The sequence below is a fragment of the Halichoerus grypus genome, chromosome 5, assembly GCF_964656455.1.
Source record: "Halichoerus grypus chromosome 5, mHalGry1.hap1.1, whole genome shotgun sequence".
Taxonomy (NCBI): domain Eukaryota; kingdom Metazoa; phylum Chordata; class Mammalia; order Carnivora; family Phocidae; genus Halichoerus; species Halichoerus grypus.
This window is the reverse complement of record NC_135716.1, coordinates 16,625,504-16,769,682: the sequence shown is the minus strand read 5'-3', so window position 1 is coordinate 16,769,682 and position 144,179 is coordinate 16,625,504. Positions and strand designations below refer to the sequence as shown.

Below are 144,179 nucleotides of genomic sequence, written 5' to 3'. Positions count from 1 at the left end.
TGCCTCTTCCCCCCAACTCCTTTGGACGACGTCACCAGAGTCATGTCCTGAAGAAGGAGATAACAGACTTTCTGCTGATATTGGCATGTGGGGGGCTGAGTTGCTAACTGGAAAAATAAAAGCAAATGAGGGCATTTGACCCTAAGTTGATGAAGCAAGGTATACTGAATGGGATGTACATATTTATAATTACCTGCTTCTGTGTCTTTTTCCTCCACTAGGCTAAGAATTTGGGAAGGCAGGAATCATGTCGTTTACATCTCTGAATCCCAGCACCCAGTGTGGTGCTTGCCCCTTAATAGGCACTAAATCAATGTTTGTAGGCCTGAGATTAATTAATAAATGGTGAGCTTGATTTTTGCAGATTTAAAGCCAGTGTATTTGAAGGTTGGGGATGCTAACATAGGAATGCACCACCTGTGTGCCAGGTACTTGTAGGTCCACAGAGAATATAGAGGTGAACCAGCTCGAGTGCTTGTCGACACAGACTTTCCTTATTGAAGTATGATAAGACCTATTGTAACAAATCAAATTAAGTATTATGGAATACAGCAGGGACTTATGGAAGCGTCCAGGGTTATTTTGATCAGGGCATTATAGGATGAACCTAATTTCAACATGTGGGGATGAAGGGCATTTCAGGCAAGCAAATAGCCAAGCAAAGGCATAAAGATATTATTATTCAGAAGTATTTAAAGTGAGGATGAGGGGCACCTGGGTGGCTCAGTCATTAAGCTTCTGCCTTCGGCTCGGGTCATGATCCCAGGCTCCTGAGATCAAGCCCCGCATCAGGCTCCCTGCTCAGCGGGAAGACTGCTTCTCCCTCTCCCACTCCCTCTGCTTGTGTTCCCTCTCTTGCTCTCTCTCTAAAAAAAATAAAAGTGAGGATGAGGGGCACCTGGGTGGCTCAGTCAGTTAAGTGCCTGACTTCAGCTCAGGTCATGATCCCAGAGTCCTGGGACTGAGCTCCTCATTGGGCTCTCTGCTCAGTGGGGAGTCTGCTTCTCCCTCTCCCTCTCCCTCTCCCCCCAGCTTGTGCTCTCTCTCGCTCACTCTCTCAGATAAATAAATAAGATCTTTTTTTTTTTTTTTTAAAAAGGAATTTGTTTATTGAGGTTAAGAGGGTACAAGCAATATAAAAATCAAAAGCTTATCTGACTTTCTCTGCTTCTCAAATGGGGGTTGGATTTTATTTGTACATTTTCTGAGGGTCCCGATCTGCTCATGGAATCGTTTATACAGGGTGAAGCTGTGGGACAGATTCCTAAGGAGACCCTTCGGGAGAACTCTCATTGGGTGGGTGGGAGTGTTGCTCATGTTGCCTACTTCTTTCCCTTCTGCTTCATGTGTATTACGAAATAGTCATTGCATGCGATGGTGAGCCCAGCAATTAGCGAGAAGAAGCTCTGGAAGCCCACTTTGCCATCTCGGCACTGGTCCAGGTCCTTCATTATTTTGTCCACAGCCAGAGGGTCTTTTTGATTTTCCAAAAATCCAGGGAACTCCTTTTCCATGAGTACTCTCAGGTCCTCCTTTGTTAAGTAGCCTTTATCCCCAGCAAACTTGTGAAACGTGAACATCATGGTTTCCATGGCATGTTCCATTTGAGACGGCATTTTGGTGAAGTCTGTTGAAACCTTGGCCTGAGGCGCGGCGGGGACGATTGGTTGGCTGGGACGCACGGCCAGTGAGCGGAGCGCGAAGGGCTGAAATAAATAAGATCTTAAAAAAAAATTAAGTGAAGGATGAAAGGCAGGTGGCAGAACGCTATCGCTGGCTCACTAATAGACTGGTTGGGAGAAAGACTAGAATATCTGTCAGAAAAAGAGGATGTATGATTCAAGATAGGCTAAGTTATGCTGCAGTAACAAACAACCCTAAATCTTAGTGGCTTATAATAACAAAGACTTCTTTTTTTTTTAAAACTTTATTTATTTGAGAGAGAGAGAGAACGTATGAGAGAGAGCACAAGTGGGGAAAAGGAGCATAGAGAGAGGGAGAGCAGGGAGCCTGATGCTGGGCTCAATTCCAGGACCCGGGATCATGACCTGAGCTGAAGGCAGACGCTTAACCGACTGAACCACCCAGGTGCCCCAGGTTTATTTCTCAGCCATGTTACATATCTACTGTGGATCACCTGGAGGCTTGGCGTCCTGCATCTCAGGATAACAGAGAAGTCACCAATTTGAGCATAGGAAATCAATAAGGCAGAAGAAAAGTGAACTCTGGAGAGTCTCATCTGCTAATGTCTGCTGGGACACATCGCTTCTGGTTACAACTGATTGTCTGGAACTGGTCACATGACTCTACTGCCCACAAGGGAGCCAGGAAGTACATTCCTGCCATGAACCCAGAAGGTGGAGAGCCAGAAATATCTGGTGAGCAGCACTAATATTTACCCCAGATGGCAAGATCGAGAGGGTAGGATCATGGCCTGTTGGTGGGGTGGTAATGGTGGCAGGTTTGTGTGTGTCGAGTGGGTATAGCATACAAGTATATGTGGGGGGAAGGGACACTTGTCTGTTTTCTTAATTTTTAATTTTTAAAGATTTTACAGTTCCTTATTATGTTATATTTTTGTACCAATAGCTAACCAATACACCTGACTTGGTTTTCCTCATCATGGCCTTTCCTCATCTGAGCTTTCACAATATTTTCCCTCCCTTCCTTCTTCCCTCTCCCCCCTTTCTTCCTTCCTTCCATTATTTATTCAAACAAACCTTTATTTTGGAATAATTTTAGATTTACAGGAAAGTTGCAAAGATAGTACGGAGAATTCCCATATACCCTTCACCTAGTTTCAGTTTCCCCTCATGTCATCTTCCAATTCTTTTTTTTATTAGATTTTTTTTTTTTATTTATTCATTTGAGACAGAGATACAGAGAGAGAGAGAGAGCATGAGCAGGGGCAGAAGCAGAGGGAGGGGGAGAAGCAGACTCCCCGCTGAGCAGGGAGCCCGATGCAGGGCTCGATCCCAGGACCCTGGGATCATAACCTGAGCCGAAGGCAGACGCTTAACCATCTGAGCCACCCAGGCACCCCTCATCTTCCAATTCTGTGATACTTTTTTAGGTTTTAGGTTTTAAACCCCTTGAGGACTACATCCTGCCTGACCTAGTATTTCGTTGGTGTTTCTCAGAGAACTGTGGCTAGTGGTGGTTCTGGCTTGAAGGCTTAAGCGTGTTTTCTGTTGATTGCAGACATGTCTGGGCTTGTCCAGAGACCAGGAAGGCCAGTCTACCATAGGTCTGTGAGTAGGAGGGATTGAGGGGCTCTTTGGGAATGAGAGAGAGGGAGGTGGAGGTGGCCAAACCGTTGGTTTAAAGGCCACGGGTTGGTGTTGGAAGGAAGGAGGCTTCTGAGCTCAGCAGGAAGTGTGTGGTTCAAGAGCTGTTTCTCTCTGGCTCTTTGACCAAGAGGAGGGGGATGGTTCTAAGACAGAGTCAGAGTCTGACCCTGTGAAGAACAGTGAGCACAAAGGCTGTAGTCCTCTGTGAAGCAGAACTCAGTGGGACATGGAAGCCGTGTGGGTGAGAGGACATTATGCATCTGAGATGCAACAGGAGGGGGTGGCCTGAGCAGAGGGCCAGACCAGCCTGCATCTGGTTGGAGCAGGAGTTCCAGGGCCATTGCTTTGGCAAGAGACAGACCCTATATGAGAGCTCAGAAGACAACGTTCTCTAGTTCACGTGAGCATGTTCTTGAGGACAGTCTGGGAAAGAGCTGGGTGGAGGTGGTAGGTTTAAGGAGTCACAAAATTCCCCCCCATATTCTGTGTTGTTGTTGTCATTGAGACCCTCTTGTACTCTCAAGGCAGGTTGGCTGGGCAAATATGAGTGACATGTGCTGGCTCTGGATACTTGTTAAATATTGTTGACTCATTGCCCATCTCCATCTCAACTAAGGGAAAGTCCCTAGAGGTCGAGGCCCAAAGAGATGAGCATTTTCTTAGCCTGGGCCCCTTAAAGATATAAGTCACCCTCTTGAGACAGTTGGGCACCTGAAGGCCAATAGTAGACACCAGTGGTCTGACCCCTAGGCTCTCTGGCTGAGAAGAGGGGCTTTCATGCATGACGGGAACATGAGGCCCACCCAAAGGAGGAGCTCAGGATGTGGGGAGGTTTGATGACCACCACACTCAGGAATGAAAACAGAGATCCAGAGCTTCCAGGGACTTTCAAGGACTATCCCAGAGACGAGTCAGGATAGGAGCCTAAGAACTGGGTGGAATTCTGTATATTTTAGAAATTATTTGTATTGTTGTCTGTTGCTTAGTGAAGCAGTGAAGATTTGTCTTTGGGAGCAGCAAGGGGTTGGGACACAAGTCCATCCTCAGGAGAAAGAGGACCTGTAGGGTAGCTGTGGAGCGGCAGTGGGAGAGAAAGAAGTCCCTGGGCCTGGGCAGAAAATGCTGGGTCAGGCAAAGAACTGACCTCGAGGCTCTTCCGTCTTTGCAGGAGAATGGCTATGCTGATATGCAGCGACTCAGAGTCAGAGCCCCAGTCTCTGTTCCCAGCCTGTTCGTTCTGATTAGTTATGCCATCTTGGTCAAGGGCATCACCATCTCCTGGTACCATGGACTGGAAACCTGAGTTATTTTGTGCCCTTCAGTACAAAATGAACAAATTTGTACTGAGGGCCAAATCTGCTGTGCACTGTTCTGGGTGCTTTATGAGTATTTTTTTTTAAATTTTTTATTGTTATGTTAATCCCCATACATTACATCATTAGTTTTAGATATAGTGTTCCATGATTCACTGTTTGTGCATAACACCCAGTGCTCCATGCAGAACGTGCCCTCCTCAATACCCATCACCAGGCTAACCCATCCTCCCACTCCCCTCCCCTCTAGAACCCTCAGTTTGTTTTTCAGAGTCCATCGTCTCTCATGGTTCTTCTCGCCCTCCGATTTCCCCCCCTTCATTCTTCTCCTCCTGCTACATTCTTCTTCTTTTTTCCTTTCTGAACATATATTGCATTATTTGTTTCAGAGGTACAGATCTGAGATTCAACAGTCTTGCACAATTCACAGCGTTTACCAGAGCACATACCCTCCCCAGTGTCCATCACCCAGTCACCCCATCCCTCCCACCCCATCTTTACGAGTATTTTTGTATGACTCCTCATAACAATCCGGTGAGATGGGTATTATTACTCTTATTTTACAAATGATGAAACTAATGCTAACAGATTAGGTAGCTGATTCGATCTTAAAACTACTATGTCCGACATCAGAACTCACATTCTTTCCACAATCCCTGTGCTGCATTTTAGTGTTTGCTGTCTTTGTCATCCTATGAGATCAATGTTTCTCCAGAACGGTCCCTAGTTATGTGCCTCAGAATCACCTAGGCTACTGTTAGGAAGGATCACTGACAGAGTCCAGACCCATGGAATCAGTCTCTGGAAGTAGAGCCCATGCTTTGCCTATGTAGCAAGTTTTGCAGGTGATTCTGATGTCGTTTATGCTTACGTTTCCCCTCCTGTGGCCAGTGTCCATTTATGAGACTGGTTCGATTTCTAGGATTGATTTCAAAATTTTTGCCACGTGCTCTGTATCCTGTTTTAAGGGAAGAACGAAACAGATGAGCTATGGGTCGGCACTCTGGGGGTGGCCCTATGTGAGAACACGCAGAACGGGAACTGCAGGGTCACCCAGACAAGCCACTGGTCCATGGAGTGACGGCTTCTGTGCCATCTGGAGACCAGATTTGCTAACCTGCTAACCATCATCACTGTTTAGAGAAGATGTGACACGAGCCTTGGGGATTCTTTCAGAGCAAACTTTGGTCCACAGATGGGGCTATTGAAATCAACTGTGGCCGTTTATTGTTTACTCTCTGTCAGCCATGAGGCAGGTGCAAAGTGCTTCACATGTATTACCTCACAGTGCCATGAGGTACATATTAATATTTTCTCATTGGGTTGATACAGAAACTGAGGTTTGGAGAAAAAATTGAGTCACTTGTTTAAGGTCACATAACTTATAGGTATTGGAATCTGAATTCAAATCCAGCCCATGGTACATAATGTGTAGTATGTTTGACTCTGCTTCAGGATACCAAGTCTTAGGCTCAGTGAGGTCAACTGTCTCCTGATAGTTCTGGCTCAATGGATCAACTGACCTTTCAGCTATTCGGCACTTATATTTTGTTGAGCCTGAGGCTCTGTTATGTGCTGTGGGGCCTCCACAGGGTAAGAATTACTTTCTCCCAGAGACCCACAGTGTAATTAAGAAAACAACTCATTTGCAAGAAATTGCAATAACTCAAATGGGCGGGCTGGAGTTTTGCTCTGTGAGCCCATGTGTGTGAGGGTGTGTGTGTGTGTGTGTGTGTGTGTGTGTAATGGGAGAAAAGGCATGAGAAGAGATGAAGGCAGCGCTATGGGGGAGGGGAAGGGATGTGGCTCTAGGACCTGGTTCAGAGGGCATAGGGAATTCAAGGTCCTGCCTGGCTGGTGAGATAAGAGGATTGTGTGTGTGGAGGTGATGTTCAAAGTCAAGTGGCAGCACATTAGAATATCCGGGGAGCTTTTAAAAATACCAGTGCCTGGGCCCTGCGTAAAGAGATGGATTCAGCTAGGGCAAGCAGGGGATTGGAGATGGACAAATTGTTTTTAGAAGTCTCCTTTGTGATTCTAATGAATATCTGGACCAAGAAGTGGGCAAATGCATGCTTTTCCAGCATCTCCTGGGCTCTCCCCTGTTTTGAATCCAAGCCACATATCTTTCAACAGACTTCTCAGTGCTGGGCCTCCTTGTTCTCCCTTTCGTGTGACTGAGCGGTCAGATGACCACGTATATGCCTACAAGGAGAGGCCACCACCTGTTGCTGTAAATCTGGTGCAATTTCATCATCTCTTTGCCACGTGTATTTCTAGTACATCTGAATGGGTAGGCTGTTGTTTTCTGCTTTGTAGCAGCTTTTACAATCACAAGGGGATGTGTGCTGTGGAACTGCTGGGGCTTTTGCCCTGTAAATGTAGGCTGGGTGAGTTTATTTATAGGAAATTATGATGATTACCTTTCAATACCTTTCTGGTATTGACCAGAGCAGGTTTTCACATGTCTCATCTGTCCTTAATTTGTTGTTGGGGAAAGACATTCAAATAAGTCACTTTTATAAAGGCCCAATAAATTCGAACTGCTTTAGAGAAGTTCCCCTATGTGGGGACTTCAGTGAGGTCAGAGGGAATGGTCAGAAATCCCCCCAGAGCGATTAGAAAGCTGGAAAGTCTGGGAGAGAAGAGCTTTGTCGATGTATTTCACAATGCATGAAGGTGGTGGTCTTCAGTCTTGGCTGCACACTAGAATCTTCCAGGGAACTTAAAGGTCAAAAACAAGGACAACAAAAACCCTACATCTCAGGCTGTACCCTGGAATCATTGAATAAGAGTCTCTGGGACATGGGACCTGACATCAGTATTTTTTAAAGCCTCAGATGATTTCGATGTGCAGCCAAGGTTAAGAACCACTGTGTGAGGGGATAAGAGAGGCTTAATAAATAAGAGGGTGACCCAATAAGCTGCAAGGAAGAAAGAAGAGTAAGAAGTCAAGGTTAGAGACGAGTCACATACAGCAGCTTTGGAATGTAATAGTTAAGTCCAGCCAGCTCCAAGAACTCAGCTTAGCCTTAAGAAACTGATGGCCAATCTCCAAACATCCTTGCAATCCTCAGTTCATGAGCCATTTGCATCACGAGGCTCAAGGTCCATGTGAGGGCTAATGATGAGAGCAACACCACACTTCTTCTGTGCCCCTTGGCCAAGGGAGGAGGGGTGAGGGGACTTCAAGATCACTCTGATTCCCTAAGCAGCCAATCATCCCAATGGATGACGGCCAAAGAGGGTTAGGAAAGTACGGGGGGAGAGGAGGGTGTGATTGCTCTTTGAGGGTATGGCTGAGAGAGCCCTGGCAGAGGGATCAAGGGACACAGACAAGACACAAATCCATCATCCAAGGTCCTAGTGAACAGGTGTGGTCTGTTTGGTCTGTTTGTAAGCAATCGCCCAGGGACACTTTTAAAAGATGTTTTATTTTGAGATAATTTCGAAGGTACAAAAGAGTTGCAAGATTCCCCTACAAAGAACTCCCACACCATTAGCTCGGATTCACTAATTGTTAACTTGTAACCACATTTACATTATCACTTCACCTCTCTGTCTAGATGTATACATATTTTTCAGAACCTTTGCCCCTAAACACTTTAGCACGAATTTCCTATGAATAAGGACATTTTCTCACATAACCACAGAACTGTGGAAATCAACAAAGACCCACCAAATGAGAAAAGCAAAGTCTATTTATTCTGAGCCGGCTACAGCAAGAGAATCGACCACCATCACTTGAATCTTGGCAGAGACTCAAAGGCAGGCAGAGACATGGAAAAGCTCTATAGCAGAGGAAAGGGAAGGCTTCCAGGGTGGCCTGACTGGAGGCTGTTGGCACGAGGAAGCCGGAGGTGGGCTAACTAGACGTGGGGGATCCATGTCCTTGGTCAAGGGTGCGTGTTTGGCTTTCCCTGGTTGGTCCTAAGTTGGAAGCAGGGACAAAAATCAGGGAAGCTGTCAGTTAGGAATCAAGTCCTAGCCACTCTGGGCCAACTGTTACAGAAGTTATTGTTAGGTTTCCTGGATCGTCACTGTAGATACCAATCTGGCTTCCTGCAAGTCTGACTTATAAGGCTGTTTATTGCAGATAAGGGGCTGATTTCCTGGGCACATTGCTGTAGGTTGTCGGTCAGAGTTCTGTTTTTATATATGGTCTGGCCACTGTCTGTATATTCAGTCTCACAGTATAATGATCAACTTCAGATTTAACTTGGTAAAACACTGTTATCTAGAATGCACTCCATATTCAAATTTTGTCAGGTGCCCTCATCATATCCTTTATGGCAATTTCCCCTCCTGATCCAAAATGCAGCAGAAGATGATGCCCTGCCTTTAGTGGTCATGCCTCTTTAATCCTTTTTAATCTGGAACGGCTCCTCAGCTCTTTTTCATCTTTCACGACACTGACTTCTGGGAAGTACCCAGGCCAGTTGTTTGGGTGGGGGGACCCCTAAAGACACGCATATATCCCAGCTGACTGTGAAAATGTGTCCACAGCCAGGGCCCCTCTGACTCTCGCTCCTCAGGCCTGTCCTAGAGACTCCGGGAATTGTTTGGGTGGATTCAGCTCAGGTAACTGGATCATCAGCTCTTTAGCGAGGACATGGAAAGTCACGTCTCCATGCAGCGCAGAGGAGAAACTTGTAAACAGAGAGTGGTACCCACGGTCATGTCCTTTAGCAGCTAATCCTTTGCAAGGCCAAGAGCGTTTGTGAAACATGTTTTGGTTCCGTTTGTGGGAATATGTTCTTTCATTATCTCAGCCTTCCCCTGCATTTTGCATAAGTAGGCACTGGGTTTCCCTCCTTCTTACCTCTGCCCTTTGTCTCCTCCCTCCTCCAGTTTCCCATCTCGGCAAAGATGCCAGAAACATTTTCCAGGCCCTGAGGGGAGAAGGTCAGGGTTGCTGTTCCTGCAGGATGGGGGACAGTGACAGCCATTTGTCCCAGGACCGTTGAAATTGGCCTGTTTTTTAAGAACATCAGGGACACAGAGAAGGTTTTGTCTGGGGCCTGAATAGCTTTGGGGGCAGGCCTGCCACTCTGAAAACATTCACCCCTCAGTCACTCCAAACTACTGTCAAAGAGTGATTTCTGGATCTGTCAACAGGCTGGATCGTAGTTAAAATTCCCTCTCTCTTCACCCCTACTAATACATTGAGCAATAACAAGCTTTTATTTATGGGGAATTAGACTAAAATAAGTGTGCTCTGTTAGCAGTAAGACCGTGGTCTTTGGTGTTTGATTGTTCGGCTTAACCCCTTTCTTTGCCACCTAGCTGTGTGTCCCTGGGCGAAGTGCTTAGCTTCAGGTTCCTCAGCAGTGAAAGCGGTGGAAGAAGTTGTTTTGCAGTGTCACAGTAAGGATTAAATGTCATGATAAGTGAAGGCATTTAGCGCAGTCGTTGGCAAATAATAGGCACTCCTCGAATGTTAATCATCATCACTGTGCCTTTGCTTGTCACTTAAGCGGAAAAAGTTAAAACCCATTTGCTAGAACTCATTTTCCATGGCTGTTGTGGAGAGAAAGTTTCGCTGTCACTCAGGTGTGGATTTAGATCCTGGCTGTGCCCGTCACTGGCTGGGTGATGTTGAGCAAGTGAAATATCTTTGAGGTTCAGTGTCTCCCATATGGAATGGGAACAGTGTCTTCTTTGCAAAATGATCATGTCTAACAAGAGAACCCAGTACAGTGCCTAGTGCAGAGTGGATACCAGCCGAGGAAAAAAATGGGACATGGGAAAAATTAGTTTTTTTGTGCTTTGTCCGTGACTCGCTTTTCTTGTGGTGCCTCTGGAATGGGGGTCCAGAGTGTTATGCTTTCCCCTGGTCCAGCAGGGGCCTCCCACCACATTCCTCTCCTTCCTTGAGAAACCCCCATCTTCTAGATCATTCCCTTCTTATCACCCTACTTAAATTACTGGTCTTTTGTGACATCCTCTAGGACCTGTGAGAAAATGGGCAGGCTAAGCCAGGAGACTCATTTGAGCTAAGGGGTAAGTGGCTAATAGTGGATTAATGTGTTGATTTTTTCCCAGGGAATTTAGTTGTATTTTAAACTGAGGCCTTTAATCTTGGAATCCTATCCATTTTAGGATAAGAGAATTTTCCGGGTTTGTACTCCTCATTTTCCTGTGAGGGTAAAGACCCCATAGTGAATAGCAGAACCTGGGGCAGAAGTCAGGTCTTCTGATTTCTACTCCAGATTTCTTCCTGCGGGAACAGAGTCACGATGAGAAACTTGGCTTCCAGGTAGCTGAGCTGGGAAAGGAGCTTTGGTTAGCTGGACTGACTAACAGTGCCTCCTTCTCCATGATGAGCCAGGGCCAAAGGTTGTGATGGACCTCGAATGTGAACCACCGACCAAAATGTGCCACAGAATCAGCTAGTAATAGCTTGGAGGGGGGAGGGCGGAGGAGGGATGAGTTTCAGATTTCCATTTTTTAATTTAATTTTTGAGGTGGTTTTATTTTTTGGATTAAAAAAAAACTTTTGTTCATTTGCACGGGGAAAAATAAATAGATTCTAAGTTACAGAAAAGGTCAGTTTTATTCCCAAATCCAAACATATTCAATTACACCCTCATTAAGAAAGAAATCTCCTCTCTCCAGTAACTGAGTTTTTCTCAGGGGCCCCAACGGGGTGCCTGGGACTCCTCTGGTCCTCTAAGCGTGCCTGGCAGACAGAAGGGACCATGCATTGCTTTAAACCCTCTCAACTCATTGCCACTGAGCCTGAAGCGTCAACCGCTAGGTCCCCTAAGGGATTGCTTCTTTGAGGGCCCTCTGAAGTACAAACCTGAAACCCAAAGGCTGGTTATAAAATCATCACGTATCAGTGCGGTGGTGAGGCCTGGGAAGGGCCCAGAGGGAATGGAGGTTGGGAAGGGTATGTTTTGATGGAGGCGGTGGGTTGGTTAAAAAAAAGACTGAAGAAAGAGGAGAAAACACTTCTAGAGCTTAAGTTATTTCCCGAATGAGCCACCTCTGGGCAGGGAACCTTAGTTTGGGGAACAATGGAGGAACAGAAGGCCAATATGAAGGGTGAAGGCAAAGGAAGGAGAGGGGTGTTACTAAGAACAGAGTTGAGAGAAGTTGCTGAAGTGAATTTCACTTCCTTTCTGAGCTGGATGGCATTGCCACCACGGTTGAAAGCTCCAGGGTTGTCACTCTGAGAACTTTCAGGTGCCTCCTCACACAGTATTTGCCTTCTCGGGCTGGCTGTGGGAAGAGGTGAAGAGTCCACCAACGTAACTTGCAGAGATATTTTCCCCTCTCTTTTTCTTGTTCCCAAATAAACCTTCAAGCAAGAAAGAACACACAGACCTTGACCCGATTCATGTCTAACCAAAGCAGGACTGTGGGAGTCCAGTGCCTATAAATCAGCTTTCCTCTCTGAATGCCTCAAAGAAAATCTTCCCCAAGGCAGTCGCCTCAGCCAGAGTTCACACACACTGACCAGCCCTTTGAAATTCTGTCTGCAGATAATGGCAGTCACAGCCCGCCTGTCTTACTGAGAGAATCCTGTTGGCTGCGATATAATCCAGAAGAATCCCCAAGGTGGCTGATGAGATTTGCCTTTTGGAGGAAAAAATATAACGAGGACTATACCACATTTAACATTGTAGTTTAAAGAGGTCTTTAATCATGCAACCCTAGATATTTCAGGATTTTACAACTAGGAAGATGATTGTCTTCAAGTTCAATTTAGAAGTGAACTGCGGGTTAATGAGGATTCAAGCACCATCTCTTCTACTAAATTTTTTACTGACATGGACTTTTCTTAACCTTGAGGTCCAATCAGATTTCAGGCTACAAATAGCTAACACTGGATTGTCCGGGGCTCCAGTCAAGGCCTGTTTGGGGACACAGGGTGAGGGAAAGTCTAAGTATATGTGTGTTTTGGTTCTCTAACTTGTGTATCCAAATCATCATTTTAGTCCATGATATCAGAATCACCTGGGATGCTTGCTTAAAATGTTTGCTTAAAATATTACTAGGCGCTATCCAATCTGACTGGTTCAGAAATCTGTGGGAAAGGTGGCAGCCTAGAACTTTACATTTTACACAATTTCTTCATGTGAATCTAACACATTGCCAAAGGTTGCTTTTAATGAGACTCGGCTCCTAAAATCTCCATTACCTGTTTATCTTCAACCTAAATTTCAAATTCTTGGGAGAGAAAGACTGGCTTCATGTTCCAATGATATGTTGCTGAATAACAAATTACCCCAAACCTTATAGCTTAAACAACAATTCTATCTCATGATTATGAGTTAGGAATTTAGTCAGGGCTCAGCTGGTGGGGCTGATACGGGACTGAAGGATCTACTTCCAGACGGTGCATTCCCATGACTAGTAGGTTGTTCCTAGTTGTCAACTAGGAGTGTAGCCAGATCATCAATGGAGAGAGCTCAGTCTCTTTCATATGGGCCTCTCCACGGGACTGTTTGGCTTCCCCACAACACAGTAGCTGGATTCCGTGAGCAAACGCTCTGAGGGACTAAGGTGGAAGCTGCAAGCTTCTTTTGACATAGCCTCAGATGTCAGACAGCATCACTCTACCATATACTGTTAGTCAAGAAATTCATAACTACCAACCCAGATTCAAGCATAGACAAAACACACCCACCTCACTGTGAGGAGTAGTATGTGCATAGAGAGCGGAAAGGAATCAAGGGTGGATATCTTTGAAGACTTTCTACTGTACCTTGCTTGGGTCAGTTATCGACTCCTGCACCCATGAGTCATGGACACATGGATGGGGGACATAATACAAATTTAGTCACTGGGGGCTCAACCTGTCATATTGAGGAGGGCACCCATTGAAGGGGGAATTGTTATAAACCTTGCAGGCTCTCTAAGGGATGTCTGATGATTATGGAATCTTACAGATCATCTAGCTTGAGCATTTACTCAAATTAGGAACTGCCCTTGGGCATTGGCTATCCAGAAGAGCTAAAGCTCTTCTGACCTTTCCATGAGGCACCCTGTTCCCTTTTCAGACAGTTCTAGCTATGTAAACTGGATTCTGGTTCTCTGTAATACCCATCAATTATCCATTAGAATAACACTCAACTATGGATTGTTTTTCTAGACTGCAAGTTTCCCCACCAGGCTTAAACTCTTTAAGGCCTGGGCCTGTGTATTTTGTGTATCCAGTCTCAGTCCCTGGCATACAGTAAGTGCTAAGTAAATGCACGTTGAATGTTCTTTAATGAATAAACACATTTACACTTCCCCATCTACACAGATAGCTAAGCTGACTTTGATGTGGATCTTGAGTTGCTATCTAATAGTTCATCATTGCTCTCATATTTTCTCCAAGCAAAAACCACCTGAAGTAAGTTATGGTTAAAATGCAGGTGATAAATCAAGTGAACACTGTCCTAAATATTAGCAACTGAAGCTAAATTCTTTAAAATCATAGGAGAAATGTTACCATTTTGGAGTCAGGATTGAAACAACCATAAACAAAGGCATTATGTGCTTTGTTGTTTAGTTTAAAGAAAAAGTCCGCAAACTGTGCCCTCCGATGTCCCGGCCAAATCCTGCCTGCCATCTGTTTTTGTAAGTAAAGTATTATTGAAATACAGCCATGCCCGTTTGTTTCTTTATTGTCTACGACTACTTATGTGCTCCAACAGCAGAGTTGAGTAGTTGTGGCAAACTATGTATCCTCTCAAAGCCTAAAATATTTACTATCTGGCCTTTCACAGAAAAAGTTTACCAACTTCCGGTAAAGGGCTTGTCTTACTCCATTTGGTGTCATGAGAAAATACCATAAACTGGGTGACTAATAAGCAACAAACATTTATTTCTCACAGTTCTGGAGGCTGGAAGTCTGCTATTAGGATGCCAGCATGGTTAAGTTAGGGCTGTCTTTCCAGGTTACAGATTTTCATTGTATCTACAGGAGATGGAAATTGGGCTACACAGTGATGTGGGGTCTCTTTTATAAGACAATCCCATTCATGAGGGCTCCACCCTCAGGACCTCATCACCTCCCAAAGGCCTCACCTTCTAATATTATCACATTGGGTATTAGGATTTCAACATGTGAATTTTGGAGGTGGGGGCAGGGGCATGAACATTCAGACCATTGTAGGTCTCTTCGTGATCCCCTTGATCTTGGATCTTGGTTATTTTACTTGGAAAGGTTGAAGGAATTTTATCACCACATTTCTACATTTCTAGACTTTTTTTCCCAACCAAAAAGAACTCTTCCCCAGCTTGTCTATGGTGGGGTCCCAATGATGCTGAACTTTTAGGTAAAAACAAAGTAAGTGTCCTTTACTTGAGCAATTAATAAGAATAGATCATAAACCAGCAAAAGGAGCAGAAGACTTTTAACTTAAGAGAATGGGTTTGGGACCCATCAAATTAAACCCTGTAGTAGACATTTATTGTTCTTTATCTAGGTTGCATTCCTCCTTTCTTTTGGTAATAGCAATTTACTGACTTCTGGGTAATTACCTCTCCCCACTAAGTGTTGTCTTGGCTGACTCAACTTACCTTGCCCTGCCTACCCAAGGTTAGACATATGATTCCAACTAGGGTTCTTTGACCCAAAGGTGGACAGAATGTTGAAATTGACTCATCCTAGTAATGGTGGCCTGCATTACTATCCTTCTCTTCCTGTTGCCTAAAGTCCTGGAGATGCTCTGGTCCCTGCCAGATTTACTAAGCTTTCCTTTAATTCTGTGAGCCACCTGTATTCTTTTACTACTTCCCTCTCTAATTAAAATTAGTCAAATTCTATTTCTTATAACCAAAGACCCTAAATGATACAAATACATAATAATAATAAGCATATGAGAAAAAGAAATGTTCCAAGAAGTACAAATCAAAATAAAAATTTGTAGCCTATAAAATTAAAAGAGATTCAAACAATGATGATATCCAGTTGTATCAAGGATGTAGTGAGATAGGCATTCACACAAATTTCTCTGAGATTGTTAATTGGTGTTTCCTTTTTGGCAATTATTTTTTTATAATATGTGTCAAGAGGATTAAAAATGTTTATAACTTTTGACCTAGGAATTCTGCCTCTAGGCATTTGTGCCAACAAAAGAAAAAGAGACGGAGATACAGATTTATGTAGAAAGTGTTCAGTGTTATTTATAGTAACAAGAAAGAGGAATTTACTTAAATATTCAATATATTAGGAGGATGGTCAAGTAAATGAAGGAGATGGTATTATGTCGTAGTTAAAAGTATGGGCTCTGGAGTTGGTCAACCTGGCTTTAAGTCTGATTTTGTACCTGACCAGCTGTGAAGCCTTGGACCAATTGCTTAGACTTTCATCTGTAAAATGTAAATAAAATGATATATCTAACTGTGGTAGCTGGCCTTCCAAGATGGTCCCCATTGACAGCTGCTTCCTGGTATTCATGTCCTTGTGTAGTTCCCTCTCACATTGGACAGGCTGGCCTGTGTAACTAGTAAGATATTGTGAAAATGATAGAATGTTATATCTGAGTCCAGGCCATAAAAGATATGTGGCTTCCATCTTGCTCTCTTTTGGTTTACCTGCTCTGGGGAAATTCAGTCGCCATATTGGGAGAACACTTAAGCAACCCTATGGAAAGGTCCATGTGACAAGGATCTGAGGCCTCCTGCCAACATCCATGTGAGTGAGCTGTCTTGGAAGTGGATGCTTCAGCCTTGGTCAAATCTTCAGATAAAACATGTTGGATAACTGGCTGACATCTTGATTGCAATTTCATGAGAGACCTCTAGCCAGAACCACTCAACTGAGTTACTCGCAAATCCCTGGCCCACAGAAACTCCATGAAATAGCAAATGTTTATTGTTATTTTAAGCCACTAAGTTTTGGAGTAATTGTTATGCAGCAATAAATAACTTCACTGAGTCTCAGTCTATTCATTTGATGAATGGGGACAATACTGTCTGCCCTAGCTTTTTTGTACAGAACAAATATGATTAGTGAAAAATTATAGGTCTACCATCCTTATCTGAAATCTTAGGTGCAAGATATGTTTGGGTATTAAGAATTTTTTAGCTTTTATTAAAGTAATAAGATGCATAATATACTGTATATTTTGAAACGCCCCATTGGGGTCTAATTCAGTACCTCATAATCAAACAGTAATATTCTGGCATGAAAATGTATGAGTATGCACCTGAAATGGATAAATAAAGACTAAAAATAGTCTCATGTCAATTTTTGCTGTCAGGATTTGCTGCCAAATAAATTTGCTGCCAATATACAAAAGGAGCAAAGAAGCAAAATTGGTTTTCAGAGCTTTTTGGATTTCAGAACTGTGGTCGGAGATTGTGGATTTGTATGGTTTTTATCATCCCAGGTTGATTTCTTTCCAAACGCTAGCTCCTTATCTTATCTAGTTAGTCTCTGGTTATCTTTCTCCATTTATTTAGATTAATGAGGAAGAGAGCAATGTGGCCTCCATTACTCGTTGGAAACCTAAAGGTTGACGCACTGAAAAAACCAGAGTTCCAACAAAAGGATCTTTCCCCTTATGAATTTAGTTCTCATTTCTGGGTGAACACCTGATAGTCATGACCCCAGAGGAGACCAGTGAATCATCCAGTCATGGGGTTTAGAGATGATTCAGCAAGATTGAAGTGGTATCAGGAGTGCTTTTGGCTGAAGATCTGGAAGGTACTGATTACACATCCAATTATGCAACTAGTCCTGAGGCTCACATTGTGGTACAACCTGATTCTCACCCAAACTAAGCATAAAACAGGGCCTTCACCTGGTAGGGCATGATCTCCTGCCCTGGGAGATCTCAGGCCCTGGAAGTCCAGGGAAATTGTTCCTGCCAAGATGGGTCTCTTTCCTGTCTGCAGAGAATGGAAGATGGACTGAGGGCCAGCTCTGTGCATTTTTTACCCTCTCAATATCATCCTCTTCCTCTGAAGCAAGGTCAGGGGTGATTTGGGAGAGTCAGAAACAATTCCCTTGTCATATCTTCTTGAAGTATTGTCTACCTTCATGGTATAAGGGGGGTAATTCTCTGTGCTGAATCAATTCCTAATGTCCAACATTCAGTAATTAGGGACTCATTCAAATGCAATAAGACTCCCCCCCACCCCCGTTCTTGTAGGCAGAATAAGGTACTAAAATTAGAAATCATGAGCTTGGGTTCAAACCCCATTTCTGCTGTTGACCATGAACCTGGCCAAGTCATTTTATCTTTCTGAGCTTCATTTTTATCAATCAAGTGGGGGGATAAAAAGGAAGGGGCTCCATTAGCTTTAATATTCTACAGTTATCTTTGAAAAGCTACCTGTGAATTCCTTCCATTAACTCTCCATTTATCCAACAAATATTTGTTGAATACTTACTAGGCCTTGAAGATACACTGTCTCTGCTGTTAGTTTATATCTTAATATGATAAGGCAGAAAACATAATTCTTAAAGGAGGAAGTGGATGTAGTGATAAGTGCTATGAGTAAAATAAAGCAAGGTAAGGGACTAGAGAGTGAATGTGGGGTGGTGTGGGAGAGTATCCATGACTATACTAGACAGTGGTCAGGGAAGGATTCTTGAGGGAGGTGGCACTTGAGAAGAAACCTGATGATCACTTGTTAATATTTGTTGAATATATGAATGAACAAGAAGGAGATAGTCATGGGAATATTTGGAGGAGGAACACTCTAGGCAGAGGAAACAGCCAATGTAAAGATCTTCAGTTGGCAATGACCTTGGCATATTTGAAGACTAGAGAAAGCATGGTGAGTAGAATGAGTGGTCAGCAAGAAAGCCAAGGTAACCAGGGTCTTGTAGGTCAGGTTAAAGAGTTGGGTTTTATTCTGAGTGCAAAGGGAACCATTGGCAGAGTAACATAACCTGATTTACACTTTAAAAATATCATTCTGCAATGTGATACAACTTTCCACCCACCAGAATGGCAAACATGAAAAAGACAGACAATACTGAGTGTTGTTGAAGATGTGCAGCAGCTGGAATTCTCATACACTGCTGGTGGGAGCAGAGATTGGTACAAGAAGTTTGAAAACTTATTGGCCATACCTATAAAGCTGAACATATGCACACCCTGTGACTCAGCAATTTCATTCCTAGTTACAAATCTCAACAGGTAAGTGTACATATATTCACCAAAAGATATGCACAAGATAAGTTCATAATAGCTTCAAATGGGAAACTATACAAATGCCCATCAAGAGTAAAACAGAAATGTGAATTGTGGTATCGTTGTAGGGTTGAATACTATAAACATCAAGAATGGGCAAACTATAACTACCCATAACCACATGGATGAATTTCACAAAGTTAACGTTGAGCAAAAGAAGCTGTACTGAACAGTTCAAACTATCCAGTCCCATATATAGGAACTTCATAAACAGGCACAACTAATCTGAGGTGTTGGAAATTCAAGTTGTGGTTCTTTTGGAGAGTCTAATGACTGGTAGAGGTGTGAAGGGGCCTTTGGGGTGCTGTAATGTCTTGTTTCCTGATCTGGATGTTGGTTATATGAGTGTATTCGGTATCTTTCTCCAGTCATCCCTTTACTCTTGCTTCCCGAGGAGAAATGGATCTTGAGCCCAGAGGGGTGGAATGAAGAATGTGGGAGGATCTATGGCCACCATAGAGCAATGTCTGCTTTTCCATTTACAGCTGCAATTTTCTCAAGCATGTTGGGCAAATGAGATTCATCCATTTTATAGGCAAGGACGTGGTAGCTTAGTGACCTACTCAAGATCCCTCTTTCTATAGGGAGAGCTGAACTTCAAATCCAGGTCCTTAGATGCTTTTCATGAGGCCCACTGCTGTTTCCGTTTCTCCATGTTGCCTCTCTGGATTGGACCAACTGGTCTCTTAGGCCTCCTTCCAACTCCATGACTCAGAAATGTTACATTTGCATTTGAGAATTTGAATCTTGAAACTAATCTAAGAAAGTACAGTGCTTCGACCACTATGTTTATTTATAGAGCCTTATATCTAAATTTTTTTAAAGCAATGTTTTTGATTAAGGGGATAAAAATATTATAAGTGAAAAAAAAAGGTGGAGATATCTGTTAAACTCTGAGGGAAGAAACGATGGTTTTCATTGTTAGATTTTTCTCAGTCCCACTGCATGGACATATGGAATTGTGTATGACACATTTTTGCTTTAACCACAAAATTTCATGAATTTTCAGTCACTGAATAATGAAATGAATCATCATTCTAGATGAAAAGGAGGAAATTTTGAGGGCAAAGTATTTCCCTGAAGACATTTTGAGAAACTAAGGCTTGACCACATTCACCGGAATGGAGCATTTCTGCGGTAAGTGTCCTATGCCTTTGGTATGGAAGAGCATGTCATGGGGTCCCCATAGGATGAAGAGCTAGTGGCCATGTATCTGAGATCTATTTAGTCTTGTTTTCTATATATCTATAGCTGTAGCTAATAGCTGAACATTGTTTTTTTTTTTTTTTTTTTTTAAAGATTTTATTTATTTATTCATGAGAGACAGAGAGAGAGACAGAGGCAGAGGGAGAAGCAGGCTCCCCGCGGAGCAGGGAGCCCGATGCGGGACTCGATCCCAGGACCCTGGGATCATGACCTGAGCCGAAGGCAGACGCTTAACCGACTGAGCCACCCAGGCGTCCCATAGCTGAACATTGTTAACAGGCAAGTAAGAGAGTTTTCTTTTTGGCCAGCTGGACAGGGAGTGTGGGGCAGCAAGGAGAAGAGCATTTACTGAGTCCCTATTGGGTGGGCCCTCTGCTACCATTTTATTTGTTACCTAGTCAAGTGGAGGCTGTTTATTCTTCCACATGTAAGGACCTCATAAATATGGAAGTGAAACTTTAAGGTTTTTGAGGTGGGAAACCATTGAAAGGATTTAAGCAAGGAAGAGACCTGGCCAGGATTATCTTTTAGAAAGATAAATGGATCTATTGCTTCCCCAATCCCTGCTAGGATTGCCCCTAGCGGGGGACAGTTAGTTAGAAGAGGAGACTTGGGAGCCAGGAAGAGTGGTTAGGGGGCCTCTTCTATAGTCTGGTGAGAGATCATTGCATCCTCATGCAACACACCCATGAAGCTTTATCACCTCCTCCCTTCCATCCTTCCTTCTATCATTGTCATTTACAATGCTATTGTAAATTTAAATTTTAAGTGTCATTGACATTTAAAATGTCATCGTACATTTTACTTCTACATCTGTTATAACCCCCACCATTCATAGTTGCTACTTTTGCTTTAGACATATATATGGTTGTCTTGGGTGCTTCCCCCTCATCAAGCCCCGAGAAGGAGGAAAATATCATAATGCCTAAAATATAATTTGGCAACCATGTCCTAGTGGGGTTGAGTGGCTCGCCTAGGATTTTCTTTCATGTGGGAAGATCTGGAGGGTGACTGCTCGGGATTCTGTCTCATCATCATGTCCACTGAGGAGATGGGTTAAGGGCAAGTGCCCCACATCCTCTGTGTTGGACATAGAGATGTGAAGACCGGGAAACCGGGGACATTGTCCATCATGGATCCCTAGAGCGAGGGACAGAGGGGAGATGAGGGGTTAACCTGGTCCCAATCTGCCTTGTGAAAGAGTTGGGTGGTGGAGGAACCGGCATGGGTAGCAAAACCTTGGACACCTTTATTTCTTCTAACATTCTCATTTTACGGGTGGGACCATGAAGGACCAGAGACAGGAAGTACGTGATAATAGTAATTGTTATAAATTGTTGAGTGCTGGCTTCTTCATGAACGTGCCCTCTTTCAGTCCTTGGGGCAATCCTATGAGGGAATGTATTAATTTCCTGGGGACGCTGTAACAAATTAACACCAACCTGGTGGCCTAAAACACCAGGAATTTATTCCCTCATAGTTCTGGAAGCCAAGGTGTTGGCAGGGCTGCCCACCCTCCGGAGGCTTAGGGGAGAATCCCTTCCCTGCCTCTTCCTTGGCTTGTGGGGCTGCTGAATTGCGTGCTTTGCCCTGGTCTTCACATGGCCTTCTCCTATGCATCTCAGATCTCCTTCAGCCTTTTGCTGATACAGACACTTGTCCTTGGATCTAAGGTCTGCCCAGATAATCAAGGATTATCCCATCTTGAGATCCCCTGCGTGGCTACATTTGCAACGACCTTTTTCCAAATAAGGCTATATCTTCAGGGAGGGGGCCACTATTCAACCCACTACAGAGTAATAGAATCATCATCTCTAGTTTACCAATAAGGACACTGATGCTCAGAGAGGTTGAGAGAACTTCCTAAGGCCACACAGCCTGCGGATGGCAGAGGTGGGCTCCAGAGCCTTTGCTCTTTGCAGTGCTCTATATTTCATAACAATACTAATGATGGCAAACTCACAAATAGCACTTACGTACATTAATTCAGTTCTCTCAAAAACCCTATGAAGAGGCAGATGTTACCATAATCTGCATTTTAGAGATGAGGAAACTGAGGAACAGAGAGGTTGGTTAAATTTCCCTGGGCGACACAGCCAGTGACTTGCCGAACCAGGCTGAAACCCAGACATGTTGGCTCAGTCTCTGTTCTCATCCACTCACATCTGCCTCACAGGTTCCTCCACCGACATGAAAGGTCACTGTACAGCCATTGTTAGACATGTTTTCAGTGATGGCCTGGAGTTTTAAGAGGGGCTCTGAAATATGGGTCCCTAAGATCTAGTGGGTGAGACAGACTATGAGCAAGATTGTAGATGCCTGGGACTTGTACAAACCCCCAGGGCAAGGAGCATTCTTCTGTGACTCTGGAGGGTGGGAACTCTGGGCAAACTTCCCCTTCCTTTGGTTTTGTACTTCTCTGCTGATGGCACAGGTGCCCTGTGGGTCAGCCAGGCTAGCAGCTGTTCTCTCTCTCTTCCTTGCTCCCCTCCTCACCTTTTCCCATGTCCAATTAGTGCCTGTGGATTCGCCTCCTTGTTTCCTGTGTCCTCCCTTCCCTTTATATCTCACTCTTATATTAGTGGTCATACCTCATTATCCCTCCTAGGGATGGGAATAGCTTCCCATCTGAACTCTCCAGAGTACTCTATGCTTCCTCTGGCTGCCTGCAGAGTGATCTTGCTACAACACTCACCTGGATAAAGACCACTGTGCCCTCCCATGCCAGTCAACCCCTTCCCCATTATTCTCCTCTTCTCCCATGCCATTCCAAAAACTTACCTTCTCTCTCCTTTGTGCTCATCCTAAATGCCTGGATTGCCATTCATTCAACAAATCTTTGTTGATTGCCTTCTCTGTGTCAGGTGCCAGGGAAACAGATGCGAACAGGGCGGCCATGTTCTCTGTTCTCGGGGAACTTCCATTTGGGTGGGAGTGTCAACTAAATGAACTCAGGAAAGCAAATAAAACAATAAATAATTATGATAAAAGGTATGAAGGGAAGAAACAAGGAGCGAGAGAGAACAACATAGTGGGTGGGGTGGGGGTTCCATTAGGGTGGTCAGGAAGGGTGCTGAGGAGGTGCCAGAAGGTTCTTGTGTTTACTGAGCTAGGTAATTCAGTGCTTAATAAATGAGCAAATCCATTAGCAGTCTCAGTTTTGCTCTTCAGATAAGTAAGTCAAATAAATCTATACTCCAAGTGGGGATGAATTCCCTTTTTTTCTCAAATACTTGACAAAAGATAAACGTCTCAGAGACTCTGCTAATGAATTCTGCTATTTTTCTCCTTGGTCTTATCTTGAGTGTAGATGTCTCCACATTGCTTCCCTTCCAACCCCTTTTGGAAGGTTCTGATTTTTACAGTTGTCCTGAGGTGGCCCTCTTGTCTCTGAATGTGTGCAGGGCCGATGGGACTGTTGGGGACACTGCAAAGACAGCCTCTGAGTGGGAATAGGACAGACCTTCCGTCTGCATCTTCCCAACTTAGAAACACCTTGGACTCCTGAATCCCTGTCTGTGTCCTCCAAGCACCATTTTTCTGGACCGCTGGCTTGTTATGGGAGCGTTACCGGGGAATTCTGGATTACAGGCCCTGGAATGCTAATTAAATCAAATCAGTGAAATCAGGAGGAAGAGAGACTCACGGGTATCTTTAGGGAAAACAAAGACCAAATTCCCCACATGAAGAGAATAATGTGGCATTTGAACAGGAGCCTAGAATTCCTATAAGACTGCGTGGAAGCTGACATTTCAGAAGCCAGACTCCCTTCCCCCCCCAGAATCCTCAGCATTGGATTCACTCTCATGACGTCACCCCAAAGGCTTATGTTGGCAAGATCAAGAATAGGACATAACCAGTGACATTGTGTTAACAGATTAGTTCTCTTGCATAATTTCTTATGCCTGACCCTAATTCCTTCTTGATGGGCATTTGGCAGATATTGCTCACCCTGGCCTCTCGGGAAGCTGCTCGGAAGTTGCGTCTTGTATACATAGGCCTTGGGGTCCATTCGGTGTTTGCTGGCCCCTGAGAAATGGTTGAGTTGAGTTTAGTGCACATTTACTGAGTATCTTTGCAGTGCCAGGCCCTGCGGGGCTGGAGTGGGGACACAGAGATGAAAGACACAGTCCCCGCCCAGGAGATGCCCTGATGAAATGGGGAGAGGAGGAGGAGTCCGTGCCATGTGGCTCCGAATAATGCCTCCCCACAAATGCATGGCCACCTGGATCCCAGACTGTGACCTTATTTGGAAATAGGGTCTTTCAAGATGTAATTAAGGTGAGGATCAAGATGAGATCCTGCTAGTTTAGGGTGGGCTCTAAGTCCAATAAGAGACAGAAGAGGACACACTTGGAAGAAGGCCATGTGATCCTGGAGGCAGATTCTGGAGTGATGGAGCTCGAAGGTAGAGAATGACAGTTTGTCCGATAACGAAGCCCTTCTTTGCACCCAGAGCAGCCCATATGCTCCAGTGATGTTTAGGGCCCATTCACTTGTGCATCTGCTCACTCATCCTGCAAACGCGTCAGCACTGTTTGTATGCCAAGTACTGACTGAACTTGGCCTAGAGGTTCATAGGGACCAAGACTCTGTGGGCTCCCATGAAGAGCTCCCCTTCTAGTTCCGGTAACAAGTCTCTACAGTGCTACAAAGTGGAAGGAGTTGGAACAAAGGGAGGGAGGGGGGAGGGTGTAGAAAGGTTGGAGAAGGCTCCACGGAAGAGGGGAAGGCCGAGTAAGAGTTCAGTAGGCAGGGCAGGGAAAGGCATCATGGCTGAGGGAATAGCGTGTTGGAGTGAGGCAGGGTTGCGTCAGACATCCTGAGAAGGACAAAGTGTCTGAGTAAGACCCGTCACAGTCCTTGTCCTCTGGGACCCTGCAGATTTTTGTTATAGGCGGCGAAGGTAAATTCAGCCACTTTCTTCTTGCGGACGCTGTTTTCTCTTCTGGCTCCTCTCCTGCTCACTGGTTTATGTTGGGACAGGGTGTTTGACATTTTTGTTAGTGTTTTCTTGCTTAGCTCTTACTCCACTTCATTTTTGCCCCTTCCCTTGTTGCCTGTTGAGATGATCAGTCAGGCTATCTGACATTTTTTACTTAAAATGTTTCAGTTTAACCGCTGCCGGCTAAATATACTTTGACCTCAGCTCTGGACTGGTTCTCTACTCAAACAGTGAGATGAAGAGATGAAGGAAGCCTCGTGCCAAAACCTTCTCTCTCTTTCTTTTTGGACTGAGATTATCCTCAGCAGATTGGAAAGCACCCATTATGGCCCGAGGGGCGTTTTGCAACCCAGTTCAGATACGGGGTTTGGCCGGGGGGATGCCCAGGTGTGTGAATGCACCTGCCGTGGTGTCTTACCTGACGCACGAAGCTGGCCCGCCATGTGTGTCCGAATGTGTCCGGCCCTGGTGCCATCTTTATAAACTCCAGGGGACAATTTACTTAGTTCTTCTGTGCCCCAGCGAGACTTGGACAAGTTCCGAGTAGCCACAGACTCGGGCGGCTTATTACATTTTGGATTTAGACGAAGGGGAAGGAAAGTGGAGACATTAGCAAGTCTCTGACAGAAGGAATTTTGGAGGCCGCAGAAGGAGTTTATGGATGGCAAGACTCCCACTTCCAATTCCAGGCAAATGGGACCCTCTGGGATAAGCTCTCACCCTCCAGGCTTGACCTCGGTGGGCCATGCTACTTCTTCCCCAGGGTGGGAAAGGGGAAGGGGAGAAGGACACAGGGATCCCTGAGCAGAGGATCTGAGGCGCTTACAGCAGGGGCTATCCGCAGTGACGTGGGAGTTTGAGATGGAGAGGGGAGCAGAAAAGGCAAGGCCAGAGACAGGCGGGTGCTGGTGGCAAAGGCCCTGGGGGCTGGAGAAGGGATTGGGACCTCTATGCAAAGGTCTCTGGGAAGCTGTAAAGTCATTTTAAGCAGGAGAGGAATATGAGCAGGGCTGTGTTTTAAAAAGATTAGCCTGGCTGTTGTTCAAGGAAGGATCAGAGGTGGGCAGGAGTAGAAGCAGCAAGGACCACTTAGGAGGCTGGCCAGCGATGACAACGCAGTGAAGACGGGGGGACCGAGGTGTCTGCGGTCCCCGACATGGGCGCAGTGAGGAGAGGCATCTCTGAGCGGAGACCCGAGGGAGGGAGGGGGGGAAGCCCGCGGGTGCGGCATCCGGGCCAAGCGCGTTCCAGTGCAGGGCACAGTGCGTGTGACACAGATGTGCGAGCCCAGAGGCCAGTGGGGCCGACGCTGAGTGGGGGGACTCGTTGGGCGGTGAGAGCAGAAGGGGAACAGCGTGGGGGGGGGAGCAATCTTGCAGGTCTCTGGAAGGCATCGGAGAAAGCTGGGAAGGCTTTGGAGAGGGTTTTTTTTTTTTTTTTTTTAATTAAAAAAATGTTTTATTACCTTTTTTTACCTTAATTCCAGTATAAGCTCTGGAGAGTTTTCAACAGGGGAGTGACCTCTTCTGACTTATATGTTTGTGAAAGACGCCCCAAGCCGCTGGGTGGAGAGAGATCTGGGGGCGATCGGTGGTGGAAGCCGAGATGGGTGCAGATGATGCACGATGGCAGCTTGGACCAGAGTAAGAGCCGCGGCTGGTGGAGCGGCTGGGGGGGGGGAGGTGGCTGGGGGGGCCCGCCCTAACCGAACCGAGTGGGTGGTGAGGGAGAAGAGCCTAGAGCGGCGTCCAAGGCTTCGGGCCCGAGAAGGTGGGATACGGGTGTTTCCCTCTGCCAGGCTGGGGAAGCCTACTACGGGAGGAGAGGGTTTGGTGAGGAAAAAGCGATCGGGAACATGTCGCCTTTAGGTATTTGACATCCAAGTGGAAACATGGAGCGAGCAGTGGAGTCTGGAAGTGGAGAACAGTGGGGAGTCGGCAGCGCGGCAGGAAGGAAAAGCCATGCACGAGGGGGCTCGCTCTCCACACCCCCCCCCCCCGGGGCGTGAGGGTAGATGCGCAAAAGGCGTAAGGGCTGAGCCCTGGTTGGGGGGGTGGGCACCACCAGTTACTAGTTGGGAAAGAAAGAGACAAGAATGAAGTGCAGGGAGTAGGAAGAGAGGGTGAGCGGTATCCCAGAGGCAGAGTGAGGAAGGCATTTCAAGATGGAGGGAGGGTCATCTGTGTGGTAGGCTGCTGACTGGTCAAGTCAGATGAGAAATCAAAATGCACTGCGTTTTAGGCCCTGGAGAGGTGTCACTGGTTACCTATTGCAGGGAGAGGTGGGCTCGAGAGCCTGAACAGAGAGGTTCAAAGAGAATAGGTTGTAGTAAGAGGCCAGCCAACCGCTAAGGTGACAGCATCCAGGATGAGGAGCAGGGGCTGACAATCTGGGCAGGGTGTCTAGACCACAGCCACATGGTCTGGGGAGCAGGGCAGAGCTTTGGACCCCAGCAGGAGAAACTGAAGTGCAAAGAATATAAATTGGGAGGAAAGGAAAAGTCCAGAACATGAACCTGGAGAGCTGGGTGGCGAGGAAGGCTCCAGCTTGAGGGCACTCTGGTGCCAGGCTCAGGGTTGTGAGACCCATTCCAGATGCTTCCATTGCTGGAGAGAAGACTGCCAGGTGATTATAATGTGCCACCATCTTCAGTTTATTCCTGAGCGTGGGACTGAGCCAGCTTGGGAGGCGCTTTGAGACCAAGAGGGCTGTGGGGTTATTCAGCCCTGGCATGGAGAGGGCAATAATTGCTGGGATCTCTGAAGGAATTTGTTGGCTTTCCTCAGAAGAATGATTCTCATAACATTTACCAAAATGAAAATCCTGATTAATTCTGCAGGTTTATAGCTCCCCAGAGGCTGGAAAAAAACATCATTTGGCACAAGAAACAAACTTTATTCTGGCTGCATAGATAATTTTGCAAACACTAGATACTGCATTGCACACATTATCCTGGAATTCCGATTTACTACATCCATAGAAGGCAATGAAAACGGTCATGGCCAATTTCTCACACTGACACCTGGACCCTGTGCTTCCAGGGACGCCTTTTGTTCTGGATTTCCATGATGCCCTGGGCAGATGTGGTTTTGGTCAGCCCAGCAGTTCTTTCTTTGGGAAACTGCTTCTATCTCATGATGTGCAGTTTGGATGAGCTGTCAATGATAATAGTCAACCTGACCTCTTCCTGTAGGGACGTGCTCCGGGATTACACAGTTGTAGTAGCTCAAGCCCCAGAAATAGTGATTGGCTCAAGAGGAAGGCATGGAATTAAGAAACGGCCAATTAGGATTATTTTCAGGGTTAATATATAGATAATGGTGAAGTTCTGTCTTGAAGATGCAACTTCAGAAAACGTTGAGTCTGAGTTTATCAGTTGCCGTTGTCTTCATACTTTGTGGATAAAGAAGCTTGTTTGTAGCATGAAGTCTAACAGAGATGAGGTAGAGAAGGAGGGTAAGTGGGGGGAGGAGGGGAGAGACAGAGGGAGACAGGGTGGAAGTGTGGAGAGCCAGAGAGATACGGGGCGCTCTGTCAACAATATGCCTGGTTCCAGGCCTCCAGGCTCTGGAACTTTTGGTCCTGTGGGCACTCCCTGCATCCTTTTGGGGTTACGCTCCTTTGAGTTGGGTTTCTATCTCTTACAACAGAAAGCGTCTTGACTAAGACCCATGGTTTCTCGACAACTTCATGGGAAGGTGGGGGTGTGGGGTATGCACTGGAGAGTGAGAAAGGCGTGGTCAAAGAGTTTGTGAGGCAGCTGTCCCTGGGATGTCCAGGTGTCTGTCTCGGGGTCGTAGCAGTCAAAGGAGGCCAAGTCCTCGATGCTGCAGTCCGTGGTCAGCCGCCGCCCGCCCGTCACATAGAGCTTGTTCCCCATCACCGTGGCCCCGTGGTGCATCCTCCGGTCTTTCATGTCCGCACACTTGACAAATTTGTTGGACTGAGGGTCATAAGCAAGAATCCTCCTTGTGTAACCTGAAAACCAATGGCATACCAGCAAGCTCAGCATTGCTCGTTTGGGACTGGAAGTCTGCAGTCTGGAAACATGTCTGATCTTTGCCATTGCCCAGTACAAAGGCTGGACTCTGAACTAAGGTGTAGAATGTTTTGGTAACCTGCCCAAGGTCCAGTGTGTGGCAGAGCTGGGGTTTAGACTCAGATCTGTCTGATTCTGGCCCCTGAATCCTTAACCTCAAGTTCAGGCAGCATTAGATTGGGAGCAGCCTCTGGATTCTAGCAGCTTTCTCTGTCTCATTGGCTTTTTCATCTCTCTCACATGCCCCTCTCCCCCCAAGAGCCTTAACAGTCCAGCAAAGGAGCCTTGGAAATTCAGGAACCGTTCCCACAACAGCCCTATCTGGTCCCCACCACTTCCCACTTTCAGGATCCCCGTTTTACAGATGTGCAAACAGAGGCACAGAAAAAGATTCATAACTCGCCAAAGAGTATACAGCCAGTGACAGAGTCAGGATTTGAACCCAGGTTTGACCCTAAAATCAGTCCTCTTAACCAAGACACTATACTGCAATCGCAAAGAAATGATCCATTAGTGGCTAATATTATTAACAGTAGCAAACATTTTTTGAGTCTTTGCCAGGTATCTGGGATAGTGCTAAGTGCTTTAGATATGCGAGCACATTTTATTATCACAACAATTCCGTGAAATAGGTATTATTTCATTCCTTGTTTACAGATGAAGACAGGGAGAAACTTCTGGATGAGAAAAGAACTTTGTCAAGTCATCCACACTCCCCTAGTTGGATGGATGTGCTCTTAAAAACACTGTTTTGTAGAACAACATCTGTCTATTAGTGACCCTTTTTCCATGGGAGATGCCAAGTTTGTGTCCAGCCTAGCGATCCTCTGTTCAAACTCACCTCCTACGATAACAATCCGCTCCCCAAGCACCACTGCAGGGGCGCACACATTCTTGATCATTCTCGTCTCCATTTTGAACCATGTGTTTCTGGAAATGTGATAAACCTGAGGGAGAAATACGATCATGGTGCTGCATTTTAAAGTGATAAATAATTTTTAAAAGATAGAAGTAGTATTTAAGAGATTGAAATAGGATTCTTTTTCTTTTCACTTTTTATAATGTAGGCAGCTGTATTATTATCAATAAAATGTAATTAAATAACAGAAAGTATATATTACTAGAAATTGGTCTTTATGTGACCCCCATGAGATCCTTGGCTCTGTCTCTATAGAATGGACCAAGAGTTACGCATTGAGGTATGTGTTTGCTTACCTTGCTCGGAACATTTTTTTCTTTTAATGGGAAATGGAGCAACTTGGGTATTCATAAAACCAATGATTTTTCAATCATTTCTATTTCTGGCTCATGTTTAAATTTCTAAATGTTCCAGTGTATCAGAGAGGGCTTTAGAGCCAAGAATACATTTGGGGTTAAATGAGGAAGGCTTTTGAACAGTTCATGCCTGAAAATCATTAGAATCATAGAGGAAGTATGAGAAAAGAGAACGAGCAAAGAGTTGGGGCAGGGCTCCTTGGCCATGGTCTGAAATAGAGTCACAAAGCATGATTCCCAGAACATGTCCCCTTCAGTTTAAATAAAGTTCAAATATCAAATATAAATTAGTTCATTACTAGCAAAATTTAGCATGAGAGATTTAGGATGGACTTCATATAAGAAAAGAAGGGGCAAAACATTTATTTACCAAAGAAAATGGCAATTCTTTCTATATAAAATTTAATTGCTACTATATGAAAGACTCTATTTTTTATAATTTTACCAAATTTGATCTTCACAACCATCCTATGAAGTAGGTACCATTACTTGCCCCCATCTTTCACATTAGATCACTGAGGCTCAGAGAGGTTAAGTGACATGCCCAAAGTCACACAGCTAGATGGAATGGAAGAGCTGGTCTGGTTGAGCCCAGAGTCCAAGTTCTTAACCACTGCACTCATGACTCTGCCTGGGGCCGTATAGGGGTGGCCTTTTTTGATGGAGCGGTTTGAGACTGGAGACCTCTTGAGGTCTCTCCATTCTTGAAGTTGGTGAAGCCTAGACGAGGCCATGTGCTAGAGATGGGGGCAGCCTCACTGTTTCATCTGAAAATACGTAGATGACACTAGAAAGTGGGATCCTTGGAGTAAAAGTAAACACTGAGTGAGTAATTGCCTCCTGGCTTTCTGTTCTTTGTCAGCAAGCTTGGAGTATGGTTTTAAAGATAGATTAAACATCTGCACACAATCCTCATAATACCCCCAGAGAGGTTGGGGCAAGGATAACAAAGATGGTGCTTGACCAGTGGAGGAAGTGATGCTTTGTTATGGTGAAGGATTTGCTCAATGCCATCCAGAAACAGAGGGAGAAAAAAGGCCAGGGAGAAAGGTACACATACACACATAAATTGCACAGTGACACCACTGTTCAATAGTTCCTAAAAGAATGCATGCGTGCAGAAGAACCATCCTGTAAAGAAAACTGAATCTGTGCCAGAAAATCCAACCTACTCCATCAAGCAACCCCCAAGCTTTGATCTCATGCTATAGTTGAATGAGTAAAATTACTGTTTCAAAGCTAAGGCTAAGTAGACAAGAAAAGCTTACATGAATGCTTTTCCCCTTTTCCCCTTCTCACCACTGCAGCGTAAAAGGATTATTCACATGTTAGTGGGTTTTTTTCTGCCTTTGCAAGCATCTTGTTTGATGGTACTATGCATTTCTTGATATGCCAGCTTAAAAGCTTTTCTGAGCTTTGTATTTATTCTTAGGAAATCAATAACAATTTTGCAATGTGAAGTCGTTAGCATATTTGTTGACTTCATTTTGAAAAGTATTTTTTTTTTAAGAGGGAGGGGTTCTAGCTTTACATAGGAGCCCTTTGTTACAACTGCATTGTGTGGTTAGAGCTTGGTGGGGAGCAGAACATGTCTCTTTTGGCTCAAATAAATGAGCGGGATTTGGAATAGAATCCAAATCTGCCTAGATGGTCAGAGAAGAGCTGAAAATATGGGCTGGGGAAGTGAAGGCAAGAACAAACAAGGATTAAACTGAAGCTTGTTACTTTTCTCCATCTCCACTGGCACCAACTTAGCCCAAGCCACCTGGCTGGACCTCTAGAACAGTCCCCCAACTCTCCTCCCTTTGTTCACTTAGGCCCCACCAATCCCTTCTCCATAAGGCATCCAGAGGAACTCCTAAAAATGCAAATTTGATGACTTCAGCTACCCTGTTACTCTCAGGCTATAACCCCAATTCCTTGACAAGGTCTAGAAAGCCTGCCAGGTCAGCCTCATCTCCACAAACACCCACCCCCTGAGAATGTTCCAGAATTTCTGTAGTAGGGGCTCAGGGGCAGCAGTCTGGGTGGAGGGGTCACTCAGGGCAGCTTGAGAAGGGGGCTGATGGAGACCACGTGGAGACTAACCCCTCCCCCCAGCTCGGCTTAGGCATACCACCTTTATGCCTCCCCGCTTTGTGTCGCAGCTACATGGTCAGGCTGTCAGTCCCTCCAGGTGATGGGCTATGCCCCTGTCTGCTCCAGAGCCTTTGGTCCAGCTGTTCCCTTACCCAGGAACACCACCTCAACAGAGGACTCTGCCTCTGCTCAGAGAGGCTTCTTGCCCCTGTCTCCATCCAAGTCATGTCCTTCTATCTTCCCAGTGATGCTCCCTCTTCATTTACCCACCTTCTCTCTTCTCTTGCCTCCCTGTTCACGTCAGTGGAAACCAACCTCGAAAGTTCACACCATCCCTGATTCCCTCTAGACTGGTTTAGGGTACGCTCCGTGCTCTTAAAGCCCCCCTCCAGTCAGCACCTGAATTGCAATTGTCCTGAAGCTCCTGGAGGGTAAGTGCATGTTCCTGCTCATGCCTGTGTCCCCAGGGCTCTTATTGGGGCTGGGGCTCAAGATAGCTCTCATCAATGAACAAAGCAACTACCAGGGATCTCCTGCATCATCTTTAAAGACAGGCTCATTATTCAAGTTTTTCATATCATTACGTGAGCTGCAGAGATTGGAACTTGCATAAAATGCTTAATATTTTGAAATTTTGGTCTCTATTAATAACACTTCTCAGAGAGCTTGCTAGTGATATTAGCATCTACCTATCATTGAAGGTCAAGGTTCCCCAACCTGGCTACTCCATAGAATCTCCTGGAGACGTCTGTAACAAGTATATGTCAGGACCCCACACAAAGAGATTTTGATTCAGCTGATCTGAGGTTGGGTTCCCAGGAACTTGGTAACAGACTGTGGACCAAAGCTTGGGAATCTTCTTCTAAGGTCTTGCTGAATTGGGTTAGAGGCGTCTGCAGAATTCCTATAGAACTTCACTATCTGACATTCAATGTGTTCTAGCTTGAACTTTTATTTTTTATTTTTTTTGAAGCTTTAGACATACTAATTTTATTCCTCAAATAAAGATAAACTCTTTGTGGACAGGGGTTGTATCTGACATTCCTTTGTATGTGTTAATCTTACACAACAAAAATTCATAAATGGATAAAGTCTTGCTGAATTTAAACTTCCTTCTTTCCTTCCTCCCTTCCATCTTTCCTCCCTCCTTTATGTTTCCTCTGCAAATGATAATGTGTGTTATATGTATGTGTGCATGCACTCATGCATGCATGTATCCATGTATGTGCACACGCACGCATGTATATGTATGTATGTGTGCACACGTACGTGTATGTGTGTGCACGCATGCACATATGTGCATGCATGGGTGTACATTCATGCACTTCCATGATGGGAGGGACCAGCCATTTACCTGGATAAGGCGTACAGGATTCTGCATGATGTCCTCTCCCCCAAAGAGGTAGAGTCTTTGGTCTTTCACAGCAACCGCAGGGTGGAGAACCCCCACTGGCATGCTGGCCATACTCTCCCAGATGTTGAAGATGCTGTTGTATCTCTCCATGGAGCCCATGACCTCCTGCCCTTCTCCAATGCCCCCAATGGAGAAGATGAAGTTCTTATGGGCAGTGCTTCTGTGGGAGTAGCGGGCCACCAGCATGGGCTGCCCCAGTCTCCACTGGTTAAGCTTCAGGGAGTAGATGTAGACGTTGTGGCTGGGCACGTTCTTCCCTGCCCCGACAGCCATGCCTCCCAGCACATAGATGCTACGGTGCAAGGTGATGGCTGAGGCCTTGTACAGCCGGGTCGGGAGTTTGGCAAGGTCCTGCCACTGGTTGGTCTGTCTGTTGTACAGCAGAACATCCCTGGTGGTCTGCTGGTTGTCCTTCCTCCCACCCAAGAGGATGAGGAAATCTTGGTAAGAGGTTCTTGGGGGGACGTGCCATGGAGGATGGAGGTCTGGGGCACTGGTGGTGCTGTACGTGGCAAACATCTGCCTCTTGGCCATCTCCAGGATGGTCTGGCACGAGGGTGAGGACTGCAGGAGGGCATCATTGGCGATGAAGTGGTGGAAGAAGGCCGGGTGGATGTACTGAAGCCTGACCTGCTTGAACAGCTCCTGCAAGTGTCGTTTCCGGGCCTGGAGGTCATGCTTGATCCAAACCATGAGGGCCTCGAACACCTTCTCCTCCTCCCCACAGAGCCCATCATCCCCCAGGTAGTCTCTCAATTCCAAGGCACAGAGCTCCTTCAGGTCGGCCGAGGCGGCCACCTCTGTGAAGCACGTCAGGGCCACCTCCCTGGCTTTCTTCTTGAGGGTCTCACAACTTAAGATTTCAGAGAGTCGCATCATGCCCAGGCAGTTGTTGGGGGTCAGCTGGCTCTGGAGGTAGGAGGAGCAGGCCTCCAGCAGCTTGGGGTACTGCAGCATGGAGGCTGCCTCCATCAAAGGCAGGGCATTCTCAGCCGTGATGTGCACCTCCCCAGTGTACACATACGAGATGATCGGCTCCAGAGTCGCAGAGTCGATGCCTTTCAGCTGGACTTTGGCCTCGCTTCTCTCCCGGAAGTTGCTGCAGAACATGGCCCGGAAGTAGGGGCTGCTGGAGGCCAGCACACTTCGGTGGCAGGGGACCTCGCAGGTCCCAGTACAAATGCTCACATCAGTCAGCATCCTGTTTTGCCTCAAGCCATCGAGCTGCCTCAATAAGTCAGAGGAGAAGTCGTGGTCTTTGAAGAGCAGCCCGTCTGGCAACTCCTTGTCCATCCTACAAGGAGGGGGAGAGGTCCCAAGGGGAAGCATGTGCTGAAGGGTTTAGCTGTCGTGTCTCCAAGACTCAGAGCACCTATGTCCATTCACTAAGATGCTTGTGGATATTGCCAAGAATGTTGCTTAGTGAAGATTGGAAAGAGAGGCCACCTATACCCCAGACCTCACAGCCAACACCTCTCTTTTTGGTTATGATTACTCCCAAAGGTAACAGGCAAAGAGCATCTTCAGATAATCTGAGAAGGAAAAAAAAAAAAAAAGAACCACCAACATTGTTGGAAGTTACCTGATGGTCAGGGGCTGAAGCAAGGTGACAGTCCATGCATTTGACCAGCCCAAATCCGTGAGCCTTGCTCCAGCTTCTCAGCATATGTTATTTAGTAAGCTTGTGTAAGCATCTTTCTGGGTGTTAGTTATTCCCCCAGGATTCATTCTGGGGGCGTGGCCCTCTGGTAACGAGACAGTACTGAAGGATGAAAATGGGCCTTTGCAATTTATTTTTTAAAACACGATTTTACAGAGTCTTTGGGGTTTTGTTTTGGAGATGTGACAAAGAGAAAGCAGAGACCAAACAATACTCTGGGCAGGGTTTCCTGGATGACACCTGGCAGTCTACCTGTAGAAGAATTAAGCATTAGAGATCTTTACCTTGGTTTGCTGCGGTGACATCCACCGATCCTGGTCCAGCTGGTTCCTCCGGAGAGCCTCCACCTCGGGTTCCAAGTAAAACAATAAACCTAGGCCTTTCCTTCAGTTGGCAAATGATTTGTCTTGGGAGAGTTCTGGATTTGTTTATGCGAACGGTGCTTTCGCAGTTTTCTAGAACTTCGGGAAAGAAGCACTGGGCAAGGAGACAGTGTATACATTCCAGGGCTAAGAATAGTTGCATATGTACTTTCCACTGTTATGACATGTGACTCTCCAGTTGCCTTTTGCAGCAACCCGAGGGCCTGCGGGGCCAGCGCATGCCCACATGCCTTGTTTCCTTGGCAAGTGTTTACATCGGCATAAATAGATCTGGAGGAACAGCTTCTCTTCGAGAAGACTTTGCTGCCCACTTGGACACATCTCAGGTCCCTTGTCCTAAAAGTGCCTGGGAATTCTAGATGTTTGTAAACAGGTTGCTGTGACCTGGGACAGTCACTGAAGACAGTTCTGGGCAAGTTGAAGGTGATGGATGGTCTTAGGGAGGCTGGGACATGGGCCCGAGGGTTCTGTTCGGTGGGTCTCTATTTCCCACTGTCTGGGGGCAGGATCGTTGGAGAGGGTTGTGATTTCTGCCTGCAGCCTCCGAGGGGATGAAGTCTATAACAAAAATTGTTTTTAATATTTGTGGAGCACCCCAGAGTTTCCAGACGCAGGAAAGATCAAACCTTTGTTGGTCCCCCTGTTGCCAGCTTCTGTTGTAAAGTGGCAAGGGTCCTACTCTTCCAGGTCATCCCTGCCTCTCACAGACACATGCTGATTGCTCTTCAGTGTTTCTTTTTTTTTTTTTTTTTTTAAAGAATTCATTTATTTGAGAGAGAGAGAGAGAGAGAGAAAATGAGTGGGGCGGGGAGGGGCAGAGTGAGAGGGAGAAGCAGGCTCCCTACTGAGCAGGGGGCATGGGGCTCAATCCCAGGACCCTGGGATCATGACCTGAGCCAAAGGCAGCCACTTAGCAGACTGAGCCACCCAGGCGCCCCTCTTCAGTTGTTTTTTTATGGTTCAGGCTTGCTTTTCTCTTTTACTTCTCCATTTTCTCCCATCAGGGAGGCTTGAGCTAGAGGCAGGAGGCAGGGCATATCTCTCCAGGGTGTGTCAGAGAGAGGGAGACGGGGAGGGGGAGGGAGGAAGAGGAAAGAGGCAGAGCAAGGGAGAGAGGGAAGGAGGGAGAAGAAGAAGGAGAGGAGGAGGCAGCCCCCCAATGTAAGAATCAGAGCCACGATGGACAGCTGTGGAACCACAAAGTTGATTAAAAGGGACCCCAGCTCTCTCCTGCCACTCCCCCCGCCCCCCCAGGAGATGCTGATTGAGTTACCCAGCAGTGAGTGTCAGGGAAGCCTGGTTTTCTCCCCTTCTCAAGTCTTGCTTGGACTATTGCAACAGCCTCCTGTGTCGATTTTTTCCCTTGCTCCTAGTCTCCCTCCGATACAACCGCCGTGAGTAACCAGCAGAGTAACCCCAGGGAAGGCAAAGCAGACTCTACCAGGCCCCTGCATCATGCCTTTGGTGGCTCCCCAAGTCTGCAGGATAAAGTCCAGACTTTAGCAGGAATCAGATTGGTCTGCTGCCCACCTTGAGGACTGTCTCCTGCCACGTCTCTCTCCCACTTTTATTTTTTATTCTGGCTCTAGTAGACGAGGTGCAGATCCCTGCATGTGTCTGGCCCCTGGCTGGGCTGGCCTGGCCTTTAGGGTACCACAGAGCATGGTGGAAGGATGAGTGTCTCTCCCTCATAGCTGCAGGTCACAGGGTGGCTCATGCCCCCAAGAGTCTAGAAGATCAAAGTCAGGCAGGTATCACCATAACATGTCATTGGGGCCAGGGACCCAGAGGCCAGGACTAGGAGCAGAAGACCTGAGGCAAGGGGGTCAGGGACCCATGGGGGTACAGGCAAGGAGCTGGAGAGAGGAACTGTTTAATAGCTGTCAGAGCTGGTGATTTCCCTGTGCTTCTGAGCCATGCTGCGGATATGACAGGTGAGGAGCCACATCACATAAAAGGCCCGAGGCCCCTCTGTTTCTTGCTTCTGTGCCTTTGACCGCTCTTTCTTCCCTTTGCCATCTCTTCTACTTTCACCTCTGAACTCCTGCTCATCCTTTGAAACTTAATTTGTATATCAGCTTCTCTGAAAGTCTTCCTTGACCCTGTCAGATAATTAATTTCTCAGTTGTCTGTACTATTTCCATTCTTTCTGCATACTTTCTTTTTTTTTTTTTTTTTTTTTAAGATTTATTTACTTACTTTAGTGAGAGAGAAAGAGAGAGAGTGGGGGAGAGAGGCAGAGGGAGAGGAATAGAGAGAATCTCAAGCTGATTCCCCACTGAGCGTGGAGCCTGACACGGCTCGATCTCACAACTCTGAGATCATGACCTGAGCCGAAATCAAGAGTCGGATGCTTCACCGACGGAGCTACCCAGGCGCCCCCTTCTGCATACTTTTAATATTATATGCCTCATACCCTCTCCTCATTGCAATTATATTTACCTGTCTGTGTCCCTCTTATTAGAATGGGAGTGTCTGGACAGGAAGAACCTTGTCTCAGTTGTCTCTCTAGCCCTAGGGCCTGGCCCAGTGGCTGACACATGGTGGGTAAATGATGTATAGTTCTTTTTTTATTTTTATTATTTTTTAAAAGATTTTATTTATTTATTTGAGAGAGAGAATGAGAGAGAGTGAGCACATGAGAGGGGGGAGGGTCAGAGGGAGAAGCAGACTCCCCGCCAAGCAGGGAGCCCGACGCGGGACTCGATCCAGGGACTCCAGGATCATGACCTGAGCCGAAGGCAGTCGCTTAACCAGCTGAGCCACCCAGGCGCCCAATGATGTATAGTTCTTGACCTGAGCATAACAGAACGGAGATTAGGAAAAGAGAGGGAGCACTGTTAGGTGGACTTCCTATCCCGCCCCCCCGGATAGGTTTAGCAGGGCAGTCATGTACCGCTTGGTACATGTCCATTAGACCACACTGTAAATGGTGCTCCGAAGTAGTCTGGAGGTCCCTCCTTTCAATCAAATCCAATAACATGATAAGAGAAAAGTAAAATAACTGCTTTACACCACAGAGCAAGAGTTATTGAGTTCAAGGTTGGGAACTGATCTGAAGTCTGCCCAGCCCCAATGCTAGTGCTTTAGTCCTTAGCCTCAGAGTCAACACAAGGGAAAAATAACTTCCGTATTGCTCAGAAATGCCTGTCTTATTTCTCCTCCAGCTAGTGGGCCAACCAAGGGTTTGTTGTGAGGACAATAGGTAGGGATTTCTGGGAGTGAACTAACATGGCACTATCCACTGGCAGGCATCTTGGAGCTTCCCCTATGTTCTCTAACAAATTAGACCTTCTGAAATCCAGCCCTGTCAAGTATTCAGAGGAGCCCTGGTGCGCAGTATCAATGTCTGACCAACTTTAATAAATCCTCTGGCTTCTAAGGTTTAGAAAAAACAGGCCCATTCCTTTGGCCTGGGCTGCTAGGAGAATTCTGGCTCTACATTAAATGTTAGGAAGAGACAAATCGAGTCTTGGTGTTTACCTCAAAGCAAACACACACAAATAACCCAAGCCCAATCCAAAAACCATTATCTACCACCCACATGTAACCCCAACCAACCTACTTTCAATTCATGAATCTATTTGTCTTTGAGAGTTCTATACTTTTTGTCTTAACATTGTGTCCTGACTTTCTCTGGGAGATGTCTTAGTTTAGGGTCTGAACATATGGGAACCCAAAATAAATGAGGACTTCAGCTCCTTGCCCCTCCTTTTGGTGAAAGTCAGTAGCATAACGAGTCAAGACTCAGGCTTTGATGGCAGAAAGACTCGGGAGAATCGACATTTCTTCCCGGCATCCAGATGGTCTTGGGCAAGTAATTTATATTCTTCTAGCCTTACTTTGTCCATCTGTTAAATGGGGATAACCAACCTTGTCACAAAGAAATAATGTATGTGAAGCCTCCAGTAAAGTGGCCGGCACAGTGTAGGTTCACAGTAAATTGTGGTTAGTATTATACTGTGGTTTGTGTCCTGAGGTGGCCAGAGAAGGAACAGTTAGAGGCTGAGCCTCAGCAAAGGGACCTCCTCTGAGCCTCTATACGTCTCTGGCCTGAAGCCAGAAGCTCTGGCTTCAACGCCAGTCAAGCTGCCAATTCTTTATATTTTACTATTTCAAGTAAATTCATAAAGCCATAAGTTTCCTCGTAGAATTTTGCATTGACATTGCAGGCACTTAGTCTCAGGAGGCCTCTTTCCTGTCTGGGTGCCCTGGGCCTGGATACCCGAGGAAAGGCAGACTGGTTCGGGTCAGCAGCAGAGCTGACAGCTACCGGCTAAGAAGCCGCAAAATGTCCTCCATTATGCTGTGTCCTCCTAACACCCGTCGGGGGCAGGCCTTACTTTTAGCAGCAAACCAGGGCTGTGGTGGTGCCCAGGAGCTGGGTTTCAAGAATGCAGGAACGTGCAAGGCTTTGTGACAGCTTCTTGGTGACTGGTAGGCTGTCTCTGCTGGCATCAGAGTATTTCTTGTTCCCACAGGTGAAGAGAAAAATGAGGTTTCGGTGAACTGGATCATTAAAAGCTGTAGGAAGGAACTTGACTGCTGCTATATGATTAAGAACTTTTCTATGTATGTGAGTGCCAGTCTATCAGTGTCTGTATCTATTTGGCTGGATGTGTTTTTTTAAACCAGCTTGTGGAAAGCTGAACAGGGACTCTGTACTCCAGACAATGGCCTAAAGAGAGTCTGCTCCTTGATCCCAAGGTTGCCATGACGACTGTCCTCTGGGAGCTAAAAGTCTGGCGCTACTTTTACTAGGCCAGTAGCGCAAATGACTGCATTCCCAACGCTTCCTCCACCCTGCCTCCCCACCAGAAAATATCTTTTTTCCCCCTTGGGAGGGCAAGGGGGAAAAAAGGGCTGACAGAGACAAGGTTAGGACTGTTGGTGGATTATTGGTATATAATCCAGCTGTCTGCCCTGCCTTCTCCCCACAAGCTCAAGTCTGACCTCACACTTCATTTATGCCACAGATCAGCTTTCTGGGCTCTAAGTCAAATCGAGAAGAAAGAAATAATGTGATCAAGGATGCATTCTTACTCTCCCGTTTTAGCACTGTGAGTCACAAAGAATAATACACTGCCTTGGCCTCTCTGCTCCCCAGGGCAGGCACTCCCTGATGGTGAGACAGGCATTTAGGCAGGAACAACACTCCCTCCAGGCCCCCCAGCCATGGTTTCAATTTGCTGCTGTGGTATAGAAGGTGGATGACCTACAGAGAGAGGGTGAACTTTATTCCCTTAGAGGTAGGATTAATTAGGATCCCCAGGGGAAATGCAAATTGAGCAAGGTAAGGGTTTAATTAACCAAGGGTCCATTCATCTATCTGTTTGTCCATATATCCATCCATCCATCATCCATCCATCCATCCATCCTTCCATCTATCCATCCTTCCATCCATCATCCATCCATCAATCCATCATCCACCTATCCATCCATCATCCACTCATCCATCATCCAGCCAGCCATCCATCCATCCAACAGTCTATCCAGTAAGACACTAGGGAGACAGAAAAGGTCCCTGCCTTTGTGATGCTTAGAGTCTATAGGGAAGACAGACAAATAAATCATTTAAGTGTTCTAAGTGTTCTGACAGGAAGCCTTCCCCAACTTTCTTCCTTCCCACTTCACACCCCACCCACCACGAATCCCAGGACCCCATAAATGGAGAAATTAAACGTGACGTGAGAGCCATTTTTATGGCTCTGAAATAATCCCATACCTCATCTAGTTTTCTATGAGGCTCAGTTTGATCTCTACATTTTTGAAAAACTCTCACGTCAGACAGAATGTGTTTCCATCTCTTTCCTGTCCTATAGCTCCTTGGGGGCAGGGATAAGTCTTACTCCCCACCCACTTATTAGGAAAGGTAGAGAAGTAAAATGGAATTGGTTGACAGAGACTGACACTGGACTGTTTACTTTTGCCTTTTTCAGACTGTTTATATTTTTACTAGTGGCTTTCTTTTAAGTTTTTCCAAAAAAAATTTTTAAGCTATGTTTTTCTAATGATCATAAGTAAAAATAGAATAATACTTTTGGACTCCCTGCTAGGTAAGAAAAAGAATCTGAAACCTGTTTACTTATTTTTTCCTGGCTTTTGTAAAGATGACCTGGAATTTAAGGCCCTGATTATTATCATCAAATTATTTTTTATTCTATATCTTATCTTTTATGAATGGCTTTGTTATTTGCCTTTGAATCCTATTTATAGACTAAGGTCGGTGCTTGGCTGATTTACATTTTCACTGCTAGTTCTTTTATGCCATAGTTTCTTCATTTTTAAATACTTAATTCTGACTCATCTTTTGACCAACTGGATTTCATTGACTTGCAATATTTTTTAGGGACAATATGAGAGGGGTGTATTTTTCCAAATCCTTCCTAATCAAAGATTCTCTTTTTGTTTCCTATCATCCGCAAACAACAACTTGGCTAGGTATATCATAGTTTAGGATCCAACATTTTTTCTTCAAAATTTTCTGAAAACCACTCATTTTATTCTGGGAAGACTGTAGTGCTACAGAGAAGAAACTTCATAACTGACTAATTTATATCCTTTTTTATTTTTTAAACTTCTTTTTTCTTTATCCTTTTAATTAAAAAACTGCCATGATGTGTCCAGGGGTATGTTCTTTTTAAAACACATAAAACATAGGTGTTGACTTGCCTATGAAACACGGCCATTGGCTTGTATACTTTGGCCTTTATTCAGCACAGGAAAATTTTCTTCAATTATATCTTTGATTATCACTTCAGTTGCAATTTTGTTTCTTCATGTACAACACTTATATGTATATTTTTAACTTGGCATCCTCATCTAAATTTGTATCTCTTTTTAAATATTTACTTGCTTGTTCTTTTCCCCTACATTCTAGAATACCACTCCAAATTTACCCTTTGCACTATTGGCATACTTTTCATAGGGTTGGTTTTTCTCTTTATTCCTTCTAATGCAGAGTTGAAATATGCTATTGCGTTTTTATGGCTCTGAAATAATCCCATACCTCATCTAGTTTTCTATGAGGCTCAGTTTGATCTCTATGGATTTCTGTCTATTTTACAGACGGAATGTCATTTTTCTTTCTATTGATGCTGAAGTTTTTGAAATAATTTCTTCTGGACATACTCTTGAATCTTCAGAATGGTGTTTTTTCCTTGTTCTTCAACATTTTTGCATAGTTTGTCTCTTTTCTTTATTTATTCATCTTAGTTAAAAATACTTAATCCTTTTATTTTACATTGCAATAAAAGCCATACACAATAGCCAAAATATGAAAGAGCCAGATGTCCATTGACAGATGAATGGATAAAGAAGATGTGATATATATATTTATATATATAGTGAAATATTAACCATCAAAAAGAATGAAATCTTGCCATTTGCAACGCTGTGGATGGAACTAGAGGGTATTATGCTAAGTGAAATAAGTCAGAGAAAGACAAATACCACATGATTTCACTCATATGTGGCATTTAAGAAACAAAATAGATGAACATAAGGGAAGGGAAGGGAAAATAAAGTAAGATGAAAAAAGAGAGGGAAACAAGCCATAAGACACTCTTAAGTATAGGAAACAAAGTGAAGGTTGCTGGAGGGGAGGTGCATGGGAGGATGGGGTGACTGGGTGATGGGCATTAAGGAGGGCACTTGATGTAATGAGCACTGGGTGTTGTATGCAACTGATGAACCACTAAAATCCACCTCTGAAACTAATAATAATAATATAGTATATGTTAATTAAAAAAAAGAATAAGGATTCTGAGTAATAAAGATCAGGTCTTTTCTGCAATAAAATAAATTAACATCACAGACACAGAAGACTAGAAAGGGCAATTGAAGAATTCCCCTTGAAGAAAAATTGACAAAAATTCCCTGGGCTGAGAAAAGGCCAAAGTATACAAACCAATGGCTGTGTTTTGTAGGCAAATTAACATCTAATCAGCCATTTTATCAAGGCACATGATCAGTGTTGTAACATAATGGAAAGGATGGCTATTGTGCCTTGTTTTACTTAATCATACATGAAGCAGACCTGGAAATGAATGGAACTATTACTCTTTTTTTTTTTTTTTTTTTTAAAGATTTTATTTATTTATTTATTTATTGGAGAGCGAGCGAGAGAGAAACAGCATGAGAGAGGAGAGGGTTAGAGGGAGAAGCAGGCTCCCCGCTGAGCCGGGAGCCTGATGTGGGACTCGATCCCAGGACCCTGGGATCATGACCTGAGCCGAAGGCAATCGCTTAACCAACTGAGCCACCCAGGCGCCCTGGAACTATTACTCTTAAGTCCTATTTACATTGTATATCCCCAAAGATTAAGTTTTACTTCAAAAAATAAGTGTTAAATATTACTTTCATGTACTACAGAAAAGTACAAATAGGTTGAAATTACTGGACGTTCAGAAGTAAGTAGTTTCACCTGCTTATTCATCTTTGAATGAGAAGATTTATCCAGATGCAGTGACGGCTAACCAACAGACTATGTAGCTTGCCCTGGGAACCACTATCCTTTTGGATGCTACTTGAATATCCTTCTTTTTTTTTTTTTTTAAGATTTTATTTATTTATTTGAGAGAGAGAGAGCACAAAAGAGCACAAGCAGGGGGAGTGGCAGAGGGAGAGGGAGAGGCAGGTTCTCTGCTGAGCAGGGAGCCTGACATGGGGCTCTATCCCAGGGTCTTGGGATCATGACCTGAGCGGAAGGCAGACACTTAACCAACTGAGTCACCCAGGTGCTCCTCCTCCTCCTCCTCCTCCTCCTCCTCCTCCTCCTCCTCCTCCTTTTTTTAAAGATCTATTTACTTATTTTGGAGAGAGAGAGAGAGTGCAGAGGGGAGGTGCAGAGGGAGAGAGAGAATCTTCAGCAGACTCCGCCACTGAGCACAGAGCCTGAGGTGGGGCTTGATCTCATGACCTGAGCTGAAATCAAGAGTCGGCCGGTTGAGCCACCCAAACACCCCTTGAATATCCTTCTTATGCCAACAGTTGGGGGGACGGCTGATTGTTCTTCTCACTCCCTCTATTGGGTCTAGTGGCATCCATGCAGTTTGACATTGCTGGATTGATGTGTGATTTTCTATCTCTAATGCATGAGAAATTGTAACCCCCGACTGTCCAACAAATGTCTCCAGTAGGCTCTTCCTATTATCCCCACAGCTTTCAAAACTTTATTTATGCTGACTCCATTCCACCTTCAGGATCCACAGGGGCTCCTGGCAGGGACACTTCCCACCATTTTCCACCTCTTACCCTGTTGCTTGCTTGAGAGTTGCCATCTCTGTAAGGATATGGAAGGATTTTGTGGTGTGTGCGTGTGTGTGTGTGTGTACATGCACACACACATGTGTATAAAACTGTACTCTGGCTGCTGCAAAAAATTATCACCCAAACAGTAGAGTTTTTTTTTTTTTAAAGATTTTATTTATTTATTTGACAGAGAGAGACACAGCGAGAGAGGGAACACAAGCAGGGGGAGTGGGAGAGGGAGAAGCAGGCCTCCCGCAGAGCAGGGAGCCTGATGTGGGGCTCGATCCCAGGACCCTGAGATCATGACCTGAGCCGAAGGCAGACGCTTAACCGACTGAGCCACCCAGGCGCCCCCAAACAGTAAAGTTTTAAGATTGATCCATTCTCTGTGTCTCTGAGTCAAGGAGCAGGTGTGTGGAAGAAATGAACTCTCTTCTCACTGACTTAGAGAGAATTGGATCTCTTGTCCACAAGGTAAAGCATGAATAGGTCAATCAGTATTTCTCTCAAGCCAACTGCATCTGCTTCTGATATCAGATTGATTCTGGTATTAGGTTGTAAGCAATCCTAGTTTTCTGAGATGTGGTAAATGTTCACCATTCCTTGTAAATAATTTTTGGTGAGTGAGAAAGGCTATAAGAGAGACACTGTTTTGTATTAGCTTCACACATTGTTCTTGAGGTTCAGTCCTCAGAACCTACCAGAGATTCAGGAGCCCCTGAGATAGAGGCTTTCCTATCATCTCTTTACTTTCTTCTACACCTGAATAATCAAAATGTAGAAAAAAGAGTGGGCAAAGACAAACATGGTTGATTGGCAACCCCCATTCCCAGGAAAGCTTGCCTATGTCCCCAAGGCTTTGAGTAAGGAAGTAGAGAGTATCTTGTGTTTTCCATTCCAACGGGCAGGCCAGCACAGGCCATGGAGTCTCAGACATGAGTTGGAGGTTGGGGAGCCTGCTATTTAAACTCCTCATAACACCTAGTGCATTGTCAGTTGCCCAAAAGCATTGCACAATATTGGTAGTAATAATAGCAATCAGAAACCTGCCATTCCACCTGGGAGATGTGCACATTATTCCTATTGTCATCTCCAGAATTCTCTTCCACACACGTGCCTGAAGGGGGACTTTCTCTCCTTGTGGCTCCCAGAGCAGATCGTTATACAATGGCCGTTGGGGGTGGTAACCGATGACGGGACTGAGGCTCGCAATTGCTATGGATGTGCCCTCAGACATGCTTGCTAAGAACAGTACTGAGGATGACCTTTTCTGAAATCAGGAGAGTCACCAGCGCATATTAATTGATTCTTTCATCCCAACACAAAATTATTGGACGCCTCCTACACACCTACTGTATTCCCTGCTCCTGGAATGCATTTGGAGAGATACCCAAAGATCTCATTTTTACCCTCTCTTCTACTTGAAAAGCACTCCCTCTCCCACTTAGAGCAGATAACTAATTAGACAACAATAAGAAGTAAAATGCAGGAGAGAAGGGTAAAAGGTCATTCCAGAAGGTGTTATCAAAATGTGTATTCTCCCTAGAGAGAATGTTCCAGTCCTGTGATTAGTTTGTCAGATAAGCAGGTTGGGGTCTGAGAGGGGGGCACCTTGGACAGGAAAACAGAGCTGTGCCGAACCTGGGATGGGGGTGGTGAATTATGGCGGTGCTTTTCTTGGGACAGTGCTTCTGAGAGGTTGGGGGTTTGCTTGACGGGGAGCTGGTCAGACTTGGTGTTAACCACTGAAAGGGCAGAGGGAACTTGTTAGCTTCCCAGCTGTGCCTGAGGTTGTCCGAGAACCCTTGACGCAAGTTTCGCTCCTGTCGGTGCATCAGGCAAGGTGCTCAGATGTTCTCATTGAGGAGGAACAGACCTTTCTCACTTGACATGTTCCCGCAAGCTTTCTTTCTGTGGCCTCCCTAGGCTCTATCTCCCTTCCACTCCCCCCTCCTCCCCCACTACCTCCCCATCTCATGTTCCCCTCTTGCTCAGTGCAGTTAAGTTTGTTTGCAAAACCACTATCCTGTTATTGCTTCTATTATCATGTCTCATGAGGAACTTTTCTGGACTTCACTGGTTTAGCCACCAGAGTCCAGCCTGTCCCCTTTCTTTCCTTGGGGCAAGGAGAGAGCAGAGAGCCTCACATGCTGAGAGCGGGGCATGGTTTCTCGAGGTAAGTTTTCTTTTTTTTAAAGATTTTATTTATTTATTTGACAGAGAGAGACACAGCGAGAGAGGGAACACAAGCAGGGGGAGTGGGAGAGGGAGAAGCAGGCTTCCCGCGGAGCAGGGAGCCCGATGCGGGGCTCGATCCCAGGACCCTGGGATCATGACCTGAGCCGAAGGCAGACGCTTAACGACTGAGCCACCCAGGCGCCCCTCGAGGTAAGTTTTCTTAGGAAACTGTGAGTCAGTAATCCACAATGACCATTTTTCTAATATGTGTAAAGGTGCAGAGTTATTTATTCTCAACTGTAAGATAAAGGGAGAAAAGCAGTCTTTGATCAGACCTAGAGCTGCAACTTCAGCCAAGAGTTGCCAACTTGCTAGTTAGGTACCTATGAGCACTTTTCATTTGGTGTGTGGTTAATCCTCAGGATAGTCCTTTGAGGCAGGTTTCATTAAGCCAAGATTGTAGTGTAAGTATGTCCCAGATAGTCATAAGACATACTTATGCTAAAATATTTTCTTGTTATCTGAAATTCAAATTTAAGTATGTATCCTGTATTTTTTATTGCCTTTTTTTTTTGGTTTTTAATGTATCCTGTATTTTTTATTTGTGAAAGCTGGCAACCCTCCATTATATACTACAGATAGGTTATGGGACTTGCTCAGGGTGCTTGATAAGTGTTAACTTCATTCTCCTATCCTTCCCCATCGCCACCATTTCAAGTAGTTGAAAGAGAGAGAGAGGAGGGAAGGAAGGAAGGAAGGAAGGAAGGAAGGAAGGAAGGAAGGAAGGAAGGAAGAAAGAAAGAAAGAAAAAGGAAGGAAAGAAAGAAAGAGAAAGAAAAAAAATATTTAAAGTGAATGAATATTCACTTTGATATTGAAATGAATATTCACTGACAAATGGCCTCCTGACCATTTGTCATTTCGTTAGACATTTTCACCTATTGTCAGGAGCTCCCTGGCAGCACTAAATTCAGTAGAGGACACAGTGATGATCTGATACTTTGGCTGAATCCCGCCCAGAATTTTGACCTTTTTGAAAGGGACATAGCAAAGCAGAGAGCCCAGAGGCCTGGGCATCCAAGGCCGTGAATACCCACCCTGGCTCTGGCACCAACTCAGTCTCTGAACCAGGCCACCTCTGTTAATTCTTTTGTAAATTTTAGTTTCTCTATTGAAAAATTTGAGAATGGGACTACTGACCTTCACTCTTTGTGCCACGTTATGCAGTGCATGGTACAGCACCGAATACCAGACGGCCTGGGTTCAAATCCCAGCTCTGTCACTTACCAGCTGTGTGACCTGGGACAAGCAGCCTGGTCTCACTGTGCCTCGGTTTCCTCATCTATAAATTGGAGATAATGCTAGTGCAAAATAGAGCGAAGGCTGCATGGTTACTGATTAATTCTTCCATTCACACAAACTCTTAATTGACAACCTAGTCGGCTCCTCGTATAAACAGCTCTGATCAGGGGCTGTGAATGAATGCTTCTGTTCTAGAAGCAATTAGGGATAGTTGCCGAAAACCGGATCTATGCCCTGAAGAACCAGCGATCCCATAGGAGGAGACCAGATGTACCAGGTGAAACAACAAGACAATAAAACCCAGGGCGGGATGATTCAGTGCCGAGTCAGGCCTGATGCTAAGGAGGTATGAGGAGCAACAATCATGTCTTGTGCTTTTCTACCCACTGCGGTTTACCAAGGGCATCCACAGGCATTTGAGGTGAGGGAAAGAGTGGCCAGATGCAGAGGGATGGGCGTGGGAACCTTCTTGGAGGAGGGGTTTCTTGAAGAAGCAATAGATTCACGTGGGAAGATGGCACCTCTGGTGCACAAATCCAAAGTGCAAAGGCAGGGGAGGTGGTGACACGCCGGAGGACAGCAGAGGAGCTGAGGTGGAGCCACCAGGAGACTGGTGCATCTCAAACTGGAGATAAAAGACATCCTTTGCACTTGCTGTTCCCTCTGCTGGAATGCTTTTCTCTCAGGCACTCGTGAGCTGGCTCTGCGATGCTCAGGACTCGGCTCAGATATTATCTCATCAAGCATACCTTCTCTGACCATTGAAAGTAACTTTCACTTCCTTACCTGTCTCTCTAGGTCACATCACCTTGTTTTATTTATTTTATTGTACTTTTTGTTGTATCAAGTTACTCTATTTGTGATGTTTCATTATTTATTCTCTCCCTTAACAGAACAAAAGCCTCATGAGAACAAGAACCTTGGGCCCATAGCAGGTGCTCCATAAGGATTTACTGGAGGACTATGTGAGCAGGTAGGTAGAGGCCCCAGAGTGCTAGCTAGCCTCAGGAATTAGGATTTTATAGAAAATGATGAGGTTCAATAAAACCTATAACAGTATTCTGTATGTCCCAGAAGGACCCTTTTGTGACAAGAGTGGTCCTTTTCTTTCCTCTTTGCTTAAAATGAGTCTAGGAGGTGATGGGAGTTTCCAGGAGTGTCCATGGGTTTCCGAGCTTCCTCATCCTGCGTTAAGCCGTGGGGCTCACCTGGCTTCACATTAAAGTCCCTGCCCAATTTCCAGGCTGCACCCTGGTCTAAGTCCAATAAAATCCAAATCTTCGGGAGTGGAGTCCAGGCATCGGTATTCTGTAAGCTTGCCAGACTCCACTGTGCCGCCAAGGGTGGGAACCACTGTGCTAGACGCTCTTCCTGTCTCCTCTGGACTTCAGACATGATTAACTGGCCTATCTGATTCCTAGGAAGAATAAAGTAGAAACCAGTGACTTTTCTCCCTCACAGACACCCTGGCCCAAGGTGAAGTGCATCTAGTTCTTGGGTGCATTTCTATATTTGATAACCTGTTTGGAATTAGCCAGACCTTTCCCTCCACTGAAGTGGACCTGTTCTGGCCAGGTCTCGATGCCATCATGACGAAACATTATTTTGGGGCTGGTTGCTGGCAGCCCTGAGCTGGCCTCTGTTCTGCTGGCTCAGGCCCAGCCTTCACTTTTGCTGCCCTTGTGGCTGTCACGTTGCCCATGTCCTCAGCCATCCTGTGGACCTACAGTGACTTAACGTGGTTGGTATTATTTACATGTCACACCGAAGATGCCAAGCTGACGTCACCAGCAAATCTTATGCTCCTGCTCCCCAGCTGGCCCAGGTCAGGGGCCTGTAGAAGGCAGATGACCTGAGGTCTTCTCCTTGGAAAGGGGCTGCTGAAACTCCTTTACTCTTGGAACTTGCATTTGCGACCTATTTTGCTGAGTGTCATCCCTTCCCCCCATCCTCTGTATGCCAATATCTATGATAATCTTCATGGGCTGCATATGCAATGCAACCTCTGATGAAATCAAACATCTGGGCAATTATCTCTGGACCGGTCTCTAATTGGACTAATTGGAAGAGAATTACTAGAGAGACTTGCTGCTCCCATCTGGGCTCTCAATGCCAAACAAAAGAAGCAACCAAGTAGTAATTCAGGCGGTGGATGCCCCGGGCAGTTCAAGACCCGTTTTGCTCATTAGCCAAATCTCTATTGCCCTCTTTCCCCTCTCCCCTTCAACATGTGCTTCCTAATGTGATTTAGTTTTCATGAATTACGTCCATGGGTCTTGTTTTGGAAACTATGAGTAACTGCTGTAAACACAGCATTGCATCTCCCTACCTTTGAGTACCCTGAGATTTATAGTGCTCGTGGTGGCTTACCAATTACCTAGGCCTTCATTTAACAAACATGTTGAATGAGTCCTTTGTAAACAAATCTTTAATCGAGCGCCTACAATGTGTCAACCATTGTTCTGGTCACTAGGGATATAGGTGGAAGACAGATAATAGATATGAAGAACAAATAAATCAGTAAGTAGAGATGAGATGATTTGAGATAATGATACGCGCTATAAAGGCGGCACCATGACTGAGAATGGGGTGGAGGGAAAGACTATTTCATATCTGGCCCTCAGGGCATGCAAAGTGGTTGGAGGTGTAGAGAATTGCTCTGTGTGTTGGGCTGGAGGATTGGGTAATATGTGGTCCCTGGTCTCAGAGCTCCTGGTCTAGTTGGGGATATGGTAAAGAGAATGAAGAAGAATAATGTAGTAAGTGCTCTGATGGAACTGTGTGAAAGGGAGAGCACAGAGAGAATGGCTAACTGCCCAGGGGAGGGGCAGGCAGGTCGAGGTGTGATGCCTGAGCTATAACTGAAAGAGAAAGTGGAAGTCAAGGCCTAAGGGTGGCTGGACGAGGGGAGGAAGGAAACTGTGTTGGGTGTTCATCTATTCAACCACTTTTACTGAGCATCTACTATGTCTCTAGGTGCTGGGGTTACATGGTGAGCAATAGAGAAACAGTCCCTGAACTCCTAGAATTTATCTTCTGATGGTGGAGGTGGTGGGGTAGACAATGAATAGATAAAGAAAGAAGATACTTTCAGATGGTGACAACTGCTATGCCAATGCTACAGGATAATGTTAAAGGGAGAGTTTGGGTGTGTTCTGAGGACTGTGTTGGGGATGGGGCTTGATAGGTTGGCCAGCATAAGCCTTTGGAGGGGGTGACATGTGTGATGACATTGGATCATGGGGCAGTCTGGAAGAAGGTTCTAGGCAGAGGGAACTACAGTGCAGAAGTCTTGAGGCTGGAATAAGCGTGACAAGTTTGAGGAACAGAAAAAAGCCCAGCATGGTCAGTGCCTGGTAAGTGTGTGCGAGAAGGACTCAGAGGTGAAGCAGCTGCGGAAGGAGGAACCCAGTTCTGAAGCTATATTGTAGGGGTCCAGGCCGGAGAGGATGGAGGTTTGACCTGGATCGACAGCTATGGAGGTGGTGAATCATGGAAAATCCAAGATGTTTGGAGGAAGAGAGCTAGCAGGACTTCTGATACATGGTCTTTGAGGATTGAGGGATAGAAGGAATCAAAGATGACTGTGGCCTGACCAGCTGTCTTACTGGGGGTGGTTACTGAGGGAAGACCAAGAAAGGAACTGGTTTTGTGTGGGAAATGAAGGTTTTTCTTTGGATGCATTTAATATGAGATGCTAATTGGACATCCCAGTGGAGGGGAAGCAGCCCTGATAAAGGCTTGCGGTCTAAGGGGAAAACCCTTCGCCTGGGGACCGTGTGGGAGAGAGCTGCAGTTAGGGAAGAGGTAGTGCTGGCTGTGGGGTGGGAAATAGTCTGGAGGAGGATGTGACCAGAGGTTGGGGGGGGGGGTCTGTCGTGTTAGTCCAGGTGGGAAGGTGTGGGAGGCATGAATCCATTTGGCATCCGCACCTTGGATTTGCCTCATCGTGCAAGAGACTGCTTCGTGATTCCATTTCAGGGTTGGCTACCCCAGCACAGATGGGGTGACTTGGTTAGACAACCAAACAGCCGGAGTGTAGGGAGCTCTTGGCATGGGTCCATCTTTGTGCTAAGTGCTTCTGATACTTTATTTCATTTAATCTGCACCAAGATCTTATGAGGTAGGCATGGCTCCTTCACCTATTTGTAAATATAGTTATTGTTTTTGTTGTTTTTGGTAAGCTCAAAATGACTGCGTAAGTGACCTCTAAAAACATCTCTTGTTAGCAGGCAGAGTTGCCCTGATTGTCCTGGAGATGGTGTTGTTCTCATGTATGAAGGCACTTTTGCTTTTGGTCCTTAAGTAGGGGAGCTTCTGAACTCTCACCACCCCCATTTTACAGGTGAAGAAGCTGGGTCTCAGGAGAGCAAAGCGGCTTCCCAAAGGGACACAGCCTATGAGTGGAGCTGCCTTAAGCCTCTCCCTGGTCTTTCCTTCTCCTATTAATTACTGTGCAGAGGGTTAGGAATTGGGATTTGTGGGAGGTGATGGCAGTGTCTTGGAGGTGTTTGACCAGGAAAAAAGCCTGTATGATCATCATAGACAAATCAGTGTTTCAGAAGGAAGAAAAGATGTGTATACAAGTGAAAACCCTCTCATTTGACACACTAGGGAAGGGCAATTGGTCATTTATGTTTAAGCTAAAAGCAGAGAATTGTTACAATAAAACATATCTAACTTAATTTTATTTTTCATATAAAGCATTCAAATGTACACTGATTTACTGAGAACTTTTCTTTGCAAATGAGCCACTCATTCTTTTCATTTTAAATGCCACACACCTTTATCTAGTCTTTCCAAAGCATTCCATTTAGTGTTTATAGAAACAAAAAGTCCTTCTTTTTGCAATTATAGTTTATCAGCTTCTTTACTGTCTAATTAAATTATGTAATTAGAATAGCAAGAGCAATAGATATAAACAGACTTGGGAACAAATACAAGGCACTCATGCAAAATGCATGATCCACCAGAAGACAGAGGACTTCCTACCTAGTCCTGCATGAGCCACCAGACTTCAGAGTCTCTAGGACATCCACCAATAGACTCCATAGAGAGCACAGGTCATGTTGGTTAATCTCACAAATGGGTTAAGTGAGATTCAGTTCAAAGAGCTGCTACTGAAAGAAATACATATACAGTGCATATCTGTGTGAATGAAATACTTTTATGGAAATTATTTTGCTTTTCGGATTCTTTTTTTCTTCTGGTTCAACCTATTCCAAAGACTGGTTCTAATTTGAACTGGTCCAGTAGGATTTTAAAAACAATAACTTTGCTTTTGTTTTCAGTGCAATAAAAAAAAAAAAATCAATATTTGGATTGAATTCAGAGTTCAGCCAATTAGTGTGTCCATTTTGGTTTCTGAGTCATATTATCCTGGCCCATATTACTCACAGTGAGGAATGATTCAAAACCAGTGCTTTTTGTCGTCTAGCTCAGAATCTAAAAATGCCTCAGGCCTCTTTTGCCCTAAGACACCCTTGTTCTAAGCAATCCTGAAGTGACACTTATTGGGGGCCCAAAATCATTTCCAGGAAGAGACTGGCATAAGAACCCACTGTCTCTTGATTCTGACACTGAAGACGGTCTTGCTTTCCCTTTCCCCTGTGTGGTATCAATATTGGTTGAACACCTTTTGAACTCATTGAAGGTTGGTTACCTTAGGAACAGAAGATGTCAGTGTTTCTGGCTTAGTCACAAAAGAGCCATGGAGCATCCTCTTCAAAACCTAAGGACAATTCCTTGGGTACCTGGTATTGGAGGAGGTCAGAGGACCACTCAGCCATGGCCTGTCCTTTCTCCCCAGACCTGGGCACAAACTTGGCCATTCAGAATGGAAATACAACCAGTAGAACATGCAGGGAACTGTGTGGTTTGCTTTGATTCTTCCCATGGATCCTTTCTCTAGGAGCTCCCCTCCCCCTATCTTGCCTCCTTATGCTGTTTTTAAGATGTCAAAATTCCCCTTCCAGCATGAACCACATGGTACTGGATGAAAGTTGACATGGTATGAACTCGTGTCTAACTTAATATAGATACAGATGGATCTATGTCTGTGTCTACATCTACATTGATGTCCTCTATCTACATGTATGTATAAATATAGATATATGTGTATATACGGCTTAATATACACACATATATTTCCTAGCTCTGTCCACTGAGCGGGCCTAGAAGCAAAATGACACCCCAGTAGCAATGAACACACCTAGTACTCAGATCTTGGTTTCTAATACCATTCTCCCACAAAAGGAACCAGAGCTCCTTGGAGAAATGGCGGATTCTAGGGCTAGGGAAGGAACTATGCAAGATGAACCTGGAACATCTAGTAGTGCCAGAAATTAAAGAAGTACTCAAAAAGCAAAGTGAGGGGGTCTGTCAATGGGACACAGGAACCAACTGAAAGAATTCCCCATAGAAAAAGCTGGAACAATTTGAGCAACAAAATAAATAATATAGTATTGGGTTTGTACCCAAAGTACAAAATAAATATTCCTAACTCTATACTGATATAAATAAATTATTAAATAAATAAATAGGGAGAACAGACAAACCTCCTGAACAGAAGGTCCCAAATAACTTATGTAGATACTCCCCTACTCAAGGAGATGGAGTGTAATTTCCTACCCATTAAGTGTGGGCCATGCACAGTGACTTTCTTTTTTTTTTTTTTTTTTTTTTTTTTTTTAAAGATTTTATTTATTTATCTGAGAGAGAGAATGGGAGACAGAGAGCATGAGAGGGGGAGGATCAGAGGGAGAAGCAGACTCCCCGCTGAGCAGGGAGCCCGATGTGGGACTCGATCCCGGGACTCCAGGATCATGACCTGAGCCGAAGGCAGTGGCTTAACCAACTGAGCCACCCAGGCGCCCCAACACAGTGACTTTCTTTTAATAACCCCAGTGAAGATACCTGGAAAACTACCCAAGCTAGATGGTCAGTGTCAACATCAACAGTGATAAGTCATGTTGATAGCACGTACCTTTGATACGATGTGGTGGAAATGGCACTTTCCCTCTGTGATCTTCCTCCCCAAACTCCTAATCTAATCATGAGAAAAACATCAGACGAATCCAAACTGAGGGACAGTCTACCCACCTGGTACTCCTCAAAACTGTCAAGCTCAACAAAAACAAGGAAAGTCTGAGGAACTGTCACAGTCTAGAGGAGCCTAAAGAGACATGAAGGCTGAATGCAACGTGATAGTCTCATGGGAACCCATAAATTGTTTGGGGTTCTTCTGTTCAGGAGGTTGTCTGTTCTCCCCGTTTATTTATTTATTCAATAATTTATTATATCAGTATACACTTAGGAATATTTATTTTGTACTTTGGATAACTAATCTGATACTATATATTAGGTAATAACTACAGAAATGTGAATAAAGTATGGGCTTCACTTAATCATAATGTATCAATATCAGTTCATAAGTCATGACAAATCTTCCATATTAATGTTAGCAATGTGAGACACCAGGAGTGGGGTATATGGGAACTCTGTAATATAGTCACAACTTTTTCTGCAAGTCTAAAATTTACAGAACATAAAGTAAAATGAAATTGAAAGTTTATTTTGAAAAATAGTCACCCCCACCCCAACCCCCCGCCCCCGGCCACTTCTTTTCTATCTCCTGACCCAATGTCTCCCAACATACTGGTCTGCACCGCCCTGGTCGCGGGAGACATTGCGGTGGTACAAACAGGCAGCCTGGACGGCTCTCTCTGAATTCAGTGTGGTAGATCTTGCTTGTTGGCATGAAGAGTTGAATACCATTTCTGGTTTTCTGGCACCCTTATTTCTTGGCTTATCTAGTTTCTGGGGGCTTATCTAAGGCATTTTTATTGGCTGTAATGTGTCTGAGAAATAGTTCCTTTGCAGCCCGGAGGAGTCTTGTGCATTGGTGTCTTGCCGCTGGAGGAGTCAGACTCTGCACTGCTGGGGCAGGAACACATTGCCCTCTGCGTGAGGATGGCCGAGTCTTCCAGGGGCTGTCACATACAATTCCGATGGGGCTTACGTCTTCCTGAAGGCATCCTGGGTAGCCCTCCTCTGCTTCCTTGTGCTTCTTCACCATTTATCTCCTTGAATGTGATAAAACCTCTGTCTCATCTTCTGGACCATGATTCCCATCTCCTTTTACTCTAATCTTTACTTTCAAATACTCTCCTAAGGATAGATTTGCAAGGATTGATTATATGGCTCTATGGGTGCCTAGAGAAGCAGCACTTAAAATGTTTAGAGTAAGAAGCTGGTAACAAGGCGTTTTGTCCCAGGAAGAGTCTCTTGAATGGCCCTTCATAGGTAAAAGAGGTTACATAGAGTTCCAGGGTAAGGGTGGGGGTGGCTATTTTTCAAAATAAACTTTCAATTTCATTTTACTTTATGTTCTGTAAATTTTAGACTTGCAGAAAAAGTTGTGACTATATTACAGAGTTCCCATATACCCCACTCCCGGTGTCTCACATTGCTAACATTAATATGGAAGATTTGTCATGACTTATGAACTGATATTGATACATTATGATTAAGTAAAGCCCATACTTTATTCACATTTCTGTAGTTATTACCTAATGTATAGTATCAGATTAGTTATCCAAAGTACAAAATAAATATTCCTAAGTCTATACTATAGCTCTGTGCAGATTAGCAGAAAGCCCCCTTTCTAGGCAGCAGCTAGCGGCCTCTCTAGCTACAATCCTGCAGGCAAAATCTGATGCGGAAATTAGGGCTGGGTTTGAGGTCCCAAACATACCTTCAGCCAGGGAACCTTGTGCAGTAGACAATATACACAACTATTCATTGTGACCCTGAAACGTACTCTATATAGTAACCCATTGGGGGGAAGAGTGCTCAGGATAATCACTTCTTATGTGAGTACCTGGAGACAGGGTGCAAATTGTCCTGGGAGTCCTCTGGAAGAAATGAGTTAAGACCTGCCCCAAGTGGAGTGCTGGACTTGGATCCTATTGGTTCATGAGATTCAATTATTAATTTTTCAAGAATCTTATGAGTTTTATTAAACATAGTAGTTATTAAAAAAGTATACAAACTTACAATTAAATTATATTGGTACAAATGTAGTGAAAACTCCAAATTCATTACTTCCTAACTATTTGTTATGCTTTCCTATTGTCTATGCTCTTGAAATTATTTACATCCATTGTATCTGTATGGTGGAGATACCACATACTGGTGTACTACTGCTCACCTTTTCCCGACTCCGTGTTCAGTGACGTCATGTCAACAGCTTGAAATTAACCGTGGTGAGAGTATTTATACCATGGAAATCAGCAAATGCTACAGATCAGCTCCCACTCCCCCAGAAAAGGGAAAAGCAGGGGAGGTGGGCTGGGACCCACAAATGTTCGGGCTGAGCCTGCATGAAGAGAACCATCTGGGACTCCCAGAGCTCCTGAGAGGAACTAGGAGGAGGCTGGAGCTCCCAAGTTGGCCGGGTACTCCCTCTGCTCCTCAGGGGAACATCAGCTTCTGTCGTGGTTCACTTGGGCAAGCGCCCCAAGGTCTATGTTACCCACCTGTCCGGGTGACTCGGGCCGGGTGAGCAGTGTTATGGAACCCAATCAGGGACTGGCACTGAATTTCATGGGGGAACCACATGCACCCATGGGACCTGCTCCTTCTGACGCAGCCCTGCAGGTGGGGTTCAGACCCCTCCCCATCTATCCAAACATCTGCGGAGGAGCTGTGGCTCAGGAGAAGGGGGAGGCGTGGGGGACAGGGCTGCTCAGTGGCAGGGTGACAAGGTAGTGTTGCTCTCCCCTCTCTCTTCCTTCTTTGTCTTCTCTTTCTCCCCTGGGCCCCCTCCACAGGCAGACCCTGCCCTCTGATGGCTTGGGGACCAGGGGGCTTGCGGAATGGTGAGGTGGGACCTGTGCAGGGCAGGGGTGTGTAGAGAGGAAAAGGAGGAAATTCCTTGCCTGCCATGGGGTGGAACACTCCTGGGACAGACCAGACTAGAGCTCTCCTGAGGCAGCCCTCACTCAAGCACACAAAAACGGGCCTCTGCTTCTGAGTGGTGAGAGAGAGGTACCTTTTGCCTTACTCAGTGAAGTTTTGGGGAAAACACTCATGGACCTGAGCTAGCGTGGCAAAGGGCTCAGGCATTAGAGTCAGAAGAACGTGGGTTTGAATTCCAGCATTTCCCGTGTGAGACCTTGACCAAATAAATGACTTGGCTTCTCGGTCTGGCTCAGCCTGTTTCCTAGCCTGTGGAATAACCTTTCTGCTCTTCTCTGTGTGAGGGATGGCCTTCAACAATCTCAAACAGTGGCTGTGTTAATAGATCTCCTTTCATTCTGTTGGTTTGTTTCTCTATGCTTACTGTGAGCTCAGATCCCAAGAACTGGTCGTCTTGTTTCTGTTGTTGAAAGCAAAGGCCAGCTTTGGCAGCACTTAAGTGAACGTGAGTATGATCTGTCACTGAACTTCGCTCTAGAAAACCTTTTTATGTGTTGAAGCTCATAATGACAACAATGACTGTTAGATAAACCTGTGTGTGGAGGACACAGATGTTAGCATCTCAATATGTCAGTCACCATTTTATAGCCCCTAGAAAGACACCCCATGACCTATGCCGTGATACTGCGAGTTTGGCCTATTTGCTGTATATCGATTACACCACCAAGTCAATTGCCAAGGCCCAAATCTGATCATGTTTCTCGCTCACTTAAACATCTCCAGTGACTCCCCCCCCACCACCCGCCATTGCCCAAAGGACTGAGCCCATGCTTAGCAGGCAAAAACCATTGCTAATGTGATCCAAACATACTTTTCAATGGCTTCGTGGCCTGCCTCCCTACCCTCTCCTTCCCTTCACTGCATCTATGCCCAGGAGAATGGATTTCACCACTTTCTGAACATATCCTGCTCCCTCATGCTTCTGAGCCTCTGCTTTTGCCCTTCTTGCTTTGTTTCTCTGGAGAACTTTCATACATTCTTCAAAACCCGGCACACCGGCATCTCTGTGAAGCATTCCCCAATTCCTTCAGGCAGAGCTGTGTATTCCTTCTTTCTGCTCATGGGCAGAGAGCCGTGCCTATGTTAAAGTGCCTGTATTCATTTACTTACAGCGTTCTGTTGAATACGGACTCATGAGTCTACATGACTGGCCTGGGAATGAACTCTTTGGTTTCCTCAACTGATAAATGGAGTAATATTAACCTCATAGGGCTGTTGAGAGGATTAAACATGAAAGTGTGCAACTGAGCAGTGCCAGACACAAATAATCACCCAGTGAATGATAACTGGAATGATTGGATCAAATTGCCCATGTTCTCTTGACAGACCCCTCTATGTCTAGTAACACATGGCTAGGGGACAAACATTCTGAACAGAGATTCTATTGGTGTGGGACCAATCCATTTGAGAGTCAGCCCACTGACCTTGATCTTGTTGGCACTATGCCCAGCCTAATTGTATCTGAAGATCAGATGTAAGAATCAAGTGGGTTAAAGGTGTAGGGCGGCAAGAAGAACCATTTATACCAGGTAGCAGGTTAGTGAGTTTTACCCCTAGTTACATTTCACATGGGCACCTCAGTTGTTTCCTTGCTGCTATTCTTGATTGCTGTCTTTGGTGATTATTAATAAAGATTATTATTTGCATTTCCCACATATGTTTGAATTTCACAAGTCTTGTATTTCCAGGACAAGAGCCAAAACTAATCAACCCAGTCTTTGGAAGAGCAGCTGATGGGGGCATACCCCACTTTAATTACCACTGAGGATTTGAAATTGAACACACAGAAGGAAAAAAAAATTTTAAGATTTTATTTATTTATTTGAGAGAGAGACAGAGTGCATGCGTGCGTGCACAAGCGGGGGGTGGGGAGGGGCAGAGGGAGAGGGAGAAACAGACTCCCCGCTGAGCAGGGAGCCCGATATGGGGTTCGATCCCAGGACCCCAAGATCATGACCTGAGCCCAAGACAGACGCTTCACTGACTGAGCCACCCAGGTGCCCCCACAGAAGGAAAATTGATCAACTGGTTAATTTTGTCTTCCCTGTACCTTAACCATTCAGTCTTTACCCACCTCTATGTGATACATATTCTTCTGAATGTTTTATTACAAGTGTAGTTTCTTTCATCAACGGCTAATTTCATTTGTGGTCAGAAAGCATTCAGTTCTCCACGCTAAAGGAAAGCCGAAAGGCAGCTCAGGTACGTGCTAAGCCAGCATTCAGGGTGACCCGCCCAAGTGCGTTGAGGCTGTTGCCCTTCACCCAAACAGCTTGGCCCAGCTACAGTATTCAAGCTGCCAAGAAAATAAGCCAGGACTCTTCAGTACTTTATGTGCTGGAGTCACATTTACAAATCTGGTTCGAAATGGGCTCTTGACAAAGGTAGCTCCTCCCTGGGCTCCCACTCTTCTGGCTCGGTTCAGTGCAAGAGGGCCACCAGCAGCTTCTGGAAGTCCCCAGAGGTGTCTGAGCGAATCATGTCAGACAGAGACTTCTGATACTTCTCTTGGAACTTTGCTTTTATCCCCTGAAGGTCCACCTGTAGGAGAAATGGCAACAGCAATGAGGACAAGAACATTTATAGCGTGTTCACTCTGAATGCAGGCAGGTACTGTTCTGAATAAATTGTGCTCATTTGCTCACTTATGCCTCAAAACAACCCTTTGCAATAGGGGCTATTATTATTTTTATTTTATGAATGGGAAGTGGAGAGCAGAGTCCAGTCTGCTGGAATATATTCACCTCTGCAACCTTTAGGGATATATATATATATATCCCAATACAAATTTATTTATGAATACCAAAACTTGAATTTCATTTGATTTTTATGTATTAGAAAATATTTTTCCTTTGAGTTTTTTACAGTCATTTAAAAACGAATCATTCTCAGGTAGCAAGCCCGTACAAAAACAGGTCGGTCTGCAGGCCACAATTTGCTGACCTGTGGTAAAGGGTTAAGAAAATTATCAACACAGAGATTTGAATTTGAAATGAAGCTTTTTTTTTCTCTTGTACCCTGATCAGCAAGGCTATTAGTGCCAATCAACAAAATTCAAATCAATATCAATTTGTAGGACTTATTTTGAATCTAATTCATTGATAGCTTGAAAAACCTGGGCGCTGGAGATGGGCAAGAGGACTCAGAAGAAAAACAAATAAAAAGATTGTTCTGCTCCAAACACTCTTAGAACCTAGTAAGGGAGACAATACTTGCACCAGAAAAGATGGAAGTACAGGGAGAACACAATGTGTCTCATAAAAGCAGCACAGAGCTTTCTTTAACAGGGAGTTGTGTTCTTTTTTTAATTTTTAAAAATTTAGACTCTATCGTGCATTCTAGACAGATTCACAAACCATCACTTAGGTTTCTGGTTCTTTTTCCTCCTGCCTCAATCGGAGGAATGAACTAAGAGAGAAAGAAGATGAGAGCAGAAGGCAGGAGAATGAGGGATTGTGTGAAGTGGATGCTGAGCAGGAGGGAGACTCCAGCATGATGCTGTGTGTCCCCTGCCCCCCCCTCCGGCTCCTCTACTTGGCTGGGGGAGGGGCAGGATGGTGGGAGTCGGGGGGGGGAGTTGGGTGGGATGGGGGACACTGGGGCTCCATTCTAGTACCAAGCGGCTTTAGGGGATTAGGGGATCCAGCCAGTACGTCTCACTGGGCCTGAAGCATTCTGAAGGAATGATCCATATGTGGAAATGATCCAGGATATGTGGCCAATCCTAAGATGGGACAGAGCATCTTGGAATGATCATTCCATGGCTCACGTTGCAGTGAACGTGGAGCCCCCGTGAGCCCTCCAGAGTGATCCAGTCCCCTGGGGTCTTTCAGAATCCCCGCCCTGCTCCATTGCGCCTCTCCTTCTTTGAGCCTCAGGATCTCAGAGACTTTGTGGGGTGGGTTGGAGGGTGAGTTGCTTAGGGACACAGAGAGAGAGACCACGGAGATCTGGAGAGAGAGGGGAGGAGAAAGAGAGACTTAGGAGAGTGGCAGAGAGACTAGGGAAGGGAAGGAGGGGGGGATCAAGACAAATGGACTGGAAGCTAGAAGAAAACTGAATAGTGGAGGAGGAGGAGAAATTCCAGGAATAGAAATAAAAACGAAAGAACGATCTTGTTGCTAAGTTATATTTTAAAACGGTGTCAGATGTTAAGTATTATTTGTCAAAAGCCATGGGCCAGGATTTGGGTTGGGATTTATCCCCCTTCAATTAACAATTTTTTGAGGGAAGATGTCTGTGGTTTTTCAAGGGCTCAGTTACACTTCATTCTGTAAGGCTTCTCCTACTGCGGACGAAATGCCATGTCCCCTTCATTTTGTCCTGCCTTCACTCTGTGGCCCCTTGTTCCAAAGCCTCCACCGGGAATCCTGACAGTTGCTCTCCAGCTTTGGGCTACTCATCTCTCTTTCTTACACTCAGGCATTCTCAAGTTGGGATGATATCGCTCGCTACTCCCAACAGGGCAAAAGTGCGTTCTTAAGAGGGCGAAAAGAACCTTAATCCTTTTATGTAAAAGTACATATATACACGCACGCATACATAGAGAGAACATAACGGAATAAAGGAGGGCACGTGATGTAATGAGCACTGGGTGTTATATGCAACTGATGAATCACTAAGCTCTCCCTCTGAAACTAGTAATACACTCTATGTTAATTAATTGATTTTAAATTAAAAAAACATAACAGAATATACGTGTATTTACAGAACACAATATATACATACAGAACATTGCAGAATATGAAACAGATACACAGTCTATCTGTGGTGTTCATGTTTTGGGGGGGAGTGGTGATGAGGAAAAAACTGGGTCCCAAAAGGCTTCTTAGTAGGATGAGTGATAATTATTATTATATTTTAAATTTTATTTTATTATGTTAGTCACCATACATCATTAGTTTTTGATGTAGTGATCCACGCTTCATTGTATCAAAAACTAGTGATGCATTGTATGAATGATAATTAAAAAAAAAAAAAGTTTGAGAAATACTGTCTTGTACTGATGTAGCTCAGTGTGTCCTGAGCTGGTGTGATCAGTGACAGGCCCAGCTGGGGAGGTAGGCCGTCATTTGCTCATCGACTCCGCTGCTGGGTGACCTGGTTTTGTGTTCCTTAAAATGGAGCCAAGCCTGGCTGTGCCACCCAGAACGGCTCGGCCAGGTCCCCTCTGCACGGGCCACCAGCTCTCCGGAGCCACAGAGAGCAAAAATAGAAGCAACAATCGTTATTGTATTTTTATAAAAAGAAACAGATTGAAGCATGGCACAGTGTCTTCCACAAAGTCTGGGAAGGCAAGGGCTGTCTCTGTGTTACTTTTTCCGTAAATAGACCCTGAAGAAAGACTATTTGTGGATGACATCAGCTGTGGCCAAAAGAGAAGTGGCCGCCCACGTGCTCAGAGTCGAGGGCGTCTTACCTCAGCCCTGGTCACGATGATGTGAATGAGTGTCTCCTCGTCGGTTCCTGCACCCTTCATGGACTTGTACAGACGGTCAGCGAAATAGCCCTCCTGGTCCCGGGCGCACCTCACTGGCCAGGACAAGGGACAAGAGAAGGTGAGGCTTTTATATGTTGCATAACATGCAGACCCTCTGAAGGCACAGAGCTGGCCCAGAGTGTCACCTAGTTGCCCTTGGTGCTGACTCAATGGTGAGACACATGTTTGAAAGGGGCCGACCTCACACTCTAATGGGATCTGGAAGATTCCCCTGGTTCAGGGCATCTGGGCTCCTCAACCAAGAACTGAGTCAAAACCCCTTCAGCAGCCCCTCTGCTGGTCCCTGAAGACCCTTCAGAGGAGGAAGAAGGCTTTCCCTGCCGAGTTCATGATTCTTACCAGCAGAAGTAACTTTTCTTATCTAAATGAAATCTCTCATGCTGGCGCTGGGCTCAGAGGGGAAACACGGGTTGGCTGACGATGCTGCTATAATAAAACTTCCTAATCTTGAAGACTCACTCCCCTGGACCGTGGCCTACTTTCCTGTGCTAAACCACCTCCCCGTCCTTTGTTTTTCCTCGCTGGGTTTGCTTTGTGAGTCTCATCTCGGAATCTTTTCTAAGTGCCCCACATTCTTCTTGATTCTCCATCTGGGATGCGGCGGATGGAATGTTTAATGCTGTCTACGGACCACCTTCCTGTGTTCCTGCTCGTTGCTCTTTTCTGCCCCCCTCCGTGCCTGCCAGCTTTGATCTAATGCACAGATTCGTGAAGAATAGTTTTGATTCACCCATCAGGCTGGAGAGTGCTGGTCTACTCCTGGGGAGAAATCATTGCTCCTCTCCCCACTTCCCAGGTGGCCCATCGTGACAAACATTTTGGGGGAATGAACCAAATACTCTTTAGGCGTTGACATTTACCTAGAACACCTCACATTTTTGATGTTAGTGATTAATAACAAGTAACCATTGAGCATAAGTGTGAAATGTGCATCTTTAATATGTCCTGTAATGGGAACTCTTGTTGTCTAGGTAATTGCCTCTATGACTGATGCTTATGAGCACTGGAGAGGAACAGGGTTAGGGAAGCAGTGCCTAGGTTGGGGGAGGAGGGGGTCTGTTTCTTTCTTTTATAGGCCGTGTGGAATCCGCCAGAGTTTCAGTGGAAAAGAAAAGCCCAACTTCAGGTGTCTGACCTCCTCATCCTGGAAACAATCCAAAAGCTGTTGGATTGGGGGCAGTTGTGGGGAGAACCTGTCAATCTGGGGAGTAGCATACTTGAGCCTCACTTAAGACCTTCCCCGGTGCAGGACTCATTGATGCTCATCGATTGTCTGCCTAACGTCAGGGTGTTCCAACCCTTCATAGGTGTCTTCTACCCTGACATTTCTTCTTCCTGATGTTCTGGGAAGAGAATCCTCAACGTTTCTATTGTATACCGTGGACGCCTGGTGAACAACGTCTGTTGTTGGCAGCAGCAGGAATCACTCAGGAGTGTGGATGGGGCTAGGCAGGGAGAACGTGGGGCTAGAGCCGTGCCATGTAGAAGGCAGGCTAGCCAGCCATTGCGAGGAGAAGACAGTCCCTTGGGGGAGCTTGTAGAAGTGTGGCTTCTGGGCCCCATTCTTGGAGATTCTAATAGGTAACCTGGAATGGGGCCCAGGAAACTGTATTTTCCCGCACCTCCCCATAGAAGATTCTGAAGCAGGTGGTCCGTGGGGCCCACTGGAGGAGTGTTGCCCCAGAGGCTGCAAGAGGTGGGAGTCATTGGGTCTCAAATTTAGCCATAAACTGGCATCTTTATGAGCCAGGTATGAAGAGGGTGGGGAGTGTCTAGAAAAGAGAACTGTGAAGTCATATTCTACAATTTGTGTGCTTTATACTTGAGGTCGTCTTTAATCACTTCTAAGTTTTCTACCACTGGAGTGCACCGAAGTCCTGCATTTCATTGTCCCCATCTCCAGGGATGTGGCCTTTCCTTCCCCTGTGCCCTCTTCACACTGGTTGTTTTTGTTTTTATCTTTACTGTAACCTAATCTGTTGGTTTGTGAGTATCCACCATGGACTTTAAGCTTCTTAAGAGCAGGAACTGGACCTATTTACCTCTGATCGCCACACCTAACATGACCCCCAGCCTGGGTTAGGTGCTAACTAAATGTTAAAGAATGGAATGGCTTTATTATTATTAATAATTTTGATAGTGGTTTATTGCCATTAATAATTAATATTAATGAAGATTAATATAATCTTCTGACTGAACTCTGGTTCAAGCACAGAAAGGATTTGGAGCCTCTGAGTCAGGCCGTGAGTGGACCTCGCCATCCACTTAAGAGGCTCATCTGAAGCCCTAAGGACAGTCATCCATGTGGGTCCAGTGTGGGTCAGAAGTGACACTAGGCATGTTTAGGCCTCTGTACATCAGAGGTCCTGCTAATTTGAATGCAAAATGAGGATGGATTAAAAAAAATCAATTGCTGACATTGTTCAAAAAAATTTTTTTAAAGCCCCACAAAAAAACAAAAGTTTGGCAGATAGAGCACATTTTTTAACTTCCAGGGCTGCTTTTTCAATTCTTCCTCTGCTGGGGATCTGTCTTTCCATTTCTTGTGCTATTTGGGACGGTGCCCTCGACTCCTCGCCATAGGAGCGTGGACAATGGACAATACCTTCATTCCAGGCCTTGCAGAAAGGAAAAAGGAGGCTGCCAGACACAGCGCCATGCCCATCTTTCTGCTATTTCCTGCCTATGGGCAACACCTGGAGAGAAGGTTGTGGTGTTTGCTTGGCACAGGAAAGATCTGATCTCCCTCCCCACTCTTGCTGAAGGGACCTCATTCATTCTAAATGTTGAAGGGAACCAAATGGAAAAGAACACCCTCGAGCCATCAGGCATGTGCAAAAACCTGTTCATGGATTGGAAACCTAGCTGAACCACATCGTGCTCCCTGAGACTAGACAATGGTCCCAGGCTGTTGACAGATGCTCTTGTGGACCCACCATCTTAATGCAACTGTCATGGATGCCAAGGTGCATCCCCCAGATGCCCTCTTCAGGACCAAGGCACTCATTCCAACTGTCGCCTCCTGGCTGCTCACAGCTGAGTCCCTCCCCAGGAATGCCCCCCCCCCAAGGAGCTGCCTTCCCCAGGGTTGCAAATACTCCCAGGGTACAGCCGGTGTCCACTTGTTGCTTGCTGTGGGGTGCAAAGACCTGGCCCCCTGGCCTCCCGGCTCCAGGGCTCCGTGGGGGACCAGCAAATCTCCCACTGCAGCTGCATCACGCTCACTCTCTCCCTTACCCAACGCTGCTTCGAGGTGTGGTTCCCAAATTACTCCCTAACATCTTCCCACACACCAACCTCTGACTCCAAGTGTGGTTGCAGGGAGCCCGACCTAAGGCAGGGACTCTCCGCGGTCTACTTTACCGAGAGTTAAGTAGGCCTTCTGCAGATCTCCTGACGTTTCTGCTTCAATGGCCTCTTCAATGTCTTTGTCGATGAGCTGGAGAGATAAACCGAAGGCCAGCCGTTATTCCAGGCTTTGCTTTTGGCTTTGGTACTCTTGGGGTCATTTCTCTACAAAAAGCACGGAATTCTTCCAGATTTGGTCATGTGGCTTTAAGGAGCCTATCCTGCCCCATGCCTTACATGACTGGGGATGATGGCCCCCCTTTGAGTGGGGTCTCTCATGGCTGATGACTTTTGACCTCTAGGGGGTCAGATCTGACCCCAGTGAGGACCACTCCCTTGGCCTGGTATGCTCATCTGTAAAATTGGGAGTGGGAGAACAATGAATCTTTACTGTAACAATAATTCTTTACATCTATATAATAATTTAGTTTCCAAAGTATTCTTAAAATTCTTTTTGCTTCCAATTTTCTAGGAGGCTGTGGTGGTAATCATCTTACCCGTACAGTTCTCATCCCCCGTGTCCTGGGACTGGGGACTCAGCCACCCACAGTTTGGGTGAAATAAGAAGTAGAGGCTGTGAAGTTCATGCTAAGGATTTGGTCTAACGTTTCTGATAGAGTGGGGCTGCATGGGCTGGGAGCCAGGGGCTGACCACGTCAAAATGTCACTTTCCTTCACTCGAGGGTGATTCCAAATGATCCTATGTTCACCACCGGCTCACATATCACTCTGCACAGCATTCCACGTTAGGTTTCTTTCCAAATATTTGCAGAAGCTGAAGTTCAGAGTAGATGGTGACTATGTTTCATGCAAGGACCACCTGGGCCAAACTCAGGGCAGGCAAATAAAGAGCAAAGAGGGCTCTTTGTTGGGTTTGGGGAAATGCAGTTAAGCATTAAGAATACTGAAACTTCTTTCTTAGAAATTGTTTTTTGAGGGTATGACACAATTGTGGTTCCATAAATAATTGGGGCCTTTGGGGACACACCAGTGGAGTGCATGTAGTTTATTCCCGAAAACGTAAGTGGACAAAATAGTCTTTGCAATGCAAGCACAATAGCGTGGGGGAGGGGAGGAGGGTTGAGATTTAATGAGGCCCTGGTGCTTGATCTCCTTGTCATGGTTTGACATCTAGAAGTCTGGTGTGGGTAATGGACCTAGACGATGGGAATTGGCTGGGGGGCTTTCAGTCCTGTCCCTTCCTTAGCTGTTCCCAGCCTCTCTTGGGTTTGCTGCGGGAGCTGGTATTTCGAAAGGGACTGGCCTCACTTTCCCACGAACGGGGTTCTTGTTCTGTAGACTGAGATTGCATTTCAAGAGGACATCTTGTTCACACAGGTCTGCGTTTACTAAAAAAATAATCCTCACGTTAAACTGCTTTCTGTTTCTATTGTTAATGCTGGGCCAGAATAGTGCATTAGATTTTCTGTTGAATCTCATTCGTACAACAGATCAAGGCAGGAAAACAGCTGTTCCGGGGAGGTGGGAGAGGGCTTCAGTACCCCGACCTTAGGCTGTATTGCCGGGTTTCTGCTTTCTCCCAGTCTTCTCGTCACACAACTCCAGGGGGCATTGTTCACATTGCCCCCTCTTCTCTACCTCTCTCCTGCCCACATCCCCCTCCTGGGAGCTACCAAGGCACCTTCAGGAACACAAACGGAAAACAATGGACTGGCCCAAGCTATTGTGAATCTCCTTTGCAAATGGTAGGCTTTTCACTGCAGTTACTGGAACACTTAATTCTTAGGGGGCTCTTTAGACAGATCAGGTTTTCTGATCTTAGTACAAAACCCATCGCCGGGGTGGATTCCAGCCTCTAGTTACCGGGTAGTGCTGCCTCTAGGGAGATTACTAGAAGAATAGGGGAGACATTTCTTTCTTTTAAAACCGATTCACCCAAAGAGACAGGATTCCCACAGCAGAACCCTGTGCCCTCTGGCTTTGGCCTCAGTGGTTACAAGGCTAAGGGCTCTGGAACAAGCTTAGGAAGACATAAAGGTGAGGGGACAGGTGTGGTGGGGACACAGTGTGCCTAGGCTTTGGGTATGTGTGCCTACAATTTGTATTGAGCCCTGTGTAGGGAACTCACTTCAGCTTTTTTTTTTTTAAGATTTTATTTATTTATTTGAGAGAGAGCATGAGAAAGAGAGAGAGCACAAGCAGCGGGGAGGAGCAGAGGGAGAGGGAGAAGCAGGCTCTCCGCTGAGCAGGGAGACCGATGATGTGGGATTTGATCCCAGGACCCCGTGATCATGACCTGGGCCAAAGGCAGATGCTCAATCGACTGAGCCACCCAGGTGCCCATTACTTCAGCTTTATAACTATACGAGCCTTTCATGTTTGGTCAACTTTGGGACTGTGATGTTCTTGTGTGGTGTAGCAGAGAGGGGAAAGTTCTATTGCTTGGCAGGGATTTCTGAGAGCGTCAGTAGATAAGGCTCAGGCTTAGAGGGCAAATAAAGGGCAAAACCCTAAGTTTTCATGCCCAAATAAAAATTCAACTCTATGCCAGGACAACCTATGCCACATAATATACTCCTGTGATCTCATGCTAGCAGTTTATTGCTTTTAGCCAGAGACCCATGTGAAAACTTAGGAACCAGGGTCTTAAGATCAGGGTAAACTCACAAAAATCACTGATAAAGATCAAGACGAATGATGTTCGGGGAAAGCTTTTGGAATGATGAACAGGTAGTATTTTAGAGCTAGTTTCATGTAAAGAATCATTAAATCAATAAATTATCTTATTGTCCATTTGAGCTTTATTGGACACTGCTGGTTCACATAGGGAGACAACTGACAGTCGTTAGTGTTTACTGAGCACCTGCTGCGTGCCAGGTACTAAGCCCTTTACTTCTATTAACTCATTAATTAATTACTAACCCTATGAAGCAGGTACCATTGTTATCCCTGTTTTACAGTTGGGGAAACTGAGGCGCAGAATCCTTAATAACTTGCCCAAGGTCATATGGCTAGTAGTCTAGTGCAGACCTTTTAAATTTTAACATGCACCAGAATCACCTGGAAGACTTGTTGAAACATACATTGTAGGACCCAAACTCCAGAGAATCTGATTCAGTAGGTCGAGGGTGGGGGCTGAGAATTCTCTCTCTCTCTCTCTCTTTAAATAAGAGAATTTTCATTTTTAACATGTTCTCAAGTGATACTGATGCTGCTGTTTGGGGATTAATTTTGGGGAACAATTGGCCTGGAGAGTATCCTTGCAGGTGGCCGGTACACACACACACACACACACACACACACACGCTCACGTGTATGTGTGTTTCCATAGTGATCACCAACGGCAGCCATCCCCTGAAACTCCAGCCATGGCCCCAGCCATGTGGGAAGAGGGTGTAGGTCATGGAGCAGTCTTCCAGCTCAGAGTCTACACAGCTCTAGGAGCAGAGGCCAAGGGAGTGCAGGGTCCGCTGGCTTTGATCATGACTCTGGGCACGATTTGAAAGCAGAGGGCCCTCAAGGCTTATATACAGTAATGATAAAATTCCTAAGCTTTATTGTCTTTTCATCTGCCGGCAATACAGAGGAAACACTATTTCGAGCGAGGAGAGGCCAGCTCCAGCCGAGGGAGAGGCTCGGGCTGGGGAATCTTGCAGTTCTCATCCACTCTCCCTACCGGCTTGCTGTGTGGTCCTGATAAGTTACAGACGGCGTCTTACTCGGAGCAGACTGCCTTGTCCAGCAGTCCTAGGTAACAGCAGCTCCTCGGCCTACATTATCGTTACTGTAGTGTTGGGGCACTGAAATGAGATACAGGGCACAGAAGTGCTTTGACTAGTTAAAAGCACTTTACAAATAAACAATGGGAGACAAAATATCGGATACTCTCCAAAAGGTTTCTTGCGATTAAAGACTGATTTTCAGGGCGGGGCTCACCACTAAATGCCTTGAAATAACGGCCTCATCTTCTTGGCTTAAAATTATCATTAGATAAAAAATAATTGTAGAAACGTAATTTATACGCGTCTTTGCAGGAGTCTATCTCTGAGGTAGATGACATCTGTCGTGGGAGTGGTAGGCACGTTGTTAGCCCAGCTGTAAATTGGAATAATAACGGGAGAGAACCTTTGTGTGCTTACCACATGCCAGGTACTATTCCGAGCCTCGTACATGTATCTTGTTTAACTCTTGAAAGAACCCTGGGAGGGTGTGATGATAAGGATTATGGTCCCTGTTTTACAAATGAGGACAGAGAGGTTGGGTCACCTGCCAGTGATAGGACCAGGATTTGAACGTGGACGCTGACTCTAGGGCTTTGCTCCTCAACTTGGCTCTCCTCTGCTTTCCTAGGCTCGGTTGGAAAGCAGGGTTTCCCAACCTTGGCACTGCATTTGGGGTTGGATAATTCTTTGTTGTGGTGCATTGTAGGATGTTTAGCATCATCCCTGGCCTCAATCTACTAGGTGCTATTAGCACGGCCTCCCCAACACCCAAGTGACAACCCCAAATGTTTCCAGACGTTATCGAACATCCCTTGAGGTGGGGGAGAAGCCAAGTCACTTCTGATTAAGCACAACTGTTGTCAAAGACCCCTGTAGTTCCCGATCCCTGATCTTGACTACTTTTGGAAATACACAGTTTTAGCGTGACCTCTGTTACCCTAGTACTGGTTTACTTACAATTTGGTAGGCTTGAAAGGTGGCACGTAATTGCTTGTGGCTTCTCTTGGCCAGGACTTCATTGAAGGCGAGCTCGTCCGTGCCCCAGCGGCCTTCCCCTGCCTTGCGGGCCAAATGCAAACATTTCAAAAAAAAAAACCTTTTGCAGAAAGACTGAATATTCTGTTCTGTGACCAGGCCTCACTGGCAGGAAATTATAAAATATGCACTGAATAGAAGTCAAATTGATCCACTGAGCACTTTAAGCTTCCACCCGCGAGTAAACTTCCCATATTTATTTGTATTATTTATGCCCTCCCTTGTTCCAAAATGGATCTGAAGTGGTCAACTCTAGAGTGTAACAGTAGGAACAATTCTCAGAGGTTCACGAGGACCACATATATGAAGAAATATTCTAAAGATCATACTTATTTCTCAAGTAACTCCCATTGTCATGAAATAAAGAAACGTTTGTTGGAAGTAACGCTAATAAATTTTTTTTTTAAATTTTTTTATTGTTATGTTAATCCCCATACATTACATCATTAGTTTTAGATATAGTGTTCCATGATTCATTGTTTGTGCATAACACCCAGTGCTCCATGCAGAACGTGCCCTCCTCAATACCCATCACCAGGCTAACCCATCCTCCCACCCCCCTCCCCTCTAGAACCCTCAGTTTGTTTTTCAGAGTCCATCGTCTCTCATGGTTCTTCTCCCCCTCCGATTTCCCCCCCTTCATTCTTCCCCAGTAACGCTAATAAATTTAAAGAGAGAAAAAGAATTTGCTGAGACTGGCACGTCCGCACACTTACATCATACAGATCTTTGGCATCCTGACCAGCTAGATCTTTGTCCACGTCCTCTCCTTCATCACGATTAGCCTTGAAAAATTGACACATTGTTATTAACTGGAGCTCCTGCTTGACCACAGAAAACAAAAAGAGAAAGTCCTGGAAAGCTGGGGCTGATCTCAGAGGGGCTGCTCTTTGCTGCCATCTTTAGGGCACAACTAAGAAACAGAGTAGCTTCTGAGACAGCACTTGGGCCTTCTTTCTTGTGCAAACCAGGGTCACTCACAAACCCCAGGGACCTCGAAGCAGGCTGAGAGCAACCCCGTGATGTCCCCTAGAGTGACTCCGTTGGAAAGCTAATAGTCTTCCTTTCAAAATACCACATTTCACCTCTCGGAGCTTCCCGGTATTGAAGAAGTCTGAGACTTGGTCCTGGAAGGTTCTGGAAGTCTAGCCTAAGCCCTTTGTGGCAGGCAGAGTTCTAGGATGGCCCCGAGCAGCCCTAGCCCTTGTACGATCCCCTTCCCTTGAGTGGGGTTAAGACCTGTGAACATAAGCTGTCACTCCCATGACTGTGTTATGTTAAGATACAAAGGAGGTTTTACAGATGTAATTAAGGTCTATAATTAGTTGAGTTGATCAAAAGAGATGTTCCCCTTGGTGGGGCTGATCTTACCTGTAGCAGGGACACCAGGATTTTTTTTAGGTTTCCACTGGTATCAGCTTTGACATCTGATTCAAGGCTCCTGTCAAATACTTTTGAAGGAGAAAAAGGGGTGGGGGGAGAAAGCAGATGATTTCATCTCCCAGAGGTATTTTGAAAGGAACATTCTTTAAAATTTTTTATAAATTTTTTAGAGTATTTATTTATTATTTGAGAGAGAGAGAGAGAGAGGGAGGGACAGCGAGCACAAGCAGGGGGAGCAGCAGAGGGAGAGGGAGAAGCAGGCTCCCCACTGAGCAGGGAGCCTGATGTGGGGCTTGATCCCAGGACCCTGGCATCATGACCTGAGCTGAAGGCAGACGCCCAACGACTGAGCCACCCAGGTGCCCCGAAAAGGAACATTCTTTACCCCAAGTCAGAACAAAAAGTCACTTACACCTTTGGTAGGCTTCCTTAATGGCAATGATCTCCTAGGAAGGGTGATAAAAAGAAAAACCATTATTCCCAGGTGGGGTTGATCAGTAGGAGCCACACAGAGGGAAGCGGCAGGAGCCTGTCTCTGGACACAGGATGGCTCCGTACCTTCCCCCAGACAGGGCCACCCTCAGGCTTGGGGCCTGGGCCTGGAGTGGGTCCCTGGAGGTGTGAGAAAGCCCCTCCGTGCAAATATTCCGAGCCACCCAAGTAACACGCGCAGACATTGTCCTTAGTTAAAAGCAAAACTACTAGTGCCAAGCTAACATCTGACTACCGCCTCACGCCACCCCACGTCCCCATCCCCACTCAGGTGGCCCGTGCCGCAAGTTCAGTAAGTATCTGCCCAAATATTCGTCTTCGCCTTTGTATACAAACAGACGTGCTACTGAAAATATATAGAATTGTTTCTTATGACAATTAGAAAACAACTGTTAGAAAAGTGGAATACTGTATACGTTGTTCTTTGACTTATTTTTTACTCACTAGGACGCCTTGGAGATCCAGCTCTGTGTATACCTTGTCACTTAGTGTTTTTTAAGGGGATTCAAAATGTTCCATCCCACAGTAAGCCACCGTGTATTCAGCCAGCCTCCCGATGGATGGACATTTAGGTTGTTCCCAATTTTTCTCTACTCGAAACAGGCTTCATTCAGTAAAGAGTATGCTGTGTGCGGGAGTGCGGGCTTCTCTCTAGGGTGTGTAGTGGGAAGAAGGGCTTTGTATTTCGATAACTCGCGCTGAGTGGCCCCCTCAGGACCTGCCTCAGTTTACATTTAAGCCAGCAGCGTCTGAGAGCAGGCGTTTCCCCAGAGCGTCAAGCTGTTTAAGAGAGTCAGTGGGCGGGGGGGGGGGGGGGGGGGGCAGGAGAAGGTGAAGAGCCTGGGGGAGGGGTGTGGGGGGACGTGGGAGCGGTGGGGGCTGCCCACGTGAGGCCATGCAGCTCCTTCCGCTCTCCTCCTTTCAGCCCACCGCCAGGATCTGCCTGAACCTGAGGGCTGCTCTCTTCCTAATTTTCTTCTCTCTACGGTCAGATCTATTTGATTGGGGGGAAGAAAAGAGCTTGTTTGTTGTCTGAGAGCAGGACTTGAAGGAAACTAGACTGAGGAGGAACCGTAAGAGAAAAATAATGACCAGAACCTTCTTGCCAAGGCTGGCCGCCGTCTGCCCCCATATCGGACGCCTCCTGGGTGGGACTGCCGTGTTTCTGGAAGGTGGGGGTGTTGTGTCGGGAACGCTGTATCCCTGCTGGACAAACCGATACCAACCTCCTTTGCTGACCCTTCCCTACGGCCCAGTCCTGAATGGAAACTCCTTGAAATGGAGGGTTTTTATTCTCTCGGGGAAAGCAGAGAAGCCCGGGGATGCTTAGGAAAGGGGCTGTGGGGTTTAGGCTTAGCCTGGAGCATGGCAGCACTTGGGGAAATACGCCGGATGGCACAGGCCGAGCAGGAACAACCCAGGGTCGTCCGCACTCGAGGCTTTGAAAACAGCAGTTTGGCATCAGAGCCCTGTCGAGGTTTTCCTTGCTGTCTGCTCCAAACATTGCTTCTGTTTCCTACCTGGAGGCTTCAAGAATGTTGGGACTTTCTGGCACTTTCCTTGCTGGACTTGCCCATTCTACATGACGAGTGGTTGTGGGAGAGGGAAGGGGTCTCTGAATAATGCTTTGTGGACCCCCTCTACTCTTGATGAATTCCTTGGGCCTCGAGACTCTGGAACCAAAGACGAATGGGCTCCTACTAAAGTCTTAACAGAGGCTCTTTTCAGCTCCTGAAATCAGGCAGCGTGTGCCCAAGGGACAAGGGGAGAGGTCTGCTGAGAAGCAGAGGGGAACCTCCAGGAAGGCGCCGGCAGCCGGGAGGGGTGTCCTTGGGATCCCCATCTGCACCACCCGCCTTCATGCCTCTTTGCAGCCCTTCCTGTACTCTATGCCAGAGGACAGCCGCAGACAAGGCAGCTGCACAAACATGCGTAGACCACGCATTGCCTTATTCGTGCAGAAGACCTGCAAAGTCAGGCTGGGAAGAGGAAAGTAGAGTCTTGCCTCCTGCATATAAAAGTGTGCATTCCTTTTAGAAAAACAAAAGCTGCGTTGACACAGCTGTTCGGGAAGGATCTGTTCTGTCAAGCCAAGGGCAGCAACACCAGAATTGACAGCCAGAAGACTGGGAGAGGGATCTCTCCTGCACAGGGCAAGCAGACATGTTTCTCTCCAGACGCTTGCTCACCCCCCAAGTGGAATGTGGGGAACAGTTTTCCTTCTGGTTGCTGCAGCCGTCTCTGACGGGCATATGGATGGATGCTCCCTCAGGGGCTGGGGCGGGGGTTTGGCTGGAACTAACCTTATTGGTTCTTGTGCACAGGACCTGGATGAGCACGGCCTCATCTGTGCCCAGACCTTTCATGGCCTTCTGCAGCTGCCGGGCATCGTACTCGCTGGGGCGGTCCAGGAGGGCCAAGGCTGTCTTCTCAAAGTTCCCACTCAGTTCACTCTTGAACACCTCCTCCAGGTCCTGTAGGAAGATAGCGAGAGCCCTGACTCTTGCTTGGGGAATGGCCCAAAGCAGAGGGACAAGTGTTGCTCTCCCCACTGCATGGCCTTGGGGTCAACAGGAAAACTGCCATGGACAACTGGGGGCGGGGGTGAGGGGACAGAGCTCTACTGGCCTGAGTGACCTGCTCTGGAGGACACTGGTGGTAGTCACCTTCCTAGCCAGAGACTTCCTATCCATCTTCTCCCTAGACTGGCAGAGGGGCAGAGAAGGTCCCTTGCTCACGGCTAAAGACCTCCAAAGATGAATTATAGTAGCAACCAGCATTTGCCGGACATTTTAGGGTTCAGAGAGCCTTCTCACTGATCTTCAGAACAGCCGTGGCAGGAGAAAGATTGGCATTATTCCCATTTACTGACCTCAGAAAAATGAAGGACTCACTCCCAAACACCTGCTTGACTAGAAAGGACTGAACTATAGGTTTGTTGTCTCTAGGGGGATCAGATCATTTGTCATCCAAATGCGAATGGGAATGGGTTTGAGAGTGAAAGGGGCAATAATAAAGTAGCACATCATTGCAGGGCAAAACAGGAAAAATGGGGACCATCCTGGGTACACCAGATGTGCAATCGCTTTGGTTAACTTGTTCAGTCTGGAAAGGGAGACACATGGGAAAGCACTCAGGTAGGGAGAAGAAATGAATATGGGAAATGCCCACTGGCACTTGTTTTTAGCAAGTGTCCATCATCATGGATGTTTTCTGGCAAGTGCCTCTTATTATAGGTAAACTGCCTGCTCCTACCTGTGTCTCTCTGACACGACGGGTTAATGATGAAAGGGACAAGAATTGGTGTTCAGTCTAACTAGAGTCGCCAATGTCCCCAACTTCAGTGAAGGACCTCCAAGCAGGACCTTCATGTCCAGATGGCCCCCTGTGGGTCAGACCGGACGGGGGGAGCCCTGCAGCAGCAAGCATCTTAGGAACCCAAATCACAGCACAGAGTGGCTCTGGCCCCTCGGCGACGTGGCAATAGGGCTAACCACACGGTCACAGCAGCTGTGTGACCTTGGAAATGTACTTTCACCAACTGTCAGTTCCCTGCTCTGAAAACTGGGGAGATAATAAGACTCCCCTCTTAGGGTTTTTGGGAGAAATAGCAGAGACAATCCGTGTAAAGCCCAAGCACAGTGCCTGGCACACTTTAAATGTTCAGTAAGTGAGTATTATCATTCCATACTGAAAGGAACTTTTGAAGAATGGGCTAATCAACTCTTTCTCACATGAACCTCTGAGCTCTGAGCCTGGGAGAAAAACCTGGAAGATTTTGCCCCCGAGGGGGGATCTGCAGTCTCATGACGGGGCCGTGCTATTATTGCCTCCGTCTTAAGGTAGCTTCTCCATCGAATGCTGCATCCAGTGAAGGCAGGCCGGCGGTCAGTGCCCCACAGTGTGGATCCACCCAAAGATTGGACATGTCTTTTCAGGTCGGATGGGCACTGTATAGAACTGTAGGGAAGAGAACTCCCAGCTGCCTACTCTTCCAGGCCACAAGCAAGAAAACACATCCCTGTGTGCTTACATTCTGTTTGGACACAGAAGCCAGCTCAGGAGATCTCAGCTCTGATTCTGGTTTTCCTGCTCACTAGCTGTGTCACCTTGGGGTGCATGTTTTCTCTGGAGCTTGGTTGACATGGGGACCTAGATTTGTCCCTTGCCAAGGTCTCCTTGGCAGTCCTGGCTGTCTGAAACAGCTGTGAACTGGTGTGTAAGCAAAGGATGGGCACATGCTGGTGTTGCAAAGGTTGGTGCTAGAAATGCCCAGTTGACCTTTAGCAGAGCCCCCAAGTCTCTTTACTCTGCTTTACCCTCAGGCTTAAGAAGCCTGATCTGACTTTCCACATGGGTAGGGTGGGGGCAGACGTAGCTCTTGAGGGGCTGCTACAGTTAGGCACACTGACAAGGATGAAAGGTCAATGTCATTCAACTCAGTTCCATGCAGGTGAACTGAAGACTCCACTTACTTTCATCAATGTCATCAAGGAATGACACTGACAAGCCTGACTGTGAGGAGAGATGCAGGGAAACTAAAAGCACAGCCATCTGGGCCTTGTAGTGTGAAAAGAAATAGCTCCTCTCATGGCAATGGGTTCTTCAGGAGTGGATGCTGGCCCTGGAGTCAAAAGACTGGGATTGGAGTGTCGGTTCTTTTTCTTACTAAGTGTGTGATTTTGCATGAGTCATGTACAGAGAGGAGCTCCAGGTTTCCTCTCTGTAAAATGGAAACTGTCAAACCTAGGATAGCTTCCCTTTACTGATAGGTGCTGTCGTTAGCCTGCTTGATTCTCTCAGCAACCTGGGAAGGGAGGTAAATTACCATTTTCATTCTGTGTGTGAGGACACCAGGGCCTAAAGAGATTTTTGCCTGCCCAGTATCAAATAAGTAAGATCTGCCCATCTCTATATCTATTTTTACATAGAGGGATTGAAACTGTAAAAGTTTTATAAATATGGATTCGAATACAGCATAACGATTAATATTCATTTTGCATGCTAATAATTCTCATGACATTAAGAAAAGGTTAAATTGTGTTCATCATATATTAATAAAGAAAATAGAAAGCCTAATGCATACTTAAAGATTTCTATACATAACACCATCAGCAACAACAAAAAGAAGGAAAGAAAAGACACATCTAAAGAAAGAAAACCAAGTGTTCATGCTTAATGAAATGGAGGTTTGTGTTTTGTTTGCTTGTTTTTGTTTTTGTAGTTTTCTATCACAATCACTTATGAAGAGTGTATCATTCTTGAGGGCCAGTGAATAGATGAAGAATTCTTGTATGAAGAAAGACCCACCTGTGAAAACTGGTTCTCAAGTCACTGGCCTATCTGTATGTTAATATGTAGACTTGGTCCAAATGAGTGGAAAAATGACAGAGGGATTAATAGAAAAAGGAAGTCAATTTTCAAAAGGAGTTAAGGAATATTGATTTTGTAGGCTATTGAGTTAACAAGGCAATTTCAGTTTCTCTGTAATCAATTAAAATTGTAAAGAGTAGTTTCATCTTGTTTTCTCTTGAGCTAACTCAGTAAAGCTTTAAAGATCTTCTCCGCTGCCTTGGGAGTATAGAGAAAGCAGAGAACGCCTAGGCCAAGGGCTGTATGCCTGCTTTGAGGACCCTTCGGATCACCTTGCCATACAATGCCTTGTACTTTTGCTTGATTTGTTGCCTCTCATCCGATGTCCTGCTTGATAACATCTCAATGATGGCTGCTTCATCAGTTCCTAAAGAGCAGGAGAAAGAAACGAGGCCAAGAGTGAACAAGAAAGAAGATGGAGGTTGATTTTAGTCAATTCTCAGGAAGCTAGGGCCATGGTCAGAGGTTTTGGTGGAACCTAGATGGACCCTTTCACTTTAAAGTCTTGTGGAGAATTGTGTTCTTCTCACTCACTTGACAAATATTCACGGAGGCCTCACATTGCATGAAGCATGGTGCTAGGCATTGTAGCAGAAAGAGGAACGAGTATGGCCTTAATTTCACTCCTAGGTATATATTCCAGAGAAATGAAAACAAATGTCCACACAAAACTTGCACATGAATGTTCATTGCCGCATCATTCATAATGGCTAAAAGGTGGAAATTTCCTGAATGCCCATCAATGGACAAATGGATGAACAAATGTGGTATATCCATACAACAGAGTATTATTTGGCCAGAAAAGAATGAAGTACTGATACATGCCACAATTTGAGTGAACCTTGAAGCATCATGCTAAGTGAAAGAAGCCAGTCACAGAAGACCACGTATTATGTTATTCCATTCCTATGAAAGTGCAGAATAGGGAAATCTATAGAGACAGAAAGTAGTGTGTGGGGATGCAGTGGGTAGGGGGGTAATAGCTAATAGAGTAGGAGGTTTCCTTTGGAGGTGATGAAAATGTTTGAAATTGACTGCGATGATGCTTTCACATACCTGTGAATATATTAAAAAACATTGAATTGTACACTTTAAATGGGTGAATTGTATGGTATGTGAATTTATACCTCAATAAAACTGAACAATCTCAAAAAAAACAAAGTATGGTCTGTTCCTTGGCCTCCAAGTACTTAAAACTGAGTGGGAGAGATTAAAATATAGGCCCAAATTGCTACAAAATCAAGCTCACCCATAACCTTGTCAATCTCAAGAAAAAAGTCCTAACGGGGACCATGATGGGTAGTTGCCTCTTTAAACTTCTGACTATTAACATCTTTAAATCACATTCTTTCTAAAAAGTTGTTTTCCCCTATGCTCAAAGTAATACATGCTCATTGTGGGATATTTAATCAGTACCAAAAACTATAATGAATAAGAAAGAAGAGGAGAATATCCTTTTTAGAATATCCTTTAGAATGTCCATGGAGACCGGATTGGAAAGATGATCTGGGTATTGAAGGTGTGGGAATGAGAAAGACTACTTAAACAGCAAACCCTGAATTAGATTCTTCAGCCTGGATTCAAATAATGCCTCTTCCTTTACTGACTGTATGATATATATATATTATATATATGCATACACACACATACACACACACACACACACACACGCACACCATTGACCCTTGAATAGTACAGGGGTTAGGGGTACCAATTCCCCTTGCAGTAGAAAATTCATGTATAACTTGTGAGTCTCCAAAAACCTAAGGACTTAAGTAATAGTCTACTATTGACCAGAAGCCTTACTGATCACATAAACAGTCAATTAACACATTTTTGTATGTTTTGTGTATCATATATTGTAGTCTTACAATAAACTAGAGAAAAGTAAACATTACTGAGAAAATCATAAGGAAGAGAACATACATTTACAGTACTGTAAAAAGTCTACATATAAGTGGACCCATTCAGTTCCAACCTGTGTTGCTCAAGGGTCAACCATATATAAAATCTCACTAAGGTATTAAACGTGTGATTTTGCTGACATTTTGTAAAGGACAGGGGCTGAAGGAGTTGATTAAAAGAAGAATGTTATGTCACTAGTACTCAGATTGACCAAAATCATGGGAGGTGGTAGCCAAATGATTGAGGTTTGAAAGCCTGTTACAGAATGTGGACTCTGGCCACAGAGACCCAGTGAGAGCCCCACGTGAGGATGGAGGATTGGAGAGATGCGTCTATAAATGCAGGAGCATCTGAGGCCACCAGAAGCAGGGCAGAGGCCTGGGACAGGACCTTCCTAGTGCCTTCAGTGGGGAGTTTGGCCTGCCGACTCCTTAACTTCAAGCTCTGGCTTCCAGGACTGGGAGACAATGGGTCTCTGCTGTTTTAAGCCACGTGGTTTGTGGTACTTTGTTATGGCAGCTCTAGGAAACTCATACACCTACTACCCTCAGCAGTATGTCAAGATTTCCAGAAAGGAGCCCCAAACCCACTTTTCACAGCCAGAGTCTGGAGAGTCCTGCCTTGGCCCATTCCCGCCCCTACTCCCAGTGGCCACTCCCTGTGACTAGCACGGGCTTGGTCACTTTGGAAGGAAACTGAATTAGTTGAACTTGCATCGCTCCCACCCAGCTGAGCGATCAGGATCCGCAAGGAACAAGAGGTGGTAGATGCATTTGATGCCTTTTGGTGGAAGGATTGGGGGAAGACAAATCTGGGTGGTGGGTACGGGGGAGGTGTAGACGGAAGGGGGACATGACTGTAGAGAGGGGGAAGGGAATAAAAAGACTCTCCTGTTTTTTGCTGGTGGAGGCTGACGTGTTTTATCTGTGTCTCGACTCTGGTGCCGCCGGTCCTCACGGCAGAACCTGGGGAGACGGGGATAGGAGAGCTGTGTGCGGGTCCTGGCAAGCTATGTGTCCTCAGACTGTTCACATAGTCTCCGGGATTAGCTCCACCTGTACGATTCTGGGAAGACCTAGCTGTTTGATTCCAGCTGGAGAAACAGAAAATTCTAGGATGAGCTCACCTACAAGAAGAGTGGTGGTTAATCGCCGCCTAGTTCTGGTTCATTTTGAGCACTGTTATTTATGTTGTTCCTCCAAATTTTTTCCTGCACTACCTTTGTCATGGGTATCCAGTTACTTCCTCTGTGACTTTTTTTTTTTTTTTAAACTTCTGAGTGCCAGAAATCTCATTTCAGAAGGGATTTCTTTTTCTCGTAAAACTCTCCTGATTTGGCCCCTCTCTTTCTGTGAGGGCTGCTCCTGCCCAGGTCGAGGGCCTCCGTATCTCAGGCCTGGATCCCTGCTGGGTCATCCCTGGATGGAGCCTTCCTGCCTCCCAGGTGGCCCATTCACTAGATTGTGCCAGCCAGGAATCTGGGGCTCATCCCTGGCTCTCTCCCCTCGCTCCACACCCAGTTAGTTACCACTAAGACCTCACTATTCCACTTCGTTGGTATCTCTCAGACCCACTCATTTCTCTTTACCCTCACCTTGGTCACATTGCTCAGCAGAACCACGGATACCCAATGGGGTTACCGCATCAAACACACTTTGTCCAACGAGCATTCACCATCCCCAGAACATGCTTTGAGCAGCTCACCTGCTCATTCTTCTGTATAAAAGCTTATAATATTGGGCCCTTCAAATCCAGAATAGTCTCGACTCTTCAGTGGGGCATATGAGGGCTTTTGGAGTCCCTTCTACTTGCCTTTCAAAGTCATGTCCCTCCTACCCATCCTCTCCCAGCTTCTCCCTAACCCATGGGCAGCTCCGAGAACAAGCAACACTTTCTTTCTCACCTCTGGGTCTTTGCATGGGCTCTTCCCTCTACCTGGAACATCTTTGTCTTTGATCCTCACCTTCGCTCCCACTCCTCCTTGAGGACTCAACTCAATGTACTTTTTCGGAACAGATGAGGCATTCTGCCTTCTGTGTGCCTCACGTGGCCTGTTCTCTGTCCATCTCTGCCATGCCACATTGCACGTCCCGTGGGCCAGGGGGGTTCACTCACTGCTATAGCCACACAGAAGAAGCCTCTTAATATTCATCAACTTGCTGAATGCGTGGATATTTAAATGCATGCATATATGGGTGAATGAATGAATGAGTGAGTGAATAAAGACTTCTGCATAGCATTATGAGAGATCTTGTCTCTGCATTAGTGTAAGCTTCATGTGCCACTTGGGTGGGCTCTGTGTAGCTGGGACCAATTGGAAATCTACTCTGATGCCAGAGTCAACCCGTATCTGGATAATTCAGGAAAGCCAACATTTTAAAATTAATGTTTTTTAGATTTTCCTTCCTGGAATGCTTTAGAAAGTGAGACCAGGGACCAAAGCAGTTCTGGGATGGCTCAGCAATAGCCTGGAGATTGGGGGAGAGCATGGAAGTGACCAGATTTCCCTCAAGCCCTTTGAATCTGGGTTTCAGGTTTATCCTGGGAGGCTTTCCCACTACCCGACCAAGAAGTGATTTACTGAACAATGACCTCATTTTACATTTCACAATATGTGTGTCATATAAGCAGTCTGTGCTGCTGAACGATTTCCTGTAAACATTTACAATGGTTTGAGGCACTGGGGCCAGTCCCCAGTGGTTCTGGGAAAGACTTCTTAAAAAACAAGAAGGAACCTCAGCCCTGCCTGTGCATCGGACACTGCAGGGTAATTATACAGTAGAGGTCAGGCCCAGGGTGATCAGCCTCCTCGCTTTTGCTCTCCCAGCAATTTTCTGGGAGGAGACTGAGCTGAGTTCCAGCAGGAGGGAGGCTGCTGGGTTTGAAGTGCCCTCCTCTTCACACCCGGGGCCCGTGTGCCACATAAGGGATCTGGGCAGCGCGCTGGGGGCTGAGGCTCGTCTTCCCCTGCAGGCTCCACACGTCAGCCCCAGCAGCCTGGCTGAGCAGGGGGCTGTGGGCTTCCCAATCCCTTGGTGTCTCCTTTGCAAATGGGGGTGCAGGGAAGGTAGAGGAAGCCACGAGTGAGGAGAACCTTGCCTGCCAGGGAGGGTCATTGCTTTTCCCTTGCCCACTGTATTCGTTTCCTGAGGCTCCTGTAACAATGACCACAAGCTCAGTGGCTTAAAACAGCAATATATTCCCTCACGAGTCAGAGGCCAGAAGGCTGAAATCATGACATTAGCAAGGCCACACTCCCACCAGAGGCTCTGGGGTCAAATCTGTTCCTCGCCTCTTCCAACTTCCGGAGGCTGCCGGCAATCCTTAGCTCAGCTTCTGGAACATTACTCCACGCTCTGCTTTGGCTCCACACGGCCTCTCCCTGCGTGTCTGCTTCTCTTCTGCCTCTCTCTCTCTTCTTTTTTAAAAATGTTTATTTATGTAATCTCTGCACCCAACGTGGGACTCGAACTCACGACCCTAAGATCAAGCGTTGCATGCTCCACTGACTGAGCCAGCCAGGCGCCCCTCTTCTCTTTTAAAGATACTTGTCAATGGATTTAGGGCCCACCCAGGTAATCCAGGTTGATCCCTTCTCGAGGTCCTTAACTTATTACATCTGCAAAGACCCTTTTCCCAATTAAGGTCATATTCACAGGTTCTGGGTGGATGTATCTTTGGGGGGAGCACCATTCCACCTGGTACACCCGCAGTGATGAAGAACAAAGGCCACTCAAGGGCGGGCCTCCTCACTGCTCATACTGATCTAATGGGCTTTGTGGGGATTTTGGATCCGAGCTTATTGTTCAAAAGGAGCCGACTAGCATGTAATGAGGGCCAATGAAGTGCTGAGTACTGTGATGCCTCCTTATCCTCAGCCCCTCTCTGTAACGAGGCATTATTAGCTCCATTTTGCAGTTGAGAAAACTAAGGTCACAGCACCAGAAGGTACCAGAGCAGGGGCTCAAAGCCAGGTCCAAAATTCATTCCCATGCCTAGTGAGGGGAAAGAGAATTGGGCTCGGGGTCATAAGATCTGAGTTCTAGACCTGGTTCCCCTCCAGTGTGGCTTGAACAGCATTAACCTCAGTGGATCTCAGATGGATTAGACCTTGCTCCCCAAAGCGCAGTTCTAGGACTCGTACCATCAGCATCACCTGGGAACTTACTAGAAATGCAGGATCTCAGAAACTACTTAGAACTACCAGTCTGAATCTGCGTATTAACACCCTGGTGAGAAGTCATGAACTAGAACTAGGGTAATCTCCATGGCAGCTTTTCTTTCTGGAGCCTCTTTCTGTGTTTCTTTGAGGGAGAATGACAAGCATCCTTTTACATTTCAGAAAGGATAATAGGTATTGGGTCCATGCACTCTCAGGTTTAAGGCCTTCTCCTCAGAAGGGCCAGCAGAGGGGCACGGAGTTCCAAGAGGAAGGCCTGACAAAGAGTGTCGGTGTAGTGAGGAGGATAAAAGGCTGTTCTGGATTAACCAAGACCCACACCACACACATCGTTAGGACCTAGGAAAGCAGGGGCACCAAAGAAACAAGGAAATCTGTAAGTTTTATGTGATTTGGAAAAATCAAATATTATTTTAGGATAGAGCATTCTTATTTTGAATCCTGTAGGAGGATGAGGGGGTGGGGAGTGCACATAATCTTTCTGATGAGTAGGGCCCCTCCAGCCACTGTGCCCCGTAGAGTGGATACATGTGGCTATGCAGGACATGAAGTGTGGCTGGGTCAAGTTGAAATGTTCTGTAAGTGTAGAATATACTATAAGTCTTTTGAAGACTTAATGTGAAAAAAAAAAGGTGGTCAAATATCTCATTAATAATTTTTATATTGTCTGTTGAGATATTTTTGATACAGTATTGACTTAGCTAATGTGTATTATTTAAATTAATTTCACCTGCTTTTTTTAAATTTGGCTTTTCAAAAACTTAAAATGACCTATATCACTCACCTTTGTGGCTATGGGACAACATGGTCCTAGTTATGTAAAGCCAGCCCTGGTAGGGCTGGGATATCAATGAGACGGGTACATGGTCTGGAGGACAAATTTTGCCAGATACAATTTTGCTTTGGCTTGCACTTAAAAAAAAAAGAAAAGATTTATTTATTTATTTGCGAGAGAGAGTGGAGGGGCAGAGGAAGAGAGAGAATCTCAAGCAGATTCCCTGCTGAGCGCAGAGCCCAACGTAGGGCTTGATCTCACGATCTCGCGATCTCATGACCCTGAGATCATGACCTGAGCCAAAACCAAGAGTTGGATGCTCAACTGACTGAGCCACCCAGGTGCCCCTGGCTTGCACTTTTTAATAGAGGTTGGAATTCTAGAATTCTAGACCTTCAACCAAATCATAGTTTTCCAAGATGGCCCTAGTTTCCAATCCCCCCACTCTCATTTCCTAACTCTTCGACCGTGGCAAGATATTTAACCTCTGAGCCTCAGTATTCTCATCTGTTAAATCATTAGAATACAGCTTTATAGGGTTGTTGAGAGGGTTATACAAGACGACCCGTGTGCAGTGCCCAGCTTAGCACTTGGCACATAGAAGGTGCTCTACAACAGTAATCAGCACAACAGTGGTACCGCCTTGAAGCCACATCCAAAAGGGAGAAGAAAACACTGATTTTGGCATTCAGTAGGTGCTCCATCTGTTCTTTCTGAACTTAACTCACTAAGTGGCTAAGAATGTGGAGATTTATCATTGACTGCAGCTGAGTCATTCCCATACCCACTTTGTTCCTGTCTCCAACCCACATCCAGGTGTCAGGACCTCACTTGAGAAGCAGCAGGGAAGCACCTGTGAGGCTGGCTCAGCCACTCAGCAAGACTCAGAACTATAAACATCCTACCACTTCCAGGCAAACATGGCTCCCGACAGCTGTTGTCCAAATACAACATGAGCCAGGTCAGGATATGAGCAAGAAGCAACTCCTCTCTGCTGAGCTTTCCTCTGATGCCCCCCCACCCCCCACACCCAAACCAAGCAAGCTAGTTGTCATTCTTCATTTCCAGCTCCCTCTCCCTCTGATTTATTCAAGAACACTTACTATGTAAGCGTTCACTTACTTTTACCACTTTCCTACCAGATCTTCTCCAACCCCAACTCCTTGGAACTTCTCCAACATTTCTTGGGCAAGACAGACTATTTTATATTCAGATAGTTCCTTATATTGAAGCAAAATATCTCTTCTTAGAACTTCCACTATGGATTCCAGTTCTTTCTCTGGAGTCACCCAAAGAATTTATGGCCGTATTTGTTGTACCACAATACCCATTCCTAGGAAAGTAAATCTTCACTGATATACTTCTAAGTAAAAATCTAGCACCTGTTTTTGCAAAACAATATGCAAAGTGAAAGAAGCCAGATGCAAAAGGTCACATATTGCATGATTCCATTTATATGAAATGTCCAGAATAGGCAAACCCATAGAGACAGAAAGTGGATTATGATTGCCTGGACCTGAAGGGAAGGGGGCATGGGGAGTGGCTGCTAATAGAAATGGGGGTTCTTTCAGGGCAGTGAAAATGTTCTGGAATTAATAATGACGGTTACCAATCCTGTGAATATACTAAAACCTGGGTTTCTGGGACTAGAAAGTTGTTTCATCAGAGACCTCCTTGGGTCTCAGAGACTCTCCTCATGGCCTTATTTCTAGATGCTCTCCCCTTCATCTCACCTTGTTATTGGGGTTACCTTATTCCTGATCTCTTTCTTAGTCTCTTATCCTTAGTCATGCACTTACCTTAGGCATCGATGTAAATGGCTTCTCTGGTCTTGACCCTTGATTCTTGACCTTGGCCACAGTTTTATGTTTACTTGATCTGCTTCTTAGATGCAGTTCCCAGATCCCTAATCCAGCTTTCATCAGACCCTATTTCCCACCACCTCTCATGAAAGGGATCAGAGGGGCTTGGATGATATTAGGATTGCATGACTACACTTCTCATGAAGTTTCTTCGACCTCGAGGTCAAATTCAGTGTCATGGTATCCAGTTTTCAACTATCCTTTTGAATCTTGAAATGCATTAGGATCTGATTATAGTTTGGGGATCTTTTACAAAGAGAACCCTAGAAGTAATTAACTTGGGTTAGTGTGGAATGCACAAGGTCATCTTCCTAAGATCATGGGAAAGTTGGACATGAGATCAAATTTAATCAACTTCAAAAGTAAGTTAAAATACAAAACATACCCATTCCTTTGCAGGCTTTGTTCAGCTTTTTGGCATCCCGATCCACATCAAAACCCTGATGACTTCTCTCTTTGGCCTGGAGAAAATAATTGAAAAGGTGAGTGGACAACATAGGCATTCTTGAATTATCTCTGGCTGACATTGGTAGTTATCTGGAAGATGAAGAAGTCATCCAAATGAGGGACCAGCTGCCACTTTACACGTGGGTACATGTGGAAATCAGCTGGGGAAACTCTGGCCCCACAGAGATGACTGGTACTCCTTGGAGCCAGCTGGCTTTGGATGACCACTGAGAATGGGCCCCTCTGTTCGTAAGGACAATCAGCCTGGCCATCTCTGAGATGAGATGTTTTGACATCAATCCTACCTTTGTGTGACTGCCTCTGAGACAGAGAATGATACAGTGGGCCAATGTCCTGGAATGCTCATTCTCCCCTTTTGCCATGAGACACAAGTATGTCTAAGGAAAAGGTGTTGCCAGGCAGAAAATGAAGGTTCTAGGGTCTTATCACAGAAGAATTTGGTGACCTGGACTAAAGCTTTGCCATCCACACAATGAGAGATACAATATTTAGTTTGCCAGAGATACCTACGGAAGAGCAATAGCAGCGTTACTGGTTTTTACTGTTCCTTGGGGAGAGAATATTCTGTTTATACACTAAGCTAGTGTTTCTCAGACTTTGGTCATTGGTATAGTACATACACCAATTTGCTATTGAAGTCTACATTATTATTATTTGCTTATTATTTTTCTTTCAGCTGACCTCCTTGGTTTTTACTCAAAGTTATTTTAAAAAGGAAATCTTCTATTAGCACTAAAATGGAAAAACAGTATTAGTTGCCTAAACAAAAGGTCAACATAAAAATAAATGTGTTGCTATTAAAAATGTAAAGATGTGAGGTTAATTGCAGTGACACTACTAATAGCTTTGAAAAGACCCTGTGTTTTCTTAGTTCTTGGCCTTCCCTCACAGAGATTCTCTTTGATGACATGTGTCCCTTATTTCCCATCCTTCGATGAAGGCTGGTGTAAGTGCTATTGTCGATACCATGTACCCGAGTCCCCTGTCTTGTCGTTCATTTCCTTTGGCCCCCATAGGGAAGAAATAGGAAACCAGTAGGCCCAGTAGACATGTTGTGTTTGTCTGGCATCACTATTCCTTTGGGGGGCTTCCCTATCCCCCATTTTATGTGTTTTCATTGGGGCTGTCAGTCATGAGGGTTAAGCCCCATTGTCCTGCCCCTGGGTGGACACAGACCCTGTCAGTCTGGCAATCGTGACTGGCTCAGAAGGGGGGGGTATAATCCAAGTAGGATCAGAGTCTTTTCTTTGGTTGATATTGAGATATTGAAAAAGAGAGAGAGAGATATATATCTTCTGACTGGGCTTGTTCAACTGAGAGAGTGAGTCTAGAGAGAAGCAAGGCAGAGACAAAAAGAGTGGAAATATTGAGAGAGAAAGAGAGATTGAATACCACTGTATAAACCCTCAGACACAGAAATGCTTGTTTCCTAGCACCTCCCAGTTTTGTTAATGAACCACCACTTTCTTGAAGTTAATGAGTTGGATTTCTGCCCTTGCAACCAAGTGTTCTGACTCATATCCGTGGACTAGAGGAGGGCTGGCTTCGAGGCCTTGGTTAATGGACAATCATGTAATCCTAGAGCCAAAGGGATCTTTTAGGGCCACCGATCACCTCTCTGCTTTATGGAATAACTCCATGGCGGGGCCCATCTTGAAGTATCTATTTCTGAAGCACGCGGGCAAGGGGACTCACATTTGTTGAACACCTGCCACATGCCTGACAATTTCTTTGTTTACAGACCTTTCTTCATTATCTGGGTTCAGGACATCTGGGTTCAGGCAGGTTAGGGAATGTGTCTGAAGCCTCATGGGACATAGGGCCGCACCCGGCTTGGATTGCCTCCTCATACCCACGCTTGGTCCCGTGTACCATCCTGCCTCTCGCTCCAAGTATGACTTGGGCCTTTTTGTTCAGCAGGGGGATGACATATCCCATTTTTCTTTCCAAATGTCTTGTGTGGCGTGAGAAAGCTATCTGGTGCTGCTGAAGGCTTGTTGGCAGGATCAGCGCCATAATTTGCAGGGCTCAGTGCAAAATGAAAATGTTGGATCCGTGTTCGAAATGGATTTAGAACTTTAAGATGGTGACATCAGAGCATTAAAGCCAGTGCGAGGCTTTCTGGGCATGGGGCCTGTGTGACTGCACGGGCTGCACACTCTACAGCCCGTCCTGCCTACTGATTGAATTCTCTGAGTGTGGGAGCGTGGGAATAGCAATCTCAGAAGAGCGCATGGTGTCTTGGCTTTTCATTAGAAGTATTTTGTGGAGGGTTCCGGTAGTTAGAATTGAACCAGAGCAGCCGACATCTCCTCTTAACAGGTTGATTCATAAACTGCTCTTTTAGCCTCCTCAGTGCTGAGAATGTGGTGGGACACTTATTCTCTGCCCCGCTTCACATAAATGGAGACAGAGACGCTGGGCTCTGTGAACAGCTCTGTAGGTGGTGGCAGAGGGCAGAGGGGCTGGAGTTCAGCTGGGGTTACGTTTGCTCAGGCCCAGCCCGGCAGGGCGGGGCCAGAGGGACACATTTTTTCCTCATTTGCGCAAAGATGCGGCCAGGACTTGCAGAAGCCATGTGGGGACTTGCTTAAGATGACTGGGCCAGCCTGGCTCTGTCAGGTATGAAAGGGCATTCCCGTCCTTCGTCCCCTTAGTGTTTTAGTAAGGTGGTTCCATGATGCACCTGTCACAGAGTTATGGGAGCACAAAGAAGGGGAAACTGTATCTCAGAGGCTGACTCATTCTTAGTCAACACCAAGTGTTTGAAATTAAAAAAATTAATGTAAGTGTCTATTAAAAAAAAAGAAAAAAGGGAAAAAACCCTCTGAATGTCTAGTTTATCCAAGGCTAAAAAACAAAGATGTGTCATTTGGTCCAAAATAACAGTGACATGGGGGAGGGGGGCAGTGGGAGAATGTTGAACCACATGTTAGGAATAAAGATGACATTGAGATAACTTTTCCCTTTTTGCTTAATTGAAAATGCAGCGTTTAGTTAGTGAGACCCCTGTTGGACTTCTGACCGATAGAACCGTAGGATGATAAATGTATGTTGTCTTTAAAAAATGCAGCGTAAAATTCTCTATCAGACGCACAACCACGGGTGGAAATCAACCATTCCCAGGTTCCTTCTAAGAACCACTCTTAGCCATGTTGGTTATCTTTCCTAATCCAAAGAGAATTCGGTCTTGTTCCTCATAACAGCAGGCTACTTGGTGTCGGAGTGAAGGAATCATGTGATGGGACTTATTTACAAGTGGGGAGGGAGGCGAGAAACCAGTCTGTTAGGAATTTCCCCTCTGCGTGGCTGGGACTGCCTCCACAATGGACGCATTCATCAGTGCTGCCCAGTGTTGATGCAAGGGGTGGCCTTGGCTTGTTCTGAGGAGCTGGGTAACCACCTTCCCTGGAATGTATATGGAGCGGACATTCCACCTCCATTGTTCATTGTTAGCAAGCCAGGCAGCTGACTTTGGGTCCTCAGGCTCGGTTGCCCATCAGATTTCATTTTTGAAACCTGAGGCCACTGAGCAGAACTTCCACGCAAGGATCTGCAGGAATGCGCACGTCAGACACAAAATGGCCGTTCAGGGGACTCCAGTGTGAGGACAGACACCACCGTGAGGATTTAGGCAAATACACGATATTCCACCTGTTTTCTAGGCAACATAGAGGCAGAGCAACATTCCTTTTTTGTTTTCTTTCAGTTTGTCTCTTCACAACAGTTGCATGACACTCATGAGACACATTAAAAGGGTAAGATGTTAGATGTTAATTAAAATGATTACAGAAGTCTGGACTTTGAGCCCACGTGAATCCAAGCTTGAATGTGGTTCTGTCCCTTAGCAGCCATGTGAACTTGGGCCATTAACCTCTAAGCCCTCATTTTGTCAACTGTGAAATGGGGGCAATGTCTCCCTTATAAGATCTGAGGCTTATGTGAGATAACATTTTAAAGGCTAGCTAGGGAGCCACAGAACTGCTAGGGTTTCCTCTGCTTCTTTGGGTCAGCTCTTGGTTTTTGGTCTCATAGTGATACTAGTTTTCAATTCTGCGTATTTTGATTGGACACATTTGGAAGATAGTATATCTATCTATCTATCTATCTATCTATCTATCTATCTATCTATCATCTACCTATCTAGCATCTATCTACCATCTATTTATCTATCTACCTATCATCTACCTGTCTATCTATCGAGAGATATCTTCCAAACTTGATATTGTGAGATATAGATATATCTCTAATGCCCCAGACTGGATTTGAATTCCAGCATAGCTGCTCATTACTCATGTGACCTTGGGCAAGTTTGGGAACCCCTCAGTGTTGTGGTTTCCTCACGGCAAATGTGGATAATAATAGTGTCTACTCATAGGTCTCTTATGAGAATCGAGATGGAATCCTTCATACAAAGCATCTAAAATGAAGCCTAGCAGAGAGCGTGTGCTTGAAAAATGTAAACGATTAATATTTACTAAAGGCAGATCAGCAACGAAACTTCTAGAATATTTTAAATCCTCTCCTGCTTGTGGGGTTTTCACTTTGTAAACGGCACGCCAAGGATCAGTTTTTCATTGATCACCTGCAGTTTGGATCTAGAGTCCCAGAGACATTTTTTCCACACCAGGCAGTAAAGTGGCTCGTAATTCAGGCTGTGTGGAGTTCAGGCGACCCGGGATGACACCCCAATACCGCATTTTGTTAACTGCCTCATTTGACTAGCGTGATAATTAGCACCTCATGGAGTGTGAGGAGCTCACTGAGATACAGCCCTGGTGGGGTGCTTACCGACGTGCGAGAGTAGTAAGGCTCACAGTGGAAGCAAATACCATTAACTCGACAAAAGGCACTGCCTGGTGCATGGATAAGCTGGTGTCTTTCAGTCTTGTTTTTGCTTCCTTCCAGTATGTCTACTTGGCGCTTCTCTGTGTCTCCATGTTCCTGCATCTTATTTTTTTTTTTTTTAAAGATTTTATGTATTTATTTGAGAGGGAGAGAGAGAGAGCACGAGCGGGGTGAGGGGCAGAGGGAGAAGCAGACTCCCTGCTGAGCAGGGAACCCGATGCCAGACTCGATTCTGGGACTCCAGGATCATGACCTGAGCCGAAGGCAGACTTAACAGACTGAGCCACCCAGGCATCCCCATGTTCCTGCATCTTAAATAAGGAAATGAATCATCCATTTTTCTGGAAGAAGGAGGCATACAAAATAAACTGAGATACTATGAGCCTACAGGCAGTGTCACCTGGGCAGAAAGAATGCTGAAAACACCCACTCTTTGAAATGACTCAGACACCAGCCAGCTACAGCACATCGATTGCCCAGGAGAGAGGTTGGCTCTTGTCTCAAGTTCCAATACCACCCCTTGCCCATAGCCCCACCAGCCAGAAGGGTCCGAGTGGAGAAACAGACACCTGACCAAAGGTTTCTGCCCCAGTGCAGTTCAAGGAAAGCTTAACTCCTAGGATCGAAGAGAACATTTTGAGAAAATCTTCCTCCAGCTTGCAGCAAACTCTGGGGATAGAGTTTGTGAAAAAGTTGGCTGAAGGATATGATTGGCAGACAGTTGCTTTGTACTATATGGTAACCAGGATGTTCCAGGACCCAGCCTTAAGTGTACTCCTATTTAACGAGACTCGCATTCATCAGTCCTGGTGACCTGATCTATTTGGAGAGCATCAAAACTGGAAAATAAGTATATACTTCTCATGAGAGACATGTGAATTTAATTAAAGAGCAATATGCAGCAGGCAAATTAGACTCTCCTCAGGAGGGTTCCTCCTCTCTCCCTGCTTCCTTCTCTTTTTTTCTCTTCCTTCTTTTTTCCATCCTCCTCCCCTTTTCCTCTCTCCCCTTCCTTCAGCAGACAGGTAGTGAAGATCTGCCACATGGCAAACGCTGCCCCAGGTGAGGGGGACTTGATCGAAGAAGTTAACAGGGAAGCTGATCAACGACAAGTGAATTTATGGTAGGATGCACACTGTGGGAGTAAATAGCTGGGAGGAGGAAAAAGAATTTTTAGGGAGAGGCTGACATTTGTGCTGGTTCTTGAAAGATGCCTAGGAGTTAGGCAGGCAAAATACAGACATACGTATATACATTAATACATACATACATACATACATACGGAGAGATGAAGGTGGGGGAGGGACACTGCGGGGAGAGACTGCAGCAGGATGCTTTCTGGGTCTGTGTACATGTGTGCCTACCTATGACCTGCCATTGAACTACTGCAGAACAGACCTGATTGATTTAAACAAGACATAATGACATCACATGGACTTGGGAGTAGGACCTACTGTATTCAGTTATGCTTTGACCCTTGCCAGTTGTACGACCCCCCTGGGCAAGCTGACCCATCTCTCTGAGCCTTTGTTGTCTTGGGTTTAAAGTGGAGGTGCACCTGCTCACGGGTAGCTTGAGGTTTGGATGCATTTGTGTGTGGGAAGCAGTGCCAGATTATACAGCGAGCACTTGGTTGGTGGCATGTAGGAGGTGCTCAGTGACATAAGGATGTAGGGGTCACTTGTAAACCCTGAAGCTTTATCAAAATGTAATAGGAGTGGCATTTTGATTCTTTGCTCTTTCCAGTGCAGTTCCCCAGAGGGCCCGGCTTGCTGCAATTTCCTCGGTAAATATTTGAAAGCGTTTGCCTGGTATCCAGGCACTGAGACAGGAGGGCTCTGAGGAAGTGCTGGAGAGCAGAGGGCAGGGGGCTCATTGTACACGGATCGAAATGGGGCTGCTGTTTGAGCCAACATGAAATCGGGAGCAGGCTGAGGAGAGATTAAAAATGAGGACAAGGATTAGAATCAGGTGGTGGCCTTGGCTTTTTAAGCAGGGAGGAAGGTAGAGGCAGGCAAGGGTTGGGCTGGGGAGAGCCTCGGACATGGCTGAATTCTCCCCATTGTAAGCAATGGCCATTGCCACTGCTAGTTAATGGTACCTTGAGCCAATGTTGGCGATTTGGGCCAACCTTGCTTTGTATAGATTTTGAAGTCATTACAGACTTGGGGAAACTGAGATCCAGTTTGGGAAAGAGACTTCTTTGTGGTCACATAGGTATCCATTCTCCCAAAGATACCTACCCTTGAACCTGGCATGTTGCTATTTTTCTCTCCTTGTGCTTTCTAAGTCTCTCTTTTCCATCTGAAAGATAACAACGTCTTGTGGGTTGTTACAAGGATATGCATCAAACACGCTTGGCAGGAAGCTTGGCCCGTGGTGAGTGCTCAGTGTTATTTTTATTACTTCCTTCCATCTTGACCTGCTTCCTATGGAGTGTCAAATGAGCCCCTGACATGTTGCTTTGTGTGGCACCTTTAAAATAACCGATTACATAATTCTGTCCTAAATCAGAAACCATTTTTTACTTACAGATAAGTAGTAAGCCGGGCTAAGAGTTGAAGAGAAATTTAAGGGATTACCACTTAAAATTGAGGATGATGGCAAAACACAAAGCACTTACTATGTGCCAGGCACCGGCCCAAATAATTTACATGTAATACTCATTTAATCCTCACAAAAACCTTATGAGATAAGTTGAGAAAACCAAGAAACAGAAAGGTTAATAAGTTGTCTGAAGTCACATAGCTACTAAGTGATGGAATTCAAACCTACACAGTCTGGATCCAGAATCTCTACCATTGACTTCCCATTAACCACATTTTTGTCCCTTTCAAAATTATTATTTTTTAATTTGATGGTAGATATTCTCAGTCCAGCTCTTAGAATGCTAGTATTTTACAGAAACACCAGATGAGACCTGTGATTTGTCTGCTGACCAGGGAAGCCAAGGCTCCCTTGCATAGTGTGACATCAAGAGATGTTCTTGACAATGAGCCAGTAGGAAGTGAAATGCAAATGAAGGCCAGCTACCACTATTTGCAAGGCAAAATGGACAGCCTCTTCCTGTGGGCAAAGTATATGTTCAGGAAAGGCTTCGTTGTCAATTCTGTTGTCAGTATCCTTTTGAGTCAGATGGAATCATGTTTTCTGCTTCTCATCTGTGAACTAGGACTAATACCCACCCTACATAGCAGAGTCTTGGGAAGATGAAGTAAGACAATGTGATTCATTACAGCATGATTCACAATAACCGATATAGGGAAACAACCCAAGTGTCCATCAACAGATGAATGGGTAAAAAAGATGTGGTACACACACACACACACACACACACACACACACACACAAAATATTACTTAGCCACGAGAAAGAAGATGAAATGCTGTCGGGGTGCCTGGGTGGTTCAGTCAATTCAATGTCCGACTCCTGATTTCGGTTCAGGTCATGATCTCAGGGTCGTAAGATAGAGCCCTACATTGGGCTCTACGCTGAGCATGGAGCCTGCTTAAGATTCTTTCTCTCCCTCTGCCCCTCTACCCGCTCTCTCCCTCTCAAAAAAAAAAAACAGAAGGAAATCCTATCATTTGCAAGAACATGGATGGACATTGAGGGCTTAATGCTAAGTGAAATAAGTCAGATACAGAAACACAAATACTGTATGATATCACCTATAGGTGGAATCTAAAAAAAGCCAAACCTAATAGTAACAGAGACTGGAATGGGGGTGGGGAGAAAGGGGAGATATTGATAAAGGATATAAACTTCTAGTTATAAGTTGAGTAAGTTCTGGGGATCTAATATGATTATAGTTAATAATACTGTATTATATACTTGAAAGTTGCTGAGAGTAGCTCTTAAATGTTCTTACCACAGAGAGAAATGGTAATTATACATAATGCAGGTGTTGGCTAAGGTTATAGTGGCAATCACTTTGCAATATGCAAGTGTATCACATCAACACACTGTCCACCTTATACTTACATAATGTAATATGTCAATTATAACTCAACAAAGCCATGTAAAAAGATAATGTGAGAGTTCTGGGCAAGGAGATTTCATTATGATGATCCAGAGCTGGCAGGGGAGAAATTGGCTTCTTTATTGCCTTTCTCCAACAGGCTGTCAGGGCAGTTCCTCCATCTCCTCTTTCCCCATCTCACCCCAAACCTTCCTGTTCCCTCTTTACTAAAACATCTTGCCCTCTGAGTAGTGGAGAGATCCTAGCTAAGTGACTGCAGAGGCAGTTTGAAAGCTGAAAAGCAGAAGGCCAGCAGGATGACCAAGGTTTCTAATATGTTTATTCTTCTGGGTGACAGCTTTCCAGACTGATAAACTGTCAAACATTTTCATAGGTAAAATCTCATTCCTCCCTACCTGACAGGATCTAGGCTGATTTGTCTTATTAGGAAGGGTCCATCAGTGTTCATTGGGGAAAGAGGGGAGATACTGCAAGCCAATCCCTCACTGTAACTTCCCGAGTACTCATAGGGCCAAGGGGTTTGGGGTTCACAGCACTGGCCTCTTGCTCCTCCATTTCTTAAACACCTGGTTGCCCATCATTGAGTCCACTGGAAATGGTGGAGAATCTATCTACTTAAGGGAATTTGCTGAAGCCTCATCTCCTCTCTGGAACCATTCCTGACCCTCTTGGGAAAGACTGAGGACTTTCTGCCAATTGGGTGTGGGACCTAAGGTGGCCAACTGTTTGATTGCCCAAGACTGAGGGTTTCCTAGGATGTGAGATTTTCAGTGCTAAAACATCTATTTTAAATTTAATTTTATTATGTTATGTTAGTCTAAGCCATGCATTAGAAGAGAAATAATTAAGATTAAAGCAGAGACCAATGAATTAGAAACCAGAAACACAGTAGATCAGATCAACGAAACTAGAAGCTGGTTCTTTGAAAGAATTAATAAGATCGATAAACCACTGGCCAGACTTATCCAAAAGAAAAGAGAAAGGACCCAAATTAATAAAATTATGAATGAAAGGGGAGAGATCACACCACCAAGGAAATAGAAACAATTATTAGAAATTATTATCAACAACTATATGCCAATAAGCTGAGCAACCTGGATGAAATGGATGCCTTCCTGGAAACCTATAAACTCCCAAGACTGAAACAGGAAGAAATTGACACCCTGAATAGGCCAATAACCAGTAATGAGATTGAAGCAGTGATCAAAAACCTCCCCCCAAAAAGAGTCCAGGGCCTGAGGGATTCCCTGGGGAATTCTACCAAACATTCAAAGAAGAAATAATATCTATTCTCCTGAAGCTGTTTCAAAAAATAGAAACAGAAGGAAAGCTTCCAGACTCATTCTATGAGGCCGGCATTACCTTAATCCCCAAACCAGGCAAAGACCCCATCAAAAAGGAGAATTTCAGACCGATATCCCTGATGCATATGCATTCCAAAATCCTCAACAAAATCATAGCTAATTGGATCCAACAATACATTAAAAGGATCATCCGCCACGACCAAGTGGGATTTATCCCCGGGATGCAAGGGTGGTTCAACATTCACAAATCAATCAATGTGATAGAACACATTAATAAGAGGAGAGAGAAGAACCACATGGTCCTCTCAATTGATACAGAAAAAGCATTGACAAAACACAGCATCCTTTCCTGATCAAAACTCTTCAGAGTATAGGGATAGAGGGAACATTCCTCAAATTCATAATATCCATCCATGAAAAACCCACAGTGAATATCATCCTCAATGGGGAAAAGCTGAGAGCCTTTCCCTTAAGATCAGGAACACGTCAAGGATGCCCACTCTCGCCGCTATTGTTCAACATAGTACTAGAAGTCCTAGCAACAGCAATCAGACAACAAAAAGAAATAAAAGGTATTCAGATTGGCAAAGAAGAAGTCAAACTCTCTCTTTTCACAGATGACATACTTTATGTGGAAAACCCAAAAGACTCCACCCCCAAATTACTAGAACTCATACAGCAATTCAGTAATGTGGCAGGATACAAAATCAATGCACAGAAATCAGTTGCTTTCTTATACACTAACAATGCATCTGTAGAAAGAGAAATTAGAGAAATGATTCCATTTACAGTAACACCAAAAACCATAAGATACCTCGGAATAAACCTAACCAAAGAGGTAAAGGATCTATACTCTAGGAACTACAGAACACTCATGAAAGAAATTGAAGAAGACACAAAAAGATGGAAAAACATTCCATGCTCATGGATCGGAAGAATAAACATTGTTAAAATGTCTATGCTGCCCAGAGCAATCTATACCTTCAATGACATCCCGATCAAAATTCCAATGACATTTTTCAAAGTGCTGGAACAAACAATCCTAAAATTTGTATGGAATCAGAAAAGACCCTGAATCATCAAGGAAATGTTGAAAAAGAAAAACAAAGCTGGGGGCATCACATTGCCCGATTTCAAGCTATATTACAAAGCAGTGATCACCAAGACAGCATGGTACTGGCACAAAAACAGACATACAGACCAATGGAACAGAATAGAGAGCCCAGATATGGACCCTCAACTCAATGCTAAAACATCTTGAGTAAACCAGGATGGTTGCCACCCAAGCTGGAGCTGACTTTGCAAGCTTTCAAGAGCCAATTGTGTGCATCTCTCCCCAACTCTGTGTTCAGGGAGGTCATGTTAGTAACTTGAAATCAGCTGTGATTCCATATTTATGCTATGGAAATTGGCCTCTGGCACAAATTGGGTTTTTGTCTCCTACCCCCACCAAGAGCTGGTTGTGAGACATGTTCTAGTACACTAGTTTCTCCTTTGTACTTACACTCCACTCTAGAGATTTCTATCAGATCTCCTTAAGATATATTATTATACTTATTCACTAGTTTATCTCCCTCCCTAGACTATAAACCTCTTGGGACCAAGAATCATGTCCTATTCCTTGTTGTATCTCCAGCACCTAGCACAATGCCTGGCACATTATAGGCACTTGGCAAATGTTTACATATTAATGGAAGCTCATTCGAATTCTCTGTAGCCATGAGGCATTTCTTTTCCCTTCTAGAGGAGGAAGAATCTTCTTCCTTTGTATGTGACAGAATATACCACATCTCTTTTCCTTTGCATCCTGGCCTTACTCCACTTTGTATCAATGTCAAGGGTCAGTGGCGATAGTGGGGACAGAGGAAGGGAAGAGCAAAGTTATCTAGTTAGACATCTTGAGCTGATAATGATGTCAAGCTTCTAGGGTAATGAAGCAGAGAGAATGAAAAAAGGAATAATAAACGTAACCAGGACACCTTAGAGAGCTCATTCAGACCCCACCTGAAGGCTCAACAAGAAATGCAAATGAAAGTGAATACCTAAGACTTTCAGTCTGGAATAGTTTGAGCAAACCATAGTTTGGGGGCTCTTAGAATTAAAACCTATGGAGGAAATTGTGGACTCTGAGGAAGATGCTCTGAGCAAAACATAGATGAATAGCTTTTTGACCCTGGATGCACATTAGAATCATTTGAGATGTTTTAAAATAAACAAATGACTGAGTCCCATCCTGGTCCTATTAAATCAGAATCTCTGATATAGATTTTCAAAACTTACCAGATAATTCCAATGTGCAGCCAGGTGCTGGTCTGACAAAGATTAGAAACTTTCCCATTCACATCCTAATGAATCAGAAAGACAACTTAAAAGTGTGCTGAGGGTTGAAACAAGTAAGAAATCACAGACTTTATTCAAGGAGCAAAAGATAGAGGGAAGAGGTTTATCAAAGATTCCTAGGGTAGAAATTCAACCTAGGGTTTTCAAAATGGGTGACATGGAACACTGAATATATTAAATCCTTTTGGACTTTCAACTAAAAAAAGGAATTCATTTTTAAATTGTCTCTCAAGTCTTCTGATTGAGTCATTCTTTGCCTGATGATAGTATGTCTTTCACACTCTTTCAATTCAGTGATTGGCAAACTACATACTATGGTCAAATTCTGGCCTGTCCACTGTTTTTATAAATAAAGTTTTATTGGAACATATAAATAAAGTTTTACTGGACATTTATTCAATGGGTGCTTTTGCACTTCAATGGCAGAGTTGAAGAGTTGTAACAGAGGTTGTGTGGCCCACAAAGCCTGAAATAATTATTTTGCCAACCTTTTCTCTACTTTATGCAAATAGATCTTTTTATCAGAAAACACATGACAGAATCTGAGCCTTCAGCTGGCAATGGTATTTAGTTAGAATTTAATATAGTCTTTTTTGCTTTCATTTAATTATCTATATTTCAACTGATAATGATTTTCCATTTATGGTACTGATATAAATTTTCTTTTTAAGATAAATATTAGTGTGTCAAAAAGATGAGTGAGTTTAAAGAAAATAATTAATAGAACTATTAGTAGAACAGGTGGCACATGTATTTGGCAACATTCATGAAGGTCATACTTAAGTCTGAAGTTTGGGAAACATTGAATGTATTCAGTCCCCTCATTTTACAGGTAAACTGAGGCCTAGTTATTAAGTCATTTGCCCAGGGTCACTTACTTGCTTTGGAAAAATCTGAACCCCTCCCTGAGGACTATGCTCTTTTACCTCGAAGTGGTTACTCATTTGTACTTTGAAACCAGTTAGTGTGAATGCAAAGTATTGTACTATTAAAGTTCATGAATTCAGAGCCAGAAATATCCTGGCAACATTTCCACAGACATGTTTAGTAGACATTGATGGGCAATATGAAACACAACAGAGTGGCCACTCATATCTTTAAACATGAATCTTGGGTGATTAGTGGCATATTATTTCATTAAGTTGATTGTTTCTTGGGCATGGTTTCCTTGGAACAACACATTTTTTTTTAAGTCTTGCTTTTTTTGTTTTAAATCAAAATCTGCTTAGATGCTTGTCAGAGCAAGAAGTAAAACTACTAATTAGAAAAAAATATATATCGCATTGTACTTGTTGGGTCTATTTAAACACAGTTTCAATCTTATAAGAGTATTTGGTATTTCACCATGTAGTTATTGTTCCATTAGGATTCTCCATGGTCACACTGACTAACAGCAAAGCTGATTCCTCCATTCTTAGATCTTCTTCCCACTTGGACGTTTCCAGAGTCTGTTAATCAAGGACATCGACCAGATAGCTAGGCAGTGTGTCAGGATGCCTGAGTTCTAGCTAACCTTAGAAGGGTGCTGAGAACATATAGAACTGTTTGGCTATTGATCTATCCATCCTTTCAGAGATGCAATTTTAAGGTGACATATATGAAATATGTGTTTGGCCATCACTCTAAATGGGTAGGAATATTTGCATCATTTGGCAAAAAAAGACTGAAAAGAGGAAAAACATCCATTTGAATCAGATCTTGATATGTGTTCTTAAAAAATGAGTGTGTTCTTAAAAAGTGAGTGAAACTTCTTAGATTAAAAAAAATGACCTTTCTTCTAAATTTGGGATTATTTGTATGTTGGCATTTTGAGAATACCTTTTAATGAAGACTGATATAATTAGGTCATTTTCCAGAAAGACAAACTCTCTCAGGCTATGCCCTCTGGGTTACACATTAAGTTGGTGTGGTATTTACCTATCAAAGGTGACTACAGGGTTGGAACCTGACCTTAAGGATATCTGACTTTAAGACCCTCCAATATCTAGTGCCCTAAGGTGGTGGACACCATCATTTCTGAAGATATTGACAATATAATCAGAAATACAAACAACGTGACTGACCCGCTATGCACTGAGCTTTGGTATAGGGAGACTAAAGGAGGCAGTCTTTTTGGGGGCTACACCCAAACAGAAGGGAGGTGAGCAAATGGACTGATGATTGTTTCAATTAGTGACTTTCCAGCTGAGCTCTGCTCATCTAAGCAGGAAAACCAGCAGATCTGAGCAGCCTCAGTACCGAGTATTTCTGTAGGGAAGCCCTTCTCACTCTGGCCATCAGAAGTTACTAATGGGCTAACAGCCTTTCAGGGGAAACTGCTGCCTCTCAGCTGCTGTTGTCACCATCAGGAGGACTAGGGTCAATCTGGAAGAAGGGTTGGCTCCACCCTGTGATAAGAAAGGCAATCAGTGTGAGGGAATATCTAGGCCAGAGGGACAGGAATGCATGTTTACTGATAGAAATTCAGTCAGATAAAGACATTATGGGGGCATCTCCTGCCCTATAACCTTGCTTTTGCTAAGGTTGGTGTCTCATGAAGTGGTTCTCAACCAAACAGGAGCAATCTTGCCTCTCTGGGGACATTTGGGACATTGACATTGTCATAAATAGGGGGGTGCTACTAGAATCTGGTCATAGAGATCAGGGATTCTGCTAAACGTCCTACAAGGCACAGAAGAGCCCCTCACAACAAAGAATTACCTGGTTCCGATGTCATTCATGCGAAGAGCTAACATGATGAAGGTCTACCACCCTGGCCTATCAGTTGTAACAATTCTATAAACATGTTTCTTTACAAGGTATTGAGAAGGCTGGGCTGCTGGTGCAAATGGCATATAGGTAATGACTCAGGCAAAGTCTCTAGTGACAAAGAGGATTAGAAGTGGAGCATGATGTCTTTTTTCCCTTAGTTTTATTTCAAAGAAACCCAGATGACAAATCTCAAAGATGAGTACTGGGACAAGGTAACTAGGAGGAAGAATCTGAGTTAAAGTCCGTCCATAGTGAGAAGCCTGTCACCCCCCCTCTGCTTCTTTGTCTGCATCACAACTGTAGGCATCATGGCCTCAGCTGGCAGGAGCCTCAACTGGCAGCCTCAGCTGACTCATTCTTGGGGGCCCTTTAGTACTGTGCTGGGCCGGACAACTCGGAGTTTCTCCTAGGGGTGGAATTATATGCATTGTCTGGAAACAAGATTGTGTCCTGGGGAAAGTGACTGCCTTGAGGTTGTCCACAGATTGTTTTGGGAGTCAGAAACCTCTGAAGAGTGTTAAACCTCCAGATATCCAATTACTGCTGTATTGCATCAACGAAAGTGAACTTGGAGGGTAAGTTGGTTGTGGGGAGATGATGGCCATTCCTCAACCGTGAAAAGAACCATGCCTTTGAGAGTTATGAAAAAATGAAGCACTTTTCTCATTAGAAAATAATTATCCATTTCCTTCTTCTATTGCCAAAGGCTATTTTTTGCCAATTCAATGAGAGTATAAACTTGGGATTCATTGCTTGCAGGGAAAAAAGAAGCAAGTGTACTCTGGGATCATCAAGAGTCAATGGTAAGTGGGTAGATGATAGAATTGAAAAGAGCAAATGCTGGGGGCTGAGCTGGGCCATTAGAGCACTGAATGGTGCTGTGTAGAGGGCATAACCAACAGTATGCGAACAAGTTTTGATTTGCTAAAAAGGAAACAAGGTGAAATAGCTAAATTTGCTTTGAGCAAATTTCTTTCTCCATCAGAATCAAAACAATGGATGCTATTCTTTCCCCTGGTAAGAGTTGAAATATGCATTGGATCCAAGCCTGTTAATTATTTCTTTAAAATTCTTTTAAACATTTTTATCTTCTTTTTCATTCGCACCACAACCATCCAAAACTTCATTATAGGAAGGGTGAATTATTTGGCTGCCTTTCTACCTGACCTTTGAGTCTTCATTCTCTATTTCAGTCCATCCAATAGCAGCGGCAGCCATAGTAATATTAATAAAAATAATAGTTGTAAGAAAGAAATAATGATAAAGCAATATCCCCAAGCCCCCAAGGATTGGTAAGGCCAACCTCTGCCGCAGTGACAGTCCAAGGAGTAGGTACATGACCCAAGCCAACCAGAATTTTTTCCCTGACACGTTATAGATGCTTAGCGAAAGAAACTCTTTTCCTTGATGTTGTTACTCTGGAGCTACATGAGGCCATAGAGCTCTCTGTGGTGCTTGAGCCACCTGTGGCCATGCCTCCCTCTCACCAAAAACTTTTGCTTCCCACACCACTGGGAAATAGAAAATGTTCATTTTCGGTAGGAGAGAATGAGGCCAACTCATGGAAAGAAGGAGAGAGAGCGAAAGAGCGAGACTGAGAGAGAGCGTGCTAGTTGACAAGATGATTTCCCCAGCCCTGGGATGAATCATGATTCATGGCTGTCCTCTTCCCCTTGGCCAGTGATTGGTCTAGGGATGGGCTTTTGACCAACTCTGGCCAATGAGATCAAAAAGGATGCCTGCTTGGGGCTTTCCAACAAGATTTTTCTCAGTGATAGGGGAGTGGTACATAAGAAGAAAGGCACTTTTTTCTCTATCCCCTTCCTTCTTACTTGTGATCCTGTCATGTGAGATCATGAACTTAAACCCAGACCATTATCTTGTACCCATGAGGGGAGTTGCTGCCAGCACATTGAGGGTGGCAGAATAGAAGGGCAGACATGGCATGGGTCCTTAATGATGTGACTGAACTGCTGAACCAACACTGGAGTCCCCTCGTTTCAGCTTCATGTGAGGGCTAATAATTAAATGTCTCCGTTATTTAAGCCACTGTTAATCCTGTAGTGTGCTACTTGTAATCAAACACATACTGACTTGAAAGCAAGAAAAAACAAACAAAAGAACTATGAGTTCATACTCCCCAAATTACCCCAAGCCCAGACTTCTCTCTTGAGTTTCAGATCCAGCTACCCTGCTAGGCATTACACCCAGGTATCCCATGGATATCTCAAACTCAACAGATCCCAAAACCAAACTCATCCTCGCATTGTGCAAACCTCCACTTTTCCCTATCCCCAGGATGCTCCCCATTCACCTGGGTACACAAGCCAGGTACCTGAGAGTCACCCTATAGTCTTCCTTGTCCTTCACCTACCTGTCCAGTTAGTCAGCCAGTTACAGCTATTTGACCTTCCAATCTGTTCTCTTCTTTCCAATCCCATTGCTGCTGTTTTAGCTGGGAGCAGGGGTTCATCATCTTTCTTCAGGGCCACTGCCTCCCAAGTGTTTTACTTGCCTTTGGTTATGTTTCTCTCCAAAACTTTTTCTACCAGCTTCTAGCACGGTCCATCCAAAGGGCAGCTCTGACCTTGTCATTGCCTTATCTGAGATCAGTTAGGGCCTCTCTGTTGCCTAAGATACTGGTTCTTAAAGTGTGGTCCCTGGACCAGCAGCATCGGCATCATCAGGTAACTTGTGAGAAATACAAATTCTTGGGCCCCAGTCTAGAGTATCTACTGAATCAGACACTCTGGGGATAGGGCCCAGCTCTCTGTTTAAATAAGCCTTCCAAAGGAATCTGATGTACAAAGTTTAGAAACCACTACTGGCCTATAACAAAAAAACCCAATTTCCTTGGTGTAGTAGGTTGAATAGTATCCCCCAGATTCTTGTCTACTTGGAACCTCAGAATGTGACCTTAGTTGGAAATAGAGTCTTTGCTTAAGTAATTGGTAAAGGATCATGGATGAGATCATCCCGGATTTAGAATGGGTCCTAAATCCAGTGGCGGGGGTCCTTTTAAGAAGAAGAGAAACAGAGACACACACAGAGGAGAAAGCCATGTGAAGAGGGAGGCAGAGACTGGGTTTCTTTTGCCCTGAGCCAAGGAATGCAATGCCTGGGGCCACCAGAGGCTGAAAGAGGCAAGAAAGAATTCTTCCCTACAGCCTTCAGAGGGAACAGTGGCCCTGCTAACACCTTGATTTCAAATCCCTAGACTCTAGAACTTTGAGAGAATATATTTCCATTGTTTTAAGCCACCCAATTTGTGGGGTGCCAGGGTGGCTCAGTCAGTTAAGAGTCTGCCTTCAGCTCAGGTCATGATCCCAGGGTCCTGGGATTGAGCCCCACGTTGGGCTCTCCACTCAGCAGGGAGTCTGCTTGTCCCTCTCCCTCTGCCCCTCCTCCTGCTCATGCTCTCACTTGCTCTCGCTCTCTCTCTCAGATAAATAAATAAAATCTTAAAAAAAAAAAAGCCACCCAGTTTGTGATACTTTGCATATTAGCCCTAGGGTACTAATACACTTTGCATAGCAAACAAGGGCCTTTGGGTCTCACCCCTGTGCATCTGTGTCACCACCCCTTGTCCAGTGATCTTTCTATTAAAAATATGTATGGCACACCTGTCAGGTGTCAAGCCCCAAAGAGAGCCGTGAGTAAGATGCAGTATTTGCCCTGCAGAAGCTCCCAGCCGAGGGGGAGGGGCTAGCAGCTGCACAGGCAGGTGATGCTTGATGGCTTAAGTGCTTTGGCAAGTGAAGAGCTGTACTTCCCGGAGTACTACCCTTCTTGTACCTTTCTGTGTGTACTCCAGCACTGTAAAGAATGCCCTTCTCCATGTCAGGAAGCCTCTTCTACTCTTTCCTCCCACACAGCATCAGCTCCTCCTCCATCCAAGTTTTGGACATGTTTCTATTTGTGCATCCATCATACATCGTTATAATTATTTATTTATTTGCCTCCCTTGGTAGACCGTGAGCTATTTTTAAGGGCACAGACTGTGGTCTTTTATTCCTCTTTTTATCTATAGAACCTCAAACAGTACCTGGCTCATAGGAGCTTTTCTTTCTTTCTTTCTTTCTTTCTTTCTTTCTTTCTTTCTTTCTTTCTTTTCTTTCTTTCTTTCTTTCTTTTTCTTTCTTTCTTTCTTTCTTTCTTTCTTTCTTTCTTTCTTTCTTTCTTTCTTTCTTTCTTTCTTTCCTTTCCTTTCCTTTCCTTTCCTTTCCTTTCCTTTCCTTTCCTTTCCTTTCCTTTCCTTTCCTTTCTTTCTTATTTTATTTATTTGGGGTGGGGGGGAGAAAGAGAGAGAGAGAGAATGAGCAGTGGGAGAGGGAGAAGCAGACTTCCCGCTGAACAGGGAGCCTGACACGGGTGCTTGATCCCAGGACCCTGGGATCATGACCTGAGCTGAAGGCAGACGTTTAACCAACTGAGTCACCCAGGCGCCCCCAGAGGAGTTTCTTTAAAAGAGTATGTTGAACTAATGGGAAGGATGAAGAGTGGCTTCCTTCCTCTGCTGGTGGAGGGACTCTTGAGCTGCCTTTTCTCTGTGCAGTGCTAAGGTGAGTGGTGGGAGAGTGCAGCCTGGGGTCAGGTGGACCAGCAGAATGGGGCAGTTCCCTGGGTTGCATTTGGTGTGTGAGGCCTTGGAGGAGGGTGTGGGGCTAAGTCGGCTTTAAAGGCCATCATCCGGGCATCTCTGCAAGCTGAGTGATAGGAGTGGTTCATAGCCAAAGTTGGACCATAGCTCCAGACAAGGCCCATGAGATACTTTTGCTTCAACATTGATTCTCACACTTCCATGAACATCAGAATCACCTGGAGGGGCTTGTTCAGCTGCAGCTGCTGGGCCCTAGCCCCAGAATTTCTGATTCTGTAGATCTGGAGTGGGGCCTGATGATTCCTAACAAGCATTCTTAACAAGATCCTAGGTTATTCTGATGGTTAGTCTGATGATGGTCTGGGGGGCCGCATTTAGGCACATTTCTGCACTAGAGGACCACCTGATATTAGACCCATGGCTCTCAACTTTGGGTACATTAGAATCACTTGGGGAGTTTCTAAAAATACAGATACAAGGACCTTACTCACACATTGGTCTGGGGGTGTACCTGGTCATAGGGATTTGGACTTCAACTGAGCAAAACATTGGTTTGAGTAAGGCTTATCTATAAAATGTAATGAATTTATCAAACTTTTATTGAGCATTTGCTATGTGCCAGGTTTTGTGTCATTGTAATGGGATACAAAGATGAACAAGTGAGTTATCAGTCCAGTGTGGGGGAAATGTGTGAACAGAGAGTTCTAAAATCACATGGGAAGGGAGTGACGGCATTATACGCAGAGTAGCATGAAAGCACTGAGGAAGAGCATTGAATCTAGCTGTGGGGTTAGGGGAGAGGAAGGAAGCTCAGGGATGGGGGTAAAGGGAAGATAATGATCCAGTTCAATAGTTTTAGAAATACTAGTAGGTTAGCTTCTGGTTGGTAATAATGTGAGTCCAAGGTACTATGTGAAGAACTACCTAAATCCCAATCTGTGCTTCACCCCTCACTAGACATTATTTAATCTTTCCTTGCTTCACTTTCCCCAGATTTCAAAGGGGAATAATAATACTACCTCCGTCACAGAGTTGTGTGAGGACTGAAGGACACATGTACATGGAGTGCTTGGTAGGGTGAAGGGCTCAAACTTTATGCACACGGCCGATGCCCCTGGAGCATCTCAAGGTCTCGCAAGCACTTGAGAAATGTCAGTGGTCATCCGTATCCTTTCAGAAGGCCACTTTGAAACCTCTAATTATGTCCACCATCACTGGGAGTCTTGGTTCTTGCTGCTGTGCAGCAGAGTGGATATACATCGGGTTCCATCCCCTACACCAAGAGGCCCCAGGCTCCTACAGCTTTAAAGCTCTTGTGTCTGTTTTTTGGTTTGTATGTTCTTCCTTCTGTCAGTGTATTTGCCCTTGACAGTCTTTTTTTCCACCTCTTTAAAATGACTGCTTTTTATCTACCACAGATGAGAAACCCTCCAAAGCCAAGACTGTGTGATTGTGTTTAAAATACAGCCAACTTGATTTTTTGGGAGATTTTTGATTACTGCTTCAGTGTCCTTGCTGATTATGGGTCTGCTCAGGTTTTCTATTTCTTCCTGTTTCAGGTTTGGTAGTTTATATGTTTCTAGGAATGCATCCATTTCTTCCAGATTGCCTAATTTGTCAAGGCCTATGAGCCAGTATAGTTGCTCATAATATGTTCTTATAATTGTTTGTATTTCCTTGTTGTTGGTTGTGATCTCTCCTCTTTCATTCACGATTTTATTAATTTGGGTCCTTTCTCTTTTCTTTTTGATAAGTCTGGCTAGGGGTTTGTTGATCTTAATTCTTTCAGGGTCCAGGGCTGGATGGCTTCCCAGGGGAATTCTACCAAACATTTAAAGAAGAATTAATACCTATTCTTCTGAAGCTGTTTCAAAAAATAGAAATGGAAGGAAAACTTCCAAACTCATTCTATGAGGTCAGCATCACCTTGATCCCAAAACCGGACAAAGACCCCACCAAAAAGGAGAAGTACAGACAGTATCCCTGATGAATATGGATGCCAAAATTCTCACCAAGATACTAGCCAATAGGATTCAACAGTACCTTAAAAGGATTATTCACCATGACCAAGTGGGATTTATTCCTGGGCTGCAAGGGTGGTTCAACATCTACAAATCAATCAACATGATAAAACACATTAATAAAAGAAAGGACAAGGACCATATGATCCTCTCAATTGATGCAGAAAAAGCATTTGACAAAATACAGCATCCTTTCTTGATTAAAACTCTCAACAGTGTAGGCATAGAGAGAACATACCTCAATATCATAAAAGCCATCTACGAAAAGCCCACAGTGAATATCATTCTCAATGGGGAAAAACTGAGAGCTTTTCCCCTAAGGTCAGGAACATGGCAGGGATGTCCACTATCACCACTGCTATTCAACATAGTACTAGAAGTCCTAGCCTCAGCAATCAGACAACAAACAGAAATAAAAGGCATTCACATTGGCAAAGAAGAAGTCAAACTCTCACTCTTCGCAGATGACGTGATACTTTATGTGGAAATAAACCTAACCAAAGAGGTAAAGGATCTGTACTCTAAAAACTACAGAACACTTATGGAAGAAATTGAGGAAGACACAAAGAAATGGAAAAATATTCTATGCTCATGGATTGGAAGAACAAATATTGTTAAAATGTCTATGCTACCCAGAGCAATCTATACATTCAATGCAATCGTTTGTATGGAACCAGAAAAGACCCCAAATAGCCAGAGGAATACTGAAAAAGAAAACCAAAGCTAGTGGCATCACAATTCTGGACTTCAAGCTCTATTACAAAGCTGTCATCATCAAGACAGTATGGTACTGGCACAAAAACAGACACATAGATCAATGGAACAGAATAGAGAACCCAGAAATGGACCCACAACTCTATGGTCAACTAATCTTCAACAAAACAGGAAACAATATTCAATGGAGGGGTGCCTGGGTGCCTGAGTCGGTAAAGCATCTGCCTTTGGCTCAGGTCATGATCGCAGGGTCCTGGGATCGAGCCCCACATTAGGCTTATTGCTCAGCAGGGAGCCTGCTTCTCCCTTTCCCCCTACTTCTCACCCCTGCTTGTGCTCTCTCTCTTGCTATCTTTCTGTCAAATAAATAAATAAAATCTAAAAAAAAGAATATCTGATGGAAAAAAGAAAAGTCTCTTCAACAAATGGTGTTGGGAAAATTGGACAGTCACATGTAGAAGAATGAAATAGGACCATTTACTTACACCATACACAAAGATAAACTCAAAATGGATGAAAGACCTAAATGTGAGATAGGAATCCATCAAAATTCTAGAGGAGAACACACAAACTCTTTGACCTCGGCCACAGCAACTTCTTCCTAGACATACCTCCAAAGGCAAGGGAAACAAAAGCAGAAGTGAACTATTGGGACTTCATCAAGATTAAAAAGCTTTTGCACAGCAAAGGAAACAGTCAACAAAACTAAAAGGAAACCTATGGAATGGGAGAGGATATTTGCAAATGACATATCAGATAAAGGGCTAATATCCAAGATCTATAAAGAATTTATCAAACTCAACACCCAAAAAATAAATAATCCAGTCAAGAAATGGGCAGAAGACATGAACAGACATTTCTCCAAAGACATACAAATGGCCAACAGACATGAAAAAATGCTCAACATCACCTGGCAACAGGGAAATACAAATCAAAACCACAATGATATACCACCTCACACCAGTCAGAATGGCAAAAACTGAGTAAGTCAGGAAATAGCAAATGTTGGTGAGGATGCAGAGAAAGGGGAACCCTCTTACATTGTTGGTGGGAATGCAAGCTGGTGCAGCCACTCTGGAAAACAGTATGGAGGTTCCTCAAGAAGTTAAAAATAGAGCTACCCTATGACCCAGCAATTGTACTACTGGGTATTTACCCCAAAGATACAAATGTAGTGATCCGAAGGGGCACATGCACCCAGCAATGTCCACAACAGCCAAACTGTGGAAATAGCTGAAATGTCCATCGACAGATGAATGGATAAAGAAGATGTGGTTTATATATATAATGAATATTACTCAGCCATCAAAAAGGATGAAATCTTACCATTTATATTGACATGGATGGAACTGGAGGGTATTATGCTGAGCGAAATAAGTCAATCAGAGAAAGACAATTATCATATGGTTTCACTCATAGGTGGAATATAAGAAACAGCACAGAGGATCATAGGGGAAGGGAGGGAAAACAGAATGGGAAGTCATCGGAGAGGGAGACAAACCATGAGAGACTCTTAACTCTAGGAAATAAACTGAGGGTTCCTGGGGGGGAGGTGGGTGGAGGGATGGAGTAACTGGGTGATGGACATTAAGGAGGGCACGTGATGTCATGAGCACTGGGTATGATATATAACTGATGAATCACTGAACTCTACATCAGAAATTAATGATGTATTATATGTTAGCTAATTGAATTTGAATAAAAAATAAAATAAAATACAGCCAACTTTGAGGGGGAGGCTTGTTTTTAAATGAAGAAGGAATGCTTTAGTACATGTCATGTTCTGACATCAGAGGCACTTTTTATTTCTTCCTATAGCCATGGTGGTGTTCTGAAGGACTAATTTTCTGGGATAAATGATTTCCTGATAGAAGTAGGACTGCATGGTCTAGGCTGGTTTCTGCTTGGTTTCTTTCACTAATTCCTTGGGGTTTGGGATCACACTTTAAGGCACACTCTCGGTTAAAGCCATACTTACTTTATCCCAAATTCCCAGTTCACATTTTTACTTGCCTCCAGAGCCTCCCTTCTTTTCTCAGGCATCTGGACCGATTCCCACCTGTTGTTTGGCTCCTGGGTGTTCCTAATCCACCTGCATCTGAGCTTGCCTATTCCCCTCCTGTAAGTCCGAAACTGTTTTCCATTTTAGACAAGATTTATGTTGGCTAAATATTGGCACAAGCAAGTCATAAATGTGGCATGTTCTCAAACACCGTGGCAGATCGCTGAGCAGATGTTCTAACATTGACAAGTTGGTTTTCACTTATGGGCACTTACAATGACACCTGCTTCTTCGGTGGTATGCTGATCTGTTCTTGGAAGAATAGTGTTATGCTCCAGTTCAGCATTTCCCAAACTCAGCTGCACATTTAGCAGCACCTGGGGAGCATTTGCAAGTCCCAGTGCCCAGGCCAACCACCAGACCAGTTAATTCAGACTCTTTGGCCGTGGGGCTCATGCTTCAGTGGTTTTTAAAACTCTGCTGGTGATTCCAATGTGCAGCCAAGTGTGAGAACTTGCTCCCTAGTCTAGTGCTTCCCAGACTGTCAAGCACATAAGAATCACCGCAGGATCTTGCTAAAATGCAGATCTGATTCAAGAGGTCGCCATGGGCCTGGGATTCTGCATTTCTAACAAACACCCAGGTAATGTAGATGCTGCTACTAACCCAGAGACCACACTTTGAGGGGCAAGGCAAGTCATTCCTAGTGCCTGTTCATCAGCCTTACAAAGAATTTTCCAGAAATCATAAGTCCTCTTGAGTTTGTGATTATTTCAACATTTGGCCACGGCTCCCCTAAATCTTGCTCCCTCCCTATTGCTCTGCCCATACCCTGCAGCCCTACTCTAATGGCAAAGGGATTTCACTATTGATCTCAATTCTGTATTTTTCTCCAGATAGCGATTCTCCTGAAAACAACCCACGCAAGAGAACAGAAGAGTCATCTTGCTAAACTGAAGCAGATTTTCCTGCGGATCTTATTTTTCTGTTGATGCACAAAGCTCACTGAGCATAAGGACATGTCCTCTAGGCTAAGCAAACTTTGAACATTGTGTGATTTAGCAAATGATAGTAACTCCTTATCTCGGTTATTACTGCTCCAAATAGGTTAGTCACCAGCACTATGTCTTCAATTAAAGAAATCATTAATGATAGCGAAAGAACTGGGGGAAAGCACAAAATAAAAAAGTAATTTTCAGTTTTCAGAATTGGCTAGGAAGGCCTCTACATCACAGGTCCTTGGAAAACGTAATTTCCTGGCCAATATCCTACTGGCTTTGGAGTATTGTTTGTCAAGCAGTTGTCTGTGGATCCGGGTCCGTGGATCCGGGTCCGTGGACATATCCTTGGGAATTTGTAACTTTCCTAATCTGTGTTTGCCGCTTGCTGGTAATAACTTAAAAACTAATGTAAAACGTATTAAATCATCAGGATGACCAAGGGCTCGCACACAGTTTCAACACCTACATTTATGTTTCTATTTATGATTGTATATAAGCCAGATAGCCGTGTTTTAATTGTTGCAAGCCAATGATAAAAGAATAGAGAACAGAGGGAGGTAAGTTTAATGCAAAAGTCATGCATGTTAGCCAAGAGAAGTCCTGATTGTTTTATAGGGAGTCTTACAAACAAAAGTTTCTCAGTTTTGGACTAGAGAAACATTATAGTAGAACTAAAAAGTTACACACCACATCATATTTTAGACATGCTGTAACACCAAAGAAACCACATTATAGTAATCAGGACCATTTTTCACATTGACTGTGGCCATTTAATTCCAGCAAAATAACATTATCTATTACACTAAATCAATAACATGCATTTGCTTGCACATTCTCAACTTGGATTTTACTAGTATTTAGTTTTATATATTGGTTTTGGTTGTGCAGTTGCTTCAGAACCAGAAGCATTATAGTTTGAAGTTTGTACATATTCACGTTGCTTTCTAATATCAATAATTGAAGTCATTACCAGGATGATTTTCTGTCCTTTAAGAAGGTTTTCCATTTGCTTACTTAGAAACACAGTCTTAGAACACATTCGTTCCTTGTGCCATGTTAAATTCCATTCGCATTTTCTAAAATATCATAGTGGCCGTATGGTAGCATCATGCTGTCCATTATAAGGCATGATTAAGGGGATACTGTAGGGAAGGGAAGCAGAGCTCCTAGATCACCTTTTTACATTAGCTGCAAACCTTGTAACAGACATTTTCCAGGGAAAGATTTCCCTGCTTGGAAGTCATGCCTGCTGATGACATTTGCAGGCTGGAGGATTGTGGAGGGTGCAATTGGACAAGTCATTGGTGAGTAATACTGGGCCCATGAGAGAGCCCAGTCATACTTATGATTTGGAGGGAAAACCAAATGCTTACAGGCTGTTGGGCCTCTGGCTCTCCACTCCCTGATGGGTGGCTGAGAGGCTGCACGGCTGCTGAGGGTTGGAGGTCCCCTTTGGGCAACTGTTGACTGCCTTCTGAGAGGGAGTAAGACTGGCTCTGAGGATTCAGAAAAGAAATACATAAAAATGCTAGACCACTCACATAAGCCAGCTGCCTCATGGGGATGACACTTAAAACATGAAAATGTCTTCCTAAACGGCTATGGCAGGGCTCTCTGCAGCTATCAAAAGTAGTATCTCTGAAAGATATACTGAATGGCAGGCTCTTGGCTAGCAAAAAAAAAAAAAAATGTTATCTATGGAAGATTTTAAATATGACACCTCCCCGAAGAAGTTATTTGTAGGCTTGCAACCACTGAGTGCAAGTTTAATTTGTAGCAAAGGAAAAAAACTTCTAAACAAAGTTATAGTTTACAGAACATTTTGGAGTTTTATTCTCTTTGGTCCTAGTTTACATAGAATAAGTCACTGCTGTGGGGAGCTAGGTTCAGTAAGACCTTATTAAAATGCTTATTGCCACAGCTTTAGATATATAAAAAAATCAAGATTTAACTGTGCCCTGTCTTGGGCATAGTTGGTTCCAAATGGTAGTATTGTAGGCAGTTTTCAGTCATTCATAGTGTATAGACACAGTATTCACATGGGCCTAGACATTTCAGAAAAAAACCCACAAAAACCCCAAACATTAAGTCCATTCCCTGGATATCTGCAAATATCTGAATGTTTGATGCTGCTTAGAAATAATACTGGAATATTTTCACCTTCAGCCCAAGGTATATACAGCCTTGTAGGAACAATTTTACGTTGGCCTATGGATATTTGCAACACGAACCTATCTTCCCCACAAAACTCAGATGAGCATAATCTGTGAGGTTTTGTGCGACTTCGCCACAACGAACAGCTTTGGTCATATGTTCCGCAAATCCATATGAACCGTTGGCTCTGTGCCAGGCACTGTTTACTGTCTCATTTTAAATGCTTCTCTTTAGCCCCTCCTAAGAGATTTTTGACTAATGGAGAAAAAGTATATTGCAAGTGCATTTTAAAAGCCTGGCATGCCGTTGTGAAAACCAACAATAAGGAGTAATCACAATGATCAAGCATAAAGGTATCAATCATGATTTCATAGTTTAATTTAAACTTCTCCACATGCTAACTAAAACGAAAACTTTGTTTGACTCCCAAAGGCAATAAATACTTACATGACGATTGCCCATTTTCGGTTTTCTAAGACAGTTGTTCTGTATTTCATTAAGAGATCAGCTCTCCCACAGGCCAAGTTTATAATAGTTTTCCCAGGGCGTAATATCGCTTGAGTTTAATAAGTAACTTTTGGCATTGAATTTGAATACATTGTTGGGGATGGGTAGGGAGTGGTGATAGCTACAAATGAGCTTAACCTTCCCAAGCTGTCTTTCTAGGCCATCTTTACAAAATAAAATATTTATTAGTACATCAAGTATAGGCTTTTTAGGTTGAATAGCTTATTCTCGACTAAACCTGTCTCCCTTCTGGATTATTGAGTCGCTATTTTTTTATTTGGGGTATTTATTTAAAATTTTATACCTTGTAATAATAAAAGCATTAACCAAACAAGACTGAAAAAATCTTACTGTTTTACTAACATCACTATTACTATTACACAGAATCCTTTTGAGGGTGATGCCAACATCATCTTTATAATCTAGCTAGCTTTTAAATTGAAAAAGTAGTATGTGCAGATGGTAATTTTTTCCCTAATAGTGTGAAAGGGTACTGTGAAAAGTGAGCCTACTGACCTCCCAGGCCCTTTCCCAGTGGTTTCTTGATGGTTTGCATACTTAGCCAGGTCTGCCTGTCTATTTATCTCTTTTTCTTCCTCCCTCCCCCCTCGCTCCTCCCTCCCTCCCTCCCTCCCTCCCTCCCTCCCTTCCTTCCTTCCTCTCTCCCTCCCTTCCTTCTTTCCCTGGCCTGCATTTTTTTGTTTGTGTTTTGTTTTGTTTTATTGTCAACAAACAGGTTTGTGCAATACATTCTTTTCTATGCTTTTATGCTTCACATACTAAAGAGATATATGACACTGGCACATTTTTTTTCCAGTGGCCACATACTAGTCTTATATGAATGTGAACCAAACCTTATGTCATCAGTCCACTGTTCAAGGTCATTTCGGGTGTTTTTTTTTTTTTTTTTTTTTGGTCTTTTGTGTGACTATCTTCATTTATACATCTTTGCCTGTGTGTGCATGTTTATCTGTAGAATAAAATCTCAGGATATAATTGCTGATCAAAGAGTATATGGTATGTGTTGTAATGAGCACTGGGTATTCTATAAGACTGATGAATCACAGACCTGTACCCCTGAAACAAATAATACATTATATGTTAATTAACTGAATTTAAATTAAAAACATTTTAAAAAAGTATATGCATTTAAAATTCTGATGGGGCACCTGGGTGGCTCAGTAGGTTAAGCTTTGGCTCAGGTCATGATCCCAGGACCCTGGGATTGAGCCCCCAGGTCAGGCTCCAGGGAGCCTGCTTCTCCCTCTCCCTCTGTCACTCCCCCTCCTTGTGCTGGCTCTCTCTCTCTCTCTCTCTCTCTCTCTCTCTCTCTCGCTCAAATAAATAAATAAATAAAATCTTAAAAAAAATTCTGATAGATCTTGCCCAGTTGTCCTCTGCACAGACATCAAAATGCTGAACTAGTCGAAGTCCAGCTGACCCATGAGCCTGAATTTCTTTTCCTATTTATTTATTTATTTATTTATTTTTGAGCCTGACTTTCAAAAGGTGGAATGTGTATCTCCCTACAATAATATGCCAGGGCTCATTTTTTTCTACATTCTGGCCATGCTAAACACTATGAGGGTTTTTCATCTCTGCCAATTTCAAAGATGAAAAGTGATTACCTCTGTGTTTAATTTACATTCTTTTGATATTCTTCAAATTATATATCACATCTCTTAAAGGTCATTTGCATGAATTTTTCTGTGGTCTGCTTATGTCCTTTATTTTTATTTTGAGTTATTAATCTCTTCGTTGTTTCTTTGTAACAACACTTTATAATAAGATCTAGGCCTTTGTCAAATGTAATAATTATTTCTCCCCAATTTGTTGTTTGTCTTTTGTTTCTGTTTGAGTGTGTTCTGAGCACATATGTGTGAGTACAGAAAGTGTTAGTTTTTATGGATATATTGGCTTGTTTAGAAAAACATCTCTATATTAAGATGATTAAGACTTCTTGTACATTTTTTTCAAGTTTTTTTAATGGCTTCTTTTTTATTTACATATTTTTTATTTTCATTATTTTTTAAGTGCTCCATGCCCAGTGTGGAGCCCTATGCAAGGCTTAAACTCACGAGCCTGAGCTCAAGACCTGAGCTGAGCACAAGAATTGGATGCTTAACTGACTGAGCCACCCAGGTGCCCCATAATGGCTTCATTTTTAAAGGCATACCTCTTTGATCCATTTGGAATTGATATGATGTAGAGTAAGGAAGCAATGGTTTCAGCTTTAATTTTGCTTATTCCATAGATCCTAGATAGTTAGTAAATAATTCAGCTTTCCTCATCTGGTCCAAGAGTCCATCTTTATTTACCCTAATTCCCATGCAACATAGTATTAAAATTCTCGTGAGTTTATTAAATTCTGATTGTATATATTCGTTCTTTTGTTCTTTTTTTTAAATTTTATTTTATTATGTTATGTTAATCACAATGCATTACATCATTAGTTTTTGATGTAGTGTTCCATGATTCATTGTTTGCGTATAACACCCAGTGCTCCATTCAATACGTGCCCTCTTTAATACCCATCACCAGGCTAACCCATCCCCCCACACCCCTCCCCTCTAGAACCCTCAATTTGTTTCTCAGAGTCCATAGTCTCTCATGGTTCGTCTCCCCCTCTGATTTCCCCCCTTCATTTTTCCCTTCCTACTATCTTCTTTTTTTTTAAACATATAACGTATTATTTGTTTTTTTTTAATTTTTTTAAAAAAGATTTTATTTATTTATTTGACAGAGAGAGACACAGCGAGAGAGGGAACACAAGCAGGGGGAGTGGGAGAGGGAGAAGCAGGCTTCCCGCAGAGCAGGGAGCCCGATGTGGGGCTCGATCCCAGGACCCTGGGATCATGACCCTAGCTGAAGGCAAATGCTTAACGACTGAGCCACCCAGGTGCCCCTATAACGTATTATTTGTTTCAGAGGTACAGGTCTGTGATTCAATAGTCGTACACAATTCACAGCACTAACCATAGCACATACCCACCCCAATGTCTATCACCCAGCCACCCCATTCCTCCCACCCTCCACCACTCCAGCAACCCTCAGTTTGTTTCCTGAGATTAAGAATTCCTCATATCAGTGAGATCATATGATACATGTCTTTCTCTAATTGACTTATTTCGCTTAGCATAATACCCTCTAGTTCCCGCCATGTCGTTGCAAATGGCAAGATTTCTTTTTTTTTTTTTTGATGACTGCATAATATTCCATTGTATATACACCACATCTTCTTTATCCATTCATCTGTTGATGGACATCTTGACTCTTTCCATAGTTTGGCTATTGTGGACATTGCTGCTGAAAAAGAAAAACAAAGCTGGTGGCATCACAATTCCAGACTTTAAGCTCTATTACAAAGCTGTAATCATCAAGACAGTATGGTACTGGCACAAAAACAGACACATAGATCAATGGAACAGAATAGAGAGCCCAGAAATGGACCCTCAACTCTATGGTCAACTCATCTTCGACAAAGCAGGAAAGAATGTCCAATGGAAAAAAGACAGTCTCTTCCACAAATGGTGTTGGGAAAATTGGACAGCCACATGCAGAAGAATGAAACTGGACCATTTCCTTACACCACACACAAAAATAGACTCAAAATGGATGAAATGTGAGACAGGAGTCCATCAAAATCCTAGAGGAGACCACAGGCAGCAACCTCTTCGACCTCAGCTGCAGCAACTTCTTCCTAGACACATCGCCAAAGGCAAGGGAAGCAAGGGCAAAAATGAACTATTGGGACTTCATCAAGATAAAAAGCTTTTGCACAGCAAAAGAAACAGTCAACAAAACCAAAAGACAACCGACAGAATGGGAGAAGATATTTGCAAATGACACATCAGATAAAGGGCTAGTATCCTAAATCTATAAAGAACTTACCAAACTCAACACCCAAAGAATAAATAATCCAATCAAGAAATGGGCAGAAGACATGAACAGACATTTTTCCAAAGAAGACATCCAAATGGCCAACAGACACATGAAAAAGTGCTCAATATCGCTCGGTATCAGGGAAATCCAAATCAAAACCTCAGTGAGATACCACCTCACACCAGTCAGAATGGCTAAAATTAACAAGTCAGGAAACGACAGATGTTGGCAGGGATGCGGAGAAAGGGGAACCCTCCTACACTGTTGGTGGGAATGCAAGCTGGTGCAGCCACTCTGGAAAACAGTATGGAGGTTCCTCAAAAAGTTGAAAATAGAGCTATCGTTCTTTTGTTCTTTAACCTTTATCTGTTGAGTGCCTTGGATGTGCTAATTGCTAGGACTACAACAATGAATAAGATAGATTCAAATTTTCTATTCCTAGAATGTAGTCAAGTGTACAAGAAACAAACCATTACAAATTGTACAGCCTGTGAGGAAAACCAGCAGGATGCTATGATAGAGGCCAATGTGTGTGTGCGTGTGTGTGTGTGTGTGTGTGTGTGTGTGTGTAATTTACTTTAAGCTGTGGTAAAGCTCTTCAAGGAGATAACATTTAAGCTGTGGACTGAAGGATGAGAAGGAGCCCATCATTTGAAAAAACAAAGTGTTCCAAATCCAATGCTCTTCGTTTGTGCTGAGGCTCAGAAATTGGAAACAACTTTCCTAACTGAAGGAAAAGAAAGATGATCAAAGAGACCAGAATGTATCGTGTGCCAGGTGGGAGGACGGGTGCAGGAGGTGAACAAGACAAAACTCTCCTCCAGGAATTTGCAGTGGAATGGGGTTTGGGAGATGACAAGGAGACATAAATTAACAACTAATGCTTTGACCATTCTCTATGATTTTGGCCTTTAGTATCTAATTTGGGCTCTATAGGTCTCTGCCACCTTTTCCCAGCCCCAGACTTCTCAGGGCCAAGTTCTCCTGCCCCACATCTGTGCTGGTTTGGAACCACCCTTTGTGTCACTAACCCTTCCTAGAAGGCTTGATCAGGGATGTCTTCCTCCCTCTCTTTTCTCCCACCCCAGGTTGTTGAAGCTCAAAGTTCAGGAGGAGCAGGGCAATTTGATGTGCAATTATAAAAGTAGAGATAAGTTCTGTTCAAAGGCTCACAGGAAATGCCTACAGAAGAGATATAATTTATGGCTCCAGGGAGGTGAGATAGAAAGCTTAGAAGCCATGTGAGAAGTTGACACACCTTTTTATTTTTCTAGATTACCACCATTGTAACCACCTCTTGGTAATTTCACGTTGCACACGGTCAAGTTTGGATCTGACTGGAACAGAGCTGTTTCTAGTGTCACCTCCTCTTTTCTGCTTCCCCAGCTGGATGGATCCACAGGAAGATGGCTACAATAATTCCAAGCAATAGCAGTAGGAGGAAGGAAGGGGAATTCCTGTGACCCCAGGTCATTTCTGGGAGGCTGTCATGGTTGGGGGAGGAGGACAGGAGAGAAGAGTAAGCAGACATTTTAGGGGAGGGAGGGCACAGAACAGTGAGGGGGGAGGGGTTTTGTTATCATCTTATATATTTAGTGATTCTAACTTATTATAGGTGCCGCCTCATAGTTTTCTCTACTAGACTGGGCCTGTTTATTTACATCTCTTGGACTTGGTGGTTCTCAAAGTGGTGATGCCAGCCAGAGTTCTAATCTCCTTCTAACCCTGGGAGTCTCAATAGCAAGTCATAAATTGATCTTTCCAAAGAGAGTCTTTTCCTTCTATGCCACCCACCAAGGTTAAGTTTCTAACACTTCTTAAAAATGTCATTTATACATCCTTATGGGTTAAATTGTATCCTCCAAAGGACATGGTGAGGTCCTAATCCTTAGTACCTGTAACTTTATTTGGAAATAGAGTCTTGGCTGATATAACCAAGTTTAGTTGAGGTCATTAGGATGAGCTCAAACCCATTATAACTGGTGTCCTTCTAAGAAGAGGAAAACAGCATGTGAAGACATAGGCTCATAGGGAGAAGGCCATGTGATGATGGAGGTTAATAACTTTTCAAGGGCAGAGACAGGCCTATTGCTTGACAAATCCCCACAGTGTCTCCATATAATGGCTACCTAATAAAAGTTGTTACTTGACTAAGACAAAAAGACTGACATCTATAGGAAATGATTACAGTTGCTAACAACAACTATATTTCTATACTCCTATACTTTTCCAACAGTAAAAACCCTGAAAGTAACACATCATCATGCAAACATAAAAACAAAAGTCTCATGGTACAAAAAGCTTTCTTAACTCAGTAATTGGTTAACTAGTACTTGTATGTTTGCCACATGCAAGATACCATGCTAGGCTCAGGGGCATATGAAAAATTTAGGACATAGCTCCTACCCCTGCCCTGTTAGGTTTTTATGCTCCAGTTGGGGAAATAAAACATCCATATAAGAAAAAACACTTTGATTTAATATAACATTTTGTGGCAGAAAAACCATAGCACTGGGAGAGCAAAGACCTGGGTTTTAGGCTGGTCTCTGCTACAACTTAGGAGTATGCTCATATTAGAGTCACATTCTCTCCAGTTCTTGGGTTTCTATTATAAAAATGTAAGAGTTAACTTCATCTCTGTATTTACTTCCAGACCTAAAATACCATGAATAATTTGGATTTAGGAAGACATATTGGGACTCTAACAACCTGACTCATAATCACTTAAGCAAACAAGGAATTTATTGGCTCACATAATTGGAAAAAATAGTTAGCTTTGGGCATAGCAGGATCTAGCTACTCTAAATATATCACCAGAATCCATGTTCCATCTCTACTTCTTAGTTCTGCTTTCTCCCTTTTCAAAGGGATCCCCCTTCTCAAGGGCAAGATGGCTGCTGGTGATTCCACATTTTCATCCTCACAATTCCAAAACTAGTGAAAAGAAAATGAGAGCTTTCCTTTCCTCCAAATCCAAATATACATCCTGATCTGAATCTCTGGTGGCAATTGGGACTCATACTTTCTCTGAACTGGCCACCATAGCTCGGGGGACATAGTGAGGACTGGATTTCCATGCAGCGGCCCCTTTCCAAAGGCTCCTTCCTGTGGGCTTTGTCCTGGGAGCTTTGCTTCAGTGCTGGTTGGTGGACAGGGCTCCACTGTCCATCCCTTGTGAAGATGAACCACCACTTTTGGCCTACACTACAGGGTTTCAGATCCCTGCCTTCATTCATTAACACATGTATCATTTGCTACATTCAGAGTGTTATAACTCAGTGCTGAGCACCACGGGGCAAAAGAAAGGAAGGTCAAAAATAGGGTGCTTGCCCTCCAAGAGCATAATGTTTCTTTGTAGGGAATAAGATATTAAAAAGAACAGTTGTCAGCCAGGATATAATTGATCTATGAAATGGCTACTGTAAACTATATTATGGACTATTATAGACGAATACAGACTATGATAGGCTATTCTGTAACTAGAATGTTATGGAAGTTGGGGAAGAAGAAATGGTGGCCCAAAAGAATGAGGGAGGCTTCATGAGGGCCTGGGCCTTACTCTGGCAAGAATTGGAAGGGTGGTTAGGGGAAGGGCGTGGAGGGGTTGGCATTGGAAGTGGTGAATGCCTTTAGGGAAAGAGCGGGGAGAATATACTGTGTTGAGGAGTGAGAGCGAGCTGAGGGGACTTGGAAAGTTAACCTAGATGGTATGGGAACGCCTGCTCTTGAATAGCGGCAAAGCCATGAAGAGAACCCAGGGTTTCAAGCGGGAGTAGCTGGCATTCGGCGCTGGCATCTTCAGCTACGGGGCAGTCTAGGAAGGAGCTACTCTAGGAGGAAATGTGGATGCTGAGGTGCCAGACCGCCTGCAAAGGGAAGAGTTTAAGGGGCAGGAGGAGGAAGAGGTGCCGGGCTTCGCTGAGAAGTCAGGGATGGAGCTGTCTGGGGATCCATCCACACAGAGGGAAGGTAGAGTCTTGAGATGTGTGCAGGAAAAGAGAGCAGAAAAAGACCATGAAAGAAGTCAAAAGGTTCATCAGAGAAAGTGATAAAACACACACGAGATACAACAAACGAGTATGTAGTATCCCTGGACGCAGACTGCCTCCCCCAGGTCAGCCCTCACCCTGTTTCCCTGCTTACACCTTCTTACCCCAGGACAGGACCTCCTATGGACAGTGACTTCCTCCTCCTCCTCTTCACCTCCGTCCCTCTGAGTCTGGTATGGCACTGGTCCCATGGGAATCATGGCAGCTGACTTACAACATGTCTTTGTTGAGTGAGTGGCCAAGAGCAATGAATTCTTTAGAAAGCTGCCTGTCATAGGGGACATTTTGTGGTGACCATCTCCAAGGGATATAATAATTGCTTGAGCAGGAATTTAGTTCATGTGACTTTTCCATAAATAAATAATCTGGCTGGAAAGTGTGTGTGTGTGTGTGTGTGTGTGTGTGTGTGTCTATGTGTATGTACACAGGTTTTTCTCACTTTCAGTCAATTTGGGGTAGGAAAGCTGAGATTCACATCCAAAGATGAACAAGGATGTGCATGTGACTGATCCTGCAATTCTTAAATTGTTTCCCATTACCATTCTTTTAAGGGAGATTCATTAGCACATTTCGATCCACGATTTACTTATATATTGCGTATTTAATGTGCCAGGTGCTCTGCTGGACACTGGGGATTGGTGGTGACAGGATGAGCTTGGGCCCTGGTGGAACTTACCTTCTATTGGAGAAACATAAACAAGTCCACAAAGACACAAACAACAGAGTGACAGGTTGCCAGGAGTGTGGTGCTGTGATGGGAATAAGCGGGGTGATAGGAAGGTGAGCAAGTGGGGAGGCCAGTGGTGATGGGGCAGGAAGGGGCAGTCTGCATGAGGAGGGGACCTAGACGAAGCATTTGAAGAACTAGGGGAGGCAGTTTAGGGAGAGAAAGGAGGCCCCCAGGTAGAAAGGCTTTAGTACATTTGAATGGCAGAAAAGATGGCGGCTGGAGAGTGGGGGAGAGTGGGATGCTGGTGGGGGCGGGAGGGTGGAAGCAGATCCAGCTAAGCCTTGTAGGCTATTGGGGGGGGGGGTGGGATTCGGAGGACATTTGTAGAGAACTGTAAAATCACTAAGGAGTTTTAGATGACAGCATGGCAGGATCTGAGTTAATGTTTCAAAGATCACTCTACCCGTGTGGCCTCTGATGGACTTGAGGGGACAGAGCGGAAGAAAAGAAACAGGTTAAGGGTCTTTCACAGTGGAGTAGGTGAGAGGGGCAGGTGGCTTGGATGCAGGTGTGGGGTTGAGAGATTTGGAAGTAGGGCCAAGAGGACTTGTTGGTGGGTTGACTTGTGGATGGAGTGTAAAGGAGAATCAGGGGTGCCTCTTTCAGATTTGAGGCTCAAACTCTTGGGTGGAGGCGGTGCCAATCACTGAAGTAGCGGGAAGAGATCTGGGAGCAGGGGGAGCAGGACTTTTGGCTTGGATCTTTTTAGTGTGAGATGTTTATTAGCCACCCACATGGAGATATCAGACCAGTAGTTAGGAATGTATGCATGATGCCTGGGTTAGAGACATATTTGGAGTCATGAGCACACATGTAAGTCGTGAGCCAGGTGGAGATTCCTGAGAGAGAGCATGAGGATAGAGAAGGGAAGTGCAGAGAAGGAAGGAGAAGAAGAGAGAAGGCCCAAGACTGAGTCTGAGGTGTGCCAACGCTTACCTTCTGGGCAGAGAAAGGGAGGGGAGACAGCAAAGGAGACAGAAGGAGCAGGGAGTAAGAGCAGAGCAAAGTCAGAAGAATGTGATGTCTAGAAAGGCAAGAGGGTATTTCAAGAAGGAAAGTAGTTAACTATGCTGACTGCACCTGAGAGAAATATGAAGCAAACAAAGTGTCTAAAATATACTTTATTTGTACAAATTAACCTTACAGGTTTTCAGGAATATACATATCACATAAACAGAAACAATCTTTTCTCAGATAGTTTTATTTTTTAATGACTAATTAATAATAAATAAATTCTTTAAAAAATAAATAATAAATTCTTACTTAATTAAATTTTTTTTTTTTTTTTTAAAGATTTTATTTATTTATTTGACGGAGAGAGACACAGCGAGAGAGGGAATACAAGCAGGGGGAGTGGGAGAGGGAGAAGCAGGCTTCCCGCCGAGCAGGGAGCCCGATGTGGGGCTCGATCCCAGGACCTGGAATCATGACCTGAGCCGAAGGCAGACGCTTAACGACTGAGCCACCCAGGCGCCCCTTACTTAATTAAATTTTTAAGGATTAGTAAATTTAATTTGATTTGTGTAAAGAGATTTGATTCCAGAGTCGGCCTGGTTGGGTTGAGGTAAAGCAGGTAGTTGCTCACAAGGTCACTCCAGGGACACCGAGGTCTCCTTGGCTAACTTACCCACAAGGCACTGGGCGCTGTCTTGCTTCTCTGTAATTGATGACTGATGACTGGAAAGTCCTTTTGTCTTCCTGGGCTTCCAAATTTTTGTAGCTGTAGAGCGAGGGGGTTAGACCAGTACCTTGTAAAGTCCCCTCCATCTTAAGACTACTTTGATTCCGAGATTCCAGGTAGGACCATTTATTTAGTCCTTTCTTACATCAAATGAACGAACCTCAATAAAAACTGTTTTGTGGCTGTTCCAAAAATTTGTGTGCAAAAGAGTATTCTTATTTCTGACTTTTCATTTCATGATTCTGAGCAAGGGCCGTGTCAGTAACAAGAAGCAAGACCCGCATTTTCAGACCCCTGTTACTTTTATGACGTCCTGAAGCCTGTTCCATGTTAGAAATCAAATTTCACTTTATAAGGTGACTAAGTTACCCAAGATAAGCGTTCTTTGCCTTCCACACCTCTCCCCTCGCCCCCATTTTGGCTCTATTTTGCTGGCTGACTTCAAGACCTGAACTTTTTATAAAGAAGGTACATATTGAAAGTGATTTGTTCTGAGGCCGTTTACTCTCTCAAGGACCACAACATATGTGGGCTCCTCTCAGGAGCTTTATAAGCTTTACTTGATGATATACACGTGGCAAAAGGTAGACTACTTCAGTTCCATAAAAAATCGTTTTTTTAGCCTGCATTTCAGATCTCCTGAATATTCCTGAACTATCTTTAAATAAAGGCTGTAGAAAATTGCGATGTGAGCCATGCATAACAATAATGGATAAATAATTAATAGAATAGGAAGCTAATAACTCACCTGCTGATCAATAGACCATAGAAAACGTCATTGCCAAATGGTGAAGTGATAAAGGTTATACATCACTTTTTAATGGATAACTAAGGCTTCCGAACCCTTCCTGAGAGTCAAGACTACTTTTAGAGATAGAATTCTCAAAGTAACAAGGGAGTCAAGCATTACGAGGAATTTAATTAGTAATTAGGCACAGAGACTTATTTTATTTACCATAATTTAGTTTTTAAAATTCCTTTTCATTCTACTCATATTTATCAGCCCCCTGAGAAGAGCAAGTTGAAATTTTGCATTTCACTTCTGGGGTACACGTTAAGTGTTTAGAAAACATGAAATCTTTTAAGTCACCAGTGAGTGAAGATATCTAGCTGGGTGTCATATACCCAAAAGATGTTTAATAGCTAGCTGAGGAAACAAACACACAGACAAAATAATTATCTGCTAAGTAGATGCACAAAATGAACAGTGGTAAGAATTGAAAAAAACACTTTTTCCCCCCTCTAGCAAATATAAAAATCCCATATGGGTTTTTTTCTAATCTTTTTCTATATAATAATATTCTTTTGTCCTTAAGTCAGTGTCATCTGGGAAATTCTGGGGGTTGGAGGGAGCCCTACTGAGGCAAGTATTTAAAACTAATTACTACAATAAAGACTATTAAAAAGATTTTTATTTTTCTGAAAACATACACAAAAACCTTGTAGAAAAATCAACTGCATTGTATAGGCATGTGGACATCACTCAACGTTGACAATAGTGAAACCCCAGGTGCCTAATTATAGATATTGTACACGCTGCAGATTTTTTTAATTTGGTAGAATTTTGTCTACAGCAAGCAGCCAAGGTGAGATTGTACCGTACTACCTGAAGAGAATCTAGGCGCTTGAGAGGCCCGCAGGGACTGCAATGGAGAGGAAGACCAGAAGTCAGCACACCTTGGGTTGGAAAGTTCTGATTATTTTGATATGTCAGCGGGACTGGGCTAAGGGATGCCCAGATGGCTAGCAAAACATTATTTCTGGGTGTGTCTGGGAGGGTGTTTCCAGAAGAGATGAGCATTTGATTCATTAGACTTGAGGAAAGATCTGCCCTCATTGATGTGAGCGTAGAATAGGAAGGGAAAAGGAAGGGCCAATTTCTGCTCTCTCTTCCTGGGCTGGGATGTCCGTCTTCTCCTGCCCTTGAACAGGGGTGCTCCCACTTCTCAGGCCTTTGGATTTGGACTGAATTATACCACTGGCTTTCTTGGGTCTCCAGCTTGTAGAGGGAAGATTGTGGGACATCTTGGCCACCTGTGTGAGCCAATTAATACACTAGATCAATCAGTCAATCAATAACTCTATTAGTCAGTGATATGTATATCGTCTATGAGTTCCATTTTCTGGGAGAACTCTGACTAAGATGTAAAGTTTTTGATAAAGCTACAGTAACTGAGTTGAATCATCGTTTTGGTATTTAAAGTTATCATCAGCCACTCCTATGTTTCATTCCACCGCACAGCACTAGATGTTTTATAAATGTCTGCTGAACCAAAGCAAACTCGCCTCCCTCCCTACTAGGTGCTGAGCACTGTGCAAATGCTAAAGATAAAGGTGATGAAGATGTTACTGGTGTCACTGAGTGCACAATTGTGGAAGAGACATGTAAGCATCATTTTATACAGTGAGGGAAGTACTCTGTGGAGGCTGTCCTGCTGTGAGGTTTATGTGTACCTGGACGCTCAATCTTTTTCTTTTTGGGGGTGATACAGAGTTTATGGATTTCGATTTTTCTCTTTACAACAGAGATCACATCTACATAGTATTCTGCTAGTCTACATGGCTACCTTAAACCTAGAAGTCTAAACCTAAAAGGGTTTAGACTTATTATGAACGGGCTCAATCATACAGAAACATATACACACTCACACTAATTTTCTTAAAACAGTAGTGCATGCATTCTATTCTTACTATAAAGCCAACTTTGATTAAAAACCACTACTTTCAAAGATTGGCCTGATTTTTGAAGGTGAACCAAGATACACACTGTATGATTCTAAAATCTATTTTAGCTTTTGTACGGTTGTTATCTTACTGGACTATAGTGTATGTTTTTTAAAAGGACACTGATGAGGGGCACCGTCTGGTGTTAACTTTAACCATACCTAGTTTCCTCCTTCTCCTCCCGGAAAACTTTGGCCAAGAGTTCTCCATCATAAAGACTGAAAGGACCCAGTGATACTCCAGCACCATGGAGGTAAGAGAAGCAGGCCCCAGCCCTCCTTTGATTCTCCCGCCTATGCTACCTGTAAGTGGTTCCAAAACTAGAACATAGACCGCCACCCTTAAAATCTTAGGGGACGTGGAGAGTCAGCTAGAATAGGGGAAAAGAAAGTCAGAGGTGGGTGGGGAAGTAGGTGGGCACATGAAGAGCCACCTGCTCTGTCCAACACCTGTGTATGTGTGCTTTAACTGAATGAACTCAGGAGGCCACCAACAGCAGTGGACCTGCTCAATTCACCTTTCAAATCAGAACAACAAGACTAAAAAGCTCAGGCGTGCGTTTTCTTTTTTTTTTTTTTGAAAGCTGGGTTTTTTTATTTTTTTATTGTTATGTTAATCCCCATACATTACATCATTAGTTTTAGATGTAGTGTTCCATGATTCATTGTTTGTGCATAACACCCAGTGCTCCATGCAGAACGTGCCCTCCTCAATACCCATCACCAGGCTAACCCATCCTCCCTCTAGGACCCCTCTAGGACCCTCAGTTTGTTTTTCAGAGTCCATCGTCTCTCATGGTTCGTCTCCCCCTCCGATTTCCCCCCTTCATTCTTCCCCTCCTGCTATCTTCTTCTTTTTTTTTTTCTTAACATATATTGCATTATTTGTTTCAGAGGTACAGATCTGAGATTCAACAGTCTTGCACAATTCACAGTGCTTACCAGGGCACATACCCTCCCCAGTGTCCATCACCCAGTCACCCCATCCCTCCCACCCCACCCCCCACTCCAGCAACCCTCAGTTTGTTTCCTGAGATTAAGAATTCCTCATATCAGTGAGGTCATATGATACATGTCTTTCTCTGATTGACTTATTTAGTTCAGCATAATACCCTCCAGTTCCATCCACGTCGTTGCAAATGGCAAGATCTCATTCCTTTTGATGGCTGCATAATATTCCATTGTGTATATATACCACATCTTCTTTATCCATTCATCTGTCGATGGACATCTTGGCTCTTTCCACAGTTTGGCTATTGTGGACATTGCTGCTATAAACATCGGGGTGCACGTACAGGCGTGCGTTTTGGACTATGCAGAGGTTCCACCGGTGATGAGGAGCTCCTAAGCAGGATCTCGACTCCTCGGGCACAATCGGATGCATGCACACAGCACGCCCAGCGGCTGGATAGCTGCCGATGCCAGTGCCGCTCAGATAAGATGCACCAGGAATTCCTGTAGCTTCTTTACAACTAGAGCCTCGTATCCCTCGGCAGAGAGGTCAGAGGGCTGGGCCAGACTGCCAGGACAGCTGCTGACGGTCCCTCTGCACAGCTAAGAGGGACACTCTGGTGTTTGGTTTCTTTGAACCAGTCTGAGTTGCTGTGAGCTCCACAACAGTGCCGCTGTCTCTGTACGTAATCCCCCGCCCGGCTAGCAGCATCCGTGGCCGTCCCATTGCAGGTCTCCCACACTGTCTGAATGCCGCCATCATCCTCATGTTCAACCTTTGCTCTGTAAATGTATCCCCAACCCATGACAACAACTTCTGTGACAAAAACCAAGAGCAGGATGATGACAAATGTGGCAAGTCCTCAGCGGCTTTCTGGGATTGTGGCACAGCTACCAATTAGCCCAATAAGGAAAAGCGGGGCTCCTACAGGGTGATCAGGACAGTGGGGATGAGAGTGTACGCATCTTCATCATAAATGATAAAGATGTGGGCTCCCACGTGGCATAAGATGCCGGCTGACCCCCAGAAGTCGAGGGGGGGCAACACCAGCACGGACCTGGGGGAGGTGATGGCTCACAGACCCATGGTGCCCGCAGCCTGCTGGGAAATGCACAGCCTGCGGGGTGCTCACTGCAGCACCCCTCCCCCAGGCCCTCGGGCAGCCCCAGCCCTGGCGAGCTCCAACACTCCTCCTTTGGGGGAGTCACTGTCTCATAGCTCTGATTTTGGCCAATGGGAGGCTGAAGACAGGCAGGAGCCAACAGATGCTTCACCCCTTTGCCCCCCAGTAACTGTTTTGAGGTGCAGTAGGTTCATACTGCCTCTTGAGAGGCATCACACAGGACTAAGCAACTGACTGTTTTCTTGAGAAGCTGTAGGCCGTTCAGGACCACAGTACTTTGTATTTGCTTTCGGGCCTTTCCTGCCTTACGTTGTTTCCCCTTCACTCTTAGTGTCCTGGGATTATACCCCCAGTAGAGTGCTAGCATGTGCTTTATCCATCTGTTTGCTAGAGAATCGGGGCAAAGACACTGTCTTTGAAAGTTCTGGAATATTACCTCTTGGTGCTCTGGGGGACCTAATCTAAGGTGAATGAGTAAGGGAAGAAGGAAAGGGAGTGGAAATCCTTCCAGAAGGAGGTGACCCTTGAACAGATCTTAGAAGGAAAAGTAGGGGATCATCAGGCAAAGTGGGGTTCATAAAGGAAGATAAAACAACACAAGCAAAAGTACAGAGAAATGGAATTGTGTTTTATTCAGGGACTGGATTTTCTCCTTGGAAGGCTGGTAGAAAATCTAGAAGTTTTGAAGCCTTCCTATTATTGGTTACTTATTATTATTACTACTACTTAATAATGTTTAAAAGTAATCATTTTAAGTAATGTTATTAAGTAATATGTAATACCTAATAATACTATTATTAATCAATATTAAGTAATAATAATACTAATAAGAATGATATTATTATTTAATCTTATTAGCTACTTGAAGTCTTACTAATATTGCAGGGGTAGAGAGAAGCTACTTTCACTTCTCCCCCATTAAACCTTCCACTGAGGAGCCAGTAAGAGGTGAGAGTGTTTAGGAAGACCCTGGACTTGGCAGATGGCGGCCTGACAACTGAAGCTGACTCACAGGCATGTGCCCCTCAGTGTTGCCCCCCACCATGGGTTTTCATGTATTTTGAATGGGTTGCCCATCAGATTCACACAAAATTCTGAATTCCCATTTCTCTTGAAAAATCAGACCAGGTAGCACCGGGCTCGCATCCCACCGCGGATCTGTAGGTGCCCACTGATCCCATGCGGAGCAGTAGGTGCCCGTGTTAGGTGAGGCATGGGTGTTCAGGCTGGCACAGTCCCCACCACCCCCTGACTGGTTCCTGTGTCTCGTCAACATTACTTGTGTAGTTTCTCTAGCATCTGAGTTTGCAATTCTGGGCATTCCCGGGATACTGGGTCATCTTGAACCAACGAGACCATTTTTGCCCCCTTAGCCTCCTAGGGCTGGATGTGCCCATGGCCATGCGAGGGTATCTTGTTGAGACTGAGAACATGGACACACCGTGCCTGCTTCTTTTGGTCACCAGCTGTTGATCCAGACCCAGGCATGAGCAAGTCTGATTGTTAAAGCTGAAGGCACATGCTCAGGCCTTAACTGCAAAGGCCCCTGAGAAGGAGAATATTCGCCATGTATGGTTTCGCTGAAGGGAGGAGAGCCCTGCCTCTTAGTAAGATCCATAGATGTTTAGACATTCAGCAGCCAAATGAATGAGACAATCTACTAGAAACAGGGCGGCCCTCTAATTGTGGTATGTCTACCAGCGGAGCACCCCAGATGATCTTATGTGGAACATACACACAAAACTTTGCTTTGATAGCCTTGCATTATTTTATGTGTATTAGGACAATACAACGAAGACACGAAACCTGTGAATGACAGAAAAAGTTTATTATGTGAAGCATGACAATTTAGCAAAAAATCTCAAGAAAGTAGTAGTTTTGATGATACTTGGAAATAATAAGTTTATTATTTAAATGACCGAACTTTTGGAAATTGGTCTAGATAAATGCAAATTTTAAATTTCTCTTTGTGCCAAGTATTAATAATAATAAGACAAAAATACATTTATTTAGGGGCGCCTGGGTGGCTCAGGCGGTGAAGCATCTGCCTTCAGCTCTCAGGTTATGATCCCGGGGGTCCTGGGATTGAGCCCCGCATCGGGCTCCCTGCTCAAGCCTGCTTCTCCCTCTCCCTCTGCCTGCCCCCACCCCCGGCTTGTGCTGTCTTTCTCTCTCTCTGTCAAATAAATAAGATCTTAAAAAAAATACATTTATTTAGTGCTGTGGGCCAGACCCTATTCTAAGCACTTTAAGTTTGTTTGTTTACTTAAATATCACATCAACTTTAGGAGATAGTTACTATTATTTTCCCCAATTTTATAGATGGAGACCCTAAGGCACAAATAGTTAAATAACCAGAGGTCACTCAGTAAATAGTCAAATGAGAATTTGAATACTCTCTCCCTGACAACTATAGCATTAGGGTGGATGTGGATTCCTGTACAGTGATTACACTGAAAATCTTCAGAACTGACTTGGGATTTACAATCTGAAATTTGGGGGTGAATGCTTTTAGAGTACTTGCTTTTGTGCCAAGTGGTTTGTCATCTAGGGGACAGTTCTCAACTTTGGCATCATTGATATTTTGGGCCACGTAATTCTTTCTGTGTGTGTGTGTGTGTGTGTGTGTGTGTGTGTGTGTGTGTGTGTGGTGGGGGCTGTTCTATGCATTTTAGGACAGCATTCCTGGCCTCTACCCACTAGATCCCAGTAGCATTTTCTCCAGTTGTGACAACCAAAAATGTCTCCAGAAATTGCCAGATGTCCCCTGCGGACAAAGTTGCCCCTGGCTGAGAACTTCTGGTCTAGAGAATTCTGAAGTCTCTCAGTGAGGAGCCCAGAAATAATTATCCGCAGGAGGCAATGCGATGACTAAGCAGCCCTGGTATGTTCTCCTGCGTATTCCTGCACAGTATCGTCATTTTTGTTAATAGCAGGTGTGTCTCGTTTCTCATATCAGAAATAAATACATGGTACCAGCTTATACCAGCTATCGTTTTTAACGCCACGTGTGATAGACCTTTGTGTTTTACTTACAAAATGAGCAACCGGCTTCTTCTTTTTCTAGAATCCAGTGGCTGTATGCTTGGCAGGAAACTACAAGTGATCTCAATTTCTTTAAACATTTCTTTCCTTGACTTGGTGTTTGGAATTCTTTGAGGGGGCTTCTCTGTGAAAATAGGACAGATTATAAACTAGGTCCATTTGTTTATTCATATTTTATTGATTTACTTTTTGGGATTTTTTTGTTTACTTTTTTTGTTTATTAGTATTTTAAATACAAAGATCAATATTATGATCATGCTATATGAATATATCATAAAACATTGAAGAGCTAAAGAAGGACAGCTCTTCTCTCAAATGGGGCTTTCTGGTCATTAAACCACTGACAAAAGGGATTAGCAAGAGCATCACTCAATCCTTTTTATTTTAATGTGCTCTGGTCTCCATGATATCTTCCATATCATCCCTTGCCAGCCAAAACACCTTCCCCTCCAATCCCTTAGGATCTACTTAGGCAAAAACATTACCTCCTCTGTGATTGCCTCCAGAATCCTTAATCAGAAGAGCCACTTCCTTCCACTAGACCCTTTATCATCTTATCCTCATCATTGTATTCTCCTTTATGTTCCATCAAATTAAGTACCTGGATTCTCAACCCTATAAGATGGTAAATCATTTAAGGGAAAAGATCATGCTTTATTCATCTCTATCCCCAAATACTTAGTATAGTTCTTTGCACATAGAAAGCACTTAGCATATTTTTCTTAAAAGAATGTATCCTTTTGTTAAATTAGTATTTCTCTTGAATTGGAAATCAATATTTGGCAGTAAGACAAAATCAATTGCTAACTCTATTTCTGTTATTGGGCTGCAAGAATCAGGAGGGTGGTTACGATCTGGGTGTGGCGTCTTCCCATCTCTTCCCCTTATTTACAGAGTGAGAGATTTTCCTTTGAGATTTTATTTAGTCCCAATTGTTACCTGCTCTGTGTTTCTTTCACATTTGGGAATTAATTGCAATCTTTCATGTTAATTTCATCGATTGGATCCATGAAGCAATCTTGCCCCCTTTCCTCTGTTAGCCTGGATCAGGGTTGTCTGCCTAAAAGAATCCCACAGGAACTTAATCCTTCAAAGGATTCTCATAGTTCCCTTTAGATCCAGGCCCTTAGTAGGTCACGGTTTGGGTCTTCTTAGTTATTCCACTTTCTCAGTGGCCCATGGAAACCTGCCATGCTTCTCCTCATGACAGGCCCTGCTGTCTGCTACCCAAGGATCTCAACATGTGGATATTAACACTGTCTTGGAAGGCAGATAGTGAGGGGCAATCCCTCCAGCTCAGTCTTGTTCCTTCTTATGTTCCATGTGCAGAAAATAAATCGTGGCTCACATTAAAGCTGGCAGCTGCTTCGGAGTTGAAAATGTTCATACATGACTATATGGACAAAGAAAATGTGGGGCTATTTGGTTTTCAAAGTTAGACTTAATCATCCTCATACCCTCACCCCACTGGGGTGGGAAGTGGGGCTTTAAGTCTACTAATAAAGATGCTCTTAATTCAACCTCTTCCTGATTAAATACAGTCATTTCACTGGGGGAATGGTTTCTATTCAGCAAATACTCTACCTTGAAGATTTCATCTTCTCCCTCTGTTTCTCCTCAAGATACGCCAGTGGGAACTAAAATAATCAGAAAACCTTTCTCAACCAAGCCTGGCTTTCAAGACTAGTATCTTGCTCAGACTCAAAAATCCTATTTTTTATTTCCAATGGTGAACCTTGACTTTCTCTTTGCCTTTCTTTGTAATAATCCTTATCTGCTCAAAGGCAAATGGATGATGTTGGCTTTTTAATTAATTTTTCCTGGCTTTTGCTTTCCTGGGCCTACCTTTTACCAGGTTACATGGTTCAGTTGCCTTCCTATTTAAAAGAAAAAAAGAAAGAAAAAGAAAAAAAATCACTACACATTAAGGCTATACAAAGTCTAAGAAGACATGTCACTAACCACATTTAACAAATTCTAAAAGAAAGAGAATTGCACATTTCTGCAAAGTGAGGGTACAAAGACCTGAGCTAAGAAATAGCTGATTTACATTGTTCTGGGATCAGTTGTAGTTGTAGCCAAGAAAGTATCCTGTCTCTCACTCAAATGTCATTAATAGAGATCATGAAGCAATCCCACTATACATGAATTTAATCCCTGATCATAGTTTACACTAGTATATAAACTCTTATTTCTTGTTAGACAATCAAGAGATTACGTGTTGCTAAAGGTGTAAAGTTTGGATGACATAATGTAGAAGGAAACAAAAAATATTTCGTTTCAGCCAAGTTCTAAACCACTGTGACAATACACCCAAAGAAGCTAAAAAGATCTGCAATGGACCAATGCCCCATGTGTAACATGAACTCAGATAATTTCCACTAGTCCAATAGTGTGTAATTCTTTATTTCTCTCAGTGCTCTCCCAACAGTTATCAAGGGGGTAGAGAAATGATTTCTTTGGTCTACATGAACGTGGAATAAATGTTTGTGTATTTCTTTACAAAAAAAGCCAGGGGTGCCTGGGTGGCTCGGTCGGTTAAGTGGCTAACTCTTGTTCCAGCTCAGGTCATGATCTCCGGGTCCTGGGATGGAGCCCCATGTCAGGCTCCACGCTCAGCGAGGAGTCTGCTTAAGATTCTCTCTCTCTCCCCCCCCCCTCTGCACCCCCCCAAATAAATAAATAAATCTTAAAAAAAAAAAAGCCTGGGGCAGAGTGGAGGAATTATTTTGCATATGAAAAAAATTATTTTAGTTGGCCATGGAATTATTGTGTTGTAGAGTTAGAATGTACATTAGAAGTCATCTTTGTTCAATCTCCTCATTTTACAAATCCAGCAAATGCTTATTGAGTACCTGAGGCCTGACAAGGCCTGATAAGTGGTTACCAAACCTTGCTGTGTTTTGAATCACCTGGGTTCCAACTGAGGAATTCTGATGTAATTGATCGGGTGTGAGGTCTAGGCATTGGTAATCTTAAAAACTTCTCAGGTCATTCTCATGCTCCTAAGACTACTCTCTTCCCTCTGTTTTTTTTTTTTTTTTAAGATTTTATTTATTTATTTGACAGAGAGAGGGGGTGAGAGCACAAGCAGGGGAAGCGGCAGAGGGAGAGGGAGAGGGATGCGGGACTCGGTCCCAGAACCCTGGGATCATGACCTGAGCTGAAGGCAGATGCTTAACCAACTGAGCCACCCAGGTGCCCCTCTTTTTGCTCTGTTAAAAAAAAAATCTGGCATTGAAATATTTTCTTCTGTATCTAATCCATATACTTAAATGAACTTCTTTGATGAAGTAATGGGGAAGAGAAATGAGAAGAGCTCTCCAGATGCCTCCTCACTTCCATAGGCTTTCATAAGCTCCTCCCTTTGTCCTCTTTATTTTTCCAGCTAGTCCAATCTCTTACAAAACAGAATTGAAGAGCAACTATGGAATTCACAAATCCCATTCACTCAAAATGTGATTTTGCTCCTCATCATGGATGCTATGAAAATACTTTCAATTAAGGATAAACTATGCTTTGTAGCCAATGGACTTATCCTGTTTATCTGGCCTACCACAGAAAACTTTAGGCTCCGTGGCGACCTTGAGATTGTGCAAACCTCAGGTGGACTACTGTGCTGTAGTCCTAACTACATCAATTTCCAGGAAGAACTGACAGTATTTGGTGCTATCAGATATGCGAGACAAAACTCCAACAAATAAAGAATTTCAAGGACTTTAAGGCCTGAGAGATTGGTTTGGATAATGAAGGAGCACCCCAATGTTTGTAACAGCAATGTCCATACTAGCCAAAATATGGAAAGAGCCCAGATGTCTATCGATAAATGAATGGATAAGGAAGATGTGGTATATATATATGTATATATGTATATGTATATGTGTACACACACACACACACACACACACACACACGATGGAATATTACTCAGCCATCAAAAAGGATGAAATCTTGCCATTTGCAATGACATGGATGGAACTAGAGGGTATTATGCTAAATGAAATAAGTCAGTCAGAGAAAGACAAATACCATATGATTTCACTCATATGTGGAATTTAAGAAACAAAACAAATGAACATAGGGGAAGGGAAGGAAAAATAAAATAAGATAAAAAGAGAGAGGGAGGCAAACCATAAGAGATGCTGAACTCTAGGAAACAAACAGGGTTGCTGGAGGGGTGTTGGGGGGAGGATGGAATAACTGCGTGATGGGCATTAAAGAGGGCACTTGATGTAATGAGCATTGGGTGTGATAGGCAACTGATAAATCACTGAACTCTACCTCCGAAACTAATGGTACATTATATGTTAATTAATTGAATTTAAACTAAAAAATTTAAAAAGTCAACAGAAATGAGGAAGAGAAGAATTTGCAGGTTTTAGGTATAGAAATGTTGTGTGAGATCAGCCCCTAGTGGGCACTTTAACTATCACAATGGCTCAGCATTTCAGTTGTGTGGCTTGATAGTGGAATGTTCATTTCAATGTGGCTTGCTATTGGAATGTTCAACACCAGAAATGTTCTAAACACAGACTGACTTCTGATGGCAGAAATACATTATTTTCGATGTTAGAGATAAATGTTATAATATCAATCTTTCGCAGGCTCTATGAAGAGGATCCCTTTGCCTCTCTCTACGACAGACTTGTAACTCTCAGTTCCTTTCCATCATTTGCAGAAGAAAATCCTAGAAACTCCCTAACATAGAGAAAAACGGTCCCACATTTTTCTTGCCCCTTCCCGCTTCTCCATCCTTACCTCCTGATTCTTTAGTGTTCCAGTCACAGTGTCTGGATGAGAAGTTTTCCAGGTAGATAAGTAGGGGAAAGCATTCAAGAAAGGGCGTACTCTATTTGGCATATTTAGGGAATTGCAAATGTCTTAAAATTTCTCAAGTGTGTAATGCAAGAGAGGATGGACAGCTGGGTCTTTCAGTCTTTTTCTTTTCTTTTCTTTTTAACTTTCACCATAGAAGAATACAGAAATATTTCTCCACTCCAAAATAAATGAAGCACAGGTGGAATGGTTCTCACAACGGACAGTCTCTGTAACAGAGGTGGAAGGGAGGAGGGAAGAATGTGGCCCATGGGAGAGCCCACGTTCTCTCTAAGCCAGATTACCTGTCCTCTGCTTCACTGACTGGTGGGGGAAAGGGGGTCTAATGCTGTGAGATTTTTCATTTTTATTTTTTTATTTTTATTTTTATTTTTTTTAAGATTTTATTTATTTGCGAGAGAGAGAATGAGATAGAGAGAGCATGAGAGGGAGGAGGGTCAGAGGGAGAAGCAGACTCCCTGCTCAGCAGGGAGCCTGATGTGGGACTCGATCCCGGGACTCCAGGATCATGACCTGAGCCGAAGGCAGTCGCTTAACCAACTGAGCCACCCAGGCGCCCTTCATTTTTATTTTTAAATAGGTAACAGATCTGGGTTTATTTCTAAGTAAGTGTTTTATTTCTGAACTCTTTCTTTTTTTAAAGATTTTATTTATCTGACAGAGAGAGAGGGAGAGAGAGAGAGAGCACAAGCAGTGGGAGTGGGAGAGGGAGAAGTAGACTCCCCGCCGAGCAAGGAGCCGGATGCGGGGTTCGGTCCCAGGGCCCTGGGATCATGACCTGAGCCGAAGGCAGACGCTTAGCCGACTGAACCACCCAGGCGCCCCTGAACTCTTGCTTTCTTAAAGTATTTTTCCACGAATTCCAAGAGATCAAATTCTCAGTAGACTTAAATAAGGTTTATATCATTTAAAAAATATTGATTACATGTGCTATGGTATAATTTAATTTTTTATAATTAAAGAAAATATGGGGGTTTATATTTAGCATTACTTGTCATACCCATGAGGAGTTCCCAATAATATGCAGATGAAGAAATCTGGACATTTTAAAAGACTTTAAGAACAGATAATATTTCTCTCTCTCTCTTTTTTTTTTTTTTGCTTGTTTCTAACAATGGAAGTGGGCTATAAGAATAGAAAGTTAAGAAATTTTAATGTAATTATATTTAGATTAAGTTTTTTATTTTTTTAAATAAAGATTTTATTTGAGAGAGAGACAGAGGGAAAGCACAGAAGGAGAGTGAGAGAACCAGACCCGTGTTGAGCAGAGAGCCTGATGTGGGGCTCGATCCCAGGACCCTGAGATCGTGACCTGAGCCGAAGGCAGACGCTTAACGAACTGAGCCACCCAGGCACCTCTAGATTAAGTTTTTTCTATTGAAGTATAATTGACGTACAATAGCTTATTAGCTTCAGGTGTACATCACAGTGACTCAGTATTTTTATACATTACAAAACAATCCCCAGTAAGTCTAGTTACCATTTGTTACAATACAAAGTTCTTACAATATTGTTGACTATATTCCCTGTGCCGTACATTACATCCCACTGACTTACTTATGATTGGAACTTTGTACCTCTTGATCCCCTTCATCTGTTTTGTCCACCCACACCCCCAACTTCCTCCCTCTGGTAATCAACAGTTTGTTTACCTGTATCTATGAGTTTGTTTCTGTTTTGTCTTGTTTGTTCATTTGTTTTGTTTTTTAGATTCCATATAAGTGAAGTTTTTTAGATTCCAATATAAGTGAAATTATATGGCATTTGTCTTTCTCTGTCTAACTTATTTCATTTAGCATAATACCCTCTAGCTCCCTGTTGTCACAAAATAGCAAAATTTCCTACCTTTCTATGGATGAATAATGTTCCATATCTTGGCTGTTGTAAATAATATGATGATAAACACTGGGGTGTGTATATCTCTTTGAATTAGTGTTGTTATTTTCTTCAGGTAAATACCCAGAAGTGGAATTGTGGGATTGCATGGTAGTTCTATTTTTAATTTTTTGAGGAACCTCCATACTGTTTTCCATAGTGGCTGCACCAATTTACACTCCCACCAACAGTGCCCAAAGGTTCCCTTTTCTCCACATCCTCGCCAACACTTGTTATTTTTTGTCTTTTTGATAAAAGCCCATCTGACAGGTGGGAGGTGATATCTCACTGTGGTTTTGATTTGCATTTCCCTGATGATGAGTGATGTTGAGCATCTTTTCATGTGTCTGTTGGCCATCTGTATGTCTTCCCTGGAAAAATGTCCATTCAAATCCTCTGTCCATTTTTTAATCAAAATTCAAAAATTTAATAAAATTTTTTATTAATTTTTAATAGGTAAAATAAAACAATTGTAAAAGGTTACATATTCCAAGGTACTTAAGATATAGTCCCAACAGAAAAACACAAGCTCTGCGATGAAAGTTCGTGCTGCCTCAAGATAATCAGATTTCACCATTCAGGCAATTCAAAATTAACACACCATAGTCCCCAAACTGATTAAGAAATGTTCACTAACAATTTAGAGAATCTGGAGAAGCCAAATGGGAAGAGAAAATTTTGCAGGTTTGCATGTCCTCTATCAGTCAGATAACGAACATGATTCTTGAGAAGATAACCAAAAAAGGCCATGGTGGCTATAACACACAGAACCATTCAGTAATGCCAGGTTTTTATGGTTTTTTCTTTCTTTCTTTCTTATGCTTCTACTTAAAATGTGAGTCCTCACTTATTCCAAATAATTTTTACTAAAACCTGAAATAAGGATAAATTACATTTGGACTAAAATTCTATTGAGATGGCCATGATTTTAAAACCCATCAGTAAAAAAAAAAAAAAAAAAAAAAAAAATTACTGGCAGTTCATTGAGACTCAGGCACTAAAGATAGATTAACTTTAACTGTGACTGCTCCTCTTTACCCATTGCCTTTGAGAGCCTTTAAATACAACCATGTCATGTTAACAAGGAACTGACTGCAAATCACAATCTATATAGACCAATTCCTATGTAACACTATTTTGGAGTGCTAAAAAATTTTCAACTTCAACTGCTCAACTTCACAGATATCAGTTCATTAGAAATGTCTAAAGCATCCTTTGAACTTCTTTGCCCTGATCTTCCTTTTAGATCACAACACAGGGAAACCATTGGTAAAGGTTCCCTGAAGTGAGCAAACATTTCCCCTACACCCTGGTATCACATGTCCCTGGATCTCCCCAACACTTAGGATCTATCTGATCTAGCAGGCAGGGAGCAAATTCATTTACTTTCTCCCCGAATCCACTGACTAGATGTGTTTAAAAAATTACTTCCTGACTGATGCCTTATAATGCAATGTGCCTGAAATGTTAACTCTGGTCTTTCTGTTTAGGCTTTTATACTTTGGGAGCAGCAGGTTCCCTTGTGATGTCTTTGACATCATTGGTTCTGCCCATCAAATAGAATTCTTTGTTGGGAACAAGACTGACAAAATGAGCCAGGCGGTTGGACATGGGGAAAAAAAGCTGAAATAGCAGCGATATCCCAGGCGTCTTCTCGACTGAAGCCCTGCACCTCGAGAGCTTTTTGAAATGGTCATCTGTTATGTCATCAGCTCTGGAAAGAGCAAGTGCAAACTCCAGCAGGGAGGTCAGACTTTCTCCAGTTCACACAGACCTGGTCAGGGAGCACTGGGTTCTTCCAGTAGACCTTGTACCCGGCACTGCAGACAACCCCGCTGTATGGACACTTGTTGGCCAGGCTGGTCACTACGATGACGAGTTCCTTGTCAGCTTGGCTGAGCTGGCCTGTTTCCTTGTTGCAGATGGCATTGTAATAAGCTAAGAAGGCTCTGAATTCCAATGGCCGGTGAGACAACAATTTACATTTGGTAAAAATCCTGTCAGCGGTGACAGGGTTCTGAGGTAGCGAAGCACAGACATGCTGGTACCCTGTTCAAAGCCAGAAGGCCTTCCTGGAGGCGCCTGCCCTCTCGCAGGTTTTTTTTTTTTTTTTAATACAAAGTTGTAGAAGTTCTTTCTATAGTTTGGATATTAACCCTTTATTGGATGTGTGATTTGCAAATGTCTTTTCCCATTCAGTAGGCTGCCTTTTCATTTTGTTGATGGTTTCCTTTGCTGTGCAGAAGCTTTTAGTTTGATGTAATCCCATTTGCTTATTTTAGCTTTTGTTGCCCTTGTCTGAAGAGACTGGTCCAAAAAATTCTGCTAAGACTGATGTCAAAGACCTTACTGCCTATATTTTCTCCTAGGCATTTTTGGTTTCAGGTGTTACAATCTTTAATCAATTTTGAATTTATTTTTGTGTATGATGTAAGATAGTGGTCCAGTTTCATTCTTTTGCTTGTAGATGTCCAGTTTCTCCAACCCCACTGATTGGAGAGATTCTTCAGGGTTGGCTTTGGGAGGAGGGCTCATTGCTCTTCCACTATTTGAAGCCAGCTATGACTTCCTCCCCAAGCCCATCATTC

General features: G+C 44.2%; 3 protein-coding genes, 1 long non-coding RNA gene and 1 pseudogene across 4 annotated transcripts; 1 reads left to right on the top strand and 4 right to left on the bottom strand.

Annotated features, from left to right (window-relative positions):
* Nucleotides 1-1,077: 1,077 nt before the first annotated feature.
* Nucleotides 1,078-1,706, bottom strand: LOC118545845 (protein S100-A10). Its single transcript, XM_036108376.2, has one exon. The coding sequence runs from the start codon at nucleotides 1,614-1,616 to the stop codon at nucleotides 1,323-1,325; it is 294 nt and encodes a 97-aa protein (XP_035964269.1). The 5' UTR covers nucleotides 1,617-1,706; the 3' UTR covers nucleotides 1,078-1,322.
* Nucleotides 1,707-27,784: 26,078 nt separating this feature from the next.
* KLHL38 (kelch like family member 38) lies at nucleotides 27,785-35,872 on the bottom strand. Its single transcript, XM_036108377.2, has 4 exons — nucleotides 35,656-35,872; nucleotides 33,652-35,243; nucleotides 29,785-29,890; nucleotides 27,785-28,882 (listed from the first exon to the last, which is right to left on the bottom strand). The coding sequence occupies exons 2-4, from the start codon at nucleotides 35,038-35,040 to the stop codon at nucleotides 28,593-28,595; spliced, it is 1,785 nt and encodes a 594-aa protein (XP_035964270.2). The 5' UTR covers nucleotides 35,041-35,243; nucleotides 35,656-35,872; the 3' UTR covers nucleotides 27,785-28,592.
* Nucleotides 35,873-36,149: 277 nt separating this feature from the next.
* On the top strand, nucleotides 36,150-63,962 carry LOC144381818 (uncharacterized). The gene is made up of 3 exons (XR_013447702.1): nucleotides 36,150-36,177; nucleotides 49,380-49,459; nucleotides 63,799-63,962. It is a non-coding gene; the product is annotated as an uncharacterized LOC144381818 (long non-coding RNA).
* Nucleotides 60,298-115,746, bottom strand: ANXA13 (annexin A13). The gene is made up of 11 exons (XM_078072044.1): nucleotides 115,408-115,746; nucleotides 88,389-88,464; nucleotides 79,554-79,648; nucleotides 76,212-76,382; nucleotides 73,829-73,862; nucleotides 73,405-73,484; nucleotides 72,750-72,818; nucleotides 71,956-72,057; nucleotides 67,331-67,406; nucleotides 63,887-63,999; nucleotides 60,298-61,008 (listed from the first exon to the last, which is right to left on the bottom strand). The coding sequence occupies exons 1-11, from the start codon at nucleotides 115,591-115,593 to the stop codon at nucleotides 60,889-60,891; spliced, it is 1,122 nt and encodes a 373-aa protein (XP_077928170.1). The 5' UTR covers nucleotides 115,594-115,746; the 3' UTR covers nucleotides 60,298-60,888.
* Nucleotides 115,747-131,071: 15,325 nt separating this feature from the next.
* LOC118551119 (tetraspanin-3 pseudogene) lies at nucleotides 131,072-131,798 on the bottom strand (annotated as a pseudogene).
* Between the last annotated feature and the right edge of the window lie 12,381 nt (nucleotides 131,799-144,179).

Excerpts from the sequence above, each read along its gene's own strand:
- LOC118545845 (XM_036108376.2), bottom strand. The coding sequence starts at position 1,616 with ATGCCGTCTCAAATGGAACATGCCATGGAAACCATGATGTTCACGTTT.
- KLHL38 (XM_036108377.2), bottom strand. The coding sequence starts at position 35,040 with ATGCTTCCCCTTGGGACCTCTCCCCCTCCTTGTAGGATGGACAAGGAG. Across the intron at positions 29,891-33,651 it reads ATCCTGTACGCCTTATCCAG|GTTTATCACATTTCCAGAAA; the intron begins GTAAATGGCTGG and ends TTTCTCCCTCAG. Across the intron at positions 28,883-29,784 it reads GCGGATTGTTATCGTAGGAG|GTTACACAAGGAGGATTCTT; the intron begins GTGAGTTTGAAC and ends ATTGGTTTTCAG.
- ANXA13 (XM_078072044.1), bottom strand. The coding sequence starts at position 115,593 with ATGAGGCAGCTGGCTTATGTGAGTGGTCTAGCATTTTTATGTATTTCT. Across the intron at positions 88,465-115,407 it reads AGCCAGAGGCCCAACAGCCT|GCCAAAGAGAGAAGTCATCA; the intron begins GTAAGCATTTGG and ends TATTTTCTCCAG. Across the intron at positions 67,407-71,955 it reads CCTTTCAAGCCTACCAAATT|CTCATCGACAAAGACATTGA; the intron begins GTAAGTAAACCA and ends TTATCTCTCCAG.